This window comes from Tachypleus tridentatus, chromosome 13 (genome assembly GCF_004210375.1).
Source record: "Tachypleus tridentatus isolate NWPU-2018 chromosome 13, ASM421037v1, whole genome shotgun sequence".
Lineage (NCBI taxonomy): Eukaryota > Metazoa > Arthropoda > Merostomata > Xiphosura > Limulidae > Tachypleus > Tachypleus tridentatus.
The window spans coordinates 136,855,005-136,972,529 of record NC_134837.1 but is presented as its reverse complement, the minus strand read 5'-3'; the positions used below and the strand labels follow the sequence as shown (position 1 = coordinate 136,972,529).

General features: G+C 33.3%; 3 protein-coding genes and 1 pseudogene across 14 annotated transcripts; 1 reads left to right on the top strand and 3 right to left on the bottom strand.

Moving 5' to 3' along the window:
* Positions 1-44,379: 44,379 nt before the first annotated feature.
* On the bottom strand, positions 44,380-62,751 carry LOC143237999 (galactosylceramide sulfotransferase-like). Of its 4 annotated transcripts, none has more exons than XR_013020369.1 (3): positions 60,444-60,741; positions 59,382-59,562; positions 44,380-48,095 (listed from the first exon to the last, which is right to left on the bottom strand). XR_013020369.1 is itself a non-coding variant. In XM_076477856.1 (3 exons), the coding sequence occupies exons 2-3, from the start codon at positions 59,483-59,485 to the stop codon at positions 55,060-55,062; spliced, it is 1,179 nt and encodes a 392-aa protein (XP_076333971.1). In that variant the 5' UTR covers positions 59,486-59,562; positions 62,640-62,751; the 3' UTR covers positions 54,430-55,059. The 4 variants fall into 4 exon arrangements, 3 of the variants coding, with proteins under 3 accessions (XP_076333971.1, XP_076333972.1, XP_076333973.1); XM_076477856.1 differs by lacking the exons at positions 44,380-48,095; positions 60,444-60,741 and adding exons at positions 54,430-56,134; positions 62,640-62,751; XM_076477857.1 differs by lacking the exon at positions 44,380-48,095 and adding an exon at positions 54,430-56,134 and having other exon boundaries at positions 60,444-60,591.
* A 15,910-nt stretch (positions 62,752-78,661) lies between these two features.
* Positions 78,662-81,536, bottom strand: LOC143236304 (uncharacterized). Its single transcript, XM_076474580.1, has 2 exons — positions 81,211-81,536; positions 78,662-78,817 (listed from the first exon to the last, which is right to left on the bottom strand). Exons 1-2 carry the CDS (start codon positions 81,379-81,381, stop codon positions 78,662-78,664), a joined length of 327 nt encoding a protein of 108 aa, XP_076330695.1. The 5' UTR covers positions 81,382-81,536.
* LOC143238723 (E3 SUMO-protein ligase ZBED1-like) lies at positions 78,945-81,085 on the bottom strand (annotated as a pseudogene).
* Positions 81,537-86,608: 5,072 nt separating the features above from the next.
* Positions 86,609-115,481, top strand: Marf (Mitochondrial assembly regulatory factor). Of its 9 annotated transcripts, none has more exons than XM_076474543.1 (17): positions 86,609-86,771; positions 87,834-88,110; positions 89,265-89,391; positions 89,578-89,740; positions 93,436-93,557; positions 94,456-94,564; positions 95,507-95,614; positions 98,327-98,480; positions 103,558-103,625; positions 104,276-104,397; positions 104,733-104,964; positions 105,979-106,081; positions 107,730-107,938; positions 108,525-108,680; positions 109,600-109,796; positions 112,067-112,201; positions 113,146-115,481. In XM_076474543.1, the coding sequence occupies exons 2-17, from the start codon at positions 87,876-87,878 to the stop codon at positions 113,213-113,215; spliced, it is 2,310 nt and encodes a 769-aa protein (XP_076330658.1). In that variant the 5' UTR covers positions 86,609-86,771; positions 87,834-87,875; the 3' UTR covers positions 113,216-115,481. The 9 variants fall into 9 exon arrangements, with proteins under 9 accessions (XP_076330658.1, XP_076330660.1, XP_076330659.1 ...); XM_076474545.1 differs by having other exon boundaries at positions 86,618-86,794; XM_076474544.1 differs by having other exon boundaries at positions 86,618-86,810.
* Positions 115,482-117,525: the final 2,044 nt, after the last annotated feature.

The window sequence follows — 117,525 nt, the reverse complement described above, 5'->3', positions numbered from 1 at the left end:
AGTTTTTATTGTTTGTATTCTTAATAATTCCTTTAGTTTTTGTGTCATTTATCATATAAGTCTCTTTTCATACATGATTTTAGTTAGACCACAGCAAAGTTTGTGATAGAAAATTTCAATATTGCCTGTGATTGTATGACACACAAATTGTATTATATTAAATATGGTAAAGTAATACATATTTATTGCAATACCACTGTCTCCAGAGTTGATACATTATAGTTACTTAACTTCCACAAAGTGTATGCTATATCCATATGACACACTATGTCTTATAAAGCATTGTGAAACAATCTTTTGTAGTTGATTTGGGAAAGTCTTCATGATGAACAAATAAAGGTAAAAATGATCAGCAACTGCAAATTTCTTCATTGTTAGAAATTTCAGAGTGCGTTGTAGTAATGAACAACATGCGTTCAGTGAATGCCTAAAACAAATTATAAAATCATATTAAAGGTCCAGTAACCAAGAGTTGGTTTTTTGGTGGTTTTAATAGTAACAGTACATAACATCTAACCATCAAAATAATTTTCTCCTCCTTAAAGATAGTATTGCTGCTTTTGTTGTAACAGAAATTAGTTTTGAATGCAATGCTAATTCCTGAACTCTTCTTCATCAAATGTCTTACGATGTTGACTGGTTCAATAAGAATTGGCATAGATGATTTTATACACGCCTACCATTTTCTGCAGTTTTATTTACAAAATTAAGAAACATGTTGTTAAAATAAAATTTTAAAAAGTTTTGTGAAACATGCAGTCTAAGTATTTATCTAAGCTCATTAAATATTTTATTATTTATTGTCAAAACTTCCAGATATGAGCATTTAGTATTTAAGGTTTCACAAATATTATTGTACAGTGCATTCAGCAACAGAATATAACTATATAATTTGAATTAACCCTTATTGTGACTCTTATTAAAATTTTCATTGTAAAAGTTAAGTATTGGTTAATTTTCCTTCATGGCTTATGAAAGTTAGTGATTACTATAACCATAGAATTCTAAATGGTGGTACATTATTTTGTGAAGCTAGAAAGATGTGATCAACATAACTAGAAAAGCCAATTAACTTTACTAAGCTTCTGGTGTTTCTTTAAGATTCTTAATTGTATAGTGTTTAAACATGAAGAAAATGAAACAGTCCTCTAGATAAAGGATTGAAATTTAGTGAGATGGGGTAAGAGAAATAATCACTAAGGTTTGCAACCTTCTGTACCTGACATTTTAAAATAACTGGCTCTATCTTACTTTTCAAGAAAATATTAAAATGTTGCCAGTTTTTAGTTTGTAATATAAAAACACTCAACCATTTAACTTTTTAAGTAAAAAATATATCTAACTTCAAATTTTAAAATGCTTCTTAAATATAAGTGTTTAAAATAGTGACCATTAGATTCAGTCCGACCTTTAAATAGTAAATAACAGAAAACAGAGGAACATCAGGATGCAAGTGATCTCTATTCAATTACATATGATGCTTTGCTACAAGTAATAAAGAATAATGAGATTTTTGTTGAGAATTAAAAAAAAAATTGGAAGGGAAGAAACCAGAATTATCTGCTGTGAACTGGGCAACTGAATTAATTGAAGATACTTATCAAATACAGAAACAACTTTATAACATATTCTTGAATATTCAAGATAGGTATTCTTCTTGTAAGAAAAAAAACTACAAATAGAAAACTGGGTTGGGTTGTAAAATTAAAGGAAAGCATTATAAATTTAAGTTTAAATTGACTCCAATGATGGGAGTGTTGGAGGATTTAAGATTACAAGAGTTGGTCAAATGGTAATTTATGAAATAAAAAGCAATATGAAAAAAGGTTGGTTGAAAAGAGCAAAAATTAACAGTGATTTCTTTGAAAATATTAAGGGTAAGCAAAATATGATACAGTAATGTTTTCTGAATGGTTGATACATAAAAATAAGATTATCACATTAATTCTGAGCTTCTTAAGAAGAAATTGGGATAATTAAAGAATATAAAGCACCTGGCCAGGTAATATTTCAAGGATTTTGAAGGAAATTAATGACTAAATACAGGGTGAGCCAAAAGTAGGTGGACAGTAAAAAAACATTTATTTGGAGATCACGTATACGTACAACTATATGTAATAAGACAATTATATTAATGAAAATAAAATGTTATTTATTAATGCAAATGCTCAATAATTAAAGAATAATTAAATATTTAATTAAATAAAAAATTATTAAAAATAATTAAAGATAATTAAAGAATATAAAGCACCTGGCCAGGTAATATTTCAAGGATTTTGAAGGAAATTAATGACTAAATACAGGGTGAGCCAAAAGTAGGTGGACAGTAAAAAAACATTTATTTAGAGATCACGTATACGTACAACTATATGTAATAAAACAATTATATTAATGAAAATAAAGTTATTTATTAACGCAAATGCTCAAATTGATTTCCTTCTTGATTTACACAGCTTTGAAGTCTACCTCTTACACTTCAACAAACATTTTTGCACAAGTCACTCTGGGCATTAATTTCTTGAAATGCATCTCTTATGTAATTTTTTAAATCACCGACACTTCTTGGTTTTTGACTATAAACCTTTTGCTTGAGTACTCCCCAAAGAAAAAATCCATAGGGGTCAAGTCCGTGAACGTGCCGTGTCGATTGGACCTCTTCGACCAATCCATTTCAATGGAAATGTTTCATCAAGATACTCACAAACTCCTTTGGAATAATGTGGAGGGGCTCCATCTTGTTGAAAATAAAAGTCATGTAAATTAGGTTGTTGCTGTAACTGAGGAACAACTTGATTCCTTAGAATTTCGAGATACTTATCTCCTGTAATTGTTCCGTCCAAAAAAAATGGTCCATAAACACCAGAACTTGAAATACCACCCCAAACATTGACACCAGGCTGATTTAGCTGTTGTTCTAATGTTAAATGCATGTTCTCACTATACCAGTAAACACAATTATGTCTATTGACATGACCGGATAATTTAAAAGAAGCTTCATCACTCCACACAGTGTTATCTAAAATTCCTGGGTTTTCTTCAATCTTGTTCAGCATAATTTCACTAAATTGCAGTCGCCTGTCTGGATCATCCTCCAATAAGCCATGAATTAGTTGTGGTCGATAGGGTTTCAACCCAATTTGCATTATAATTTGCCTAATAGAGGTTTGTGGTATGTTCAATTCCATAGAAGCTCTTCTGGTGGATTTGTTTAGACTTTGAACAAATGCATCGGCAACACGTTGCTTATTATTCTCTGTACAGACTGTTTTGGGTCGACCAGTTTTAGCAGCATTAAGGATTGAGCCAGTGGCGCCAAATTTGTCACGGATAAGGTAAATGGTTTGTCTTTTTGGAGCTGGAGTATCAAATGTTTCAACCCACTTTCTCCTTACGGTTTCAGTATTTTGAGATTTCCAATACTCTTTTAACACCCATATTCTTTTATCTGTATTTAAAGTATTTGACATTATGGGTTCTATTAACAATCTAAAAAAAAGAAAACATATTAAATTAAAACAAATGTAATTATACAACACAAATAATATAGTTGCAACATAGTTATAATATACAATTGCATTAATATAACCGATACATAAACCTATTCCAAATGCTGTCCACCTACTTTTGGCTCACCCTGTATATCAGCTACTTGCTACTGTTTACTTTCCAAGTTCTTGAATGGTGGCAAAAGATTAGAAGTTGATGGATTTGGTTTATATGGATTTCCAGAAAGCATATGCTGGGATTTTCAGTTATATTTACAGAAATACTAAATACAAGTCAAAAAAGCTTATAATGTCATTGTATAGGTCACTGTATTGGGCTGCTAACTGTAGAAAAAGCAACAAGTTGTTGGAAAGGACTCAAAGGAAAGTTACTTAGATGATATTGTACTTTAAGTGGTCAAGATCTCTGAAAATGTTTTCTCTTGAAATTAAGAAAGGTTAGATATTATTTAGGTGTTCGAAAATGTTAAAATTGCTGGTGTTGATGTGTCAACTTTTTTGTACTTAATGGTGACAATGATAAGACTAAGAGGCAAAAGTATAAATTTTGACAGAGGGAAGTCAACTTGAGCTAAGGTGGCTTTATTTCCTAAGAAAGTGGTTGACCTTTGGAAAAAGTTTTCAGATGTAGTAAATGCAATTAATTTAAGGGAGCATAAAGAAAGGCTTGGTATGAATTGAATGATTAAGGATGGCTTTAAGCATTTTATTATAGAGAGTAAGAGTAGTCAATGGGATGGCATAGATGGACCAGTAGATTCTTTGTTGTCCTTAAATTATATATGTAGTGATATGATGTTTTTGAAATAATCTTAAGTTGATACTCTATATTTTTTTTAATACTCTTCTGTTTACTGAAGAATATATGTTTGCATATTTGAGTTGTACTTATCTTCATAACATCAATGAAGTACCTGTAAATCAAAAATGTGAAATTCGTGAATTACTTTTATAAATTGATCATTGTCCACGGTATTTTGCAAGTTTATAATTTTTAATGTTGTCTACAGCTATGTTAAGAATTTTATGATATTTTTTCATTCGAGCATGTAAAATATCATAAATACAAGACCATTTCCAATATTTTACTGTTCACAATCGTTTACTTGACAAGATATTGTCTTATATCAGGTCCACCATCAGTTAACCTAGTGAAGAAACTGATATGCAGTTGAAAGTTTATCAAATGAAAATTTTGAAGATCAATCCATTTTACTGTGTATTAATTGAAATTGTGTGTGATATTATTATACAGATATAGTAATAGTGAGAGCAATTTTGTTAATTTTATCCTTGTTCATCTTGAAAGCTTTGTTTACATTAATCTCAACTAAATATTCTTGATATCCGTAAAGTTTCCTGATTTTAAGTTGCTTTATGTAAGACTCATCATTCGTGTAATTTCATTACATATATTTATCTAAAAGTTAGGGGGGAAACTTATCAATTTATGTTTTTATTATTGTAGTTGAATTGTGGCTTCATTTAATTACAAAACTTAAATTTTATAAGTTTTATTACTGTAGTTAAATTGTGATCTCATCTAGTCAGAAAACATACAAAGATTATATTTATCACTGGTCATAATGAAGACTATATTAACTTGTTAACTGCATCACATTCATGAAAGGCATTTTCCAAAACAGTTAATACTATCATGGATATTTACAATTTTGCTTGAGTTTGGAGAAATTTAATGATTAACTTGATAAGTAAAATTTAAATGTGGTATTCTGTTATAAACCTGGAAAAACATTATAATGCACAGCCATATTTTTAAAACATCTTAAATCAGCATAAAGATGTGTTATGAATAAATTTGCATGGTTGATTTTTCTCATATTAGTGTAAGATAGGATAACTGAAACTTACCAAAAGAAAAAAGTTATTAAAATATATGAAGTTATTTTAAATGGAACAGTGAGATTACCAAAATTAAACTTTGATTATTCTGAAACAACAGGAAATACAAATATAGTTATTGAGGCTGAAAGATGACAATTAACAAACAAGTAGATTATTTCAATGAAAGATCATCAAAGTGTTAGAAATCTGTTTATGGTGGTACTACATTACATGGAATTGGCGTTGGATCATGAATTCAAACATAATTACATATGTTAAAGAACTACTGTGTTTCTCAGCATCAAAGATGCTATTTTTCCCTAGAATAAGTCTCAAAAATGTACCCTGTGTCTTCCAGGCTGAAGGTTGCATCAAGTCAAATGCATTTAAAAAACATATTTTGGCCTGCATTTAGCTTACATTTACATCAACCAAATGCAATTGCACTAAAATTAGAACCCACATACATTGAAATAGATATACGAGTTTTGTGTCACTCTTGCAATTTGACACTGTTTATAGCTTAAGGATTTTCACAACGATAAAGTCTTTGGTTTGTCATTACTTTGTACTTTGACCACTCTGAATCAGACTTTTCTCAACAATACCTTACAAAAGTCTATCACATTTGGTGATCATGGCTTTGTTTTGATTTTACAGTGGTCAAAGATAAAAATATTATCCTTAAATATTTCAACAAATCTAGATGGAACTCTACACAAAGGTACCTTGCCATGACCATCATGGAGTACTGCAGATATATGGGACTTTTTCCTATATTTTGGTTTTTCATGGGTTGTAGTTTTAAAAAAAGTCATTATCTGCACATAATAATGTTATAAGAGGTTGTTAGTAAGAATGTTTTATTTACTTAGTGTATATAGTTGCATATAATGTGTTGTAAAATATATTTTATTTGTATAGAAATTACTTGTAAAGTTATGTCTTTGTGAATAAATTTATTTAAATAGAAACTGGCTGTTGTATTATAGGTTATCAATGTAGTATGCTTCAAAACCTCTGCAAAGAAATCTTAAGTTGATACTACATTAATTGTTTTACTCCTTTGAAATATAGATAACTTGTAGTTTACATTTCTTGCATTGCATACCATTCTTTCATAGAATCTATTGTATTGCTAAAATGTTGTAAAATAAGATGTTATGGAAACTACATTTCCATAAATTGATATTTCCAGTCTTTATTTAAATTTGTGTTGTTCCATGAAGTCATGATTAAGATATGTGAAACTATTTTAAATGAACTTGACTATATAGTGGATACATATATACCAGAAAAGTGCACTGAATTGTTGGAAAGGGTTGATAGGAGAGCTAATTAGATATCTTACAATAAAGGGTTAAGATCTCTGGAATTTTATAAATGTACTAAAGTAGAGTATTCCTTGACAACTTATGTTACTTCTTAGAAATGTGTTCATCTTGTATGCTTTGTTAACATTAATCATAACTTTTAATTACACAATCACATTATTTTACCAATGTATGTAATTGCATACTAACATATTTTAACAAATCTAGATGAAATTTTGCACAAAGTTACCTTGTGAAGATCGTCATTTTCTATCAACTTGTGACTATACTGAATTGGATCATTGGGTAAATGTCAACCAAGAAAATGGTTTTCCAACTTGAATGTTTAGTTCACTTCAACTATAAAGTAGATAGGTTTTTCTCATAGGGACTCCAAAGCATGTTAACACCAACAGTATGTTTGTCGACCTACATAAGTTTTATGATTCAAATGTTGTGCTCCATATATATCAATATAAAGTTTAAAAAAAAAAACACTATTATGCAATTTGGTAATACACTAGCATACCACAATTTCAACATGCCTATGTTTTTCATAAATATGTTCTTCCAAACACTGAGTATTTTGTAATAAACATAAATACATGTCTTACTGTAAATTTAAAGAACAAGAGTATAAGTATTATTAACAAAACCTTTATATAATGCTGCATTTGGAATATTTGTTACAATGCATTAGCTGATATAATGTTCAAAGTGATAGAAATAGTCAAGACTTTATGTTAGGAATTTGTGATATTTCATTTGAAACGTCAATCATGAACAAGATTGAAAAAAAAGGTTCTTATACAGTTGCTAACACTGCACTCTTAATCAGTCAAGCTAGTTTGTAGATAGAAAATGAGAATTGTGTGCATTATAGTTTTATATATGTTTATATATGGGAGACAGCAAGATGTATACATTATAGTACACCTTTCTACTTTTATTCTATTTAGTTTAAATCGAATTATATGATATATATTTTTAAGCACTGGATAACAAGCATACCCAGTATTTCAATTAAATGTAGTTTTGTGATATGCGCATTCTAAATTAGTTGAGTGAAGCTGTTGATAGAGAATAAGAGTGGTGTGCATTGGAGCAATATGTATATTTAATTGAGGAGACTGTGATATAGATTTTACTATATGCATACCTTTTGTGCTTCTGATACTAAAGTGTTTCATAATTTGTTGTGGTTGTTGGTGTATAGAAAACATTTTAATACTAGAATAACTGACCTTATAACACCAAAATATTTTTAATTAAACAATGTTTTGCTTTATAGCTTCTTCAGGAGCATTCACTAAAGTACAAATTGAAGTACAAAACTGACAGTACAAAGCTTTTAGAGAATGCTCGAAGAAGCTGCAAAGCAAAACACTGAGTGTCTAAATAAAAACAACATTTTGATGTTATAAAGTTGTTTATTTCCATCACTAAACACTTTAACACTTTTCTTCAATCTGTAATGTTCTAACTTGTAACAAAAACATATTTATGCTTACTGGATAACGTTGCACGGTAAGAGTGGAATAGTGTTTCATTTGAAGTTTCTAAAAACATTGTTGAACTGCCTAGAAGACCATAATGTTACTGTGTAATGTTAAGATGTAATAGAAACGTGGAGATCATTAGGGTAATGATAATTGAATTGTTAGCTGCTTTGTTAAATTTTCCACTATAATGTTGATGGGAATGGTAATATTCTTTGAGACAAAAACACTAACACAGGAAATTAAAGAGCTGAATTCCGATAGAAGTACATTACCTCCTAAATTAAATAAGTGTACTCGTTCAGTGCTTCCCTTTATATACAAAAAAAAATGTAACAAGCCATGAAATTTCACGTGTCCTACAACCTGGTTCAACTGCGTCTCGCATGCTGCTCCCATAATTCGATTTTTACCGAAAGATTACTTCTCCTTGGTCAGTGCTCCTATCAAGGCCTCTATTATGTGCTTTCGATCGTGTTTTTCATTAAACTTGCTACATTTTTTTAAAAATTCATTCCAAAGTGGAATTATTCTTTTCAATTTTTCAAACGTTTACACGAACTTCAAGATAACTTATTCTTCTCATTTTTATTTACTCTAACACTGGTGTTTTATCGTTCATTATTAACAATGAATTTCAAAATCCACATTACCACTTCAAAGGTAATACCTTCTATCAGCACACACACACACACAGGCTGCAGGTGGGGGTAACTCAGCTATAGAATTAGTGGCTGTCATCCGTCGTGAGACTAATCATTATATAAGTCAATCTGCTTCAGTTGTTGCCCATATTCTTCCTTCGTACGCTAAACCTAAGAGGAATTTAACTTTTTTCCTTCACATTATTTTGTTGTGTAATCCTAAGCCTACTGCTGAATGAGCTAAGCCTAATACAGTTTTTAGATATGATTTCTTAGCTGTGTTTTGTTTTATCTATTTTTCCAGTTTATTATAATTCCCTTCCTTCTTTGTGTCATGATACCTTCTCCTCTCAGTATTTTGTGTTCCCTTTCTCCTCAGGTATGAGGGTTCATGCAAACTGTTTTGTCTCTCGGATGGTTGAGAGTGCTAACATGCCTAGCTCTTTATGGGCTTTGGATCAGTTTGATTTAGCATACCAACAGGCTGAACTTATTTCTTGTTTATCAATAGTTGGAATCGAATTTGCTTATATAGGGGGTGGGCCATGATCATTCAGTTTGCCTGCCTTTCTCTTACCCTATCAACTCTCCTATAGTACTGGTCTACAATCCGCCTTCTTCAGTTGAGATCCCGAGGATGTTTCAAGGAACAGCCTCTCCACGTTGGCATTTTCTTTTCCTTGACACATGGTTTCTCCATTGTAGGGATCTTCTGAGGAGGGATGCTGTGTTGCTCAAGTTTGTGTACTGTCTACTTATCTCTAGGACTTTCATATGGCCCCTTTTTTCCAGTGACTTGTTCCCGAAATATTCCTGAGACCTTGGAATCCTGTATTAACTCAGTGAGACATAAAATCAGCCTGTTTCATCCAAGTGAAGTTTGTAATATTCGAAATATACAAACGTACCTGGTCAAATGTTGTAGTTTTCCGATTAATAAGCGTTTGTCACAATTATATCTTCCGATGCATAGAATATAGTGACTGTAGCGACCAAACAATATCCTATATGACTGTTTCTCGCGTTTCGCTTTATAAACATTAATTGCAGGCCTAGAAAGTTCAGTTGATCAAACAATATTCGAAGATACGCTGGTGTTTTCTTAAAACGTATATTACTGTTTCTTACTCTCGAGAATCTTCTACAAATTTAAAAAATAGGCGAGACTTGAGCAATACACATTTAACAATATAAGTTACATACATTTCTAAATATATATTAAACTGCAACAAACATATATATTAAAATAATACCAAATCCCTTACACCTCCCTCCTTAGGGAATTAAAAATTGGCGTTAGACAATCTTAACTAAGATATTATACATATGTATATTCATTGATAACCGTATATTATATATAATACATTGTCAAAAATCATACAATTTCAAACATAATGGTGCATGACTTCATCAAAATAAATAACGTAATGAGAATAAAATTACATAGCACGTGGAAATGCTTAACACGCATGTTATATTTTTGGCTTAACACAATCAATCAGTCGTGGAAAGCTGGGATAGATTTCAAAGGAACAACAGATTTTTTCTGGTTACGTTGGCATGTATAACAAGTTTTACAAAACTGAGAAATATCTTGTCTAATTTTTGGCCAAACGAAATGTTTTTTGAATTTCGTACAAAGCTAACTGCCCCTAATTTAGCAGTGTAAGAGTAGAGAAGAGGCAACTAGTCATCACCACCCACTGCCAACTCTTGGGCTACTCTTTTACCAACGAATAGTGGGATTGAACGTAATATTATAACGCCCCACGGCTGAAGGGCGAGCATTTTGGTGTGACGGGGATTCGACCCAGCGACCCTCGGATTACGAGTCAAACGCCTTAACCACTTGGCCCTGCCTGGCCACCAAACAAAATATCTCATGATTTTGTCACTAGTTTTGTTGAAGTTTTGGAATTTCGCACAAAGCTACTCGAGGGCTATCCGTGCTAGCCGTCCCTAATTTAGCAGTGTAAGACTAGAGGGAAGGCAGCTAGTCATCACCACCCACCGCCAACTCTTGGGCTACTCTTTTACCAACGAAAAGTGGGATTGACCGTCACATTATAACGCCCTCACGGCTGGGAGGGCGAGCATGTTTAGCGCGGGCGCGAACCCGCGACCCTCGGATCACGAGTCGCGCGCCAGTAGAACATAAAAAAATCTAGTCATTGATCATATACTGTTTGTGGTTTCACTTCGTGGAATTATAACATGGCAGCTTAATAACGCACCATTTTGTGACACCTCGTGGAACCATGACGTCATCCTTTCCCTTACGCTTGAGGTCGACACCGTGTTGTGCAGGTGCAAAGATAGCTACTAGTTTTTATTGACCTGAAGATGACCTATGAAGGTCAAAACATTGTTCTCTGCTTTATTAGTAAAAGTGTTAATACCCACACCAACCGTTCTGAGATACATTTTTACTTCAAGTGTTTTTTTCTTGTCATCAAGAAAAATAGCAACTTATGTGTGTCTATATTTCCACGCAGTAATCTCCAAACCTAATAGACCAATCCAAACGGAAATTTTACACAAGATGGGAAGTCAGAACAGGACAGTGATTACTCTTATTGTATCATATTTTAGGCTAATAATTTTCAGAAAATTTGTTTTAAAACTTATAACTTCTGTTTATTGTTCACCTAAAAGCATGTATGGATGCTCAATAGAATTATTTTTAATAGGAGTATAATTGTTGTGCTTGTATTACCCTTTTAGTGGCATACTCTTTCTTTTTTTCTGGTGTGTGTTCATGCAAGCACTTTCTTATATAAAAAGATTCTATTAAAAACTATATTTTTTAAACTCTTATTGATCATGAACTTTTTTATATCCAGTTAGGTCTAACTTACTTTATTGATATTCATGTTTTATTTTTACCTATTGAAGCAGTTATGTAGTTAAGAAAATAATATCTTATAATAATATTTTAGCTCTGGATACAACTGTGATAACCGTTAATGTAACGAAATTTTGTACATACTTTTGACTTGTTTTGAATATACCATTGTAAAATAAGTGGATTGTATGCTGCTTGTGTATTGTTCAAATTTATAGTCAACAAATCACAGACACCTACTATTCAGAATCCAACCCTGTGAAATTTGATATTGGTATTGAATAGATATTGCTTATGGTGATTAAACTTGACGAATACGGAAATGAACTTATAAATAAGGCGCGTACGTCGCCTATACATAAACTAGGATACAGTTACTTCTATACTTCTGTATTCCTCATTATGCATGCAGTCTCTTTTTTTGGCTGTTTAACAACACGATAAGAAATCTTATAAAATTTAAGGTTGTTAAAATAAAATCTTGCAATTTTAACAGGACATAGCGAACTTTCCTTGAATCAACTATGTTGATCACATCGGTAATGTTGAAATAAGGTGTCACGTTGTTCGTGATTTATAGAAAAAGAGGCAAGCACATTTTTACTTTTTAAGGCCCATGTGGTTTCGAGGATCTCTTGTTTTATTTCGAATGTTATGTATATGGTTGTATGGTTGATTAATAGGTATCAGTAAAATATCTGGTAAAGCTTGAATTGAATAAAAAAAAGGACAAAAAATTATTTTAAAGAATAAAATGAAAATTTGGGATTGAAGTTTCAATATGTAATATGCCCACATATACAAGTGTTAAAAGAATATGTGAAAAAGAAAGAAATGTGTCTACATTAAATCATATTTTTATCTCACTAATGACAATAGTGGTATTATATACCATAAAAGCAATTTATTTAATTTATTCAAGGCACAACATGGCTTAAAATTTAGTCTACTGGATTTTAGATCTGTAGGCTCACGTCCCGTTACCAAAAAACAGAAAAAAGGATCCTGCACTCTGGCTTGTGGTTGCATTATAAGGGCGGCATTCCAGTCCTTATCGATGAGATAAGAATAACCCAATAGTTAGTGGGTTGTTGTTGTTGACGAGTTGGCCTCTCTCTAATACATCATTTCAGAACTGGTGAAAGCTACCTCAAATTGTCATTAAATAGCTTTTAGAAATAATACACTAACTTTATCATTATACGTCTTTTATTATTTTTAAAACACACATAAATACTTTAATATTAAATTCTAAGGCTATTTTGAATTCCATTATTGAATTAACTACAAGTTTATGTACACTTGAAGTAGTTAGTTCTATGTAACACTTCGTTCCTACCTCTTCACCTGAATAAAACGTAGATTTCACGCCTCAGCTTTTCTCCTGACTCAAAGTTGCAATGAATTGTTATCAATATTCATTCGTTATTAAACGTTATACGAACTACAAATATAAACAAAAAGACATGTGAATTACTTGGCCGCATCCTTCTAAATCAAACGCCTCTTGTGAAAATAGGCTACAAACAAAGTAATTTAAGACACAGTTTTAAAATCAGTGGTTTGGAAAAATGTATTATATTCACTTAATAAAGAAACTATGTTTAAAATACACATTTTAACCAGTTACATCACCATTATTATAAAACATCTAATTTTCTCATGGGTAGCAATAACTGTTAAAAAACTGTGAATAATGTTCAAATAAGATTATCCCAAGATATAGCTTAAAATTAACCTAAGCCTGAAACAAAAGTGGAGCAAATCAAGAACATCAGTTTGAGTAGCATCAGTTTTGAAGCTTTTGATTCTCATGGTTTATGAGCTTAGGAAATTTATGTATCTGAAGCATCGATTAATGCCCTGAACATTTAAGAGTATTTAAGTACGCCGTGTGGTATTTTCACTCAAAACCGTTTTCCCTCAAATGAAAAAGACAGGTTTGTCACAAAAGGGGAGATTCAACAAGAAAATGTAATGAGAATAATTTCTGAATTCATTTTAAACTAACTGAGCTTTTGAAAAAATAAGGAGAATAGATACAAATGTAAAAAGGGATTAAAATAATCTTTATTGAATAACACAGACCACTGATGGAAATTACTGTATACTTCCATACAAAAAGTGCAATTATCCAGCTGTACCCCTCAAAGGACGGTCTAAGTGTTTTATCAGGATTCACGAGAATGTTTGTAATTAAACACAAAACTACACAATGGGCTATCTGTGCTCTGCCCACCATTGGTATCGAAACCCGGATTCTAGCGTTGGGAGTCCACAGAAGTATCGTTGTGCAACTGAAGGGCTCAGGAAAATGATAGAAAAATAAATAGTTAGGCAAAAGGCACTTAACAACATTCTAGGCAAAGTGTTCTATAAAAACTACATATTCAGCATAAACAAACAATTTTGAAAAAATTACATTCAAATAAGAAGGTGGAAAACGCATGGTATGCCCACATAATTGTTGTTAGAAATAAATAAATATTTTGTTATTATTCCTTACTCTAAAAATCTGATTTGAGAATAATGCAAATGAAATTGATAATAATTATGATTCACACACTTAATCAATTTTACACCATAAGAGGCATATTTCGTGAAAGGTGATGACATAGAGAGTGTTAAAACTTCTTCTTCATAGCATGGGCATTCTCCAAATATGTAACATCAGGCAGTTCATTCATCAAAGACACAAGTTATATCCGAGATAACCCATCTATAGACATTCCCAGCAACCTCACACGATGAAGATAAACTTCATATACATCCACTACTATACTTGTAACACAACATTACATCCACTACTATACTGGTACAGATACGTAGACGACATGATTGCGGGATTCACATCTACAAAACATACACTTAATTTTTTGAATCACATTAACGCTATACATCCCAACATCAACTTCACATGTGAACAAGAAGGAAGCAATCAAATATCATTTCTTAACCTCAAAATTACAAAAACAAATACACAATTTAAAACAGAAATCCACCGAAAAATCACCCATACTGGACTATACATTCCTTGGGACTCAGCACATGAAACAAAACAAAAACTCAACATACGAAAAAACCAAATAAACACAGCCATAAAACTATGCTCACCAGATAAAATTAACGATGAATTAGACACAATAAAACAATACTTCATCAACATCAATAAGTTTCCTCCACAAACCGTAGAAAACATTACACGCACACACCTAGACATAAAGCAAAATCAACCAACAGAAGTAACTATATCTCACGAATCAAAAAAAAAAAAATCACGAAACCATATACTGCTGCATACCATATATTCCCGGCATCAGCAAAAAAACCAAAAACTAGTAACAAAATATGACATTCAAATTTATTCAAAAACCAGGCACAAAACTGAGGTCTATACTATATAAAAACTATACTGACAAACATCACACCAACATTATTTATAAAATACAATGTGATAAGTGCCACGACTTCTATATTGGAGAAACAAGTAGAAAAATGGAAACCAGATTTAAAGAACATAAAAAGTCACCTTCACACGTTTTCGAACACTGTAAGTCAAATAAACACAACATAACCATATAAAACACTCAAATACTAAATAAACAAACAAACATAAACAAACGCAAAATTAAAGAAGCCTTACTTATACAACAACTTAAACCCGCAATAAACCAATTCAAAGGAACACCTTTATACCTATATTAAAAAAATATATATAATAAATAATAATAATAAAATGATATAAAATTATATATTCAAACATCTAAGCCCGCCTTCTACATTCCGTCACTCAGTTACACAACCCCTTTCAAACATGTGGTCAGCTTCCGGTCAGTTACCTCTCTCTTTTTTCGTGAACTTGACAATGACCAAAGAAGGTCGAAACGTTGTTCACTCCTCTACGTAAAAAAAAAAAAAAAATTCAACCCAAACGAGCCGTTTTCACATACATATTTTTCTCTACAAGTGGGTTTTCCCGACATCACTGATAGCTGGCTAATAGTTAAGTGAACTATACCGACATCAACTTGAAATGAATTGCTCATCGTGAGTCATTGATAAAATATTTGATTTCAGACCAGATAGAATACTCAATATTGTTTGTAAGTTTCCCAAAATTTTGGATACAAATCATTAATTGTAATAATCAATGTTATAAATTTTATTATTATTTGTATATTAAAACATTTAAATTTAGAAAGAAAAAAGTGTGTATAACACTTGTTTGCAAATATCATAAATTTGATTATTCTCAACATTTAATTCACTTTTAAGTTTATATTACAATTTAACTTAGTTTCAGGCTATTTTAACTCGTAATACGTTACATAATAAATTGGAGGCTCCTCCGGAATAAATTACAATATGTATTTAATAACTTAGGAGCTCGTGTCCGAAATCTGAATTAGAGACAAAACTCAATTTAAATTAACATTCAATAATAATTCAATTCATAGTTATCAGTGCCAACAAGATTTGATCACGTCTGATTATCAAGGTTTTCTTGAATATAACAAAAGTGAATTGCTCAAAATTGCCTAAGTTTTAGAATTAGATGTGAAGAAATCAATAGGGAAAAAAATGAACCAGACTAGTTTGTTGTCTGAGGAAGCATTAGAGGAATACTCTAGATTAGCCAATCAAAGTGGAGTAATATAGATAATTTAGATATCTAACTAAAACTCAAGCAAATCGAGCTTGAATGAGTTGATATCGAAGCCGAGAAAGATATTAGGCTGAAAGAAACGGAAATTAGACTTAACTACGGTCGACCAAGGCAAAATGAAAACTTTTATCTCAATTGATATGTTGAAATACCGCCATTTAATGAAAATGAAGTTGATAAATATTTCCAATATTTTGAAAAGGTTTCTCAAACCACAGAATAGCCTATCAGAATGGTCATTAATATTATTACAAAATGTTTTACTGGTAAATAACAAGAAACTTGCATCACTTTCTCTCTAAAAGATTGTTTAGATTATTTCGATGTTATCACAAGCAGGATAATCAAGTCTACATGGAATTCGCCCAGGAATAAAGTTTATTTTGATTGATGTTGTGATTCTATGCATATTGGCAACAGATTCGAGAAACTAAGACAATTATGTCTAATTGAGGAATTTAAGCGTTATGCAAGTGACGACCTCAAAACTTACTTGGATGAAAAGAGAGTTAAAACAATACTGTAAGCAGCTGCAATCTTCAATGATTACACTTTAACACATAAAGCCACTTTTCGGCCCGGCATGGCCAAGCGTGCGACTCGTAATCTGAGGGTCGCGGGTTCGCATCCCCGTCGCGCCAAACATGCTCGCCCTCCCAGCCGTGGGAGTGTATAATGTGACGGTCAATCCCACTATTCGTTGGTAAAAGAGTAGCCCAAGAGTTGGCGGTGGGTGGTGATGACTAGCTGTCTTCCCTCTAGTCTTACACTGCTAAATTAGGGACGGCTAGTACAGATAGCCCTCGAGTAGCTTTGTGCGAGATTCAAAAAACAAACAAAGCCACTTTTCATTTAAAAAAATTCCTATCATACCAACATAAACCTTTATCTGTCCAATCCACTGAAGTTGAAATTTCTTGTAGAAAATCCAATTCCTCTAATTCGAATTCTTTTGACAGTCTGGATAAAACTTGATCAAAACCATCAAGACTCGTCTGTCATTTCTGTAAAACTCTGGTGTGTTATGTCCAATTGTTGGTGTTTGAAAGAGAAAGTGAGGCAACATCCAGTGCATTCGTGCTAATGTATGGACGTAGTTTCGCCAGATCACCTGATGCTGTTGCTTTGGCCATTGATATAAAATCTGATGTAGTTAGGGAGGTTTGTTTTGTTTGTTTGTTTTGGAATTTCGTACAAAGCTACTCGAGGGCTATCTGTACTAGCCGTCCCTAATTTAGCAGTGTAAGACTAGAGGGAAGGCAGCTAGTCAACACCACCCACCGCCAACTCTTGGGCTACTCTTTTACCAACGAATAGTGGGATTGACAGTCACATTATACACTCCCACGGCTGGGAGGGCCAGCATGTTTAGCGCGACGCGGGCGCGAACCCGCGACCCTCGGATTACGAGTCGCACGCCTTACGCGCTCGGCCATGCCAGGCGCAATTAGGGAGGACTTTAGATCATTTGTGTCTGTTGGTTCTATGTTTTTGGCAAATGGCAATGCTAATCCCTTACCAATACATATTCTACGTGATACTAGGGTGACTCGATCATTGTTGTTGGTAGGTCTTCTATAATTTGTAATATTGAAGGTTGCTTTGTTAATATTCCTCTTCATAACATTTATTTAGCATCAAACCTCGTTTTGAGACCAATTGTAGTTGGAAAAAGACGCACTCTACCAATTAAAGGTGTGTCAGTATTGTTGGAAAACTATTTTGTTGGAGAAAAGTTGTTTCTGAATTTGAAATGGTTAGCAAGTCGAGCACTATTTAACCTAACAATGGTGTTGATGTTGAGGAGAATCTCAATATGTTCCCTCGTGTGCTGTGGTTGGAGTTCAGGCTATGAAATTGACCTCAAAACAAATGATAGACACATATTCAGGGGACGATGTTATAACTTTTTCCGAATATTATTTGTATCCGATATGGATCTTGTAAATAACTGTCCTGCTGACAATTCTTTGGTTAGTGACAATGATAGATATGAAGAATATAGTTCACCTGGTGAAGTTCCATTTTCTAGAAGTATACTGATCGCCGATCATGAAGAGGATCTATAGATCTTTTCACTATTTAAATATGCGCTCCCAAAAGATGAACTGGAAAAGGTCCGATATGGTTATTTTTTCACATATGATGTGCTCATAAAGAAATTGAGACCATCAGTAATGTCAGCCTCAGAAAACTGTTCCCAAAGTATATCGTTCTGAAATACTGAAAGTTATCCATGAACTTCTCGTGTGATGTCATTTTAGGTGTCAACAAAATATATGACAAAATTATGAGACATTTCTTTTGGCCTAAAATTAGGCAAAATGTTTCTTGGATTTGTAAACTTTGTAACAGTGTCAGTTAGTTGCAAAACCTAACTAGAAAATACCTTTTCCTCGTTTGAAACCTATTACAGTTTTCAAAGAACCCTTCAGTCATGTAATTATTGATTGTGTTGTGTTTTTACCAAAACGATAGTATTTGTGCTTATGCACTTACACGTGCTATGTAATTTTATTATCATAAAGCTATTTGTATTGATTATGTTATATGCTATTATAATTATTGATTTTTCGAGTCAAGTGCCTTAACCACCTGACCACGCTGGACCAAAAAGTCAGCAGATCTTCTCTTTTACGGAAAAGATGGGTTTTGTAAAGTAAAAACTGAATGACTTTTGTAGTTCGGTTGTTTCAGAACAAGAAAATCACAGGAAAAATAACCTGAGAACTTCAAAACATCTAACGAAATATTTCAGATTCCTTTAGATACAAATGTGGGAGACCACACAGTAGTAAAGAAAAGAAATTTTCGTTGTATTTTGTTACAGTTTGTGTTTTTGCGCAATGCTACCCAATGGATCGAATTTAAAGTTGTATGCATTGAAGCTCATTGCCAAGTCATCGAGAGCCGTTCTTTTTATTAGAGAAATTAATAAATGAAAATAATTTCTTGGTATGTAGTTCACACAGATAAAATAACATTATATTGTTTCGAAACAATGAATGAACAGAAAGTGTTTTTTTTACAAAGCATGTAACTTGCATAGAATTGTAACAATGTTTCTGACTTTTAGATTAATATATTGTCATATAGAATTATGAAAACATTACAAAAGTAGAATCACATAAAGAAAGAATATTTGACTTTTAATTTGTACGTTTTTAAGTAACATCAAAAGCAGCTAAAATCTAGACTCTAGAGGTTTCAAAATGTAACTCTATGTTTTTTGTCAATGGAAAATAACTTCCTGAATATTTTATCAGCTAATGAATGTCATTTGTCAAAAAAAATTTAAGAATTTTGGAACGAAGAATTTTTTAATCATAAGATGGCCAGGTGGGTTAAGGCGTTCGACTCGTAATCTGAGGGTCGCGGGTTCGAATCCCCATCACACCAAACTTGCTCGCCCTTTCAGCCGCGGAGGTGTTATAATGTGACGGTCAACCCCACTATTTGTTAGTAAAAGAGTAGCCCAAGAGTTGGCGGTGGGTGGTGATGACTAGCTGTGTTCCCTTTAATCTTACACTGCTAAATTAGGGACGGCTAGCACAGATAGCCCTTGAGTAGCTTTGTGCGAAATTCAAAAATAACAAATCGTAAGATGAAGTCACTTTATACTCAGACTAGTAAAGAATAAGATTTTTTCACAAACAATTCTTTAATAAAAACATTTCATTAAAAAATCTTATTTTCTGTATACAAAGTACTTGTAATCTTTGCTAAAAGTCTACCAACTTATGGGAAGATATACCTGCTGCATCATAAGTTATAATGCAAATACTTAATGTGTGCAAATGTGTAAACGAATTCGTGTATAATACACCGAGCCAATAGCGAAAGGGTTATAACTCCCATAGTACGTGAGGTCAATGTGTCAAATAATAGTGATTCCTCCTACTATGACTAATACACAATCATTGTTACAGACGTCTTTACTTTAGGAAATCAGTCCAAACTTTTTCGAATTTGTTTCACATGAGGCTGCAACGTGAAGAGGGATTCGTATGTGACCAAGACATTCGCCCAAATGTTGGTTCTTAGCACCACTGTGTCTATGGTTAGATATATATACCCATCATTGATTGTGTAGTATATAAAAAAAAGAGATAACATTATAAAGTTTGTTTCGTTTGATAATGCGTTGTCTAGTTGCTGCTCTGGGCTGTTGATGTGACTGGATAGCTGAGGCATTGAGCCCATATTGTGGGTTTGTCTACAATGATGTATCCTGTTCAAAACCCTGGTTAACAATATCCTGCAATAACTTGTTATTTTGATCAGATTTAACCAACTTATTGCTTTCCATATAATGGAAATTTCTTTGTTGGGTTCATAACACATCATTAAAATATCTTGTTGAGGCCTATGACATATCATAGAAATTTCTTTGTTGGGTTCACAACATATTGTAAAATTATTTTGCTGGGAGCCATAACATATCATTACAATGTCTCCCTTTCTTGTGTTTCACTATCAATCTCGATCTCTTTACACATTCTGCTCTTGTTGAAATTGGTATCTGAGAACACACATTGTTTCCGTCACTGAAATATGCATAATATACCCCATAACGAATCACCTAAGGCTCGACTTACTGAAAATGAACTTACTGGTGGCACTGGTATTATTTCATATCATTAGTTATGCCTCATTATATCAAGAATACAAGGAAATCTGACAGTGATTATCTTTTCATTGAGTTGAGTAATGTGTTACAATTGTGGTAAATCGGTTTTTAAGAAATAAATATGCAAAACAAATGAAAAAACACAGTTGATATAAAAAAATGTACCAGAAGTTTCAGAACTACCTTTTAACATTGTAAGTAGTGTGATGACAGAAAATTGATTGCTTTTGGTGACGGTGTGTAACAGCCTTTTTTCAGCAAAATATTTATATACTGAGTTCATCAAAATGTGCTCAGTTCGTGGTGTTAAAAATACCACGACGGGATATTCTTTACACTTAATAGCATTGGAACACACAAGACGTATGGATCAACTTGGGGTACCAGGACATCCAGAAAGAGAGATACCACAAATTCATACGCCGTGGCATCTTATAACAGGTGAGGTCCAAGAGCACAAAGGTCTATGGCAAAAATGATCCATATGCCCCAGACAATAGTATCCAACATAACTGAAGAGGGGTCACAGCTGGTGAATGAAATGGGAATTCTTATAAAGACATGCTGGTCGAGTCACCCAATGTTGCAAGTAGTGATTTGTATGTAATAAAACTGATAAAATGGGTGCAAGCATACTGAAAAGCACGTAGAAAGTAATGGTAGGCTTTTCATATAAACCTTATAATGTTTGTTTCTTTAATTTCACATAAAGCTACACGATGGCTATCTGCGCTAGCCATCCCTAATTTAGTAGTGTAAGATTAGAGAGAAGTCAGCTAGTCATCACCACCTACCGCAAACTCTTGGTCTATTCTATTACCAACGAATAGTGGAATTGATTGTTACATAACAACGCCCCATGGCTGAAAGGGTGATTTGTTTGTTTGTTTGTTTTCTAATTTCGCACAAAGCTACTCGAGGGCTATCTGTGCTAGCCGTCCCTAATTTAGCAGTGTAAGACTAGAGGGAAGGCAGCTAGTCATCACCACCCACCGCCAACTCTTGAGCTACTCTTTTACCAACGAATAGTGGGAGTGACCATCACTTTATAACGCCCCCACGGCTGAAAGGACGAGCATGTTTGGCGCGACCGGGATGCAAACCCGCGACCCTCAGATTACGAGTCGCACGTCTTAACACGCTTGGCCATGCCGGGCCCTGAAAAGGTGAACATGTTTGGTGTTATAAGGATTCGAACTCGCGACCTACCGATTACGAGTCGAACACAGTAATCATACAGCCATGTTGGCCCTTTATAATAGAGCCTTTTATTACAAAAACTAAACAGCAGGGATATTGTCGTGATGTTGGATTGTTGATAGAGCATATGGCAACAGAGACTGTAAAGACCTTGCGAGGATTTGAAATAATTTTACTTTAATGAACTTAATCTCTCTACGATGATGACTCTCATAATGTTCATGTTATTATATAAAAAAAAGTACACAAGTACTGGTCCAAAGAGTACGCTTTCAAAGCTGACTAATGGTTAAGTTCAAGCAACGTTTGTGGTGGAGAGGAGTTCCATTATATGTTACAAACAAATGGTGCGTGTTGTTTTTTTATATATACCAAAGCCACGTAGGGATTATCTACTATCCACTAACGGAATCGAACGCCTTTTCATTGTAAATCCGTATATTTACCATTGTCTCACTGGGTGACACGTGCGATGCATTTATGGACTCTGTATAGCAACTTTAGTTTCTGTTTTCCTACTACCGACGCCATCATTATATCATGTCTTGGTAAACACAGCGCTCTGTGTGAAAGTTAAATAACGGGACAGCTTCAGCTAACAATATAACAATGAGTACCCTAACAGTATTTGTATTTTGAATTTCGCACAAAGCTACTCGAGGGCTATCTGTGATAGCCGTCCCTAATTTAGCAGTGTAAGACTAGGGGGAAGGCAGCTAGTCATCACCACCCACCACCAACTCTTGAGCTACTCTTTTACCAACGAATAGTGGGATTGACCGTCACATTATAACGTCCCCACGGCTGAAAGGGCGAGCATGTTTGGCGCGATGGGGCGAACCCGCAACCCTCAGATTACGAGTCGCACGCCTTAACACGTTTGGCCATGCCGGGCCCACCCTAACAGCCTTGTCTCACTCGGTTATGCATGTTATTCTAGAATGTTCTCTCAACTTGTGAATTATTTTGATGTAGTGTATCTATTAGAGCTTTGAGAACAATTTCACCTTATAAAGTTTGGTGAAAAAGTTGCGATTGGTTTCAGTGAAAAGTTGGATTTGTTTGTGGAACGCAACCATTAGTATATCTTCCGAAATTTTTGTTTTTCTTTAATAAAATTTGAGAGTTGTAGCATTGGCAGTTTAAAATCTGTCCAGTTACGGGAGAAAGCTTTTAAAGCGCAAAATACTTTGCTATTAAAATCGAGTGAGTTTATAAACAATGAAACCTTAATTTAACTTATAATTAAATATGTATATATATATATATAACTACATATATACATTATATATATATATATATAAAACTACAAAAAATCTATTGTTTCTCTTTATCTAAAGAAAGCTGCAATAGGATCCGAATGACATTTCATCGTAAATTAACTGATACTTGAAAAACAAAACCATATTATCGCTCTCTCTCTTAGCTAAGAAACATGAACTGTTTAGTAGATCAGAATATTTACATATTTGAAAAATGCACGTTTCTAAAGGTCTAGCAGACATCCATGTATAGGAAATCCACCTTTCATAGCACTGGCCTGACAATACCACTTCAGTAATTTTAAAACGTTTCACACACACGATGGTTAAAGATGTGTTTTCCAAGCTCGTATCTGCTTCCTTTGGTAATTGTTGTGTTTAAGTTTATAAATACCTATCTGGAGGTTAAATTCACCGTATGTTTGGGGAGGAAATGGGGCTGCAGGACTGCATTTTTCCTTTTTTTTATTTTAAGATGACCCCATTAGAAATGTTATCACCTTTTGTAGGATATTTGCAGAATTTTATCTCAGCATTTGCGTCGTTTGCCTGAAAAACTGTCACAACATACAAATTATTTTTTCCACAGATTTCTCAAAAAGCCAGTAAAATTTCCACCGACAGGATTTCCTGAAAATTGGATTTGTGCTTTCAAAAGGAATGTTACAAAATGTGATACCTTCCTTCCCTACCTTTACTTGTAACAACGAAGCCTGTACACCGAGATGGATTATGATTTCACATATATAATATCATGATCTCTCAGTCTGGAATACAATAATAGCTATATAAGTTTTAAGGGACATCTAAAGATATCCAGAATAAGCATCATCCATTCCAGCTCTAAATTTGGATTAAAATAAACTGAATACAGTGTTAAGACAAAGGGAAAAGTAAAATGTATTTAGAAACAGAAAATCAGTTTTAAACTCCGCATTACATTTCCTGACGTTCCTCTAGAACGTTGAACGGGAAAACAATGTCTGCGGGGGTTTAGCCATGAATCGGGAAGAGAGGAGATCGAACAATCATTTCAGTATTCTAAGATGTCCATATCTTCTGATTGTTTTTATAATGAACACTTTAGTCTCATGTAAATCTCTTAATTCCTGTGTGCAGAAGAAAAGATCTACATTTTTTAAACTATAGTACTTAATACGCCCCACTCTATAGAATTAGGGCACCTGTAGTTGAAAATAATCACCTCGTTCTGAAAATGTATGGATAATTCCACTCAAATACTTTTATCACTATCATGGAAGAGTGTACAAACTGCTAATACATCATAATGAAAAGAAAAATACTGAAATCGACCCAAATGCTCGAGCGCCTTCATAGAGGGAACTCTTTTTCTTTAGGACAGAAATCTGATTCAAATCTCAAGGTCTGCTCCTAGTAAAGCCAAGAGACCTGCTATACTATCACGACATTCGATACACAAAATTTACATTACGATACTGTTCAAGCACATAAATTCCACGTATACTTGTAGATTGTTTCCCCTCACAAGAAATCTGAGATTCAATTTTTGCAAAATGTAATTAATTTTTTTTTAAAACCTTTCAAACCATTTTTGTTATCATCAACAGCAGACTGTCGTTTTTCACTTGAAGTATCTTTAGAAGACAGTTATTTGAATTTTTTTTTAAAATATGTTTTGTGCAAAGTCTATCTCCCTAAACCAATACTATAGGACTGAGAACTTGTATGAATGGAAAGAAATGACATTATGGTTCAGTTCAAAATGGTTAGCAAAATGTGCGACCAATCACGAAACTCTTTTATACTCTACTTTAGTTCAAGCAAGGTTGGACAAACATTTTGTAACAAGGGTCTAACGCAGACAATTAAATTTAGAAAGGCACTGTGAATTTCCTCGTATTTTAATTTTCCATTAAAATTATGTGTGCAGGGTATGAAATAAATATATATATTAAATTTAATAACCTATCCTCAGTTTTGAATTTCAACGAGAAATAAATTCTAGAACTTTTGTGTAAAACGCAAATAATTATGAATTGCTGTTTTAACTTAGCAACACATTTCTGAAATTTCTACACATTTATAAATTAATCAAGAGGAAGGTAAGTGAACCACAAATAAAATAAAAAAATAAAACTGAAGTTGTTGATAAAGGTTTCTCGTAATTTCCTAATAAAAAAAAAATGGTTGGTATGACCTGGTGGTTAGGTAATGGGAGCCTGGCAGTTAAGGCGATTCACTGGAGGTCGCGGGTTTGGATTCTCGTCACCGAACATGCTTCCTCTTCCAGCCTGTGAGTGTTATAACTTGACAGTATAGTATTCCTCTATTCGTTGGTAAGAGAGTACTTCAAGATTTGACATTGTGTAGCATTGATTAGCTGCCTTTCTTCTATTCTATCACCACTAAATTATGGACGGCTATCGCAGATAACGCTTATATAGTTTTGCGCGAAATTCAAATTAAACTATTTTCGTAAAAACGGATGAAAATATGATAATCATACGTAGCAAGATGTGGTGAATTGGGTGTTTTGGCACAACATCCCATTTTAAGACCTTTAGATTTTCTTGGGTTATTTTTGCAGTGTTTGTTTTTTCATTATAATGCAAAACTATTACTACTTTTCGATTTGCTAATGCAGCACTTTTCCTTATCAGTGTACTCCAACTGACGACATTATCTCTCAGCCATGATTGTTTGATTTGGATCCAAAATTTCGTGATAGACGACACCTCACAGATCCTACCAAACACAAAGCACAACCTTTTTCGGCTGAAAGCCACTCTTCGATGTTAAAACAAGTGGCTGACAGATATTCAACCATTGTCTCTTACGTTAAATATACTCATAAAGAACCCACTTTTCATCGCCAGTAACGATTCTTCCCAAAAATGGTTTATTAGCACGTCTTGTTTTCAAAGATGAACAAAGTGACCTTCTGAGCACATTGATTATTCGACTAATTATGTGGAACCCACTGTCCAAGTTTCGAAACTTTTCCTTTGAGGTTGGTTATATGGAGCTGTTGAGCCATTTATTGCGTGGTCAACTTTGCTTCAACTATGGCTTGCAGTGTCTTTATCGATTGATTTTGGGCGTCCAGAATGTAGAGATCAAATTCTCCCGAACGGAACTTTGCGAACTATGTTCAACACATATTCTCCATAAACTGTACGTATGGTTCTTGGAGCCTCTTAAGCTTTTGAACCTTTTTTAAATTCATATAGCATACAGCGTCGTGTGCATCTCTCGTTTGTACTCAATTCTTAGGTGTTTATAGATTAAACTTTCGTTTCAAATGTCTATCAATTACTCTCAAATAAGAGGTAATGTTTATTAATACACTGACATAGAAAAAAAACCCATAAATTTGCAAGTTATTTTCCTCAAATACAATAGCTTTTTCAATAAAAACGACTATATTTTCTTTCCAACCAAATACATTAGGTCCTCACCTTACGACATCTTAACAATTTTCTTCTGCTATACCACCTTAAGGGTTTGTTTGTTATTACGCAAAAATATACGCAACGGACTATCTATGTTGTGTCTACCAAGTGTCTTATTAAAACCCTATTTTTAGCATTATAAACCCGCAGACTTTCCACTGGGCCATCGGGGAAGGGGGTGAAGACTTTGTAACGTAGTATCAACCAGAACTAGTAGAACTATCAAGCCGTATTACGCTTCAGGCTAACTAGAGGGACACGACAAACTTTCCAAAATCAGTGATGTCGAGAAACCCACTTGTTGAGAAATATATATGCAAAAACGGCTCGTTTGGGTTGAGAAAATATTTTACATAGAAGAGCGAACAACGTTTCGACCTTCTTCGGTCATCGTCAGGTTCACAAAGAAAGAGGTAACTGACCGGAAGCTGACCACATGTTTGAAAGGGGTTGTGTAACTGAGTGTCGGAATGCAGATGGCGGTGCTTGATGATTGAATATATAATTTTATTTATTTTATTATATTAATATAGGTATAAAGGCGTTCCTTTATATTGGTTTATTTTGGGTTTAAATTGTTGTATAAGTAAGGCTTCTTTAATTTTGCGTTTGTTTATGTTTATTTCTTTATTTAGTATTTGAGTGTTTTCTATGGTTATGTTGTGTTTATTTGACTTGCAGTGTTCGAAAACGTGTGAAGGTGACTTTTTATGTTCTTTAAATCTGGTTTCCATTTTTCTACTTGTTTCTCCCAATATAGAAGTCGTGGCACTTATCACAATGTATTTTATAAATAATGTTGGTGTGATGTTTGTCAGTATAGTTTTTATATAGTATAGACCTCAGTTTTGTGCCTGGTTTTTGAATAAATTTGATATTAACTGGAATGTCATATTTTGTTACTAATTTTTGCCAAATGCTGGTTATTTGTTTGCTGATGTCAGGAATATATGGTATACAGCAGTATATGGTTTCGTGATTTTTTTATTCGTGAGATATATTTACTTTTGTTGGTTGATTTTGCTTTCTGTCTAGGTGTGTGCGTATAATGTTTTCTACGGTTTGTGGAAGAAACTTATTGATGTTGATGAAGTATTGTTTTATTTTGTCTAATTCATCGTTAATTTTATCTGGTGAGCATAGTTTTATGGCTGTGTTTATTTGGTTTCTTAGTATATTGAGTTTTTGTTTTGTTTCATGTGCTGAGTCCCAAGGAATGTATAGTCCAGTATGGGTGATTTTTCGGTGGATTTCTGTTTTAAATTGTGTGTCGGTTCTTGTAATTTTGAGGTTAAGAAATGATATTTGATTGCTTTCTTCCTGTTCACATGTGAAGTTAATGTTGGGATGTATAGAGTTAATGTGATTGAAAAAATTAAGTATGTGTTCTGTAGATTTGAATCCCGCAACCGTGTCATCTACATATCTGTACCAGTATAGTGGTGGATGTAATGCTGTGTTAATTGCTTGTGTTTCAACTTGTGTCATAAAATATTGGCTAGAACTGGTGATACTGGGTTGCCCATGCTTAGGCCATTTGTTTGTATATAGTTTTGGTTGTTGAACATGAAGTTTGTCTTTATCGTGGTGAATTCTATGAGGGTTGCTAATTGGTTACTGGGAATGTCTATAGTTGGGTTAGGGTCTCGGATATAGAGTTCTAAGGCTATCTTGCAGGCTTCAGTGGTTGGAACTTCTGTAAAGAGGGATATAACATCGAAACTGGCCATTCAGGCTTTATGATTAAGTTTATTAAGATTAGACTTGAAATTAAAAGAGTCTTTGATGAATGAGCTGGCTGATGTTACATATTTGGAGAATGCCCATGCTATGTATTTACCAAGATTGTAATTAAACGATTTATATGTGGACATTATTGGTCGTAATGGACAATCTCGTTTATGAGGTTTGGGGATGCTGTATATTTGTGGTGTGCGTGAGTCGGTTTTACGTAGGTAGGAATAAAGTGTTTGTGAAATTGTGTTGGCTTTTTTCATTTGTAGTGGTAATTTGTTCAGTTGCGTCTCGTGTGTCTTTGTTAGGTTTGTGTGTATTGGTTTAAATTTGTTAGTGTCTGATAGGATGTTATTCATTTTTTGGATGTATTCATTCGTGTTCATTATGACTATATTGTTACCTTTATCTGCTTTTAGAATTTTTATGTTTTTGTCTTGTTTTAGGTTTTTAATGGAATTAATGTCTCTTTTCGTAAGGTTGTTTTTTAGTTTTCTGTTTTGTGAAATTATGACTTTCCAAAATATAAAAAGAAACTTCTAGTCTTTATGTCTTGTAATTTTATTTTTCATAATTAGTTTAATTAACAATACAAGTTAAAATGTTTAATGTCTGCGTATACAGTTTAATTTTTACACTAAAGGATTATTTTGAAGTGTTAGTTTTTAGTATGAAGATTTAGGATTAATCTAAATCTGTTAAGATGAACACACCACGTGGAACATCATTATAACTATGGCAAAAATATCACTATCAGCGAGAATATCCAACTGATGAATCATTACATTCAAAAAATTATATTTTTGTTGTTATGGTAATGTATGCTCCTTGTTGTACCAGTATAAAATGCGAAAATAATAAAATAAATTAGACTTTTACACAAAACAAAATCACCTTTAAAAACTACGGTAATAATTTATGTTCTTGTAAATGACATGAACCAACATGTTCATTTTCTGGCTTGAAAAAAAAAAAAAAAGTCGCGAACTTAATAGATTATTACAGCAGTTTATTAAAGATGCTACGTTCTGTACTTGTTACTTGTAAACTTAACTATTTGTTTTAATTTACTTTTGAATTTAAAGCACAGCTATCTTCGTTAGCTGACCCAAATTTTGAAGTCATGAACTATGGAAAAACAACAAACGGACAAAACCTGCCCTTTAATTTTGTTTTTTCTACATTAATATTATTTGTAATATTTCCGTCACATCCCTTTTCCTTCGTTTTTATATATATATATATATATAAACCAAATGGCCTACTCCAGTGTATTCACACCCGGGAATTAGACTCATAATCCGAGAGACGCGAGTTTGAATCGCCGTCACAACAGAACATGCTTGCCCTTTGAGACGGTCAATCCCATTATTCGGTGGTAAAAAGAGCAGCCCACGAGTTGGCGGTGGGTGGTGATGACTAGCTACTTGCCCTGTAGTCTTACACTGCTAAATTAGGGACGGCTAGCCTAGATAGCCCTCGTGTGGCTTTGCGCGAATTTCAAAAAAACAAACGTATACATACCCACGCTTTGACAAAAATAATTGCTGTCATCTGGAAAAGAAGCGAAAAACTACGATAGCCGTTGTAACTTAGCAACAAAGAAATATTCTGAATTATTTATCATGACAATACAGGCAAATAGTCAGTTGTGCGCCATCGATACAAAAATTAATATATAATTTCAAATTATGCTTAAAATGATATCACGCTGTATAACGAGAAAAACGTATTCAAGTGTTCATAATGGTAAAACCAAAAAGGTTTGTTTCATAATTTATTGTTTTATAATACAACAAGAAACATAAAAAAAAACGCCTGATGAAATGGAATTTATACTCATTTTCCTACTAAATAATCAATTTATACATAAAATTACAGCATATTCACGTTCTCTTCTCCGTTTCTCTGGGGCCCGGCATGGCTAGGTGGGTTAAGGCGTACGACTCGTAATCTGAGGATCGCGGGTTCGCATCCCTGTTGCACCAAACATGCTCGCCCTTTTAGCCGTGGGGGCGTTATAAAGTAACAGTCTATCCCACTATTCGTTGGTAAAAGAGTAGCCCAAAAGTTGGCGGTGGGTGGTGATGACTGGCTGCCATCCCTTACATTGACTGCCTTACACTGCTAAATGAGGGATAGTTAGCGCAGATAGCTCTCATGCAGCTTTGCGCGAAATTCAAAAAACAATATGTCGTATTCGAGAACCAAAGTCGTTCATTTTTAATCATCAAAACAAAACACAGGTACGTGGCATGCATGCCTGTGTTATTGTTCCCACTTGTATTTCCACGAGATAAAATATTATAAACCAGCGCAGAGATTTAAAACTATGAGTGCTGGCTATTTTCGATTTAGAATATTCAAATTAAACAGCACCTTCTGCAGTACGTAGGATAAACAACATAGTGAAAGACTTAAAGATAGAGCAGTGTCACATCTGATATAAAGCTGGAGATCAATGGGAGGGTTGTGAAAACTATTTAGTAGTAGTACTCACTGCCTATTCTGCCACTTTTAGCCAAATAGTGTGATTTACAGAAAATTCCCAGAAATAAAAGGGTGGTGTGTATTTAGTGGCAAATGAAACCTTGGATCTTAATGTATACAGCTCAGCATGTTTTTCAATTTCAGGTCTACAGAAAAAGTTAACAAATATGTAATTACAGTTAGGTAGCTAATAAACCCACATTACTTACTAAATACATCATGTGAACATAGAATCTTATATAAGAAACTACTGCTATGACAACCTTATGCAATAGAATATCATTACAATAGAATATCATTACCATTTTGTAATAACAATTTTGAAACATTCAAAAATATTTTTAGTCACCAATGATATTTAAGAAAGCATGATAGCTGATTACTTAAAATTCAGTTAATAAAGCATACACAAACTACGAAACTAAAATTTTTAAAATAAAAACAACAAATTGTTTTGATGAGCTTGCAATAAGTTACCTATTTAAATTCCTAGAAATATAATTGTTATGTTCAACTGGGAAACTTAAAACCAATCAGCTGTTATAAGTTATTTACTTGGGAAGTCCTCATACATAGAACTTTCTATTTTATTTTGAAGTTGTGATTTTGATTATTACATATGCAAGTTTTCTTTTTGTCATTTAGTTCAGCTGAAGGTTTAATTGCCTTAAAAACACGAGCTTACCTACCTCCTAGTGTATATTAAATGCATTAGTTTCATATTAAGAAACTGTCACAAGGTTCCATAAGCAGTTATATACAGTTACTATGTTCATCTATGATTATTTAAAACAAGGACTAGTTTGTTAGTCATGTGATGTGTAATCTCACATTCTAGCAAGAAGATAAAAGTGACTTAAGTTCTGTAAAAAAACAAGACTTGCAAGAGCAATTACAATAAGTGACACTCCAGATATATTTCTTGATTATTTAAAATAAAAAGTTTATTGCAAATACTTGCTTCACTAATATGATTTCACAATATTCTTGTGAACTGTTTAATATCGTTAATTCTTCTCCTGAGTATTTTCACAAGTTGATTTTCTTCTTTTATGGCTATTATTTTTTATAATTTCTTACCATAGTGTGTGTCTTAATATTCATAATGTTACTCCCTTTCATTTAAGATACTTAGTTACAAAAAGTACTATCTAGGCACTAATAATAGTTTCTGAATTTGTAAAACTGGCAACTAATAACTTTAATCTCACAAAAATCAAGTTTATCCCATGTAGTTCATAATGCCATACACATGAAATAAGAATGTAAGGATAAATAAACTATTCTCAGTACAATTCATGCATCTCACAGACAACAAAAACAAAATAAGAGCCCAGTGAGTGAGAATGAAACATTAATAATAGTTGATTATGGATTCAAAACACCCACAGTAAGGATATATACAGTGGATACACATCCTAAAACACAAGATAAAACAACAAAAAATCATTAATCTGAAAAGAAAGACTGGGACAAAGCACACCTGTACATATAAGTTCTGATGAAAGAAATGAAAACCTTCTAAGTAAATGTGTATATCTCTTCCTTATACATTTCCACATTTCTTAATCAATCAAAATCAAACTTGAAAAAGTGATACAGGATGACATGAGGAAGATCATGAGGGGGTGGAGGGGTGAGTCCAATCATTCATCTAATTTCATATTGATAGAATTATTGAAAACAGTACATCCTTCTTGTCAGTATTGGTACATTTTTTGCACTTTCATTTAAGTTAAGAACAAAGGTAGAAGCACCATTTCCTATCTTCTGTTACAAATGGATACTCCAGCTACTATCAGTTACATAAAGATGATGTGACAGGGGAAGAATTAATAATATATCTCCAATATATCAGTTTCTCAAACAAAGGTAACAAAAAAATACTAATGCAGAAGGGAAACACAAAGAAAAAATCAAATCTTGAGCAAATATTAAAAGGAAGTAACTGCAAAATAAAGCTAATGTACTTAATTTTAGTAATTCTTTGAAAGAAAATATTAATGAAAGCAGAGGTCTAAGTTCTGTCACAATCCATTTAATTTAATATTCTCAATGATTTTAGAAACATTCATGTAAACATACATGTAGTGGCTTAACTGAAAGCTTGTAATATATATTGAAACTTTAGTAAGGCCTCTTTTGGAATGTTTTGTACAGTTTAAGTCCCCTTATCAATAAAAGGAGATATTTTTGTATGAAAAATATAAACATCTACAGTTTTTTCATTTAAAAATGCTTATATGATAAAATCTGTGCATGTATTTATATAAGTTTGAAATAACTGTATACATAGCTTAGGAAGAGATTTATATTTTAATAATATTGGAACATGCAGGGAAAGGTTTAGTTGGAAAATTGTTTATTCCATATCAACCCTCATAAGTTACAAGGTATCTAAAAAAATCACTCACTCACTCACACACACACACACACACATATATACATATATCAACAGGTTTTACTTCACTTGCATTTATTTGAACACCTCAGCGAATTAAAACAGTAATTCAGTACTTGTACAATGTATGTGATATTACCCAAAAATTGTTGATTAACTGATAATACAGCCCTGCAACAGTTTCAGCCTTGAAATTTTTATATGTTCTACAGTAATTCTTGTACCCCGAATCCAAAAATATATATTTTTCTCCATCATGTTTTATTTACTTTTATGTAAGCAAATAATTTTCATTAGAAATGGGTCATATTTTGTTACACTAGCTATAGATTTCACTATACTCATCACAATTTCAGTCTTATCAATCATTCTAGAACCTAAACTTAAAGATAATAATAAAAATGTTTATTGTAGAAAATAAAACAATAATTTGATTTAAGTAAGTTTTTCTTCCAGATCTGTAAAATAATTCTCAATGTGACAAAAAATGAATATATTTTTTTTAAAATATGCACAGCTGAATTATGGAAAATTCATTATTAAAACCAAAACAACTTTTATGAAGTTTAAATTTACAGACCTATGTTATTATGCTGTTTAGTCCACACTTCCACTTCTGTTTAGGCAAATATTTTTAGCAGTAACAAACTAACATTAATATACAGTAATTATTTATAAACAGGTATAAAAGATCTACACATATTTCCACACACTCTACCTCTCATACATCTTAGTTACGGGATTATTTAAATTTCATTAACTCTTTAGGTCTGGGAGAGAAAAAATAACTCAAACTTATTATCAACAGATGTTGGCTTTGCAAGAAACCACTGCACTTGACATAATATCACTACTGATATTAAGAACTACTAAAAATAACAGAAAATCTCATGTTAAATGACATGCACTAAACCTTATATTTATGAAAATCAAATAACCTAACAAAAGTGTACTTGAAATTCTCCACACTAACAGTTTTTAACCTGTTTTCCCAATGACTGCTGATAGTATAAATATTTATCTGCATTTAATTGATACAGTATACAATGAAGTGTTCTTGTGGTGTTTCTATTAATAACCACTTTGACCATGAGATCAATTTACAGCTTACTATAGATTACAACCTGGCAGTAAGATCTTCCTTAAGATATAAATCAGAGCTCACTGTCACACATGCAATGAGATTCAATTTATTAGTCATAATACTTTCATGCTAATCATAGTAGCTCTACCAGTAAAGCCATAATCAGTTTTATATTAGGATATATACAAAGCCACTTGACTTACTTCATTTGATTGTCCACCCTGTGAACAGAAATGCATTTAATTTCAGATTTGCTACCCTACTTGTTAATGTGAGTCTTGTCACTATATGATGTTCTAACAGTCAGAAACCATAGGTACTTCAATGAATTTTTACCCATGTTAAAAAAATCTACTAAGTACTCCAGTAATATTCACTTACCTTTATTTAAAAAACAAATCTAGATGAAGTCACTGTGACTTGTAAGATAATTAGCAGCAGTGACTTTGCCGAAATTTTACCGTTGATGAAGACCTAAAAAAAAAAAAACCAACAAGAACAGCAAATTCAATTAGCTTGGCGCAAAATTCAAAACAAACAAACAAAAACTACTCTCTAAAAAAAGGGCACTCTGAAATTGTTTGACCACCTAAATTCACTTTTTAACTTATCACTATCCTCAGGATACATCCCAGTTTCTTGGAAGTTTGCAAATATATTAATGTTCCATAAGGAAGGAAAGCCAGCGAACATACCTAACAGCTACCGACCAATCAGCCTGACCAGCTGTGTAGGCAAAATTCTTGAAAGAATAATTAGTAATAGACTCTCCACATTCTTGGAGATAACATCAAAATTGCCAAAAGAACAAAATGGATTCAGGAAATTTAGACAAACGACAGACCACCTAATCAGATTAACCGAAACCATAATAGATAGCTTCAACAAAAAAGAATGTACAGTCGCTTGCTTCCTTGATATCGAGAAAACATTCGACACTGTTTGGCACGATGGTCTAAGGTTCCGAATGAATGAAATGGAACTACCGCGAGGAATTATTTGCTGGTTATCTAACTTTTTGGAAAACAGAAAATGTAGAGTAAATGTTGAAGGAACGTTTTCTGAATACTTTATTCCACAAGCTGGTGTCCCTCAGGAAGGGGTGGTTAACCCTATACTCTTCATCATGTATGTAAACAATATGCCACTTTGGGATCCAAATCATGGATTCTCTTCACAGTTCGTAGATGATGTGGCAGTCTGGAAAAGTGCCGCAACACCCACGATAGCAGCCACGAACATACAACCGCAACTAAATAGAATAAGTGAATACTGTCAAAAATATGGAATAAAAATAAACACAGCAAAAACACAACTTGTAGTCTTTACGAAATCCACAAAACACAAAAAACAACAGCCAGAACTATATATGAATGGCACTCTACTCCAGATTGCCCCATCGGCAAAATTTTTAGGTCTGACCTATGATTCAAAACTAACTTGGATCAATCATGTGAACGAAATTAAAAATAAAGTCTGGCGAAGAACTAGCTATGCTAGGAGTCTAACTGGTAAAAACAGTAGAGCATCTACAGATAACATACTAAAAATCTATAAAACATATATTAGACCTGTAATAGACTATGCAGCTCCAGCATGGATAACTGTTAGCAATAAAATAATTAAAACTAAACTACAAACAATCCAAAACACACTCCTCACAACTACAATACAGAGTTCCAAGAACAATATCATCTCAATTCATTCACAAATACTCGAACATACCAACCGTACCAGATAGACTCCTACATATTACAATTATGTACTTTAATAAGAATTGGATGAAAAACGAATTACTATGCGAACTAGACAGATACCTCATACATGATGAAGCTAGTCCTAAATATCTCTCCCCAGTTAACTTATATTTCAAATATAAAAATAAATAAAAAAAAAAAAAATATATAAAAACTTTAAATAATAATAATATATATATATATGAACTTTAAATAAAAATTTAAAAAAATAAATATTTATAGTTTATTTATTTATGTATTAAAAACAAAATGCCACCAGCAAACTTGACATTCTGCTAATAGAATAAAAACTGTATACGAGCCAAAATACGTGGACATTGCCCTGAAAAGGACCAAATAAAATTCAGTTCACAGTCATAAATATCAATCAGCCAAGTATATAAGTACGAGGAGGAGGAAGAGGTCATAGAGAACCTGACCCTCCAGGGTATGAACTTTTATTACCCAAACAACGACGACATTCATTCTTTAAAATCTCCGAGTCTTAAACGAAATTTTAAAATATGAATTGGATATGTTATTATTAAATTGTAAAATCAGTTTTTCTTTTATAATAAAAGTAGGAATTTTTTCCAAACGTGTTTTTGTTTTTTTTTCACAAGAAATGATTATATAAATATATGTTTCTCTGATTTAAAATTATAGATTACCAAACGTTAGGTGTCGGTAAAATTATTATTGTTATTTAGATTTTATTGTTTGTTTGTTTGTTTTGAATTTCGCGCAAAGCTACTCGAGGGCTATCTGCGCTAGCCGTCCCTAATTTAGCAATGTAAGACTAGAGGGAAGACAGCTAGTCATCACCACCCACCGCCAACTCTTGGGCTACTCTTTTACCAACGAATAGTGAGATTGACCGTAACATTATAACACCCCCATGGCTGAAGGGGCGGGCATGTTTGGTGCGACCGGGATTCTATCCCGCGACCCTCGGATTAGGAGTCGGAATGCCTTAACACGCTTGACCATGCCGGGCCCTTTAGATTTTATACCAAGACAATACAGTTGCAAAACTAGAAAACAGAAATTAGATAAGAAATATTAGCAAAAACTCCATCTGTAACATTCCTCATACATTTTTATTCCTAGATAATTTTTACAGTCAATTTTAATTTTTAAATACCTAACGTATGCAAAATATACCTGTAATAAAAATGTATTAAAGTAGATGTAATATGAGAGCAAACAAACTGAAATATTTTACAGTTCAGATATTCAATAACCTTGATTGAATTTTGAAATTTAAAATATGCATATTTAGCTTTATAAAAAGGTCATCCATAAAACAGTTTTCCCTCACTCACTTATCGTAGACGAAGTAGTCGTATGTAGTCAGTCGTTGAGAATGTATATTACGCAGCTACATTGAATCACTTCACGCTTATGCTTAAAATGATTTTTATTTGTATTAACTGTACATGTATTAATTATATTATAAAATATATGTTCAATACACGATTTTTTAATAACATTCAATTATCCGGATTTTCGGTTACGAGGACCGTGCTTGGCCCCAAATAGTCCACTTAATTGGTATTCTATTGTATTAATGTTTCTTTTACATCTATATATTTGCATTTGACTCCCAATTTGTCAGTTTATGAGGTGGTGAGCAAAGTGGTTAACAGATTAGTCAGGTAATGATTCATTTAAATATAAATTGACAGATAAGATTTTAAGAACTAAAGGAAAGGTAGAAAAAACAAAATAAGAAGATTCGAAATGGATTATGAATAAAGTTGAAACTAGAAACTAAACTCAGTGTTTACGTTATTGAAATGTTTCTTGATTGAACTATTGCAGTCAACAGATTAAACATTTGTTGTAAAACGGGACCTGGAACGTAAAATCTATTTCAACTATCATTGACCCTAAGGCTAGTTTGTAAAGACAATTTTATTTTAGCCAATATATACTCTTAGGCCATTTTATAAGGACAACGTCAACGTTTGCATTGAGACACTGCTTCTCCCCTGTCACTTACTGTTATGCACACTTAAGTCTTCTATAAAGATATTTATGAAAACAATAACTGGTCAGTCACATTTTCCAGTAATGTTATTTGAGACTTTTATAAGAATACATCAAGTTACCTGAGACACCTCTGTATTTTCCAAGATAACTTTTTTTCATCAAAATCTTACGACAGAAATGAAAGTTGACAATATAAATTTCAGCCCTTAAATAACTAATATTTCGATGTTTTACACAGTAGCGAAACGCAATGATTCAGGCCATGTGTCTTCAACCAGTAACGTGAAGTTGTTGGTTTTAACACCAGTGACACCGACAACAACACAGGGCTGCTTGGCTGAGTTGCCTAACATTCCATCCCAAAATAATATCAGGATCTCTGCAGCTGGATCTTTCCATATAAATGTTTATAACAGCTGTCAGTTCTATTTGTCATCAAAAGCATTGATCAGGGTTATCGAAGGCACAAAATGAGGGATTTCGGGTGAGCTGAGATGTTTATATTTTTGTGTAATAATACTGTATTAAATAAAGTTTATTATACACATTAAACAGCAACAGTTCCCGACAAATAGAGACATTTAGCACTTTTCTATCTTCCTAGACGATGGATAAATAATCTGTTACTAAGCCTTAACTTTAGTATTTAGAAAATTATAATAGTTTAGAAGTTTATAAAGAAGTTATTAATAGATGTCGCTGAATTGTTAGTTGTTAATTGTACTAAATAATAAATTTATTTTAAGATTAAGATAATAATAAAATAAACAAAACTGTAAAGACGATGTAATGTTAAATACTAAAAATTCCCAACCATCTTTAAATATTCATTTTTCTCTCTAAGTTGGAAACATGTTTAAGTTTGTAAATGAAGTATAACTTTTATAAATAATATCTGTAAAAATATTTCTGTTAGGATAGTTTCAGCGATAAAATTTTGTTTCTTGTGCTGTATTAGATTTAATAAAAAAAACTTTGCACATTCACTGCTGAACATTTAAAGTCTGCAAAGGCGAAGTCCACGCTCACTAGGTGAAGTTTAACGTCACTCAACGTCAATGACGAGTATGCCCCCCGTGAGCATCAATAACTGCTTTGCATCTCCTGCCCATGGAAGCGATGAGATGACGAATCACATCCTGTGGAATGGCTGTCCACTCAGCCTGCAAAGCTGCTGCAAGCTGAGGTAGAGTCTGCGGTTGAGGTTGTCGCCGTCGCAGACGTCGGTCCAACTCGTCCCAAAGATTTCGATGGGGTTTAAATCTGGTGATCTGGAGGGCCAGGGAAGAACTTTGATGTTGTGATGTCTCAAGAAGACAGTGGTGAGTCGGGCTGTGTGAGGACGAGCGTTGTCATGTTGAAAAACGTCGTTGACGTTCACCATGATGGGTTGCACATGGGGCCTAAGAATCTCGTCGACGTATCGTTGAGCCGTAAGATTCCCTCGAATGTGCAAAAGGTCTATTCTGGCATTGTAGGCGATGGCAGCCCACATCATGACGCTGCCACCATCAAATCTGTCAACATCCTGCACACAGTTTGCTGCAAAATGTTCACATCGGCGACGGTAAACACGGGTCCTCCTGCTTACGAAGCATAAAACGTGATTCATCGCTGAACCAAGCATACCTCCATCGTCGATGAGGCCATACCCCATGTGCCCGAGTTTACTGCAGCCGTGCTTGACGATGTTACTGAGTGAGGATGACGCCTCTGACTGGACCTCGAGGTCGGATTCCTGCATCTCGTAGACGGTTGCGTACGGTCTGATCGGAAATCCTATGCAGCCCTGGTATGGTTGAGGCAGTAGACATCGCAGTGGTGGTCCTATCCCAAAGGTGACGTAACCTGATGTAGCGATCTTGTGCGGGCGTGGTCACACGAGGTCTGCCAGATCGTGGACGGTCACGAGTTGATCCATGTTGTTGGTGACGATTCCATAGCCTTGTGATGGTGCTTGGGTGGACATTCACAGCTCTGGCAACATCTGATCGAGATTCGCCTGCTTCCAAGCGACCAATGGCGTTGTTGCGTTGTGCTTTAGTCAGTCTTGGCGTAACTGTATTGCGTGTCGGTGGCTTAACACTGAGCTATGGAAACCGAGAACCCGTCAGATTTTGCACATGTTGCACTTGCAGAACATGCAGATCTCTCAAACAAATTTATTGGACACGCATACGTTTTGGCGAAAAATCCGATGTTTTCCTCCATTTTCAAAGTGCACAACTTTTATTGTCATTTTGGTCTGACAATCAGTGCCTTAACACGTGTAACATCACATACTCTGAACTTGTAACGTTATTACATATATTTCTCTTTAAAATAAATAAAATATCCCTTTTGCGTTTCTTGTTTTGAAGAGTATATTATACTCTGTCTTTAACCCAAAACATCTTGAACAAAGAGTAAAAGAGTAAACGAAACGTTAAAAAGTCAAATTTTAAATAAAAGTTGTCTCAACCAGGGCGTGGTTTGGACATGTGGTAGAGGTCTAAATCTCGGAGTGGGTTAACCGGTACCCAATCCGTGTCCTACCACAACATATTCCCTGCACTAAGAGTTGTGGATGCATTATAAAAGTAACAACTAGCAGTTCATTAGCGTGGATGGTGGTGGTACTGTGCGCGGATTGGCTGCATTTTCTCTGGACAGTAGTTCAAAATAATGGACATCAGCATACAACCTCAGTAGATTTTTCATAGACATAAAATAGAAATATAGGCTTTGTCAGATAATTACAAAAGAGTTGGCATAATTGATTTTCTATTCTTATATTGTGAGAGCTGATTCAACTATTAATTAATGATTTTAAAATAAAAACATCCATTAAAATTCAATAATATTACCCAACTCAAAAATGTATTAGCGATGAATTAGTTTAAATTTAAATTATCCATATTCCTTCAATTATTTTCATTTTCACTGTTTTAAATACTTGTATTTTATAACTTATTAAGCCAGCTTTGTTATTTATTTTATTTGTTTCCTTCATATACGCGTTGATATTAGTCTTAGCTGTGCTATCTTTAATATCCAACTACCGACTCAAAGATAAAGAGCAGAATGTGTGGGTTTGTGTGTAGCTATTATGCCAGGTGCCGAGATTTGATTTTATCTTTAACAGGTGTTACGCAGGACTGTATAAAGCTTAGGTATACTGGTGCCACACCTTTCTAGGGACAGGGACTCAGAAACAGGACAAAAACTGTAATCGTGTAATCGTTTTATTTAACATTTTGTCATTGCGATAGAGAGAAGGCAGATAGTCAACATCACCCACGGGCTTCTCTTTTTCAACAAAATGTTAGAATGATCGTCACATTGTAGCATTCTTGCGGCTGAAAGCGCGAGCACGATTTATTAGAGGATTTGAGTCCGGTATCCGTAGATTGGGAGTTGAGCTCCTTAATCACCAAGCCATGTCAGAACCCTTCACTATAGGTACTAGACATGTGATGTACTAATGATTTCCAAGTGATATTATAATGAACACAAAACTGAATTATACAGGGAATTCTGAGTGAAAAGGCTATTACGTATATACATTCTATTTGTGACAGACTAGAACGTCGAAATAAATGTTTTTAACATAATTTTAACTAATAAGAATCGTTTAAATGTTCTTCTTCATAGGTAAATGTATTAAACTGTTGTCTCAGAGAAAGGTATTGAAAAATAAAGTGATTGTTGTAATTTGTGTTTCAGCAATATATAAATAGTTTATTTGAAGTTAAGGGCGTAAAAAGCAAATTTTACAAAAATTAGGACGTTAAATGTGCACTAGTTGGAGAAGTACAATGATTATACACTTGTAATACAAACGCTGAATGCACTTTTGTACTTTTTCGTGTTATTGTACCAAATATAACACTTGATAGGTGAGAAACTTGAGAAAGCTAAACCATAGGTAGGAGAACAGTAGTTTCTGTAATAATTCTAAATTTGTGGCTAGAAAATCCTAAAATTTTACTATACCTACGTAACTACATATTAGTATTCAGTGCGTATATTAATAAATTATCTAAGTTTACCTCTTGATCTTGGTCACCGATATGAGCGGTAGTTTTTGTTTGTTTCGAATTTCGCGCATAGCTACACGAGGGCTATCTGCGCTAGCCGTCCCTAATTTAGCAGTGTAAGACTAGAGGGAAGGCAGATAGTCATCACCACCCACCGCCAACTCTTACCGTCACATTATAACACCCCCACGGCTGAAAGGGCGAGCATGTTGGTGCGACTGGGATTCGAATCTACGACCCTCAGATTACGAGTCGAACGCCTTAACTCACCTGGCTATGCCGGGCCTTTGCTTGCTTGAATAATAAGATTTTATATGATAGAAATTTTAGACCTTTTAAAATTTAAATATCTTTTAATTTATTTATTTTTTAATTTCCAGTAGAATAGAAAAAATATCCCATATAAAATATTTTGCATGAACCTCTTACACATTAGTTGTGGATGAAATAATTTTTTCTACATAATAACAATTTTTTTTTGCTCTTTGGCAGGATGTTACAGAGGGGGAAAAAAGAGCCATGAAGTTCACTATTCCAAGAATTTGACCACTGACCACTCAAGCAATTGCTACTTCTGCATGGTGGACTTTTCTAAACGTCAGGCTGGCAAGAATGCATCTGCTATCATGTATCCGGACCTTCCGTCATCCATCACCCCAGAGCCACACTGCCCGTAGCATCCTGTACCCACTCCGCCAGAGAGAAAGCAGCCATCCTCAGAAGAGAGCAGCAAATCAGAAGAGGATGTAGACTTTGAAGATGCAGATTACAATTTCAAAGGTGCAGCTGGTAAGAAAAACCCATATTACCCCAACCAAAGAGACCACAATGACTTGAAAATGTGCAAATTTGTGCAATTTTTTTGTGGAATGTAGAAGGGTGGTGGTAAATGCCTTCACTAGATATTTCCTGCGGGCACTGAGGTAAGTTTGTTGTTTGTTTGTTTTTTGAATTTCGCACAAAGCTACTCGAGGGCTATCTGTGCTAGCCGTCCCTAATTTAGCAGTGTAAGATTAGAGGGAAGGTAGCTAGTCATCACCACCCACCGCAAACTCTTGGGCTACTCTTTTACTAACGGATAGTAGGATTGACCGTTACATTATAACGCCCCCACGGCTGAAAGGGCGATCATGTTTGGCGCTTTCTAAATTGAAGCTAAACGTTTTAAAATAACTTTTCAGCGTTAATAAATATAATGTAAGGTTATTGAAACTATAACAGTATTTTTTTTTAATCCACTCAAGCTGTGGAAAGAAAATCATATAAAGTTATTCTGGAAAAAAAAGACAAATAATTCCTATTCAGGAAGCTGTTAACACGCTACTAAGTTACCTTTAACGCCCACAGTAACAAACACGTGATAGACACAAAGTGTCTCCACTATTATTTACGCATTCGTTTCTACGAGGCACGTGAGTAGGATGTTGGGCGAGGGTGAACAGGCGCGCTAATCAAGAAACTACTTGGGGAAGCAAGTGGTTTATTTATTCTGGGACCTTAACTACTGCACAAACCGTACTGCCCATTAACTGTAAAAAAGCCGTTATTGTATACAGTCAGGAATAATGCTATCAATCAGCGGTTAAAGTGTTAAAATTATAATAGCTATTAACATTTTTATTCCTTCGAATTCTTCCTTTTTGTATGTATTTTCGCTAATGGTGATTTTGTATTTGCATGAATTTGTGTATGTGTGTGTATCTGTCAATAGGAAATATTTTGGTTTCTTACATTTTTTGCTTAAATCTCACATTTACGCTTTCGGTCTTTCGGTTAATTTACTGTAGCAAAATTATCACATATGCGCACGAGTCTACGAAACTTATTCGTAAATTTGTATTATTTTGTGTGTTCAATACACATGACATTATTTTATTAATCATATATGCATACATATATCCGCCTCTTCCTAGATGAAATATAAAACAGTTCTCGAAACAAGACGTGTTTAACTGAAAGAGCGGTTTGCAGTATACAAACAAATAAGTAAAAGAACGTGCACGCGTATTTGAGTCCGTTGAAATTCCAAATATTTATGTTTAACTAATTCATCTAATGTACGACAGATAGGTCATCGATTGAACAGGCTTCATTGAAACAGTTCGAATATGTGGGTCAAAGATATTCTAGAAATAACAATAAAGGGCAAAGTTTGAAATACATCGGATGAAAATCTCCGGATTCAACAGTAAAGGGCGTGTAACAGTTATTGAAACACTACGTCTAATGCAGTGGTTCTTAACCTTGTGGGAGGTACTGAACCCCGGAAGTTTCGTAATTGCATTCATTGAACCCTTCGTAACTGGAAAAATAAAATATGATTTTCTCAAATTCAAAACATAAGTAGATATTTTATTAGTGCACAAAATGAACCATGCATCAGTTGCACACAATATCACTGTGTTAAAAGAACAAAACCAACAAAACATGAATTTCACACAAAAACATAACTCAATGAATATTTACTGCAAATCAATGTGACTTTTACCGTTGCCTTTCAGAGACAAGTTCAGAAATGTGCGGCTTCACCTTGGCAAGTGCCATTCTCATATCATTTTCGCAACTAAGTCTGTTCCTTTTCTTCGTTTTTATGTCTACCATCCTCGAAAAGGATTGCTTGCAAAGATACGTTGTAACAAACGGTATGAGTATCTCAAGGGCTTTCTTAGCAATAAGAAGATACGCTACGATTTGGTGACATCAAAATGTTGAGAGCGTTGTTGTTCTGAAATGTTGCTGTTGAACCTGGCTCTGCTGTAGTTCAATGATTTCGTCGAGGTATTCATCATTGACATCTGCTGTCGCAACACTAAACGTGAACGGCTGTCTCACCCATGCTTGATATAACTCTCTGGTGGGGAAGTATCCGTCGAGAGACTTTGTGAGCTCATCTAAGTGCATGGAAATTGCTTGCTTCAGTTCTCCAGGTACAAAAATGTCTCCGATTTCAGACACATCTTCGATCTTACTTACACAGTCGTCCAGCAGGGGAAAGTTTGCGAAGTTATCATTCTCTATTCGTCGTTTCCATAATGGTAGGTTTTTTTTGAAAAGCCTTCAGGTTTTCTTCCTCTTCGATGATGTTGATTCCACCGCCCTGCACCTGTTGATTGAGATGATTGAAAGCATTGAAGATATCGGCCATGTACGCCAAAATGAAAATGAACTCAGATTTTTCGAAGCAATCTGGATGACAATGTTGACACTCTCGCAAAAACAGGGTTAATTCCACACGCTTGGCAAAACACGATTCAGCACCTTTCCTTGAGATAACCACCGAACGTTAGAATGGTACAAAAGTACCTCGAATTCAGAGCCCATTTCATTACACAGCTCTTTGAAGATCCGGTGCTTCAGGGTACTATTTCACACAAAGTTCACACATTCCACTACAATTTTTAATACTTCTGTCAGTTTTGAAGGCGACGATTTTGTTGCCAATGCATACCTGAGCAGAACACAATGCGTTACAATGATGTGTGGTGCATCAGCTTTCACCAGCGCACCAAAACCAGAGTTTCGTCCCAGTATGATTGGAGCTCAGTCCGAACAAACTGCATAAACCATATCCCACAAAAGATCGTTGTCTCTGAAGAAGTCATCCACAAGTTTCTTCATGTTGGCTGCCTTAGTTGTTGTTGTAAGAGGCTTACAAAATAAAAAATCTTTTATCTCGTCCTTCTTCACATAGCACACGAATACAACAAGCTGGTCTGTGGTCTCGTCGAGTTGAATTTTGGCTGAATTTTGCTGGGCTTGAAATCAGATCTGCAACTACTTGAGCCAAGATGTCATCGCTCATGTCATCTATTCTGCTGCTGATGGTGTCATTTGATAGAGGAATTTGGGATAACATATTTTCAGCAGCTTTTCCCAGCATGATATTCTCCATCTTCAATGCAGGTGGTTTTACGAGTGCTTCACCAATGGTGTGTGGTTTGCCCTGCTTTGCGATCAAGTACGCAACTTCGTATGATGCTGTGAGGATGGGTACAAAGCCTTTTCATCGAACCTGGCTCTCATTACCTTGAATTCAGCAAGCGTTGTGTTCTTGTATTTCCCATCTCCATGCAGCTTTAGGGAGTGTTCTCTTAGTGTTGCCGATGCTGGACTAGAATTGCTCAACTTGACATTGCAAATCATGCATTGAGGACGCTGACTCCCATCATGTTCCGTTATACACGTGAATCCATATTGTACGTATTCGTCCGACCACTTTCTGTTTTTGCTTGACATAGTTAGTATGAAGGAATTGAAAGATTAGAAAAAAATCACAAATGACACACAATTACTACAGTCACAAGTCGACTGCTAAGCACACAAAATTCCCTGCAGCACAGATATTAAGGCAAAGTGATGTGACGTGATCAGCTGCAGCCAATGATGGCCAAGTGGAGCATGACGTCACGAAACATACGAGTAGGGTGAATGGAAGGGACACACACACAGTGTGTGTGTCTTGACCTCCGCTGAACCCCTGAGACTGACTCACCGAACCCCTGGGGTTCGATTAAACCCAGGTTAAGAACCACTGGTCAAACGGAATCAGCGGAGACGAGTGTAATGAAGAGAGAGGAAGTGAAACCACCTCCACAAACGACATAAAACATGATAAAATGACGAAAGACAAACAAATATAAACGTAAATGTTATTAATGCAGAACAAACTTTAATACAGAATAGAACATGACTAAACTTTTAGGGCAAGCACTGACCTCAGATCAGTTCCAAGGTTGTGTTATTATTACCTATTTCGAAACAAAATGAAAGAATGAAATTATTTTGTAAAATGCTTAAGAAAAGTGATACGATGCTGTAACCAGTTACTTGAAAATATCACAAATCATCTTCATTTTTTTTTTAACATAATTACCTAGAAAACCAAACCATGAATTAAAATGTTCACTTGTGTCCACTACTGCTGCTCAACTTCATGGACTTTGAAAAGTACTTAGAAATGAAATAAAATGCAAATCTCAATTAAAGAAGATAACCCGTAAGGGCAAACAAAAGTAAAGTGAAATACGATGTTAAATCAAACAGATAGTAAACCCAAATTAAATGTTAGGCACTGAACACAAACTTTAGAGAGAAATTAAAGTCATTCATTAATTCAGATAAAGAGATTTTAAAGCACAGAGAAATCAAACCAGAAGCAATATAAAAATGAATACACTTGGATATGCATACATAATTAAATGAAATATGTTTGATTAATTTTGAATTTCGTTCAAAGCTACTCGAAGGCTATATGAATTAGCCGTCTCTAATTTAGAAGTGATAGACCAGAGAGGGAGGGTAACTGGCCAACTACTAACGCCGGCTAAGGCTGCTCTTTTACCAAGGAATAGTGGGATTGATTTTATCGTTATAATGCCCCGACGGCTGAAAAGGCGAATATTTTGAGTAACAGGGACTCCAACTCACGACCTGAAATTTGAGATTAGAGTGCCCTAAAAACCGAGTCATGAGATAAAAAATAAAATTTGGAAAATTGTTCATGAGTGAAATGAAACAAAATACTTTACAGTATGCAAAGATATTTATAAAATAATTTAAAATCCAATACATGAAAAAAATCAAACTGTGCCTCAAATTAAAGAGATTCATTTACAGAACAGAAAATAGTATAGCATAAAAAAACAGTTACAAAACAGAAGATACTGTAGTAAATAATACAGAAGCACAGATAGAAATATTTATATTTTTCACAGAAGCTCACGAAAGGGTCCTCCAATGCTATGGTGGATAAGTTGTCATCCTAGTGCTTCTTGAAGGACTTTTCTGATTTTCTGTAAGACATTTTAAACCAAGTCAATTGTGGGTCTTTGAATATTACTCTAAGACATTTTAAACCAAGTTCATTGCGGGTCTTTGTAAATAACTATGAGAAATCTTAAACCAAGCTGAGAGAGGGTTTTTGTTCTGTAATCCATCTTAAACCACGTTCGTTGAATGTCTTTGTAAATTACAGTAAGATATCTTAAACCAAGTTACTCGATAGTCTTTGTATATTACTGTACGATATCTTAAATCAAGCTCATTGAAGGTCTTTAACTATTACTATAAACATCTTAAAACAACTTCATTGAATATGTTTATATATTACTGTGAAGTATCGTAAACCAATTTAGTTGAGGGTATTCGAATATTACTATAAGATATATTATACCAAATTCCTTGAAAGTATTTTTATAACGCTGTAAGTTATCTTAAACCAAGTTCATTGGAGGTCTTTGTATATTATTCTAAGACATCTTAAACCTAGTTCATTGCGAGTCTTCGAATATTACTGTAAGGTATCTTAAACCAAGTTTATTGAGGGAATCTAAATTTTACTGTTAGACATCTGAAGCAGATTCATTGAAGGTTTTTATGCATTACAGTATGACATCTTAAACTAAGTTCATTGAGGGTCTTTTTTGTATTACTGTAAGTCATTTTAAACCAAGTTCACTGAGAGTCTTTTTATATTAACGTGAGACACTTTAAATCAAGTTTATTGAAGGTCTTTGGATATTACTGTAAGATATCTTAAACCAAGTTCATTTAAGGTCCTTGTACGATACTATATGGCATATTAAACCAAGTTCATTGATAGTCTGTGTATATTACTGTAAGACATTTTAAATCAAGTTCATTGAGGGTCTTCACATACACTTGTAAGACTTCTTAATCCAAGTTTATTGAAGGTCTTTGTATATTACTGTAAGACATCGTAGACCAAGTACGTTGGAAGTGTTTGGATATTGCTATAAGACGTCTTGAACGAAGTTCATTGAAGGTATTTATATTTTATTGTAAGACGTCTTGAACGAAGTTCATTGAAGGTACTTATTTTACTGTAAGACGTCTTAAACCAAGTTCATTGAGGGTATTTGTATATTATTGTAAGACATCTTAACCCATGTTCCTCGATAATTTTGTGTATTACTGTTCGACGTCTTAAATCAAGATCATTGAAATTCTTTAGATATTACTGTAAACAATTTAAAACAAGTTAATTGAATGTGTTTGAATACTACTGTAAGACATCTTAAAACAACCTTATTGCAGGGCTTTGAATACTACTTTAATACATTTTAAGCCAAGCTCATTGAAGGTCTTTGTATATTACTCTAAGACATCTTAAAGCATGTTCATTGAGGGATTTTGTAAATTACTGTAACACATTTTAAGCAAAGTTCGTCGAAGGTCCTTTTATATTACTATAAGACATCTTAAACTTAGTTCATTGAGGATTTTAGTATATTAATGTAAGACATCTTAGATCAAGTTAATATTAGAAATTATTGTAAAACATCTTAAATGAAGTTCATTGAAGGTCTATATATATTACCTTAAGACATCTTATACCAAATTCATTGAAAGAGTTTGGATATTACTGTAAGACACCTTAAACGAAGTTCATTGCGGGTATTCGGATATTACTGTAGGATATTTTAAACCAAGTTTATTGAAGGCTTCTGTATATTACTGTAACTCATCTTAAACAAAGTTCTTTGGAAGTGTTTGTATATTACTGTAAGACATCGTAGACCAAGTACGTTGGAAGTGTTTGGATATTGCTATAAGACGTCTTGAACGAAGTTCATTGAAGGTATTTATATTTTATTGTAAGACGTCTTGAACGAAGTTCATTGAAGGTACTTATTTTACTGTAAGACGTCTTAAACCAAGTTCATTGAGGGTATTTGTATATTATTGTAAGACATCTTAACCCATGTTCCTCGATAATTTTGTGTATTACTGTTCGACGTCTTAAATCAAGATCATTGAAATTCTTTAGATATTACTGTAAACAATTTAAAACAAGTTAATTGAATGTGTTTGAATACTACTGTAAGACATCTTAAAACAACCTTATTGCAGGGCTTTGAATACTACTTTAATACATTTTAAGCCAAGCTCATTGAAGGTCTTTGTATATTACTCTAAGACATCTTAAAGCATGTTCATTGAGGGATTTTGTAAATTACTGTAACACATTTTAAGCAAAGTTCGTCGAAGGTCCTTTTATATTACTATAAGACATCTTAAACTTAGTTCATTGAGGATTTTAGTATATTAATGTAAGACATCTTAGATCAAGTTAATATTAGAAATTATTGTAAAACATCTTAAATGAAGTTCATTGAAGGTCTATATATATTACCTTAAGACATCTTATACCAAATTCATTGAAAGAGTTTGGATATTACTGTAAGACACCTTAAACGAAGTTCATTGCGGGTATTCGGATATTACTGTAGGATATTTTAAACCAAGTTTATTGAAGGCTTCTGTATATTACTGTAACTCATCTTAAACAAAGTTCTTTGGAAGTGTTTGTATATTACTGTAAGACATCTTAAAACAAATTCATTGAAAGTCTGTACATTATTGTTAAACATCTTAAACCAAGTTCATTGAGGGTTTTTATATATTGCGATAATACTTTATAAACGTCTTTGTATACTACTGTATTATATATTTAACCAAGTTTATTGAAGGTCTTTTGATATTACTACAGAACATCTTAAACCAAATTCATTGAAACTCTTTGTATAATACTGTAAGACATCTTATACCAAGTTCTTTGAAAGTCTATCGATATTACTGTAAAACATCTTAATCGAATTTCATGGCTCATTGAATACGTTTCTGCTTTGAAATACATACCCCGTGTTTGTTTGTTTTTTTTGTCCAAATAGCTTACCTTGGTGTAGTGGTGGTGGTACCTATTACTGTCTCATATACCTCTGCAGCTGTCACAAGCTTAAAATTCCAAAAGAATGTTACAGCAGTGCATTATTTTGCTCTGAATATAAATTTGATTTTTTTTTTTCCTTACGCCATTTGCATGTAGAAATCAAGTTTCAACAGTCGGGAACTTCCGATGTTAAGCAGATATTGGAAAATCTCCACATGTAAAATTAAATATTTTATAAATTCAAACCAATTATAAAAATATGCCTGATTAGAAAATACGAATAGTATTTCTAGCAGTAATAAAATATTATGATACGAACAGACTAACAGGTGTTGTGAAAATTTTATTGATGTTTCACTGATACCTGGGCGCTATATAATTTTTCTACGTTGAGCTAACGATAAAAAAAAATTAGTTTATTCGTACGAAACCTTTCTTATCGTTTTGGAAAAAGAATGAAATTTCATTCGCTATAGCTTCTATATTATTATAAGCCAATTTTTATTTTAAAAAGTAAGTTTACATAATTACGTAAACATACTTTTCATTATTTATCTAGATAACAAAATACAAGTTATGAAGGTTTTTGTTATATGCACTTGTGAAATAATGTTCAATACACTCTTGTTGACGAATATATATATCTATATATAGATCAATTAATCAACACCACATAATGCAAATTATAACATCTTTTGAACACTATATATTGCAGTTCTTAACTGCTTACAAAAACAGACTTTTCACCTTGTGATTTACATAGTTTCAACGTAATGTGTAAGTAAATAACACTCTCATGTGTAAGTTTAACAATACAGTTTAAGAAGTCATAATACTTTGTGCCTTTTAGTGGCACAGCAGTATGTCTCCGGACTCACATAGCTAGAAACCGGGTTTCGATACCCGTGGTGGACAAAGTGCAGGTAGATCAATGTATAGCTTTGAGTTAATTCCAATCAAACAAGCATAATGCGTTTTAAATGGTGTTTACTTATACTGTTTGTTGTGTTATAATATGTGTTGTATGGTGTTTAACAATACTGTTTAAGAAGTCACGACACACGCTAGATGGTGTTTAACAATTCTGTTTCCTTCGTATTATAAAGAGCTTTTCTAGCAACATGGGCTCAAGTCAAGTCTCCAGTAAGCTTCCTACCCATTCGTTTTAGAGGCGATCTTCATCATATAGTTCCACGAGGAAACTCAGAGATATAATAAGCTTATGATCATCGGACATTAATATTCATCAAGAGTTTTCACTCGGGACAATTTGAGCTAGTATCATCTTGTAGGAGCCGAGACCAAACAACAACTGTTCAGTGATCTGGTTGGTAGATGTTTTGATCTTCCTTTAATAAAGACTTTTTTTTTCATAAGTTTGAAAAATCTTCCAGAAAACATTCACAGAATTTCTTTTCGTATTTAGAGAATTGGACAAATGCGACTTCTTATAAACGTGAGATTTATACCTTTTGCACAAAACGGGAAAAGGAAATTTATTGGAAGAAAAAGAATAAAAACAAATTTGATTAGAACCCAGTTGCTTCTATAAAAGCCTCTATGGCCCGGCGTGGCTAAGTGTGGTAAGGCGTTCGACTCGTAATCCGAGGTTCGCGGGTTCGAATCCCGGTCGCACCAAACATGCTCGCCCTTTTAGCCGTTGGGGTGTCATAATGTGACGGTCAATCCCACTATTCGTTGGTAAAAGAGTAGCCCAAGAATTGGCTGTGGGTGGTGATGACTAGCTTCCTTCCCTCTAGTCTTACACTGCTAAATTAGGGACGGCTATCGCAGATAGCCCTCGAGTAGATTTGCGCGAAATTATAAACAAACAAACAAACATAAGCCTCTATCGGCTCTTCTAACTTTATAAAACTTCTTTTCGTTTTGGTTAACTGGAAACTTTATGATGTCTGACACGGAACACTCTGAAACCTTATATTTACTTTGTTCAACATCGTCATGACTCACACGGACTCTGTTAATTACCTCTAATGCTAATTTTCCTGATGATACATCAGGTTAACAACATAGAGAAAATGGGGTTTACCTGACGCTCCATAGTTAATCTAATTTGGACGATATGAATAAGGTTTGTTTTGTTTTTTTACTTTCAATTATATTTTCCATTTTCACAAACAATATATCTACATACATCTACTAGTTCTGAGTGTTTTTCAGCTATTTATGAATCAGAGTTGATTAAATTGAGTTGGGAATTCTGCCCATTATCAATTAAAACAAAAGGCTTAATTTACTCTAAATTATACGAAAGTGAGATTTTTCCACATAGAAGAAGTGCGTTTTAGTGCCTTCTAGTGATTGATATTAGAGATTAAACCTAATTATTTAGTGCATACTAATAATTGATATCGGAAATTAAATGTAATTTTTTAAGATTTCAATAAAAAAAAGTCTGATTGAACGAGTTCATTATCCATTTTGTTCGTTTACTTTTGTAAACCTAAACAATTATACATGTATTTTTAATCAACTTCTACTGGCAAGAAACCTAACAGCTCAGGACAATTCTTGATGACGAGAAACCTACTTGAATACATTGGGATTATCAGTGGTGGGCACAGCACAGATCTAGAGTTAACAACAAAGAAACAAACAAATGCAGGACAAGAAACGGATTGATTACTAATGATCAAATAGAAGTGATAACTCTTTGAGCCTCTCAGTTTATCTTATTGCGTTGCCCAGTATGTCAAGATTAAAATAATGAGCACAAAACACTCTTTATAACTGAGTCAAAAGTGTACTTTTGGTGACAGCCGAATACAAACTATATGAATAATGCAACGCTGTGAAGTATGTCTGTTTCGGTGAGGGCAAGTACAAATTTTTTTTAATTTTTATACCTGATAAATGTACCCAAAGCCATAACCCACCTTGTGATATAAGATATTTTGGCGACAAAGGATTGGAAGGTGATATCTGATCTACCGACTAAATCAGAAACTGTTACATCAATGTTAGTACTCTTGCCAAATACTTTACAAAGGAAGTTTCTCTCATCATACTTAAAATCTAGTCATTTCGAACATCAAGGATTGTGATTGGATGATACCGTCAACAAAACTGATTTAGAAGCTCTAATGAGTAAATAGGCCTGGCATGGCCAAGCGCGTAAGGCGTGCAACTCGTAATCCGAGGGTCGCGGGTTCGCGCCCGCGTCGCGCTAAACATGCTCGCCTTCCCAGCCGTGGGGGCGTTATAATGATACGGTCAATCCTACTATTCGTTGGTACAAGAGTAGCCCAAGAGTTGGCGGTGGGTGGTGATGACTAACTGCCTTCCCTCTTGTCTTACACTGCTAAATTAGGGACGGCTCGGTGCAGTGGACTAACAACCTACTCACTTAAATACTTGTTGAAGAATCCGCAAGCGATTGCGGCCCTATTTTCCTTGATGGAATCTAATGGTGATAACTAACTAACTAATGAGTAAATAAATTATATTATTCAAATACATAAAGATAATCTTTTTTTTAATCAATTTATTTTTGGAGTGGATTATTTGTAAACGAATGTTTATCGTGTTCCGATTATACAGTACATATAATATTTAGCTTAACTGCACACTCGCACACATAACAATGGAAATTTCTGTAAATTACATAAATTAATTTTATTACTGAAATGTTGTGAATAATCTTTTAGCATTTGTTTTGTTTGTTTTGGAATTTCGCACAAAGCTACTCGAGTGCTATCTGTGCTAGCCCTCCCTAATTTAGCAGTGTAAGACTAGAGGGAAGGCAGCTAGTCATCACCACCCACCGCCAACTCTTGGGCTACTCTTTTACCAACGAATAGTGGGATTGACCGTCACATTATACACCCCCACGGCTGGGAGGGCGAGCATGTTTAGCGCGACGCGGGCGCGAACCCGCGACCCTCGGATTATGAGTCGCACGCCTTACGCGCTTGGCCATGCCAGGCCAATCTTTTAGCAATACTAATAACAAATTACGAGAGGAAACAGGTTTAAACTGTATTCGCATAACAGAAATAATCTAATGTTTTCTTTGGGATCTATTATATTCTTGTAATATTTTTCTAGTCTTTCAGAGTTGTATTGAAATAGTTTCGATTATCTTCACGATATTTACGATACAAAGGTTTTTGCTTCTGTCGAATCTCTTCCGTATAATCCAGTTCCAAAGCCGTCATCTTCCTACAGGTGTCATTGTCCTTTCTCGGCTTCAGTTTCGTTACTTTTAAGTTTAAATATGAAGTTTTCTTAGCATCCCCGGTTTTAATAAGTAATTCAGTTCCTTTCACGCAGAACTTCATCCATTCTTCTCTTCTCTTCCGGAGTTCTTGTATTTCAATAGCAAGTCTCTCTTCACCAAACTTGCGAATTCTTTCAGCTAATCTTTCTTTAAAAAAATCGTACATAACTTGGTCACTGAAATTTATACTCCGTAAGCGATAACGAACATCTGAGGGTAAAGATTTAACAAATTTTTCATGTCTAGCATTAAGTTTAAAAAACACCACGTCATCAGTTTCCCAACCCAACATATTTTTTAAAAGAACCAAAGACTCGTCAAGCTGTTCGGTAATTAGAACCAAATCGAATTGTTTGTCCAGTATGTAAGCATATGTACTGACTTGAACTGGATCTTTGAAATTATTTGGATTCATCCCTAAATCGAATGACATTTGATTTATCCCAAGTCCCGCAAGGGCTTGACTTCTCACTTCTATCTCTTCATCTGACATATTTATGCCAAATGAAATCAACGGTCTGCGATATAGAGCTTCTAGGTTACAGTAAGAATATAGAGATTCAAACACATCAACTGGATCCCTGAGTACAGTAATGAATATAGAATCTTCTGGCATCGCTCGTCTGAGCTCATCATAATTAAACTGCGTGTGGTGTGCGAATATGTTATAATGACGTTTACTGGGGGGATCAGGAATCATACTGTGGTGAAAAGACGGAGGGTGGCCGAAGAAGTTCCCTCTCGCTGGCAAGGCTAAGAGCAGACCATGTTCATCAGCGAACCTCATCAACATATTCTGTATACTGGAGCTAGCTGTTTTATGTGTCTTTAGAAACACAATATTTGTTTTCTTTTGGACGAAACTTGGAATTCCAACTGGAAAAACGATATTTTCTGCCCTGAAGGTATTTAGAATATATATTAACATGATTATAAAAATATGTATACGTATGTTGTCATGTTTATAAAAATATGTATATATATCTCTTCATGATTACAAAAACACACACACACATATATATTATCATGATTATACAAATATGTTGAAACGTGATTTACTTTATTGTCTTTACATAGCCCAACTAAGTAGTTTCAATTAAGCCTATTAGTTTTAGTATCTCAGATATTGATATGGATATAAAGTTTCAGGTTGAAATAACTCATTGAAGAGAACAGTAAGATATAAATTCGGACAGAAAGATAAACAGCCTGTAGCCACGGCCCTTAGAATTCCTTCAGGCAGAATTATAGTAAATTAATCTGATACCCCGTTTCCCTCTTCTTTATTAGCTATATTTTTCTGCGCCAGCAATACCAGCATGGGGCACGCTTATACCAGATTCATGTTTATTACTCATCAAGATATCTAACAGCCTACCCTCAAGTGGAAATTATTTTAGGTAGGATCAGAGTAAATTATTCTATGAGATCTTGGGCGCATTCAAATACGTCAATCGAAAGGATTTGATCTATTTACTCCAAAACTGCAAGTAGTTCTGAAATCGGTCAACAGATGAGGAAGCTATAAACTAAAAGTTTGTACTTGAAAAGAAACAACAAAATAAACTCGGGTCCGTTATGTCACAGCTCCGAAAAACCAAATATCATTGCATTATTGGAGTCAAGAGTGCCTTATAAAAGTGACGTTCAACTCCCAATGCTAAATTACAGTACCCATGACTTGACAGTGTTGACTAGATAGATATCTATTCACTTGTCTGTTTCTTCAAAATTAGGGACAGCTAGCGAGATAGCCTGCAGTAAAGTAGCTTCATGTGAAATTACACAAACACTAACAGCATAACACTCAATTTTATCATGAATCGAAACAAAACCTTAAAATGAAACACTTCTTTATCATTAATTAAATTTAAAGTACTGTTATAGCCAAGTGTTTTATTCATCTTAGATCTTTAAAAATGAGACTTAATTAAAACAATATGAACGTAACCTAGATATTTTATATTGTATCATCTCTAGTTTTTCAAGAGTTTCTTCGTCCTCTCAGGACTTAAAATGACAATGAAAACCCAAGTTATCATTTATACTACTTCATACAGACTTTAAACCTAATACCGTTCGGAATGTTTCATTTGACATTTTGAAACGAAATAACATAATTCTAGAAAGATGAAAAACTTTTGGTCATAACGGTACTTCAGTAATTAACGTACTAGTGGTCAGTGGGCTGTGGTTCCGTTTAGCTAAAAAAAAACAAAGTTTGATGAAAAAAAATCAAATTAAATTATATTATATTATATTATATTATATTATATTATATTATATTATATTATATTATATTATATTATATTATATTATATTATATTATATTATATTATATTATATTTCACCAGTAAATAACCAAATAATGTATTTCATCAAAAATTATACTTTAGCTTCTCTTTCTTAGTAAAACTACTACAAAACTTCCTTGTCGTTCAATGGAAAGAGTTAAATCATTGACAACAAATACACTTTTTTATGTATGTAACCCATCGACTGCTGATTTGCCGTCTCCTGCATTGAATGTTAAGTATATAGAGTATGGATCACACGTTTATAGCAACCGCAGTTTCATATTTAAAACTCATACGACCAATTGGCATGTTAACCACTCTTATTACAAAAAGTAATAACACAAGACTGCTTTTGAGGTCATTTTAGTTGGAGTGTTTGATGTTAAGTCACTACTCATTTCAAATTTCTGGTGTACTGAAGCCAATATACAATTTATTTTATTAAAATAGATAAAAAGAATTTCTTCGTTTGTGCGAGTGTAATTTTGACTTTTCAGACTATTATTTCATTAAAATACTTAAATCAGGAACTGTGACAGCTATTTTATTCTCAGTAATGTTTGTTGTATTGAATCGAAAACTATTACAGTTATTTCCTTCTGAGTCATGTTATTTATAGTTAAATCGGAAAGTATTACATTTATTTAGTTTTTAGTTGTGTTATTTAAAATGTCAATGTTGCAATATGTGTTCAATGATTCTTGTGTATGTGTTACACAACATCTTGTGTTACAGTAAGCAAGATATTGTATAGAACAATAACACAATGTCTTCACTACATGATTTAACTAGGAAATAGCTGTATTTTATGTTCTTCAGATGTTTGTTTGTATTTATGCACAGAACTATACATTGGACTATCCGTGATCTGGCCATCACAGGTATCGAAACCCGGCTTCTAGCACTGTATGTCCGCAGATATACTGTGTCACTTGGGTTTCTTGAGATGTACTCCGTTTGTTTACGCCTCAGAAGATTTTAGTTTGCTTTGATCGAAGCCATTATTAATTTTATGTAAGTTTTATAAGAAATTATAACGTAGCTTTTGTTAAATTTAGTTTATCGTAACTTTTCAATAACATTTAAACGTCTTAGGTGACGACGATTAAAGGAAACTCCGGATTTTAGTAAGACTTATCATTTTCTCACTAGGGATATCTTTGTAGCCGACTTCAGTAGTTCGGTGTCACACACTTAGTATCATAAAATAAAACATAGTATACGTATTGCATAGTTTCAGTTGTCCATGTAAAGTAACAGCAAACTAGATAATACTTCAAATAAAAGTTTATGATACTTTCGTTTCTTTGGTCAATTATGAATATTAAAAGTACAGCTTTAAAATTAAATATTACAAAGTACGACTTTCGAAGGTAAATATTACGAGTATGACTGAAAGTTAAATATTGTAAGCACAGCTTCGAAGGTAAATATTACAAGTACGACTTTGAAAGGTGAATGCTACAAGTATGAATATGAAAAGGAAATATTACAGGTATGAGTTTAAAAGGTAAATATTACAGGTATGGCTGTGAAAGGTAAATATTAAAAGTACGACTTTGAAAGATAAATATTACAACTAGGACTTTGAATATGGTAAATATACCAGGTATGACTTTGAAAGGTAAATATTACAAGTATGACTCTGAATAATAATTAGGTCAGTTGTTTCATATTGTATTTTGAATATATTTGATACACTTTGTAATTCCTATAAAACTAATATTTCCATTACATTGCTCTGTTCTGAAACATATATTACGATATGGTTTAACATAAAAGGTGCGTTAGTCGGTTTCTGATAATTTTCTCATTCCACTGAAAACGTTACTGTGTAATTTATACTTACTTTTTCACATACAGAGAAGAGTTTTTGGACATCAGAAAAATAACAACTAATCCATATCCTAGAAGGATAACTACCACGAAAAGAAACGATTGTACCACGCTCATTTTGTTTAATATCTTCAAACTATTTCTGTGCTCGAAATGTAGATCTTTTCCGGCTTTGTCTTTTTTTAGGATTTTCCCTTGAAATGAAACAGGTAATCAAATCATCACAGAAGTCTACGCACTAATAGATAAATAAATATTTGAAGGTTACTAAATTTAACAAATGACAAATACTGGAGCAGGAATAATGAAATATCACAAATGACAAAGATTGGAGCAAGAATAATGAAATACGGCAAATGACACAAAGAAACATAAAATCTTGGTTCTTAGATTTATATGTTTGAATAATAATAACTTTAATAGAAATTGGATGTCACTGAAGGTTATATACCACTCTTAGACACTAGTAGTTATTATCTAAGATGAAAGATGTGAATGAAAATTGAATTAAAATAACAATAAATAAAAGTAGACTATGCTTCACACTACCCATTTTGATGCTGAGGATTTACTTAAAATGTTTGATAAAACTGGGTCTTCCAAATTACTGTAAAATAAGTCCTTAGAGAAGAAAAATGTTTTCGTTTTGTGTTCCTAATTTTCGTGTCAGTGTCCTAAGTCTCTGTTATCTCCTGTTTTATAAATTATATGTGTTGTTGATATGTATCAACTTAAGATTCTCTTTCCTTTGTATCTAATACCAATTCTGTTGACAATTTAGCATCATGTTAACAGTGAATAAAATTCTTCAGTTATTAATGCGCCCAAAAAACATCGTATTCTCTTTCGTCCTTCACGACGAAAATATCGCCCGTACCACGATCCATCATTAATCATCGTCCATAATAACAGCACCCTCATCCAGTTCGTTTGTTTGAAGTTTAGCTATACAATTTTTTATCTCTTCTATGCCCACCCCATGTATCTAAACCCGGTTTCTAGCGTTGTAAGACTGCAGATATAACAATCTGTCACTGAGGACCCTCCAATTCAGATTTTAGCCTCATTTAAATACCTCAGTGTCATCTTCATTAAACATCTCACTAGGCAGGACCAGATGTCCACTCTCTCTGAGACGATCACTCCTTTCTCAATATCCTCCGTTTTCCCACAGGGACGTACAGGGTTTTTAATCCACCTACACTGTACAGAGCTCCATTAAAACCCTGGACTTCGACTCCTCTTAATATTATTCTCGGCTTGTATTTTTCGAACACCACTGCTAGGGTTTGTTTTTTTTCAATATTCCACTGCAATGTAACACTCATGGTTTATACGGCCGTATCAATCTTCCTCATGTACTGCTACACCTGCATCAGCTTCATAGTTGAAATATCAACAGGTGTTTTGTGAGTGTGTATTTTCTTTCCAAAAGTATAATATTTTCTTCTTAACACAGTGCATTCTCCACAGAATGTTTTAACATCAGCTGATTATCTCTTAAACTTCTACGTTGTATGTGAATTAATCCAGAGTTAGTGGTCAATATTGGACTTATCAACACTATACTAATGTGCATTAATCCAGAATTATTGCTTAATATTAGACTTATCAACACTATAATAATGTGCATTACTCCAGAGTTATTGGTCAATATTGGACTTATCAACACAGTGCCAATGTGCACGAAATAAATGGTTTCTGTTAAAGAAATATCTCGTCTTTTTCTTAATGTTCTTTTTAACTCTTCGACAGATTTAAGATCTATAAATGTTTATTATTTTTATATTTAATACCAGTTGATCAGTAAAGTAAGTCTACGTGTGATAACTCTTAATAACGGCCTGCCATGGCCTAGCGCGTTAAGGCGTGCGCTTCGTAATCTGAGAGTCGCGGGTTCGCGCCCGAGTCGCGCCAAACATGCTCGCCCTCCCAGCCGTGGGGGCGTTATAATGTGATGGTCAATCCCACTATTCGTTGGTAAAAGAGTAGCCCAAGAGTTGGCGGTGGGTGGTGATGACTAGCTGCCTTCCCTCTGGTCTTACACTACTAAATTAGGGACGGCTAGCACAGATAGCCCTTGAGTAGCTTTGTGCGAAATTCCAAAACAAACAAACTCTTAATAAATCCCAAGGCAGCAATACACAGTGAAACTATACAGTCTAACCATAATAAGTTTAAAACCAAGAGTATAACCTTAATTTTTACATTAGATTAATTCAAGATTGTTAGAGTTTCTAACAGAACTGGACCTAAACTTTAAACTATAACTAACTCTTCTATACATTTTCACAACAAAACGTCGTCACATCACATTTCCTTAGAAGACTCTTCAATTCTAACTTCTATATTTAATTACAGTTAACTATTGATAAAAAAGTCTATGAATTATGAATGAAGGTCTAAGGCTCAATAAAAATTCCAACTCTTCACTCCTTGCTTTATTCAAATAGTTTTCTCTTTCCTTTTTTATAACATAATTTATAATTTTCTAACACTATTTATTGCATTTATATAATTGTTATCATACTAAAGATTGATTTCTTCGTTATTATCATAGATTTGCTGACGATAGAATATGAGTAATTCCTAAACGTTCGTTAAAAAAGTTTACATTTGTTGTCGTGGTTCTGCTATTCATTATCTGGCTTTGTTTCTCACCAAATGTACCAAAGGCTTAAACATCCTTATTTTCAGCTGTGTTCGAAGTACAAACATTGTCAGTTTCTATAGTTCACATAGACTAAAATTCTTATGCTGATGGACGAACAGTAACTGATAATGAAACACACAAAAATGAAATCTTCCAAAAGAAACGGAAACTGCATTGGTTATCCAATGAGAAGTTTGCCAGAAAGGCTAAAGGTTAATGAAGGAAACTGGTAGCATCAATCCACTAGAGAGATAAATCTAGAATATAATGTGACCTAAGAACCAAATACCACTCAGTAGAAGGAACGAAGTTATGGAGGACTGTTAAAAATAGATGATAAAGGATATTCGTGAAGCATCAAGATGCACCCAATAAGAATTGAAGAGAAAGTTACATGAAGCCCACTACAAGGTCGAAGGAAAATTCTTTACTTTTCGAACACCCTGACTATTCAATTCCAAATCCCTATCCACTATGATGAAAACACGAAGTGTCAGACAGTTGGTATAGATACATATATTCTTCATATTCGTACATTTTAAAAACAAATTAAACTATATTTTTATAACTAGTAATTAGTTTGACCAACTTAATATTAATAATACTTATAAGACATACCTCTCACATTGCCTGTGTTGAAAGAAAAATTCTCAGTATACTTTGAAACACAAAAATATTATTGTGTTTCCATTAAACACCTGTAGAACAGAATCTTCACCATATGTTGATGACGCAAATGAGAGTCACAAATAGCAGGTGTTATAAAGGTACTGAGTTGTTGCGTTTGTACATATCGATATTGGCCTGCGTAGCTTACATTTATATATAGCAAACACAAACAAAACAAAGACCTATATATTTAGCATATATCTTTATCGTCTCAATATTTCACTATTAGAGGCGCTGTCGATACTACAAGTTCGCCTACAGAAGTGAAATTACAGTTGAACACCGTCACCAACTGACTACATTGATACACGAGTCTACAAATTCAGATAATATCGAAGCAATATCAAACATTCTTGAAATTAAATATCGAGTCACTAAAGTAAACAAACACACACAAAAAACTCAATATAGAAACCTTTATTTTATCAAATCTAGTAATAAACTAAAGTTTGCGCTAAACTGAGTAAAGAATGATAACGTAACAACTGTCAAGTAAAAAAGTAGAATAAATATAAATGTACGTCCGTAAGTTTATTAACGTTACGCGTTTGCTTCTGATAACCAGGGCTTCGTTAATTCATAGTTTTCTTTGTCAACTATTCCAACATTCGTCATCACGGATTCTAACATTCGAAAAATTAAGGAAACAATTAGACTTAACTATATTTTTAAATACGTGAGAGGAAGATTTTAAGTGTCATTCAACCACGTTAAAAGATATCTGTTAATGTTTCCTATGCAAGAATCATCACAGCTTTTACAGTTAGTTTGATACAACGAACAACGACTACATTTTTATAGCAATTGAAGTAATTTATTACTTGTTCCACTATTATTTATCACAGGCCTCAGCTTATGAATAGATGAAAACTCCCAGCAAAGGAGTTAAAAGCTAGCCAATAATAGATATTCGAAGGGAAAAATGTCTAAAAATTACTTATTGGGAGATATATCTCATTACATCGATAGTTTCTATACTTTTGAACAAAGTAATCACAACATTTTAGGCAATATTATATTATACTGTTTATTTTACTACAAAGTAACACAATATACTTTCTAACAAGCATAATTTACTCAATTCGTTATTGACTAATCATTTCAAATCTACACATACAATAAAAGTACAAGCTTTTCATAAAACCTTTTGATTAACGATGTTATACCAAGACTTCAAAAATAATTCTAATTATAAATAATTTCCACAACTTTATTTAAAAGTGATGCTAAACTGAATAAATTAATTCATATGCTACTTTATGGACAGAGTAATAAGCTGAAAAGTGACCACTGAAACAATATCCGATATGGTACATACATAAATATACAGCTGGCTAATAAAGTATTGACTCTTTTAACAATAAATCCTATAGCGTTTATTCCACATTATCGTTCATAAGTTTAAAGCAGTATCAGAGTTATAAAGCAAATATATCAGTTGATATAATAAACACCAGTGCTAAGGTTTATTTACGAGGCCCTAGTAAGACGAAAGTTAATCATGTTGAACATCATCCAAGTCTAACATCAGTGCATCCAGTTAATATCATGCTTATTAATTAATTCCACACTAAATACTAACTGTTCCCTGGATATCACGCGTTTTTGCTGAATGATTCATTACTCATCCAATGTCATTTACGCTTGTTTAATGCATATATTTACCACTGAGTGGCATGAACTGTCAGTTAAATAATATCATTTATGCTTGTTTAATATAAGCATTTAATACTGAGTAGCACTCACACAATATAATTTATTCTTTGTTTTTATTATGCATGTATATATACATACACACATTTAGCGTTAAATGGCATGGATTGTCACTCAAACAATGTAATTAATGTTTTTTCAATAAATATATATTTAGTATCGAAAATAAATTCATAAGACTAATAATAAGGATACCACCCTACTCTGTTGTCATAAATAAATATTTCAACACAGGTTCAGAAAAATAAAAATATTGAAGTAGCTTAATAAATTGAGATAAATCCGGTTAAAGCTTCAAGATAGCATGGCAGCACTGATACAGTTAAGAAAAAATTGAAGAATATTAAAAACTAGCATGAATTTTTGTCTGCTAATGTTTTCTAAACTGCGTGAAATACTTTACTCAGGAATTTAGATTGTATACGTCCTTTTTTGTGTTTTCAACTCTACTTATTTGCTAATTCCAGTTTCATGAAGGTCCACATACTTCTCAGCATTCATTTGGCTTCAGTTATTTGCCATTGGTGGCTACCTTTGGCCCCAAGTAATAGAACAAATAAAGCTACTTTCAAAGTTCAGATTAGTGGATCGATTATAAATGTTGATTTTTCTATCATCAGTTGTTTTATATTGCATAAGTATGTGGCTTGGACAGGCTGATAGTAAAACTAGGAAGAATAATGACAAACATAGAAGTTACGGTATCTGTGGTTACGAAGTTCGTGGTGCCAAGTGACATTTGAAGGAAATCACGTTAGAGTAAACAGATAGCAAAATTTAGATGATGCCATAGATCCTTCTACTAAAACCACCCTCCAACGATGGCCAAAAACTAGTCAAATATCTGTTGAGTAACACATAGAGCTGTCTAACACAGTTACTCTCTGATGATGACCAAACATCCAACTAAACATCTACAAACTGATACAGAGAGCTGTTTACCACAGTTACTCTCCAACGATGGTCAAACATCCAGTTAAACATCTGCAAGCTGACACATAGAACTGCCTGCCTTAGTTACTCTTCAATGATGGCCAAACATTCGATTAAACGTCTGCAAATTGATACAGAGAGCTGTTTACCACAGTTACACTCCAGTGATGGTCAAACATCCAGTTGAACATCTGCAAGTTGGCACATAGAGTTGTCTGCCACAGTTACTCTCCAGTGATGACCAAACACCATATTAAACATCTGCAAGCTGAAACATAGTACTGTTTATCACAGTTACTTTCCATTGATGACCAAATATCCAGTTAAACTTCCAGAAGTCACTAGCTATCAATATCGTTCCTGTATTTCAGATTATATTTGAAGCGATATTCTTAAGATTTAGTCTTAAAACGTCAGTCTTATATTAATAAGATAACCTGAAACAATCCTCGATAAAAATAAAATTAAACAATATGACCATTTTTTGACAAATAAATTTTGAAAGACAACGTGTGTAATGTTTACTTTACGTTACCGTGTCGATACTTTAACGAATTTCTAGAGAAAATGGCATTTCAATATGCTTTAATTAGATCTTCATGAGATCTACAACTTTAAAGTATCACACTGAATTATCGTCTTTAAAAGTTCTCGAAAAGAATTTGAAAACTCATTCTGATTTACTTGAGAGACGCAAGTTAAGTTTATCAATAGAGGAAACAAGTAAAGCCACATCCGAATCAATGATGGTTTACCAAGTCTGTTTGAAAACTATCCCGCTTGTAATAATTGTCTTGTCCTTTGGAAGGAGGTCACGGGCTCGAATCCTAGTCACCAAGTATGCTCGCCCTTTCAGTCATGGGGAAGTTGTAATTTCACAGTCAATTCTATTATTCACTAGAAAAAGAGTAGGCCAAGAGTAGTTGGGTAGTGTTGACTAGCAGCCTTCCATCTAATCTATCACTGTTAAATTAGGGAATGATAGCGAACATAGCCCTTGCGTATCTTTGCATGAAGTTCAAAACAAAACAAAACAAGCCTTTGGAAAATGTTTTAATGTCACTTAGGGAAAACTATAGGTACGATCCATGCAATAGCAACGAATGAGATATCTTTATACCTGCATACAGGTAGCAAGCTAAATCATACACCAAAATGTTATTCCAAGAACAGTAAGGTGTTTTATATTATACTGTTTGTTATGTTTCACACTGTGACAGCTTTATAAAAAAAATCAAATCTTCGCGATTTATTTGGAGTCTGTGCAGATTTTTGTTATAAAAATTTCATTTCACTATCATTATGCTAATATCTCCTGTGCCCTCTGTTACAAATATACATCACTTCCGTTACTGTCGTGTATGACCTATATTACACAAAATTAAATGTTAACTCCTTTATGTTCTGAAAGATGTTGAACTGTGTTTTCTTTACGTCTAATACGCTGCAATGCCTTTACGTATTAAGAACAGATATTAATTATATTTAATGCACTAAAATTCGTTTAACGCTTTTACCTTCCCCATTCAGAAATCTAAGCACGGAAAATATAGTAATATATTCTTTATAACTTTTTTCTCCATTATTATACCAATTTGATATGCTTCAAAAAATGGTTTCTTTTGAAAATACATCTATTTAATTTAGTAGTGTGTCCAGACCAAAAATAAGACTCACACGAGAGCTGCTGTGCGAACTGTTACCATGAAAGTGTGTGATTGATTAACTTGCATATTAGAAACGTAGATGTTGCTATCTTAAAAAATACCTGAACAGTAAAACACTCACAGGATGTGTTTCTTATATGTCTTTTCCCATCGTATCCATCATACTAGGTCTGTTGATAAATGAAGCTAGTGTGAGCCTCATCTGGTCCAGACATACAGTTCACTTTATATTGCGTTTATAATATTCTATTATGTTATTTGCACCGTAACATTTGTGTACTGAAAGGAAAGCACCGTGTACTAGTTTTACCTTTGGTACCATTTTCATGACCTCTCACTTTGACCGCATTTCATCCATTTCATCGACAATCTCAAGTGTTCCTCTGAACCATATTAAAACTAAAACAAAGGAAAAGAAAAACTTCACTGACGTTTAAGGGTGACGATAAAAACAGAAAATAGCACCAGAAATATGTTGTTGGTAGCATAAAAAATTGTATTATTGGTTGCACCAAAAATATACTGTCGCTTGCAATAAAAATATGTGTCGTTGGTTGCATGAAAAATGTATTGTTGGTTGCATCAAACAATGTATGGTTGATTGCACCCAAAGTGTACTGTTGGTTGCTTCTAAAATGTATTATTGGTTGTTGTTTTTTTTCGTTTTTTTTAAACAAATTATCACAAAAACATCAGCTAAGAAAATCACATTAGTACTGCTTTATGTTTTTAGTGCATTACCTGAGCTTGGGTCTTTTCTTATTTATGGCAATGATATTGACAGGGCAGGGGAAACTAGTAAAATTTAATGATGACGCTTCTTAAACTTTTGGGTATTCCTAACTGTACTGAAGTCGTTCAGGTGACACGGAGAGACATGGATCAAGTTTTTATTTCCATCAGTCTCGTAACACCACTTGGTGCCGCAACTGTAAGCCCCTCTCGTAGCATCCCAACCGTTTTAACACAAAGTGAATCACATTTTTTTCTACAATAGAGTAGTCCAAGATTTCGCGGTGGGTGGTGGTGACTAGTTGCTTTCCCTCTAGTCTTACACTGCTAAATTAGGAACGGCTAGCACAGATAGCCCTCGTGTAACTTTGCCCGAAATTGAAAAAAACAAAAAACAATCGTTAATGTGATAAGATATCAACTTTTACGGCTTTTTATATAAATATCTCCCAAATTAATTATAAGAGTGGGTTGCCAAAAACGTATTGGAATGTCCTTTTCATACTTTTCTTGTAAGGGTCTGATTTCCAAATGGATTATCTATAAATTCTTGCCACGTCCATTTAGCCTACTTGAATTAATTATTTATTTTTGTTCTTCGTGATGAAACTCTATCTCATCATTATCATAAATTTATTAATATTTTCAGCATTTCATACATATCTGTGATATTATCTTGTCAAGAAACAGCATTTATTCACCTACCCTTTCAGGCTTCTACTTCCTTGCCTTGGTAAATTAAAATGTATCTAGGTGATTCCGGACACAAGGGCATTGCAACCAACACAAAAATTGATGGAACAGCTGTCGTGCCTGAAAAAGAACGACAATAGACCAATTACTGCATATGCACTGACACTGTGAACAACATAATAAAAAAATATATTTGGAACAACTGTCATCACTCAGAAAGGTCAATAATGGACCAGTTATTCTAAATAATAGGCGTGTTCGTTAATGTAACGAGGTTAGATCTCAGTGCTGTCACTGTTCGATTAGTGACGTGAGAGTCGATTTATGGGTGTTTGGTCGTGTTTGTGACCTGGGAGGGTCAAGTGCTATGAGGACCTCTTTCTCTAATGGCCAGCTTAATGTTTGTTCTTGACCAGGTTTCGGGTCTTGTTGATTTGTAACTTTTGGAAGGTCAGATGTACCCTATACCACTTTTTACAATAATCATCTAAACATTTGCTCTTGACTAGGTTTCAGGTATGGTTGGTTTGTATATTTAGAAGGGTTAGATGTACCATGCACCTCCTTCTCCCTCTGTACGATGTTAGCTGCTTTTCCGGGAAAATATTAATGTTTTCTACAAGAGAAACAAAGATTGAGCTGGGTATCCTCACCTATTTCAAGGCCATGTCTATGTTGTCCAAATAGGGATTTAAAATAACATTTAATATGTCTAAAAAACCTTCTATTTATTAGTTTTATGCAAAAGTTCTATATATCTTGAACAGTTCCAGATATATTCGTACATATTTTTCTATAGTTTTAGTTTGCACTAAGACCGTTGCATTATAAAAAGCATTTTCAGTGCTCAGTAGTTAAGTAAAACTAATGATATGGTGTAATTCTAGCAACATGTGGCATTAAGTTAAGTTTGTTTGTAATAAATATGTTAATTAGGGAGAATTCCTTGGGATTTTTTTTAATCATGCATCCATAAATGGTCTGATTCACACAGTGGCGGCGCTGGGGGGGGGGCTTGAGCCCCCCCAAATGAGCCAAGCCCCTCAGCTCCGCAATATTGTTACCTACATATATTCATAAAAAATGGAAAACACAATCGTCGTTGTTGCTTAACAATTAACATCAAAGAGACATAGATCTGTAGAACTCAACGTCTTCATTAAGACGGAAGTATGTGTCATGCATCCCACAGAAACGTACTGAATGCACTGAAACTCATGCGCTGTATTGCCGCTCCCTGTGTAATGCCATTCTATCTTGAGCTATGACGAAGATTAGACAACCACGTTAATGTCAAGTTACAACAGATCATCGGGGATTTTACTTAATAAACCAAAGGTTTCACAGGTATTTACCCATTCATTTCATTTATCTTTTATTGAAAAGTAAAACATAGCATGCATGTATAAGTATATTGTGTATAGGTCAAAACTATGAAGCATTTAGCTGGTGTTGTGTCCTCTGTGAGATCATTTTGCATTGTGTATCAGCCATCCAAAATTGTATTGATGATGATGGCATACACTTAAAATTGTGACTTACAATCCGATTAATGTTATACTTATGATTAGATATTAACCTTACATGTTAACTGACCAAATACTATTTCTAAACAATTCTAGAATGAATTTTGAAATTGTCATTGGGCTATTTATAAGTGCCTAATTTAATGTAATGTAGTAGTTACATTATTGTAACAGGTGCTTGTCACACTCATGATAATAAGAACAATATCACAATCACAGTTTGGCCTGTATGAATAATGTGAACTTATGAAGAAACCAGCCTTTCTGTAAAGGTCAACTGCAATTTAGGAATTTTTTGGCGCCACTATGACCATTCAATATCCATGCCGCGGGTTTGCTTTGTTCGAGCGTGTGATTCCCGCCTCGAACGCCTTAATCGTATGATCACCCAGCCGCTGACCATGGTGCACCCTCTGCGTACGGCTAACGATCGGCTCAGCCCGATTAAGATCCAGATGCCAACCGCACGCCACACACACACCCCGCTCACTCCCATTAGCTGCCCACAGTTTTACAACATGCCCTATCAAAGCTGTGTTTGTGTTCCCTAATTAGCCCTGAAATTTTACATTATCACTACCCTCTAATTATGTACTTGTGCTATATGGTTAAAGATAAACACTTTCTCTAACAGTATTTCACGGATATGTTCTGGATTTTCATGTGCTACTTAATATAATTTGGTGATTTCAATGCCGCAGAGCAGTTGTTCGTAATGTTGAACTATGTTTAGTTGTTATTTGTTCCTTTTTCATGAAATGACCCAACAGTCTGTATGTTATATCTTTTTCCTTAGATTTCGATGTTTAAAATGAATATCCTTTGTAAGCCCTAATGCCAATATAAGGAGAGAAATTCTCATTCGTTTCATATAAACTAACACAACTTGGAAGTAAGAAGTGGTACTAGCAGTCAGCCGGCTCGGGGGTCACTTTGACGTTTGCGTACTCTGTATAAAAGGGAGTTATGTTTGTTTACGCAGTTCTCACTCTCTCTGGTACTCGGCCTCACACTGGAACACACACTCAGTTTGGATTAATAAAAGGAAATCAAAATCAGCAACTCGTTTTCAAACAAGGACACCGACACACTAGACAAGAATCAGACTTCCCCCACCAAAACATAAACCGGTCATACTACACATAGGGTTGATTATGCAACACTACCTGCTACCCAAGAAGTGGCAGTGAGTAGATGGTCCTACAAACACATGTGGTGCAAGTGAGGAGAACAGTGGTGATCGTGATGGTGAGAATGCAGACCCGACTAGTGCGGGACCCCAGCCACAAGAGGGCACCACTTACACCCATGGTGAAAAACTACCACCAGAACCCAAGGACCTGAGCCAGCTCCCAGATAGTGGTTCTACCTATCCAGACTTGAAGAGATATCCGGCCACAGAATACAGCGGCCAGTCAAGGTCATTCAACGAGAATTGGCACTCGTGGTTGGAGTACTCTGTTACCCACGATGCTGCATTCTGCTTCGCACTTCACACACTTCAGTAAAACTGAGAAGTCGTTCACCCATTAAGGCTTCCGGAACTGGAAGAAAGCGACCACATCACTAAAGTCCCATGATAACTCTGCAGGACACAAGTTTGCCATGCAAGCTTGGGCAGAGCTTAAATTGCAGAAAACAAAGGGTACAAGGATCCAACATGCTCTCGATGCAAGCCATGCTAAAACTGTGGAGGAAAACTGACATTACCTAAAAGCTGTGATAGATGCACTGTTCTACACAGCCTGCCAGAATGAAGCCTGCAGAGGTCAGAGGGAAGGTAGTCAGTCAGATAACAGGGTTAATTTTCTGGAACTTCTTGACATGATTTCCAGGTATGATGAAATCGTGAAGAAGAAGCTGAGTGGTCCTGGCAATGCCAAGTACACGCACGATGATATCCAAAACGAACTGCTTGACATCATAGCTGGAATGATCAGGAAGGATATCAGCAAAGAGGTCATGGAAGCTGAGCATTTTGCTCTAATGGTGGATAAAACAAAGGATGTGAACAAACAAGAACAGCTGTTCATTGTGGTAAGGTACCTCCATCAACAGAGCCTTCACGAGGAGTTCCTGGACTTCACAGATGCTGAGGGTCTGGAAGCAGATTCATTGCTTAAGAAAATCATGGAGACTCTGGCTAAATGTGGTATTGACCATAATGCCTGCATTGGCCAGTGCTATGACAGAGTTGCAGTCATATCAGGGCACATAAGTGGCGTACAGAAGAGGTTCAGGAGAGAGGTGTCTCATGCTGTATATGTCCACTGCTATGCACACAGGCTCAACCTTGTGCTAGTTAATTGTGTGCACAAAGTCCAGGCTGCAACAGAGTTTTTTGTGACAATTCAGAAGCTATACAAATTATTTTCTACCTCGGTTGTGCATGATGAATTTCGTGAACCAGCACACAGAGTTGAAACGACTGTCAGACACAAGTTGGGTCTGCCAACATGCTGCTCGTCTGGCTGTGAAAAGAACCCTCCCTGTCATTGTGATAACCCTAAAGCATCTTGTGGAGGGGGACAATGTCCACAGAGCCACTGAATCAAAGGGCCTGTGCATCTTCCTAGATCAGCAGTTCATAACCAGTCTAGTGGCCATAGAAAAACTACTGCTGATGACAAAACAGCTATCAGACCACCTCCAGTCACCTAACCCGCAGCTGGCCTCCGCAGAGGACCTAGTATAATCTGTCATCTCTAGTATCTCAGAAATGAGAACTGAAGCAGCATGGAAAGACTTGGAAGAGTCTGCTGAGGATATATGTAAGAAAGTGGGAATATGCCCTGAGACGGTGCATCAAGGTGGACAGCGATCTGCCCCCAGACTCCTGGACGAATTCATAATAACATCTAGTACTGGCCAAAGAGATTAACCAACACCAGATGCCAGGAGACACACCTTCTATGCCATCATAGACACGATGCTCAACGAGCTGAATAGAAGATTCTCCTCTGATGCCTGCAGTGTTCTGATGAGTTCAACTGCATTGAACCCCAAACACTCCACATTTCTGGACAACAAAGCATTCTTAGGAATGGCAGCAAACTATGGTGTGGCAGAGGATGACCTCGCAGTGGTGGTCCACCAGTTGAACCGGCTAATTTCTAGGAAGAAAGACAAGGAGCAGGAAGTATCCACACCATTGGAGCTTGCAACCATGCTTGAGCCATACAAGGATGCCTTCATGGATCTCCACAGACTTGTATGCGTCGCTGTGACCCTGCCTGTCACTTCAGCTACCTGTGAGAGAGGTTTCTCATGTCTGAAGCTTCTCAAGACATATTTGCGCAACAGTAGTGGTAACAACCGCACCAGCAACCTTACTGTTATATCAGTAAACTCCAGGAGTAAAAACAACTCAATATTGATACTGTTATAGACACATTTGCTGCCAATCACCAGAACAGACGCATTGTTTTGAAGTAATATTGACTATAAACACAACATGATGAAAGACAGTTAGCCTGATAGTGACCTTACTTGTCCTCAGAGTGTATTAACTTCACATGAGATAATTCGTTTCTGCTATGTAAACTATGTCTTTATGTTATATTTCTTTTGATTTGTAGCTTTACTCTTAATGATATATTAAATGTTCAATCTAAGCTAATCTTGATTTTCTTTATTATTATGTAATACCTTGGGTGGAATTTAGGTGAGCTTCCTCTTTTACATATACGCATAATTTCATAAAAAGATTATTTCTAATTTGTAATAATGAATTATTAATCAGTGTATGAGTTTCCAATGAAAACTGCATTGAAAACGCAGTTAGAAATAGCACACCTTTCTGTTTGTTTGTTTTTTGAATTTTGCACAAAGCTACTCGAGGGCTATCTGTGCTAGCCGTCCCTAATTTAGCAGTGTAAGACTAGAGGGAAGGCAGCTAGTCATCACCACCCACCGCCAACTCTTGGGCTACTCTTTTACCAACGAATAGTGGGATTGACCGTCACATTATAACGCCCCCACGGCTGAGAGGGCGAGCATGTTTGGTGCGACCGAGATTCGAACCCGCAACCCTCGGATTACGAGTCGAACGCCTCAACACACTTGGCCACGCCGGGCCAGTATGATTTCTATTACCGTTATTTATTTGTTGGTTCGCAAGCAGTGTGACTTTTATCGTTGTGTTCGTTACGTGTTTCGCTATTTATTTGTTTCTCGAATGATGGTCTTTAGATATTTATATTTTGTGTCACGTGTTTATTGACTTAACTTTAGAAATGTTTGTTCATGTTGTGCCCAAATGTGCTTTAAAAGTGGTGTTGTCTTCCGTGCTTTGTCTTTACTTGTATGTGCTAGTGTTTTATTAATTTCCAGCGAAGTGTATGATATGTTTCAGGAGTTTGTGAATCGTTTTTGATATCACCATAAATATTTGGGATCTATTTTTTTTCAATTAGTCGAAAACAGTATAGGACCCTTCGAGCTTGTTTTAGATTTCTTATCTCCATTCGTATTATATATATGAAACTGTTGATTTAGGTTTGGTTTTGCTTCAGGTTCCACGTAGTGCCTGCGTAACCGCCCTCTTTGTTTAGTCATAGCTATTACTTACGTCATTCATCTACCACTTCGCTTCTTCTTTGTAGGTATGTTGAATTTTAGATACCCAGGAGGGTCAGGTGCATAAGACCTCTTCCTCCATCCCTAACTTTCATGTCGGTTACTACTATGTTGTTGTTCTAGTGCTTTTGGGTCGGACTAACCCACAGTACTCCGGCTCTTTTTAGGGCAATGTCCATATATTGTCTTAAGTTGCCCTTTTTATATATATTTTCCATTATTACGTTTATTTATTTTTTATTTTATTTTTTAAATCTATTTATATATATTTAATGGAAAAGAGAAAAGAAAGAGTGTGTGTTTTTTCTTATAACAAAGCCACATCGGGCTGTCTGCTGAGCCCACCGAGGGGAATCGAACCCCTGATTTTAGCGTTGTAAATCGGTAGACATACCGTTGTACTAGCGGGGAGTCAAAAGGAAAAGAGGAATAATAATAACACAAAAAGGTATGAATATTATACTATTATACTAATTCTAAACGTCTAGTGCATGGTAGCCAGCTTGATTTATATTTCTTAATTATATATTGATAGGAGAGAGGTACTAAGGACTATGTTCATCATGTACGTAGTGTCTTGTCGAGATCACATAGTAAATTATTTTTATGACAATTCTTATTAAAATAATTTAGTGCATTATACAACAGTCTTACAGATATTGTCTCTATGTTTGCATACTTGTGCATGAATGTGGATGAAGTACTACATGGTACTTTATAAGTTGAAGTTAAGATTGAATTTTGTATTTTTTGTAGTTTGCGTAATTGTTTTTCTGTATGTTTATCCAGGCATGACATGCGTATTCTATTATAGGTCTAATTATGCTTTGTAGATTTTTATTATATTATCAGGTAATGTGCCTTGATTTTTACCTGAAAGACTTCTTGTATAATTTGCTATTTTCCAAATTCTAGTCAGGATATTGTTATTACGCTGTATCCACGTTTATTTGGTATCGTAAGTTAATCCTAAAATTTTAGTCCAAGTAGCAGTCTGTAAAAGTGATCCGTTAATGTATAACTTTGGTGAATAAGACTATAACAGAGGCAACTAGTTAGTCCTACTCCTCCTACACTTCTTGAGCTGCTCTTGTGAAACCAAATTGTAGAGTTTGACTTTTACAACGCGCCCATGCCCATAGAGCAGACGCAGATTGACTTTTTTTTTATTATTATTGTAACTGAACATAGACTTAGCTCTATAGTACAGTATGCGGTCAACCTATAAGATTAAAAAAAAAGGAAATTTGAAATATACTACATAGCAAACGTTGTACAAAATAACACAATAGCATATGTTAAACCTTTGTGATAATCTATGGTAGTTTTCTGACAATTATCTAGGAAGGTTTTTTTGTAACATCGTGTATATTTATAGAAGTTCGATTTTTCTTGAACATTTGTTGTAATTTCAAGCACAGATTTTCTTAGAATTGATTAGGTCTTGTTACACCTAGATATACATTTACCTAATCAACAACACACCTTAAGTGGGAAAAAAGGTGTAGTCAAAATAAGACTGACAATGCGAGTTAAATTGGCGGCCAAACTTGTAGCAACAGTTATAGAATTGCTAATGTTTTTACAACAAATATTCATTAGTTATCTTGGTCGCGTGTATTGTTTCACCCACCGTCATACTCACAGTTGAACACCCAACCCTTTTTTAACCGCATTTTGTTTTCCCAACTAAGGTCCCAAGTATTTTGTTTTTTATTATTATTGTGTCAATAAACACAAACAAACCACAGCAAATGTAAGAAGCTGACAATCGATAGTAACCTATATTCGCTTTAGAATCGCAGTTCTATTATACGGAACAAATCTATATATATTTTACAGAACCAACTAGATTTTAAAGAAAATATATGGCGGTAGTTTTTCCTCTCTTGTTTGTTTTGTTTTTGAATTTCGCGCAAAGCTACTCGAGGGCTATCTGCGCTAACCGTCCCTAATTTAGCAGCGTAAGACTAGAGGGAAGGCAGCTAGTCATCACCACCCACCGCCAACTCTTGGGCTACTCTTTTATCAACAACTAGTGGGATTAACCGTCACATTATAATGCCCCCACGGATGAAAGGGTGAGCATGTTTGGTGCGACCAGGATTCGAACCCGCGACCCTCAGATTACGAGTCGAACGCCTTAACCCACCTGGTCATGCCGGGCCATGAAACATCTTACAATCAAAACGTCAATAACTTATTAAATATAAGTTAATAAATTATTACTATTAGTATCATGCTCATTCATTACACTATAGTGTTTTTAAAAAGTATGATTTTTTTTCATCTTTTATTGTAAAAAACTTGAATCTCATTAAAAACTGTTTATCGTCATTTTTTTAAGAAAGTAGTTCTCAGAAAAGAGCCTTAAATAAGCCCCTTGTACACTAGACGTCTGCATTACAAACCTTGTGGTTAATAATCATTGAATCGCAGCCATCTACTTGTCTCGTGTGAAATGAGGCATGGCACGGTCTGGTGGTTAGATCACTCGAGTCAAAATCTATGATTCACAGGTTCGAATCCCATCATCAAACATGTTCGTCTTTTTAACTGTTAAGACGTTTAATGTTAAAGCCAATCCACCTCTTCGTTAATAAAGTATAGCTCAAGAGTTGGCAGATGGTAGTGTTGACTAGCTGCCTTCCCTCTTGTCTATCACTTCAAAATTAGAGCTGGCTAGCGTAGACAGTGCTCAAGTAGACTTACTCGAAATTCAACAAACGATCAAACATGTGAAAACCTATTTGTTAATTATGATACGAAGTGTCGTAATAACGCATTTATATGTAACATTATCGTGCCAGGAAAACGCAGGTCAACGTGTATTGACCTCTTAAAGTTACTGACATTTATATGTTCATAAAAATTGAAGGTAGTCTTACAACTGTCTGGTAAAATATCTTATATTACTTACAACACTAGTTTTAGTCATATACTGAAATACTGCTTAAGGCTTTACCTTTGAAGTTATGCGTGGCCTGGTTGTTATCGTGCTCAGACTGTAAATCTTCTAAGAAAAAATATGTACTCTACAATTTCGAATTATAAGAGAAACAGTCAAGTTCCACTGTTTGGTCAGATAAGATATAACCGAGCTTTATGGAGGTGCTGTTTGCGTAGCTGCATAACTTATCACTTCACAATACCGAACAGCTATGTGCGCCTCTTGTGCAATTTAAACCTATGATAAGAACAAAGTTCACCTCTGTAAAAGGGTTTTCTTTGTATAACCCATCTTTCGTGGTTTGTTTTTCGTTCTAATGTTTATGTCTTATGAGGGTTTACGTAATTTTACTTCTTATCAAGGGAATCGTTTTGACAGTAGTTTAAATAGAACGATATAAATTCAATAACGAAACAATTATTCATTTTACGCCATATTTTACTCAAATACTATGCAATTGGTGGTAACAGATAAAATATTACAGTCTTAGTCGCATAAATAAATAAAAGTCGTGTTTGGCCTACCAATATATTAACAGATTTAGGTTTGTTTATTTTGGCGCAAAGTTATACAATAGGATATCTACTTGCGCCATTTTTACAACCGGGAATAGAACTCTGCATTTTAGCGTTGTAAGTCCGTAACCTTATCGCTGACCAAACAGATTACTGAAAGAATCAAATATTGTTAGAGGTGAGCTATACATTCATAGAAGTAGCTGATAATCACAATTTGATCACGGAATTATTAGAGATGATTACTGTTTATATGTGAATGAAACATGTAGAGATAGATGAGAAGTTTTGTTAAATAGAGAAATGAAATTAGTATAAATAATACGTAACGAACCTAACTTCACAAAGCAACTCCATGTGCTATTAGGAAAGCACTAAATACACAATGTTATTAGGAAAAAAAACTAAATACAATAAATCTGTTGCTAGAAAAGCACTAAATACACTAATTATGTTACCAGGAAACCATTAAATATACTATATTATAGGCCGGTCAACGAATGTCAGAACGGCACTCGAATATTCGTGGGCGAAAATTCGTGAATATCCGAATATTCGTGCATATACTTGTTAGATCGTTTTAGAATTATTAATTAATAATTAACTTACCTTAAATTGCAATATTTATGCCAGTAAAGAGTAGAAATAACTTGTTTTTCAACATTTACTGAAGTTTACATTCTTTTCTTGAACTTCCTGTCACAGTGCACCATGGGTAATGTATTACTGTAAACCATATTGTTGCTGCTCTGTTCAATGTGAGCCCTCTGTACAAAAGCTGACTTCTGGCACCTGTGACCTGTTTTTTCTTATTTTGATGCTGTAAAATTGTTGTCCATTATTATTTTATTTATGTAATTATATTACTATACTGTGTTGAATAAAATACTTGTCAAAATAATTATTGTTGTTTGTTTTCTTTTATTCTACACACTGGGGGAAACAACATTATTAATAAACATGAACTTTATTAATGAACATAAAAAAACATCAGAAAACAATTAACACTAAACAAGTTAAAATAGACATAAAATACTGAGTTTATGCTGCAGCCACATAGACCTGTTCCACATCCTGGTCAATTATTAATGCTCTGTCCATTGTTACTTGGAAAATATTAAAAGTTAAACACTAACAATAAAAACATTTGTAAAAAAACCTCATAAAACAACTTTCACTGAAAATACTGAGTGTATGCACATTCCTGTTCATGGTGTTTCCTCCTTTACATTTGAGGATGGAAGCCCAGGAAGTTGGGGATAAACTGGATTAGAGACCTGTGAGCTAGTACTGGCAGCACTCGAAGGGGTACAGGTAACTGTAACTGCAGGGAGAGCATCAGATGCAGGGAGAAAATCAGAAGGGACTGTCATGTTGGCTTTGACTGCTGACTTCAAGTTCTTGTTCAGGAACACCAATTGATCCACATGTTCAGGGTTAAGGGAAGCCCTTAGCTTGCTGACGGTCAAACCTGCTGTGCTGAATGTACGTTCGCTTGGTACTGATGTACCAGGTATAGACAGGTATTTCCTAGCAACTGAAGCAATTGATGGAAACCTTGACCTGTACACAGACCACCACTGAAGAGGGTTTGGTGGCCTTAGAGGCTCTCTGACAAAATCAGCCAACTCTTCCTCAACTGAAGAAACATCACTGCCTTCTGTCAAGTCTACTGTATCACCCATTACATAACTCAAAACTTTTGACATAATGGGTTTTTTTACAGGTGGTTCTGTTACCTCATCTGCCTCAGGTTCCTTCTTGACTTCTGCAGTGTTGCTTGATCTCCTGATTTCTTCTGCTATGTTGGCATGAAGTTCCTTTCTCTGACTTTCGGTCAAAAATTTTAGACTTTTATATCTAGGATCAAGTGCTGAAGCTTTCAGCAGGGAACTATTCAGACCTTCATTAATGATTCCTCCATCTTCTGACAAGAATTTAAATCTTTTCACCAATCCCATACTGACTGTTTTTTTCAACTGCTTAGCTAGTGCTTTGTCTTCCTCTGTGGTCTTAAGGTCCTCCATCATATCTGTCAGCAGAGGGTAAATTGAGGACCCTGTGGGAAGATCTTCCTTCCCAAGAATTTCAGTGGCTTCTGCAAAAGGATGAAGTATTGGGATTATTGTATGCATCGTGTCCCAAAGACATCATCAATGTCAAATCTTTCTCCACTTTTTACAATGGTAGCGTCTACCAACACTGCATATATGGGCACTCTGAGCTCTACCAGTCGCTGCACCATCTCCAGCGCAGAGTTCCATCTTGTAGGGCAATCCTGTATAAGGTTCTTTGCAATGATGGGACCCTTCTTTACTTGTTCCTTCTGGGCTTCAGTAGCCATCTGAACTTGCTTTTGTTTTAGAGCACTTGTGGCCAGAACAGAATGGTTGAAGAATGTAACCAACCTTCTCCCTGCCCCAAGGGCTTTTGCAATGGGTGCAAGCTTAAGCGCATCTTGCAGAGCTAACTGAAGGCTGTGGGCAAAACAGCCAGAGTGAGAAATGCCTAACTTTTCTGCTGCCACAAGCATATTTGCAGCATTATCAGTAGTTAAGTGGACAATATTGTTGGTGTTTAGAAATTCAGAACACAGATTGTGAATTTCAGAAGCAATATTTTGACCTGTGTGTCTATCAGAAAAGAGTCTGGTGCCCAGAACATTTGAGTGCATTTTCCATTGCAAGTCAATGTGTTGTTCTGTGATAGTAATGTAACCTTGCATTGCATTACTAGTCCACAAATCAGTGGTCAGTGAAACATGCTGGTCTCTCAGTTCTCCAATCATCTCTGTCTTGGCATCATTGTACAGTTTTGTAAGGTAGTTACCAACAGTATTTCTACAAGGAACTTTGTATGATGGGTTTAACTGGTTTGCAAAATATCTAAATCCTACACCCTCAACAAAACTGAGTGGTCTAAGATCTACAGCACACATAAGAGCCAGGCTCCTGTTTATTCTCTCAGTGCTGTGTACATTCATTTTGGTAGCACAGGGATTCAGCTGCAGGAGTGTTGTTTGTCTCAGTGTAGGTGCAGCAGTAACATTTTTAGAGTCCTGCAAATGCAGGTGAATAATTAATTATATATTTGCTAGCTATACATAAAATAAATATAAAACGTATATTTAAAAAAAATGGGATAATATAATTTTAAACACAGAATATTCCTGCAGGTTCAGAAATGTCAAACAGCCATGTGCTCACTGCTCACCTGTTTGTTGGAAGTTAGGGAAATTCCACTATGCCTGTTACTCATATGATTTCTTAGGTTTGTTGTACCTCCACAAAATGACAGGTTTGCTTTGCAGAGCTGACACTCTGCCTTCTTTCCATCTAGTTTAAAATACTTCCAAACAGCAGACTTTCTGCCTTGATCCTCCATATTTAAAGTCTTTTGGCGCCAAAGTAGCAACTTTAAGAAGGTTTACTGTAATCTTGTACCCACAATGCAATGTTCACAAAAGTTGGATTTCCTTTTCCTCTTTAGCAGACAACTACCAAAAAAAGTTAAATAAAGTGTTATTTATTCAGATTTGACTTCATTTTTCTAAGTTAATATCTATTAATATTAATTAGGCGAATTTCCGAATATTATTGCATTCGAATATTCGCGGAAAAAGATCCATATACGAAGCTTCGATTACTCTTGCCGGCTGTACTATATTACTAGGGAAACATTAAATACACCACGTTACTAAGGAAACACTAAATACACTAACTATGTTACTAGGAAAGTACCAAATACACTATGTTACTAGGAGAGAACTAAGTATACTATGTTACTAGGAAAGCACTAATCCCACTAAGTATGTTACTAGAAAAGTACCAAATACACTATGTTACTAGAAGAGCACTAAGTATACTATGTTATTAGAAGAACATGAAACACACTGTGTTACTACGAAAGCGCTAATCACACTAAGGATGTTACTTTGAAAGCACGAGATGCACGATGTTATTAGGAGAGAACTAAGTATACTATGTTACTAGGAGAACATGAAACACACGGTGTTACTACGAAAGCGCTAATCACACTAAGGATGTTACTTTGAAAGCACGAGATGCACGATGTTATTAGGAGAGAACTAAGTATACTATGCTACTAGGAGAACATGAAACACACGGTGTTACTAGGAAAGCACTGATCACACTAAGGATGTTACTTTGAAAGCACGAGATGCACGATGTTATTAGGACAGAACTAAGTATACTATGTTACTAGGAGAACATGAAACACACGGTGTTACTAGGAAAGCACTAATCACACTAAGTATGTTACTAGGAAAGCACTAAATACAGTATGTTACTAGAAGAGCACTAAGTAGTCTAAATGCGTCACTAGAAAAGCACTAAGTACACTATGTTAGTAGGAAAACACCAAGTACACTATATTACCAATAAAACACGAAATACACTCTGTTACTAAGAAAGTACTAAATACACTATATTACTTGAGAAGCACTAAAAACACCTAGTGTTTTCCTAGTGACTAAATGCTGTTAATGTTTAGTGTATAATGTGCACGTGAATTCAACAAATATGTATCAATACACGTAAAAAGTTACATTGCAAAAATAATAACAATTATTTATCGCAGTTTTGGTTATTAAAAATAAACAGTGTTTTGACATTTGTTACTTTACATAAATATATTCTACCAGATTCTAATGAAAGCGAGAAAACGTCTTTTTAAACATCGATTTAACCACTACTGATGATAATATTCTTCAGTTAAACATTATTATCACGGTTAATAAACAACAGTGTATTGTAGTAATTAAGTACAAGCGTGTATGGGAGTAATTCTTCCTTGTGAGAAAACAACAATCCTGAAGATGGAGATGGAAAGTTCTGAATTCAACACTGGTAAACAATGTTCTTTATGCTCGTGTTCTACCGTCATTAAGTATCCAAATTCGTTTTCTTTGTGAATTTTATTTTCTTCTAATAGATTTCAACATATTTTCAAATGTTTTATCTCTCTTCTTCTTCTTCTTCTTCTCACGCTCTAATGTTATCCTGTGAAGCACATTCGCCAAGTCACTCCTTCCAGAAATGCTTCAGTCAACAAGAAGTTTCGGTTTTTAAGCGGAACGAATTGCTGTGTCTTGATACAGAACTCAAAACAATGGCGAGCACAGTAAGATCTAAATTATGAAGCAAACATTGAGATTTAACAGGAACAGGCACATTATGTAAAGTTCCATCATGTTTACACTTGCAAGGAAAACATACGAAACTTTGAAAAACAGTTTCCTGTCTATAAATTCACTTATGTTGAAAGAAAACCAGTTGAGTTACATCAAGCTAGCCTAAGTCGTTGTTGACAAGGCACGAGACTAGTCTTTTTTAAGTCCACCGAATAATCTGGTTTCTTCAGAGCTAACAGTCTCTTTTAAATCCACCGAATATTCCGGTTTCTTCAGAGCTAATAGTCACTTCTAACTCCACCAAATATTCCAGTTTCTTCATAATGCTTTATTACAGACGTTATAAAACATAAATATTAATCCTTTTATATTTTAAACACTACATCGTTGATTTCGCTCCTTAAGAATTTTCAAGAGTTACAAGTGTGTAGTATTCCAACCACAGTACATTTGTCATATTCGTATAGTTTTGATATGATTTGTTTTGAATTTCGAGCAAAGCTACACGAGGGCTATCTGCGCTAGCCATCCCTAATTTAACAGTGTAAGACTAAATGGAAGGCAGCTAGTCTCACCACCCACCCCCAACTCTTGGGCTACTCTTTTACCAACAAATAGTGGGACTTACTGTCACATTGTAACGACCCCACGAATGAAAGTGCGAGCATATTTGGTGTGACAGGGATTTGAGCCCGTAACCCTCAGATTACAAGTCAAGTGCCTTAACCGCCTGGCCATACCGGGCCTATATCCTTATGGCAAATATATATACAACGTTTACATTGTATGAACAGACAATTCAGAGTGTGTATTCAAAAGTAACAGTAATATTTCTACTTACTTCTTCACCACGTAATAATAATAACACTGTTAGTGTTTTAAAAAAAGATGGTTTCAAGACACTAAAAACGAAGTTTAACGTTAGACCTAAGACAACTTTTAACATTATAAATACATTTGTCTCATCAATTAAATACAAGAAGCTTCAATACGCTAGTTTTAATAACATTCAGTGGTATTAAGGAGTGATAGGTTTGAAAAGTAATTAAATTAAAATTATAAAAAATTGTCATAATCAAGTATATGAAACAATAGCAGGTCAGAGTGCCACGTATGACACTGACACAGATCCACCATATTGATCAAGGAACATACGTGCATTTAATAGCGGTGAAAATTGGATATAACTATCGAAAATTTATCATTTTACTAACTTTTATTCAAATTGAAGATTTCACTCGAATGATTTTTTTTTTTTTACTTATTGGCTTTACATTTTATTTATAGGGCTATCTACGCTAGTCGTTCCTAATTTAACAGTGTAAGGCTAGAAGGAAGGCAGCTAGTCATCACCACCCACCGCCAACTCTTGGTCTACTTTTTTACCAACGAATAGTGGGATTGACCGTCACATTATAACGCCCCCACGGCTGAAAGGATAAGCATGTTTGGTGCGACGGGGATTCGAACCAACGACCCTCAGATTACGAGTCGAACGCCTTAACCCACCTGGCTATGCCGGGCCTGCTTATGTATTATGTCTATTGCGTGTAAAAAACGCACAACAACTATATAATTTTTTATGGAAGAAGGGATGTGGTACTCAGTTACTGATATCTCACAGATATACTCAAATATCCACAATATCAAGAAAGCAAAGTTAACAATAAAAGAAATGTTTATTCACTTAAAAGAATGTGTCTGTATTTTATCCACTAGTTGCCTTTGATTGTAGTTAGATGAAATTTTCTTTTCGAGCAGAAACAAAATCCATTCAAATTTACACTGGACAAAGACAAAATTCAAAATCATCTAATTACCTCACAGTTATGTCAGATTAAAGCTCCATTGCAGCATCTACCAATCATTATGTTACCTAAGTAGCAGATAATAAAACCCAGAATCATTTGATTTCCCCATGGTTAATCCAACAACCCTCATATTACCTAAATGAATGATAATTATAAATAAATTTATTCAAGGAAGAAAAAATCCAACTTATACTAACTTCTAAAAATCATTGTACAATTCCAGGAGAGAATAATATAGACATAGGGTTAAGCTGGCATAACCTATTGACCAGGTACTGTATTAAATGATTTCTGTCAAACAAATTTACGACCTTCCTATATCTAGTTTACAACTATGTCGTTAACTAGATGTAAAACAATTAAACTAAAATTTAAAAGAATAAACGTGTATAAAGACATATCCTATATTAGTTATAATGGGGTAGGAAACTACGATATTTCATTTATTTCAAGCATACTACGACTACGGTTTTATGAAAAAGGGCATACTAGAAAAGAACTTATTTACCTTTGAGTATTTACTTATTTCGAGTTATGGACTTTCAAGCTACTTGGCTAAATGTAAGTGTCATCATACATTCATGACCAGGGAAGATAAACAAAACTGGGCTACATTTTACTGAGAGTGGATGGTAGAATATATCCCGGTAGTAAAAACGTTAATGGAGTTTGAATATGAAGCTAGCGAATAGACATGTGTGTGTTCTCGTACAGCACAGCCACTTCGGGCTATCTGCTGAGTCAGCGAATAGATGCTAAATATCTTAGTCCAGGGATGTTTAAACTGTGGTATCCTAATAAAAAAAAAATCATTAAGTTTGTAATAAGCCCTATTTGAGATTTCCGTGTTCATATTATTCCTCTCACTTATAGACTCACCCTCTACTTGTATAAACTCGCCAGTATTTTCTTCACTTAAAATTGACAAAAAAGTGTCACATATTCTTCATTTGTGCCAGAAAAAAAAAATCGTACCCTTCGAATTAATGGGTAAGTGTTAAAAATATGAATTTTTGTTTCTGCGTTTTTAATTTTTGTAAATTTTGATAATTTTTAGTTGTCCTTATTCGGACGATTTGGCCCAGCATGGCCAGATGGTTTAGGCACGATTCGTAATCCAAGGGTCGCGGGTTCGAATCCCTCTCACACCAAACATGCTAACCCTTTCAGCCATGGGAACGGTATAATGTACAGTTAATCCCACTATTCGTTGGTAAAAGAGTGGCCCAAAAATTGGCTGTGTGTGATAATGACTAGCTGACTTCCCTCTAGTCTTATTCTGCAAAATTAGGGACGGTTAGCGCAGATAACCCTCGTGTCGCTTTGCGTGAAATTCAAAACAAATAAACTGCCTAGATAGGCCATTGTATATCTTTGAGTTTAATTCCAAGGAAAGTTCTCAATTATATTAATGAAAAGAATAAATTTGTTAATTATTTAAAATGAAACGTTTTAATAACACAAATTTTATCAAATTGACGACTCTGATAAGTAAGTATTTCTATAGCTCAGGGTTAAAATGAAGTTATGCAAGTTGTTCTGAACGAACGTTTGTAAACTGTCTGACATACAGGATGGAATTATAAATTGTTTTTCCTATTAATTTACTTGGGAAAATTCTTTTATAAAATGATAGAGGGCATTACTGAGTAAATATAAACTAATAATATATGCGCGTGGAATAAAAATAGCTAAATAATATATTATTAGTATTACAATTTAAATGTGAATATTTTTTAATTATATTTTTACTGAAAGGTTTAGCTCATGAAAATTGTTATTAGAATATGACAGACGGAACTGCAATCAAGGCAAGGACGATGTTCCGTTTACGGTGTGGGAGTATCCACGTAATTTATTATAATCTCAATAATCTATAATTTAAAATTAAAAAGTAGGAATGAAACTTTGTAACTGCATTTTACAAGTTACATAGGTACAGATATACTGATCTACCATTAATAATAATGATACTTATTTCATGTCGGTGCATTTTACTAAAATTAATATTTTGTTGTTAGTTAGTGAGACTGTTCATGCACGCTTGCTTTTCATGAGCTCAAGTCAAGTTAAGCATACCTGAACGACTGAGCAAATTTCATTTATGAATATACTATAGTTAAGTGAACATGTGATGATAGACACGAGAATAAAAAAACCATCATGTGGACTGATGGCTTCGTCGCAGATAAAACTAGTTTGTTATTAATTAGTGATGTCGAGAAAACCCACTTGTAGAGAAATATATATGCAAAAACGAAAACGAATCGTTTTTGCATATATAGTTTGTTATTAGTCACTGAGAGATAGGTGTTAAGATTAACTTAAGCCAACTCGTTTGTTAATGGGCGAGAATGAGTATTAATATGACTTAAGCCCAGTGATAGTTTTTGCTTTATAAACGTTTTTAATAGAACCAAACTTATATCAGTAACAAATAAATGTATATTGATAAAAGAAAGAACTTCAGTGGCATAATGGAAAGAGAAAAAAGATCAGTGGAATGCCTTCAGCGAGCCATATCACATTTCTAAACATACAAATACTAGTGGCACATAATTATTAATCTGCACTCTTTTGAATTCTTTATTCAGTGATTACAGAGAGTTGGTTGTCAAGTCACACAAACAGCACTCACTTTGAGAATTTAAAATTCTTACTGCAAGCTATTTGTACTTAATTTGTATTAGTACTAGTAGCATGATGCCAAAATTTTGGGTATTATTAGTCTTAGCTAATGTAATTTTGAATTACCTTTTGATGGGGTACTGTCAAAATTCAGTATTTCTTTTATTTTTCTTGTATTTCTTACCAGGTTTTTGTTTTGCTTTGAATTAAAAGTAAATGTTTATTGTATGTAATTTTTCAAGCAGGTGGGGACCTCCTCTCACTATTGACATTTCAAATATCACGACATGGCAGGTTATTTAAGTCGATCAACATCACTGAGTCCATTAGAACTCAGTCCTTCCAGTCTAGAACTACCTGGATCACCCCCAGCTGCAAAGACAGAAATGACCTCTGATGTTCGACTAATACCAGATATTGGTGGCTCACCACTGAAGATTTTTGTATTAGCTAAAAAGAAAATAAATGATGTTTTTGTTGGCATTCAAAGCTATGTAGAAGAAAGTAACAACTTTATATCTGGTAAATATAATGTTACTAATTGAAAAAATGATTCATTTTCTACTTTAACAGGTTCCAATAGTTTTATTATTGTAGTTAATGAATGTTTGAGTAATGTAGAATTTGACAAACTTAAGGAATGGTTCTTATGTTCTTTAAATATTATTTCGGATGCAGAAACTGGTAAAAATTGTCTGTGTGATAAGAATATTACTTTTATTAGTTCTATGGAGAGATAAACAAATATAGGTGTGTTTGCTGAAAAAAGCAGTACTGAATACATTTAGTTGTATTTTGATATTATATTACCATTCATATTAAATTTAAATAATGAAGTGTTTACTGTTTCTTTCATATGTGTGACTTAACTTACCTCATTTACATTAGTGCTAAACTTTAGCCTTCTTATAGGAATGTTTTTGAAGTGCTGGAAAGAATACAAAGAAAGGCTTTGAGAGTAATACTGCTAATAGTTGATTTGAAACTCTTGAGTCATAAAGAGTAGCTTAAATATTCATACTTGTTTTAGTGGGAGTACTGAAGATGTATAATTCATGTTATCAAATTTTCAGAGGTTTGAGTATAATAACTGTTGAAAAACCTGTTATATACCTATTGGTAAGATAAGATTTCCTTTTTAATGAATCCATCTTGAGCCTCTTTTGTCATGTCATATTTTACTAAAAGAATTTGCAGTTTTTATCAAATTGCCCTATCGTCTTCAAGTAACTCATCATCCCCTTATGCAGGAGTAACATCAACAGATCTATCCTCAGTCACTTGTCCACTTTCTGTTATATTATCATAAAAAGAGAAAGGTTTGCACACATGATCTTTGACACCCTGGAACTTATGTTCTCTGGTTTTCTTAGAATAATGCATGTTTGCAAGAAAACTAGATGTGTAGCAAATGACAGATTTTTACTGAAAGCATAATTACAAGTATTCCATCATCCATTTTGTAATAGTAACAAATGACCATGCAGTTCTTACTTTTGGTGCATTTTTATATTTACCTTGTAATAAAGAGACTGTTTATCAAATAGTATTAGTAAAATGTATTGTATCTCAGTTCTTATTACTCATGGCTGTTTTTTCTGTGTTAGCTTACTGTAACTTCATGTTTCATTACATGTACCTGTTTCATGTGTGTTAACATAAATTTCATGTTTCAGAATTGACAGTTGAAAGTAGTGTTGTTTCTCAAGAGATGATAAGAGAAACATTCTGTTTTAAGGAAAGGATTGCTGGAATAAGAGATGTTTTGGCCCGTGATCACATGAAAGTGGTCTTTTTTGGAAGGTCAGTCATTTTACCTTTGTGTAATAGTGTTCTAATATATATATATATATATATGGGGGTTACAATTTTACACTAAGTAACATTTGTTTTGGCTGAGGTGTATTTTAAAGTATAAAATTAGTTATTTATCCTGTGTGTGTATAATGTAAAATCCCTTGAAGTGTATTTATATAAACCTTCCTATAGAACAAGCAATGGAAAGAGCTCAGTGATTAATGCTCTGCTACAAGACAAGATCCTACCTAGTGGCCTTGGTCACACTACAAACTGTTTCCTGCAAGTTGAAGGAGCCGATACTCCAGAACCTTACATTCTAACAGAAGAATTCAGTGAACCACAAAACATTCAAGTATGTAGTTATATAATGTTGTCAGGAAGGGCCTAACTTTAAGGGGAATTTAAAAATCATGTAATCCTAGTGCACTGTGAAATTAAAACCTTGGATATAATAATGTACAGGGTGGCCCGTAAGTCCCTACCCATCCATATGTTATTATGTTATATTCAATTATGCATGTATTATAAATTTGTTTCTTTTTCTTCAGAGAAATATAGCCGATGTAAGCCCATTTACACTTGAACTTGAACAGAACATGGTGTTGCATAATATTATGCAGCGAGAATGAGGGACAGCACACAGATACACTAAATACATAAGATATATGGATGGATAGGAACTTACAGGCCACCCTGTACATATGTACCATGAAAATATATTTTAGTTATTTTTATAAAGTATATACCTATTACAGTAAAACCTGTCTAACCTGGAAACTGCATAGGATGAAAACTTGTACAAGCTGGAAATATCAAAATTTTCCAGTATAATCTTAATATTTCTCTTATGAAAGGCCTTCTATGTGGCAGAATCTGCGTTATGCAGACGGAAAACTATCTTTCACCTACCTCATCTGTCAATAACTAGGATTAGAACCTGAGTAAGGGGGAAAAAGTTTCTGATTAAATGTTAATTTCTTATTTAATTAATAATTTCTTTAAATAAGTTCTTGAACATTTTTATTACAGTAAGTATTGGTTAAATATATTCTGTTCTTTTTTCTGCCATCATTATTTTTGCATTTAAATTATATTCATGATTTGTAGAAATATATTTGTCTTTTAAGTTCAAAATTTTACTCTTTGAATAATTCTCACGAAAAAATAAATTCCTCTCTTCCCTAATTTTAAAATTTAAGGAAAATTTACTTAACACCCTCATTTTTTATAAGTTGTTTGTTATGATGATTCTAGTGAAATCCAAACTCTGATTGAGAAGATTGATACAGATGATTCTGTGAATGCGAAAAGTTTTATGAACGTTGACAAGAATGTTTTGACAGAAACTGATGAAATTGATTTAAAATCTATAATAGAATTGCAAAAGTAACTCTATCAAATTGTATGCAAAAATAAAGGGGTAAAATGAACTTCATGAAAAGGCCATAGAATTGGCTTTCTCTTTTAACTGCATGAGAAAGCCCATTAAAAAAAAAAAAAATGAAACAGTTGAAATTGGACACTTTCTTCAATAAATGTGATTTAAGATTTTGTGTACTTATGTATATTTTGAATGTCTGATTTTGTTCTTATTCTGATAAGTATAGCATAAACAGTATAATAACTTTATTTATAAACATCTTGCTTCCTTTGAGTCAAGCAAGTATAATGTTTCGCTCAAAAATTATATATAATTGAGGAAATGCATGTTCACTGTCTAAGCTGGACATTTTACTCTGTCCCATGCAATTCTGCCTTAAACAGGTTTTACTGTATTTGTTTTTCTTGTTATTTCATATATGTGATTAACTTTTCCCTCAGTATCATTCTAATTTTAACCAAAATAATTAGTAATGACACCATTAACATGTAAATTAAATGAGATTCTTTATTAATTGTAACTTGACAGATTTCCCTTTTTTTGAAACTTAATTTTGAAGCAACATAAAAAATATGTACAAAAGTACAACAAACTTTTACAAAATTAGAAGATTTTGTTGATGAAAGGTGAGTTTTTTAACAAGGAGAAAACTTGTGCTTTGCATACATTTGTTTTGGTTTGTGGTATTTTATATTTGAATGCATTGATTTCATAAGATATAAAGGTTGTGGCGTGTATTTAAAGTAATCAAAATAGTTGAATGATCTTCTTAAACTCATATATGAAGTTAGGTACATAGAATTCTGAATGAATCTGGTGGTCTTGGTGGGAGTCTCAATGACTATGTGGTTAAACCTATTCCACAACATGTGAAGTCCACCAAGCACCTCTACAACAAAAGGCTGAATCAAATGATTGCTCAAAAATCACAAATCAATAGAGTTATGTAGAAAGAGACACTAGATCTAGTAACATATTCAAAACCTGAGTATCTGCACCAAATATTGAAACTTAACAATGTGACAGTATTGGTACTATAAGTATCTATAAAAAAAAAAAAGATCAAATTCACACACAAAATCTTAACACATAAACACTGTTGTCTAAGATGGTGCTTTGAGGGAAGACAGGTACAGTGCTACTTATAACCCTCCCTTTTCTTACTCATAATGACACCATACATACTTCCCTACTTTTAATTTTATTTGTGTGTATTTTAATTGTATGTTCTCAGATTAGATGTTGCACCCAGAGTCATTATCATGAGTTTACAAGTTCTAAACATTTTCTTGCTAACAAGCCAGGTTGTGTAAACATCTGTAGTTTGTTGGGTAGAGTGTGACAAACACTTCAGTTTTCAAATACATTTTTGGGTTTGATGTCCTCAGATCCTCTTAAGAGAATTTTGTAGCTTTACCACTGACTGGAATATCATTGACATTTATTGATAAAGATGTCTCTGGTAAGTTAGTGGTAAGTCTTCTGATATAGCAGATAGTCTGTTCTGGCTTTGCTATATATAACAAAACATGCACCCATTTGATGTTTTTCCACTTAGAAAGTGACAGGTATGGTTTCACATGGTTATATTTATAACTAAGAGCTCAAAATAGTATGAATTAACTTGACATAAAATGTAAACGAAACATAAAGTTTACCAACATATATTGTTTTTTACATGTTTATTGGGTTATTGCAGTATTTGTATGGTATAATCTGTCAATGTTTTTTGTTGGTTTTACAGCTAACTTTCCTTATTATTTTGAGTGGAATTTTTTAATCTTTCTTTTATTCCTTTGATATTTTTTATGATATAATTATAATCTGTTTCTGTATGAGTGATTATTGGATTACTAGTATAATGTTTACTGCCAAATTTGCTTAATTGCCTGTATCATAAAAGAGAAGTTTTTTTGAAATGTATTATATGTTATGTAGGATAACATTCTAAAAAAACTGTTATTTATGTAGTTTGCTACAATAATGGTAACATTATTTCTCATCTTTAACATTTGTATGAAAATATCACAAGACCAGATTGGCCACTAAATGTTGCTTAATTGTGTGAGTTTCAAATCACTGAAGAATTCCTGTGTATCACTTAAGCTTTAGCTGAGATTTATCTCTAATTCGATACTTCTTATTTTTTATTTATTATGAAAATTATGTTGTTTTTTCTCCCTTTTGTTTAAATCATGAAAAGTACTGCTTCTGGCTTGAAGGTTTGTTGCCTTTCATGTGTTGGAGGAAGTAGCAGCTTTCGTGTACTGTTTTTCCCTATTTAAAGTACAGGCAAACCCAGAGAAGTGGTTCCTAGGTTATTATTTTATTTTAGTAACTTAAATCCTTTGTTTTTGAAGACTAAGAGATATTCTTTTTAATCTCATAAATGGTGATTTGTAAATATCTTTTTCTTTTTACATTTGTCTGTTGTTTCTAGCTTAATATGTTAATAATTAGAAAAAAAATGATTAGGTTTCAAAGTTGTTTTTTTTGTGAAAAAGTTTACAGTTATTATTTCTGCCTTGTGCATGTATTTGTTCATATACGTGTTTGTTTTTAGGACCTAATGTAAGTGTATTTGAGTAGTTTTGCTCTTTTATTGAGTATAAAAAAATAAGTTTTGTATGATGTTTGGTTAGGCTTGGACATTTAACTCTTTCTAGTCAGTTGCTCAGTTGGCTCATGCATTGAACAGTGAAAAACTGGGTGACAGCACATTGGTTCGTATATTCTGGCCAAAAGACAAGTACAGGCTTTTGAGAGATGATGTGGTGTTACTTGATAGGTGAGACTGATAAAAAATACTCCATCTTTTAAACATTGTACGTAATTTATTTTGAGACACGATGAAAGATAAATCTTTGTGTTTCAGCTGACAAGCTGAATTACTGTGATTGGAGTCAGAGAATACAGTATTAGCTGATCAGGTTGTAATATAGGCTAAACAATTATTGTATTCACAAGCCCTAATATTGTACAAAGCTAGTCATCTGAAACAAGTGACAAAGATTTTATTATTCTTTCTGCCAAATATTTGTTTTTACTTCTAATATTGTGTATATATATTTTCAAAGAATTTTACAAGACACAATAACAGGTAACTATATAATTAACATAAAAAAAATTAGCTGGATAGTATGGAAGACATTACCCAAACAAACTTTGTTTACAAAAAATAAAATCACAATAATGAAAATGAAAGATGTATGAAAGTTTGGTAGCCTTTCAAAAACATTTACATTAGATTAACTCAAGTAAGAGGAGAAGTTAACACTTTTGTTGATTTTGATTATCAGATACCATTCACTGTGCAAGTTCTGTGTAGTTGAAAATTAATATTTTGAATGATTTTATTGTTTATAATTACTTTAGTAATTAGTAAGTTTTGTGTATTTCTTTTTTTTTATTTTATACACACACATTAATGTTAAATTTGTAACTGTTTTAAAGTTTCTAAATGTCAGAAATAATTGCCCAAGAAAAGTTTCATGCAAGTTTTTTGGTAATAATTTATATAATCCTAGTGTGGGATGTAACCCCACATTACTATTAAATATTCATATTTATAGTCGAATAGGTTTATGTTTGAAATATGTTGAATTGGTGTTACACTTTTGTCATAAAAACGTAAGTATACTAATGTATGCATAATTATTCACAAGATATCATAATCTTTTTAACAGCCCAGGCATAGATGTTTCACCAAACCTTGATGATTGGATTGACAAACACTGCTTGGATGCTGATGTATTTGTTTTGGTTGCTAATGCTGAATCTACATTAATGCTGACTGTAGGTGTCTGTGGTGTGTCATATGATGAATATATGTTTTATTGTATTTTTCATTTAAATGTATATATAAAATGAATTTACCATCTTATAGTTAATTTAGAAACTATTCCTTTTCATAGGTGTGCAGCTATGTGGAAAATGTCTAAGGACATTTTAGCTCATATATTACTTCTAATCGGATTAAATTCTATTATTTCTTTAACTTGATATCAGCTTTTACCTGTTTAAAAATGAAAGCTCTGTATGAGTAGTTTACTGTCTAAAGAAAAACATTTCTTAGACCAGAATTATCATCACTAACTGGATTGTATTAGATTTAAACACAAAGTGTCTGGGCTGGTTCCAAGATTTTGTATGCATTTCCTAATATGTGATTAAAACTTATTTATATTTTAGACTTCCTGAGGTTAATTTTTCTTTTCTTTCCTATGTAGATGTCAGTAACTCTTTTTTTTTTCTTGTCACAATTTATTAATAGATCATCTCTATTTTCATCTCAAAATTATCTGTGATTTGATATAGTGAATTAGCAAAGTGCAAAAAGCTACAAGTGTCTCATATTGATTAGTTTCTTTAAACCATTGGCTCTTGTCAATTAGAATACTTTATTTAACTTCAGGTAACTAGTGTGAGTTGATTCTAATAAACGTACTCTACTAAGTTAGAAATGTAAGCAATTGTAAATTTATAATTAATTTACAATGTTTTCCTTTGTGTATATTTTGAACTTCACATGCAAGTAGTGTTAAATTCAATAATTCCTGTTTCTTATTTTTAATTTTTATCTTGGTGCAGTACCATAACCATCATTATGCTATTGTTCATAGTTTTAATTTTCACATAAATTTCATTCATAGTATTGAAAGGCAACAAGTAAATCGGATGACAAAATAACTTGGGTTCTCCTTTGTGTAACAATTAATTTTTGCTTTACTTTCTAAGGAAAAGAATTTTTTCCACAAGGTCAGTGAACGTTTGTCAAAACCAAACATCTTTATCCTTAATAACCGATGGGATGCTTCGGCATCTGAACCTGACTTTCTAGAAAAGGTAGGTTGAACAGTAAATATTAAAACTAAGAGATATTTTGAGAGTATTAAATTAAAGACATTTTTGAATAATAATTTTGAGCATTACAGTTAAATACTTAAATATTTATATCTGTTGAATAATATTACTTCAGAAATTATTGATAAAATAGCTAACATACCCTGAAACACAATTTATATTCCAGTGATTTTTTTTATTGGTTTAACCTCAAATTTTTAAAGGTTATGTGGTTAGCATATCAGCCTGTGAATAAAAGTGTTCCAGGATTTGAGATGCAATATCAGATGAAGCACCTTATGGTGGCAGATGCTGTCAGCTGACTGTTTTCCTGATTAGTAATTCAGAATTAGGAATGACTATACCTACAACACAAGGGTCTAGGTAGCCTTCACTCACACACATTATCATTCATGTTGAAAATTCTAAGTCAAAGCTACTAAGCAATTTAATGTTTATAATTACATTTCCTTAACACTAACTTATCTGTAGATTTTCTCATGTTTTATAGAGCTGACCTTTTCGTAATAGTCTTCCACTAGAGACTTGTATGTTGAATTAAACATTAAATGAATGTGTGTCCAAGCTAGTCTTCACAGAAGCTTGCAAGTGACAATATAATGTTTTCAGAAAAACAAAATGATGGGCACTGCTATTAAGATATACTGGTTATGTTCTTAAATCATTTTTAATTGCTTTGGAAACTTGTTGAAGCATTATGAAGTAATTATGAAAATACACTATTGATAGATATGAAGGAGTCATGAAATGCAACTATATGGTTGCTTTCTCATTAGTATAATACATTTTTTATGGAATTTGAATAGTTTTTTAATTAACCATACATTAGTCCTCTACATTACAGATTCTCTTTTCAATTTTGTCTTAATCCTGCCTTATAAAAATTAAGAACTTAAAACTAATATACTGTTAACATATGGATTATTAGCTATGATCCTATACTTAACTAATTAGTATAAATTAAACAAAAAAAGTATAATTAAGTTTTGAATGTAAGATACCAGAAACTTCATGAATGCTTTGTAAAGAATATCCATGGCAAGAGGGTTAAATACTTAATCTGCTGTGTAATATTGAATAAGGAATTAGACACAATATCTGGCATTATTCAAATATCTAAATTAAGTTACTGTGTGATGAATTAAAAAAGGTCTTAAAACCCAATAGATATTGTGTACACTTACCATTGTGAAAAACCCAACTGTATTTCTTTGGTTTGCTGACCCAAGTTGTGCCAGTGAGCCTTGGATAGGTAAAACAGCAGAACACGGCATAAGGTACGGCCAATCAAAGAATGCATTAGGCCTCTACATCAAAGATTTTCTCTTCAATTTCACCTTTTATTAAAAAGAAACCTTTAACATATATGCAAGCACAATACTTTATTACAAAAAAGACCAAAACAACTTCAGAAATATATTCTGCAATGCTCTTATATTTTGTATTTGCTTTAAACATAGCAGTACATCTTGTTTTTATAGTGTAGTAAGTTATCAATTTATGATTATTAAATATTAATTGAAATGTCTTTTATTATTCCCTGCAGCTCAGCTAAATTTGTGTGCCATATTATCTTTGTTCATATAAATGAATATTGCCTTTATTTGTGTCAGGAAATTATGCTGAACAAGCCATGGTGTGATTATTTTATTTGTTTCATCACATTTGTGTGCTTGGGATCATTGTGTTGCTGAAAGGTGAATTCCTTCTAGATAGTCTTTTTTTCTAATGAAAAACAGCATAACTAAGAATCTGTCTGTTAGCCTCAGCAGTCAAAGTGCCATTAATATTGTGTAGATTTCCAACACTAATTTCTGAGATGCAACCACACTTTAGAGGGTACTGTTTTTAATCAGATCCTGTCCTGTCTCTTTCTGATGAATGTAAGCTCTGTACTTTACTGAGTACCATTCCTAATTAGACCCTATCTCCTTTCAACAACTATCAGCTCCATAATTCATAGGATACCATTCTAAGTCTGACCCTATCCCTTTTCTTTTATAACATTTTAATTGTATGAAATGCTTTAGAGCATTTTAATATCAACTTGACTTTTGTAACGTGAATTTTAATTTTGATGTCTGTGGCAAATAATGTGTTTGAGATTACATTAAGTCCTATTTGTTGTTCAGTAATGTGACAGTCCGTTTTAGGTCCTTAATGTTACCTTTGTGCTTGCTTTTAATGTAATTTGACAGTGAGCATTTATAAACTGGCAACCCAAGAGTTAGCTGTGGGTATAAATGACTCATTATTTTCTCTTTAGTCAGAAACTCGTGAGTAAAAATAGCATCATATAACTACAGGAGTTTTACCAAGAATAAAACAAAGCATTTGTTATATTTTGGGATGTATGAATATATCAAAGTAGGCTGAGTATATTTTTTACTGTATTTTGGTATTTTCATATTCAAGTTTAACAGTTACATTGTTTATATAACTTGAATGTAATTAAATTATGGAACTTCTTTAGCACCTTACATTATTGATAGATTTAAAGCTGTTATTCAAAAATTTGTTTCTGAATTTTTCTTATAAGTTTTCAGAAAATTTCATTATAAAAAGAAAACTCTTGGTGTATATCTTAAATTGCATTTCTTCTGTTTATTTGGTTGTTTTTTTTTACTTTGTCACAAAGAACTTTTAAAAAGAGTAGGTTTATTTGTACCTACGTATACATATTAAACATTCTAGGTGAGAAAACAACATCTAGACCGCACTGTATCCTTCCTAGTCGAAGAACTAAATGTGTGTACAAGACAGCAAGCTGAAGACCGGGTATTTTTTGTGTCTGCACGAGAGATGGTTCAGATGCGACTGAAGATTCAGCAAGGGTTACCCCCACACAGTAAACTACATAGTTTCAGTTTACTTTTTATATTGTTTTGTTCTGAATGAATTTCTATCATGTAAAAAGACTAATAATATGATGTATTAACCTTCTTGCCACTGATGAGTCAAAGAGGTTGTGATGCACAGTTTTAGAGAGTTACTCCAAAAAGTTAATTAAACAAGTTTATTATTAATGTACATTGCTCAGTTTATAGTTTGTTACACCTGACATACAGTGTCTATTTTGATTAATAGTGGAATGAACTACTCTATTCTTTTGATTTTTTTATATTTTTTTTTACTCACCTCTTCTTTTAAGTACAGGTTTATAACCAATAGAAAAAGCACTCTTCAAACTACATAAGTCTAACAGTTATTTCTAATTGGCTTGAAGAGGAAGCTGTTGTTTCAGTGAAAATATTTAAGTCTATTGATTTAATCATTGTTCTGAACAGAAATGAAATTCTTTAAACTCATATACAGTGTAGTTTGGAAAATGGAAATGGTTTTACGTGTATTAGTATAAAAAAAAATTGATAAAATGCATATCTGAAATTTGTCTCTCCCCTCTACATTTAAGAATATAAGGCTCACAAAGTGACTTAGAAAGTACAATGTACAAATCAATTTTTTAAGATCACAAGTATAGAAATAATTATTTTTCTATGTATTTTGTTTTTATTGTTTTATGTTTAGGAAAAATAACTAAAAATTAAAAATTTATCAATAAATAGTAATGATATATATACAGGTTTATAAGCATTTACAATTTTTTGTACATCTGCACTGCTAAATTTCAATTACTCCAGGAGAATAACTAACAATCAAATACCCACTGAATTCAGTGGATCAGCTAGGGCCTTGTTCAGAGATATGTCATAAACATTTTCTTATACTTTTCAAATTGCTTTAAACAATTTTTGTTGGAACTACTGTACTGTTAACAAAGTACTAAATATTTCTGACTATGTTTTTGGAGCTGGGATTATGATGAACTCTGTTGAAAATGTCTATTTACTGCACCATTTATGATTCTTTGCAATCAGAGTTGTCATATTTATGTAAAAACGGCTCATTTGAGTTGAGAAAATTTTTTACGTATAGGAGCAAACAACGTTTCAACCTTCTTCAGTCATCGTCAGGTTCACAAAGAAAAGAAGAGGTAACTGACCAGAAGCTGACCACATGTTTGAAAGAGGTTGTGTAACTGAGTGTTGGAATGTAGAGGGTGTGTTTACATATTTGAATATATAATTTTATATTATTTATTTTATTATTATTATTTATTATATTATTTTTAATACAGGTATAAAGGTGTTCCTTTGTATTGGTTTATTTTGAGCTTGTTGTTGTATAAGTAAGGCTTCTTTAATTTTGCATTTGTTTATGTTTGTTTCTTTATTTAGATTTGAGTGTTTTCTATGGTTATGTTGTGTTTATTTGACTTTTAGTGTTTGAAAACGTGTAAAGGTGACTTTTTATGTTCTTTGAATTTGGTTTCTATTTTTCTACTTGTTTCTTCAATATAGAAGTCAAGGCAGTTATCACATTGTATTTTATAAATAATGTTGGTGTGGTGTTTGTCAGTGTAGTTTTTACATAGTATAGACCTCAGTTTTGTGCCTGGTTTTTGAATCAATTTAGTTTTAACTGGAATGTCATATTTTGTTACTAGTTTTTGCCAAATGTTGGTTATTTTTCTGCTGATGTCGGGATGACGACGGCTGAAGAAGGTCGAAACGTTGTTCGCTCCTATATGTAAAAAATTTTCTCAACCAAAATGAGCCGTTTTTACATATATATTTTGCTCTACAAGTGGGTTTTCTTGACATTACTGTGAGTTGTCATATTATGGGGTCATCTAAAACGTCTGGTAGGAGTGATGTTTGACAGGTTTCTACTTCAGCCATTAACAGTAAAATAAACATAAGAAATAGATATGAAAAGGTTAGAAATACAAACCCTCAGGAGAAGTAAGTTTGAATTTTATGGTCAGTGTTAAAAACTGTAGAATATTACTACTCCTTTTCCATTTTAAACTTTTTTTTTACCATTATACTTTGATTTATCAAAACCAAGGGAATATAACATAAGATGTAAAATTTTATTGTGGTTGCAAGGTTTGTAAAGTTCACCAAATGCATATAAAGTTAGAGAAGAGAAATTAGTAAATAAAGTATAAAGTTTTATTGAAAGAAAACATTTGATATTTATATAGAAAGTTTTAGAGATTATACAAAAGATATTTGATAGTTTTTAGATGAATAAAATTATTATAATCTTAAATTGAAAATCAGTTTGCACTATGAGCAGTCAACACTAACTCAATATATAGAAAGCCCAATTTTAAGAAAAATATTTAATTAAAAATTCTGATTTTTTTAATCTAAAATGCTTTTGATGTTTATTAAAACAGAAGTTTTAATATTGGTGATTTTATTGCTAACTCTAAGTGTACAGGTGGAGATTAAAGGAGATGTTTCATGATGACGAGGAACCCACTTGAAGTAAAAAATGTATCTCGGGACAGCTGGTGTATTAATACTCATACTAGCCTTACTGAGATAAAAAGAGGACATGTCTTAATTGTGATCTACATAGTGCCACTCAACATCACATTATGTATTTCTATTTAATGTCAGTGTTATCAGCTATCCATTTTTTATTTTTACACTGCTGATCCAACAGTGTTCGGGATAGAGGGGAATAATTATCAGAATACTGAAATAAAACTGTAGATATACATTTCAAAGGTTCTAGAGGTTTGTGTAATATGCAAAGTGTACAATGGACAAAAGTATTTTTCATTCTACTTTTGACATCATCTTGTTTTTTACCTCTTCATATCCCGAGTTGGACTGACATCAATTCACACATTGACATTAGTAACACACCTAATGTTTTGTGTACAGCAGATATGTAATTTTTACTAAAAGCTCACCACATTTGCTGAAGATTCTATTTGTTAATTTTAATTTTGAGTCAATATTATTTCTTCAGTATAACTGCAACAACTTTGTGCACTTTCTGTAGATGTGCATATGTTTGCATATCAAAGTTACATGGGAACACATGCCAAGAAAGATTGAACATGGTATCTGGTTTCATGAACTTATAGTAATTCAGTTTAGAGAAGAATCAAAATGGTTTTGAAAATTTTCAACATTTGTTTGCGAGTACCTCTAGTTTGCTGCAAAATGTTGGAGCAGGAATTTGTCATTAAAGGTTGGTATTTCGATAATGGTTTGATGAAATAGAGATATGTCACTTAAGCAGACTCTGAAAAGCTTCTGTATGCTTAGTAAAACAGTACTTATCTTCTCTTTAGTCTGGTAAGTACATTGTTATCCTGAAAAACATGACTGTCAGAAGAAGGAAGAGGTTGCATCATAGAGTAAACACTGCCTTTTGGTGTAGTCTAATAAACAAACCACTTTACTGATTTTTATTACAACGGTTCAGCAAGTCAGATTGCATAAGTTCAGTAGTACCTTGCTAATTGTTTGTTTAATTTTTGTAAATTTGGTAGAGCCTCCTTCACTTTCAATGTAGCCCTGTTTTATTTTTTACTCGTAACATACTGTGGGATAGAATGTGTTTGTAATTATATTCACCAGTAATTTTGCCCCATGGTCTTTCAGTATATTCACTGCTGATGTTGCCCCATGGTATTTCAATATATTCACCAGTAATGTTGCCTCATGGTCTTTCAATATATTCACTGCTGATGTTGCCTTATGGTATTTTAATATATTCACCAGTAATGTGGCCTCATGGTCTTTCAATATATTCACCAATGATGTAGCTTCATGATCTTTCAAAAATTTCATTGATAATGTTGCCTTATGGTCTTTCAATATGTTCACCAGTAATGTTAGCTTATGGTCTTTCAGTATATTCACTGCTGATGTTGCCTTATGGTATTTTAATATATTCACCAGTAATGTGGCCTCATGGTCTTTCAATATATTCACCAATGATGTAGCTTCATGATCTTTCAAAAATTTCATTGATAATGTTGCCTTATGGTCTTTCAATATGTTCACCAGTAATGTTAGCTTATGGTCTTTTGATATATTGACTGCTAATTTTGCATTGTGGTCTTTCATTATATTCACCAGTAATGTTGCCTCATTCTCTTTCAATATATTTACTGATTATGTTTCATTATAGTCTTTCAATATATTCACTGTTAATAATGCCTCATGGACTTCTGATATTTTCACAGCTAATGTTGCCTCATAGTCTTTCGATATTATCACAGCTAATGTTGCCTCATGAGCTTTCAATGTATTCACCACTGATGTTGCATCATGGTCTTTCCATATATTCACTGCTAAGGTTACCTCAAGGTCTTTCAATATATTCATCAGTAATGTTGTGTTATGGTGTTTCAATATATTCACTGATAATGTTTCTTCATGGTCTTTCAATATATTCACTAGTAATGTCTTTCAATATATTTACTAGTAATGTTGCCTCAAGATCTTTCAATATATTCACCAGTAATGTTGCCTCTTGGTGTTTTAATATATTAACTGAAAATGTTGCTGTATTGTTTTTGATATATTCCCCAGCAGTGTGGTCTCATTTTCTATATTAATACTTTTAATATGTTATGAACACCAACAGCATTCTTGTGGGTGTCAGTTCACACTTTAAAATATAGAAATATATTTGTAACTAAAGTTAATTTCTGTTGTAAAATGTTGTTCTTAGTTGATAAGAATCAGTTAATGGAACTATTCAAAGCCCATTTCATAAAAAGTGTTTAATTTGGATTTAGTTAAAACATTTTTTTCACTCAAATTTATAATTAGTCATGTAAACATTTGTAGCAGTTTGTAAGCAAAATCTTTTCAAAACTCGTGCAGCTGTAATCAAGATTGTGTATGTTAAACCTTTAATTCTATATTAAGTTAGTGAATATTTTAAAATTTTCATTTAAAAAACTGGGCTATAGGTGAACAGAGGTCGTGTTTGCTGTGAGAATTAAACAAGTGTATATAAATTTAAATTCTTCTATTAAGCCCACTTATAGAATTCTGTAATTGCTTTTCTATACACTCAGTATTTTTTCTTTCCTTTTTAAGCTGGAGCACTGGCTGAAGGATTCCAAAATCGCTGCTTTGAATTTCAGGATTTTGAAAGAAAATTTGAGGTAAAGTATAGATTTAATTTTGTGTGCTGCAATTTTCTTCTAATGTATACTTAATGTAAAAGTAGATTTGTTGTTGTTAGAATTTGTATTTGTGATTATTTGAGACTAATTGTTACTAATAGTCTTTTATCACCAGCTACTAATATGAGTTGCTAATCTGTTAGTCTTTAGGAAAATTCTTAGAAGGACTGTATTCACAGTGATTAAGATTTAACCCTTGGTCTTCATATTAGAAGGATTGGTGTGCTATTATCCCTTGTGAAGGTGTTTGCCATGAAGACTTGTATCAACTACTTGAACGTTTCAGTAGAGGGATGTTCAGTTGTGCTGACCACTTTGTTAGGTTTACTGAATGTATTATCATTTAGATGGAAGTAGAAAGTTTATTTTACCTTTTTTCTACTCCCATGTAGTTCTTATCCAGTTGTGTTGTTAATATTCCATTTAATTATGTTTTTCTTCTCTAAAAGCTTTTGGCTATTGCAGAGAGACCAGTGTTATAAAGTCGTATCTGTTTCTTACTGTATAGTGTAGTTGCTTTGATTTTATAATACATTGTCTTGTAATGTTTTTAAGTGCACAAACAATGAATGAATACATTTTGATTGGTATGAAACCTTCAAAACAACTAAGTATAACTAATTTTCTAGGAATGTTTATCGAAGTCTGCTGTGAAAACCAAATTTGAACAGCACACTCAGCAAGGAAAATCCATTACCACAGCTTTGAGGCAAATAATGGATACAGTATTTGAGAATTCTCAAGTGAAGAAGTAAGATATTAGAATAAAATTGTCTTCTTTTTATGCTGATTTATTTCACATGTATGTAATATGTATGTATATATTCATTTCATACATATTAATAATCATTCAGTTGTGTGAGTGTGGTTATTGGTGTGTGTGTAGATAAATTGTTAGTTGACTATGTAAGATTAATATTATGTAGTGTGTTTCAGTTGTATGCAATACTGTCTTAAGAGCATTTCCATTTATTATAAATGCTGTTTTATTTTACATTAAGATTAAGGTCTTTTAAAGTACAATAAAATCTAGGTATTCTATTGTAAATGTTTTTTTAAGCATGGTATTTTGATTTGTATCGATAGAAAGGAAAAATTAGAGTTAAGAAAAGAACAGAAGGACAGACAAGAGTTTACCCAACAACAACTTTACCTTTTGACAGATGAAGTGAAACATCAGATTGGACAGTTAGTGGATAAAGTCGAGCAGCAAGTGGCTAAAGCTTTGAATGAAGAAATTCACAGGTTAAATGTTCTTGTTAATGAATTTGGACAACCCTTCCATCCAGATAGTTTGGTTCTCAGCATATACAAAAAAGTATGAATTATTTTAAAGCTTATTAATCAATTACTTTTTAACTAATTAATTATTCTCATGAAATAACAACAAAAGAACAGGCATGACAGTAAATAAATACTGGGTTTTGAAACCAGTGGTGAGCACAGTACATTGAATACAAACAAAGATCAGGAACAAAACACTTTTAATTATGTTAAACTTAATAGTGTATTAGAAACATAAATGCAATTAAATACATTATTGCTGGTAAACAGTTAACTGTCTATTTCTCAGAGTTCCTACATGATGAAGCAAAACCAAAACTATATTTGTGCATACCCACCAGGTACCTGTCACAATCAGCAAAAACTTTTCAGGAAGCAAAACTTTTCAAAAAAATTGTTGTGCAGTGTAATTGAATTGTTTAAAATTTTATTCACTCCTATACAAATGTTCTAACTTTTGTTTTCTAAACTGCATGTTTTTTATCAGATAATTGTTTCTTAAAGATTTAAGAACTTTCAAGCACAATATTCATGCAGATAAACAACATAAAATATACTCTAAACAATAGTAAACAACTTCTGTTAGTGAAGTAGACATAACGTTTTTAATGGGTGTTTACATTTTATTATCAGGAGTTTTAAGATATACCATTAAAGGTAATAATTCACTTACTCCCATGCTCAAAAATTAATCTAGTTCAGAAACTGATTCAGATGTACCATTTGAGAAGTACTGCTGCTGATTTAAAAAAATGGTTTCAGTTTATTTATGACATTATATTCTCTGCCAAATTGATTATGACAAAGTTGCCAGTTGTGATAGCAACATTGTATTTTCAACACTTTGTTCAGGATCACATGAAACATATTTAACTGTTTTTCTTAGAGGTGAGCTTGAGAAAAGTAAAAATGTTAACATTTTAATGAAATACTTATTGTGTATCTTCAGTGGTCAAGTTTTGTTGATGGATTGGATTCTTATACACTTAACTAGTTTTAAGGAAAAAAACCCTAAACGTGTATTTAAGTGTAATAAACTCAAATCTAGGAATTACACACCCACGTGGAAGAAGGCTTAGGTAGTAATCTACGAGCTCGTTTGTCAAACACCGTAGCTGTGAATGTTGAAAGTTCTCAGAAGAAAATGATAGGTGAGTTTCCTTTTTCTACTACCTTTCTCCATGTGTTTATGTATGCTTGCTAGGAACCTGTTTTGTGCATCATCAAACTGTTATGGTCTGAATGATACAGTATAAGAACCTAAAATACCAAAGTTACTAACTCTTAATGCTTGCATGTATGGTAGATGTGACACAAAGTTTCCATTTCGTAAATGCAATTTATTACAACAGTAATTGTTGTAGTGTGAATGCCTTTTTTTATCAAGCTGATAAAACATTACTATAATCAATTATACTTGTCATTAAATTTTAGTATTAGGCCTATTATATTTTTAATACTATTTATCTATTCCTTGGTAGTTGTAACAAATGCCTTATATAAAAGTTTTCCAACAACTGTTGTATTTGTTGTATTCTTGCCAACCTGATATACTTTGGATTGAGGAAACAGATGAAGTACATGGTGTTGTTGGAATACTGTTATTATAATACATTCTTCTAATTCTTGACAATCTATAAGGGACTAGATAAAGAATGTAGTATTAACAAAAACTTAATAGTCCTAATACTAATATCTGATGACCAGATAAAGATGACCAATAAAGCTAATGGGAGAATATTTACTTTGAAATAGTGTATATTATCCTCTATTGTTTTTTAATTTCTTACTTAAAGAACAGAGAACATCTAACACCCTTATGGATCCCTTATTTTAGCAAAAAGGTGAACTTAGATGCACGTTAATAACAGTAATTGAATAAGTCGTTAATCCCTATTCGTTATTCAGCCCCACTATACTATAAGTTTATGAAATCCATACAAGTTTGATTTAATATTAATTATAGTTTAGGATTATAAATGTTTTTATATATGAATAGCATTTATGTGCCTGATGAGATGCAAGTGATACAACAAGCACATCACACACACACACTCTTACTTTGGTACTACTGTTATGAATTAGTTATTACTGTCCACAATATTATGTACAGTTCATTCATTTCTTGAATTTTGGAAATTCAAGTGTTTATTACTGGATTTTCTGTGGCAATTATTAAAATCTGCTTCATTATCAATTATGAAGTCTTCTTATTTATCATTATTTCTCAGCTGGTATGATAAATTTCTGAAGTTTTATGACTTAAGCTTCAATGAGACATAATCTTTATTTATATTAAATTCAATGAACTGAAATACATGGTAAATTTGAACAAACTGCTCTTCTCATTAAGTGTAGCAAAATTTAAACCTAAGACTCATGATTAATGTTTGTTTTTATGATATTTGAAGTAGTTTAACATCACAAATGCTCGGTGATCCTTTTGATTCCTCTGTGGAAAATGTATTTCAATTAAAATAGAATTAGAATCTTATAGTCTGTTCTGTGTAACTTGTACATTTAAAAATTGTGTGTTAAGCGTGTGTCTGTGGAGAGAAACTAACTTATTTGCAATTTTTTTCTTCATGGTGATATTCTATTAAACTCTGAATTGTTTTTTCAAAATAATAATTTTCTGTTTTCTTCAAAACTTGGGTCATTTTTCTTCATTTTTTTAAGATGTGAAATCCAGTCATGTTTTTTACAAGATCTTTTGTTATTGAACACAGCAGAGTTATCTTACTGACCTTTGAAAGTATCATGCTAATTTTTGAATTAATCCAATCACGCTATTTGCAGCAAGGATGTCATCTCTCTTGCCTCAGGAACACAGACAGCAGATGACAAATATAATGCCTCGGCACAATTTTGAAGTTTTGTATCGACTGAACTGTGACAGTTTGTGCTCTGACTTCCAAGAAGACTTAGAGTTTCACTTTTCATTGGGACTTGTATCATTAATGAGACGTTTTCTTGGTCCAAAACAGACTAAATGGTCATCAGAACATGTGAGCATGTATAAAATGTTTACTGTCATTTCTTATTAACTGATTCTTTTAATCACGTGTAACTGAAAACTTTGTTTTGTAAAAATTAAATTATGTGCAGTAACAGTCTTCATGAAGAAACTAATTCTACCACATTTTATTTTTGGTAATGTTTTTTAAGTATCCCTAGTTATTACTTACCTCTTAGATTCTTATAAGAATAACTTCCTTTGACACCAGGCGTGAAGATCTATTACTGAAATCTGTCATACCAAGAAGTGTCTTGTATTCTGACTTGTTGAATTCACCATTAAAGGAAAGAAAACAAATGTTTAAATAGTTAAGTTTTATTAATGAACTAAATATAAGAAATTACATGTACATTAATTGACAGGTAGCCCACACCCAGAATCTTCTAAATGTTTGTTGCTTTAGAGAAGTAAACAGATAAGTGATATAGTGCTATTGTGGTAAAGTCATTTCTGTCGTGTAATAACAGATGGTTGCTTTCAAAATGCATATCTTAACAGAAGGTTCATTTAGTAACATAGATGTTGGTTCTGTCTCTTTTCAAATTGGTATTTTTACTCCTTGTTCATGAAACTAGATACCTCATCCTGTTAGTAGCTCTCCTCAGACACCCAGTAATGAAGTAAAACACTTTATCCAACCGTCTGCTGATTACTTGGCCATAATTCAAAGCATAGCTCTAGTGTCACCAACTTCTCAGACAGCTGTGGGGACTTTGGCCATTGGAGGATTTGTAAGGAATATTTTAAAATTTTGTTGTGTATTGGCTTTTTGAATATGTTTTCTTTGTTCCACTTTTTCACTTAAACTACTTTTAGCAGTTTGAAGTTTCAGCTACTTACACAGCTATGTATGTTTTTGTTGTTTACATACATATTTGTATTAACAAGGTAACACTTCATGTACAGTATACTGTTACTATAAAATTTGTGTCTTTAAGACCCTGATTTTTTTAACCTTATCTTAGCTAGGAGGACATAGTGAATAATTTTATGATTTTGTTAGTTCTTTAAAATAAAATAATTTTAATGTTTATTAACTAAATCACAAACTGAAATTGACTATATGGGTGTTAATATGCATGCATTGATTCATTCTGTTTGTCTAAAGCATTAGCTTCCCAGTGGCACAGCAATGTGTCTGTAGACTTGTAATGCTAGAATCCAGGTTTCAGTACCCATGGGAGCAGAGTACAGATAGCCCATTGTGTAGCTTCATGCTTAATTACAAACAACTTGTCTAAAGCCTTAATTCCTTTGGTGTTATGTGAAAGTGTAATCTTGTAGTATTTTAAATTCAGTCCTAATTGTTTTCTAATAATGTATAAAAGTAATGGACACCAAATTGTGTTTAAATACATATCACATTACTCCCTGTGAATGGAATTGAAATAACAATTGTGTATTTATGCTAAAATCTCTAGTCGTAAAATATGTGGAGTAAATGGTGACTGAAGGCGTATGTCTTGGTGTTTATTTTTAGTGTCCTAACTGTCTTGTTTGCAGAATACATTAATAGGTCAATGCTGTATGTTTTTGAAATTCTCTGTAAATCTTGGTTCACTGTGATGATTTTTGTTTATGTATAAATGCTTTGTGCTCTTGTTCAAAGTATGAGTTGTATTCTTATGAGTGTTCACTTTATCTTCTTAGCTTGTACGAACTGTAGGATGGAAGGTGATAACTCTAACAGTTGGTATCTATGGTTTGCTATATCTCTATGAACGATTAACGTGGACAAATAAAGCCAAAGAAAGATCTTTCAAGAAACAGTATGTCAACCATGCTACTCGAAAGCTAAAACTAATTGTTGACCTAACAAGTGCAAACTGTAGTCATCAAGTTCAACAGTAAGAACATGCTTTTTGAAATTAAATTTAGTAACATAATTTCATTTAATTCTATCCATCAAAATATAATTTATACATATAACAGCTGGTTATCTTTTTATGTAAATTTCTCTTCACAATCATTGTAAATTATTTCTCATAGTTGTAAGATAGCAAGTTGAACTTCTCTTCAGAAACATAGATAAAATTGGTTCAAAGTAGAGTATACAGTGATTACTCACGAGTTGTGAATATTGTAAGCTGACAGATGGAAATTAATTCAGAAGTAAAAGACAAAACCAACATAAAAATTTAATGATGGCTTATTGAAAGCTGTTAGTTTCTAAGTTGAAATATTTTTAAAAAAATAAAAGCTATTGAGAGACTACAATGAATGGTTAATGTTTCTGAAGGTTTTAATCTAACAGGTTGAATGTTTATTTGAAAAGTAGATATAATTCAAAGAGGAAAGTACCAAAGAACAGTAATCTTTTATTGTATGTGGAAAAGTACAATAAAAGTTTATTGTCCCCCAGTGGGACAGCTGGAAGTTTATGGACTTACAATGCTAAAATTCTGGGTTTGCTTACCCTGTTGTGAATAAAGCAAATAGCCAGGTGTTGCTTTTCTCTTAAACAAACAAGTAAGCAAGTAAATATGAAAAATAAAGACAAAATTAAATTACAATCCTTGACTGACAAATGTAGTGTAGCTGCATTTGTTGTTTGTAAGTGTGCAGGCTAGCAAGTTAAAAAAAATTGCTTTTAAAATAGACTAATCGGTGAAAGAGTAGTGATTCGTTTTTGTTTTCAAATACTGTAAATCTATTGATTGAAGATGTGTATTAGTAAGAAAGAAAACCAATGAGAGAGAGTGCTACAGTACACTGTAAATTTACTTTGAAAATAAAGTTACTTACTAGATACTGTAACACAATAGCATAAAATCAGTAAGTGATTTAACTAACATATTTAGATTTTTTTTTCCAGTTACTGTCAGTATTCCATAAATATTATGGTTTTAAATTTTTAAACTTAATATAAATTATCTGTAAATGATGTAGTCAAAGTGTTTGTGATGCAATAAAATTGAAAAAGTTCACCAAATGTCATTTAAAAATGCTAGCCTTTTCAACCATGAAGGCATTATGATGTGACAGTCAATCCTATTATTTGTTGGTTAAAAAGTAGCCCAAGAGTTGGCGGTGGGTGGTGATTACTAGCTGCCTTCCCTCTAGTCTTACTCTGCTAAATTAGTAATGACTAGCACAAAGACCCCTCATGTAGCTTTTTGTGAAGATGAAAACAAATCACTTAAAGATAAGAGAACTTTACTGACAGAGTTTCAATAAAGTGTCACTGTTTTATAACTCTTGTTTTCAGTGTTTCTGTCTGCTATATTTGTAAGGCAGTTGTTGCCCACTTTTGTATTTATTTACATGCAATATAATGTGAAGTGTATATTTTATTTTGTTTGTAGCATTAGAAGTGTTATATTTTGTGTGTTTGTAATTATGTATATATTTTGTTTGTAATGGTAGGGGTATTGTATGTATAATTTATTTGTTTGTAATGTTAAAGGTGTTGTATGTACAGGGTGTTTGGAAAGTCAATGTGCACTTATATATTTATTAACAGACATGTTTCAATATAGAATACAGGAGGTAAATATGAATGACAGTTATAAACAATGTTGAAAGTGACCCCTGTTAGCATCAATACAGGCCTGGATCCTTCTTATTTTGTTTCTAAACACTGCTATCAGTTGCTGGCTTGAAATAGATTGAATAAAATATGATTACAAAACTGCACAGTGACTTTCCGAACACCCTGTATAATTTGTGTGTTTGTAATCTTAGAGGTGTTGTATGTATAATATAGTTATAATGTTAGAGGTGTTATATTTTTTGTAATGTCAGAGATGTTATACATATATTTTGTTGTTTGTAATGTTAAAAGTGTTGTATATTTTATATGTCTGTAATTTTAGACATGTGTATTTTAGTTGTAATGTTAGAGGAGTTATATTGCAGTTATTGATCTAGTTATAAATTTAGTTAAATGTGTAGTATTTAAGAAAATGTATCTTTGGAGTCATGATATAATGTATTAAGGTGTTTCCTGTAATGTAATTTGGGGTATTTTTCAAGCCATTTAGAATTGCTGTTTACTGATTATGGGTTTTCTTCAAGTCCACTATTTTTTCTGAAGTCATTTCTGAATACAACAGGAAATGTAAGATCTGCCACTGGAAATGAAATAAGTAAGTGACAAATAAACGTTTTTATTCAGGGAACTGAGCAATACATTTGCTCGACTCTGTCAGCTGGTTGATGATGTTGTGAGTGACATGCAAGGAGAAATCAAGCAACTTGACATTGAAATGGGGAAGTTGGATGAATGCTCAGCCACTGCTAGGCTTCTCAGGTGGGTTTTGGATTAGAAGTTTCCCTTGTTTGTTGTAACTAATTCAGAGGTGTTAAGCTGTTAATACAGACTGTTTCCTACCACATTTTATGTTATTCAGATGTTAGAGGAATGGCATGTTTCAGTGCTAACATTTTTTTTATACAATGTTTTACTTCTTTGACGTAAATTAATTTAGCTTCATTGTGGAATTTTAGCAGCTTCAAGTACTGGAAAGAAGTGTATATGATTTTTAACTCTTTGAATTTATAAGTTTAACAAATCTGTGTGTTATATAAGAGAGAATGTTTGTGCAAGTGGGAAACTTAAGTGACTATGATATACCAGGTTACATTTATTGTGTTATTCAAAGGATTGCTAACAAAGATTATAAAAATACACTAAAAATTAAAATCACATAGAACTGTTAACTGTTCTTCTCTGGTACTTGCTGTTTTTAAAATTGTTTCTTGACAAATACTTCTACATAAACATGATTCAAAAAAGTATTACAAATTAGCACAGACATATAAAAAATATAACTTTTCATTCCAAGAAAACTCACCACTAAAATGGGTTGCAAAAATGCAATTAGAGTTCATGGTGAATCTTAAAGTGGAACATAATTATTTCATCTCTTTTAGTATAAACAGAAAATCATTATGTATCATTGAATCTAAGAAGGTTCATTGTGCCAATCCAGAGAATTGTAATTAATATATAACATTGAGAGCATACTTAAACTTTCTAATTATGTACTATTTTAAACACTAAAGTGATAAGTTTATTAATCGTAATTTAAAAATGTGTACCATTTTAAAAACCTGGTTTAATCTCAAGATAGAAAAATTAAAAGTCTCTAGTGGACATAAAACTAAAAATTGTCAAGTTTTGTAGTGTTTGTTTATTTTCTTTATAATGTTAATTGTTTTTCCTAACTAGTGAACTTCATTGAATATTCACAGAAACAAGGCTGGATACCTACTGAGTGAGCTGGAGACATTCAGTCAACAGTATTTACAGTATGACCAGTGAATCCATAATAGAATGTTGTGTAACTAGTAGCAACTCCACAGAAGTGGGACTAGAAACAGCAAGAAATCTAGATAGTAGAGTTAATGATGAACTGTTTAAATGCTCTAGTTCTATGGTTGTGAAAAGATGTTTGCATTAAAAAAAACTATATGTGAATCAACACTGTGAATTATTTAAAACATTACTATTCTAAATATTTGGAAAGTTAGAAGTAATCAAATTGACAATTATTGATTAAATATGTACAACTTAAAGAAAAAGACCCCATATTACTAGAAATGATTATTTGATTGGTTTATATAAAACTGTGGAAGAGCTAATGAAATTTGTTTATTGACTTAACTTATCTCTTACATTTACTTTTCTAAGATAGAGAATAAAAGGTGAATAAAAGAGAATAAAAGAATCAAAAATGTATGTTGCAACTGTCTACTACATGAAATTTTAATTATTTGTAAAAAGCATCTGCTCTTTTAATTTTCATATTTTCACTTTAACCTTTGATATAAAAACTATAAGGAAATATTTGAATATACTGAAATATTTGGCATTATCTGGTATCTAACTTCTTGTCTTGTCTACATATACTGTCTAACTTCTGGTGTTCACATATACTGTCTAACTTCTGGTGTTCACATATACTGTCTAAATTCTTCTAGTGTTCACATATACTGTCTAAATTCTTCTTGTATCCATGATTACAGTCTAACTTCGTGTCATGTCTGCATCTACTGTATATCTTCTCATCATGTCCACACCTACTTTCTAACTTCTTATTATGTCTACATCTACAATTTAACAGAGAAATATGATAATGAAGAAGATGGCAAGATACAAACAAATACTGATCAGTATAAGCAGCATGGGGTACGATCTAGACCAGTGTGTGGTAAAATATATACTGCTTTTTCTTAAAGTAAAAATTGTTCATAAAATGTATACGTAGATTGCATGTTGAACCTAAGTATTAATATTTGTATAATAATTTGTAAAGTTAATTAAATTACTGATAATTATACATCTACATCCGTAATGCATTCACATTAATGTTATTTATATAGATTGTTTGTCTAATCCTTATATTTTATTCAGTAACTTAGATAATCATCTTTGAAATAGGAAGTGGTCAGTCTTAAGTGAAATCTTTTGTATCTGTGTTTCTTATTAAAATAATTACTTGTAAGCTTGCAATATCCTTCTGATAGTCATAGATAAACATTCTGTAAGTTTTTAACCTTCTTCATTTTCTATCTTCTGATAGCCTCATTTAAAGGCTTCTTTTCCTGATTATAATATATAGATAGAAAGGAAAATTAGATTGGATTTTATTATTAACCAAAAATATGATATATCTATGTTCTGTATGTGTTGTAAATGTTTATAAGATCTCATTCTAGAGTAGTGTAAACTTTAGTTAACTCTGAAAATCTATATACAAAGAAGAACGTTGACAGTATTTAGGCAACACTAAAAATCACTCTGTACCCTGTAGAATGTATTTGTTATTTGTGTATGATAAACTAGAAACATCCTAAAACTACTTATCAAATAGGACTGTTACTGAAACTGAATGAGAAAGTTAATTCTACTTTAACTTCCCAAGGTAATGCAAAATTGGTCACTGGAAGTTGGTATTAAACCATCGCATATCACAGCATAAACTCGAAAATATACAAGGTTTCTAATTAGTTTCAAGTAAAATATATTGTAAATTTGAAAAAAAGTAAAGGTATCTTAAAGACTTGTTCCTGGTATTAAGTTTGAAAGAAATTACTCTTGTATATAAGATAAACAACTAAAGTATAAAATATTTACTTTAACCATAATTATTTGTCAACTATTAAATTAGAATCTGTATTCTAGGCATCTTAGATGTAAGAGAAAGTTATGGAATATCATGTTAATCTAAGATTGTCTGACACTTTTCCAAATACAAGAAATAAATTATTTGGCCTATAAGTGATTTATATATAGAGCATTTATAAAAATTCCAATGAAATATTTTTGTTTAACTCTTAAATTGCAGTCATCATCAATTGATGCTACTACCTACAACATTCCCGCTGCTTAAGGGTTGATTAAAATATAGCGAGTAAGATTAATAAAAGTCATTGTTAAAATGTCACAAATTGAACAAACACTTGGAAATCTTATTTATTGTTTCCTATTTTTAGTTTTAGCAAAATTACATTATAAAATGCTTCATGTTTAAACTTGTGTGCTGTAATTGTAGAGAAATAAAGGAACTTGCATTTACTTTGCACAATTTTTAATGTTTTTTTAGCTTTTTATATAGGCTCGTACTATTTTCCAAAGAGAGAGAGAGAGATTATAAATATTTAACCCAGTTTTTAACCTTCAAATGCTAATTGTAACATGTAGAAAATTAACTTCATTTTTTTCACTTTATCTGCATAATTATCCAAGGTTTAATTAATGATAGGATCTGATACCAGATGTACTAGTTTGCCAATAAGAAAAAAATACCTCTAAATGCTGTGAAAGCAGAATTTTGAAGATTTACTTACCCTACAGTTCTGTACGAAGATTTGTAAACTTCCAACTGTGTAGATAGACATGCAGTATAGAAGAAATAAAAATTACCTTTCTGTTATGTAGTAAGACTATGTTTTCTCTTATGTAGAGAGAGAGAGAAACTTGTAAACGTAAGAGAAGGTGCATGTGAATTTCTTGTCTCTTTGCTTAAACTTCTCTTTGATATATCTACTTCTACTTTTTTCAGGTTTCTTCATCTTGTTTCTGTAATATGGTTACTGTATAGGGTGTCCCAGAAGTTTGGATACATATACAATTTTTCTTCGAACATTTCTTAAGATGAAGCACTCACTTGAGATCCTGCGTGCTTTCTGAATGTTTTCCTTTAAGGGTTTACCTCTGGGTTTTTCCTGAAACGTATAGTATTACCATTTCTACCTTCTCTCGATTGGTAAATAGTGCTACCAGGGTATTTTCTTTCCTGAAATATGTTCAAATGAATGTTTGTTTAACTTTAAGAATATAATGTCTATTACCCTAAGTGTCAAGATGTGTATATTTTCAATTTTATTTTGAGCTATTTCCGGTTAGCTAGGTTACTCGACGCGCAATCAGAGGGTCGAGGGTTTGAATACCCTTGACACCAAGCATGCTCGCCCTTTCAGCCGTGAAGGCATTATGATGTTACGGTCAATCCCAAAATTTGTTTGTAATGGTGTAGTCCAACGATTAGTAATGGGTAGTGATGACTAGCTGCTTTTCCTCTACTCTTCTTATCATTAAATTTAGGGACGTCTAATGCAGATAGCTCTCGTGTAGCTTTGCACGAAACTGAGAAACAAACCTGATCGTGCCAGGTCGTCATTTTTATGCCACTGTTCTTACTGCAGCTGGGCGAGGATAATGTGCTAGTTATCAGATCACGTGAAAATCCACATACGTCATTACATCTAAATATGTTTGTTAGGTTATTACACGATATTTTTAATACTATTAGACTTTCTTATCACGATATGTAATAATTTAATGACGTTGATTTGAATATAAAATTAATTTTCAATTGATTAATAAGACAGTTTTGCCGTGTTTTTGATTCACTTGCTAAATTTTCTATTGTGATGCCATCGCGTAAAAAGTTTCAGAAGCACATAGTGTGAAGACGTCTGGGGCTCGTTTTCTACGCTACCTCATAGCTCACGACTTTAGCAGCAAAGCATTTTTATCAATCCGCTCGAAATCTGAGAGTAATTTCAGTTTGTGTACTGAAGGACCACGGCACAATTACGTAGATGTAAACCCATGAGATACGACTTCTTACGAGAAATGGCGTAGATTCCTGAGGTTCTGTGCGTAAGGAAAAACATTTAGGGAACTGTGCATCTATTGAACTGGATTGAATAGGTTTTTGTTCTTCGAGAGGCACGCTCAATTTCCCTGGTAGCTTGTCGTAGGCTTGATGTTAAACCGCAGATTCATCTTCAACCGCTTTAGAAGATTAATCCGTTTCCCCGAAATAATGGAAAACACCGAACACTTGTTTATAACAATATATGGATGGATATTTAGTGTTTAGTTCCCGCAGTTATGAGTGTAAGTGAAAAAAGTATAATGGATTTCTATGTTCAGAGGTTACAGCAAGCACTTGAATAGTAGCAGGACGCCGTTTCAAGATTAATATCTACAGTCCATGCACATATAAAAAGGTACCAAATAAACCCGCTGTGACGACGACGTCTCATTACGTTCTGACAGCAAACTCACGTTGTCTGTGCATAAAACAGAACGAAACGTTAGGAAATTTTGTCGATTCGTTA

Bases quoted from the DNA above. Each gene is read 5' to 3' on its own strand.
- LOC143237999 (XM_076477856.1), bottom strand. From the start codon at position 59,485: ATGAGCGTGGTACAATCGTTTCTTTTCGTGGTAGTTATCCTTCTAGGA. The intron at 56,135-59,381 runs GTAAGTATAAAT...AAATACCTTCAG, and splicing joins TCTTCTCTGTATGTGAAAAA to GGCAGAAAATATCGTTTTTC.
- Marf (XM_076474543.1), top strand. From the start codon at position 87,876: ATGGCAGGTTATTTAAGTCGATCAACATCACTGAGTCCATTAGAACTC. The intron at 88,111-89,264 runs GTAAATATAATG...TTCATGTTTCAG, and splicing joins AAGTAACAACTTTATATCTG to AATTGACAGTTGAAAGTAGT. The intron at 106,082-107,729 runs GTGAGTTTCCTT...CGCTATTTGCAG, and splicing joins TTCTCAGAAGAAAATGATAG to CAAGGATGTCATCTCTCTTG.
- LOC143236304 (XM_076474580.1), bottom strand. From the start codon at position 81,381: ATGGAGGATCAAGGCAGAAAGTCTGCTGTTTGGAAGTATTTTAAACTA. The intron at 78,818-81,210 runs GTGAGCAGTGAG...ACAATTTTACAG, and splicing joins CCCTAACTTCCAACAAACAG to CATCAAAATAAGAAAAAACA.